Raw genomic sequence first — 121,896 nt, forward strand, 5'->3', positions numbered from 1 at the left:
AGATAAAATAAGCTTAAATCCCAGAAGCTTAATGTAAGTTCTGGTGAGGCTGAATATCAGGATGGAATGCCACCAGGCACTTATTGAATCTGCTATTAAGCCTTGTGCATTTGGCCTTAAAGCTCCTCTTTTGTTATTAATGTCTGCTCATCTCTCCAAATGTAAGGAAAAGCTGTTGCCTTATTTCTAATTTCAAATTTATTGGCTTGATTTATATCCCATCTTTTCTGTGGAGCTCAAGGCAATTTATATAGGGATTCCCATTTATTGTAATTCCAGGACCATGTGACATGTTTTGGACTACAAAAGAGTGCTTCAAATTCCATTTACCTCTACTTTGTATTTTCTGGGACTATTGGCTGTTTTTGAATTTTGAGAGCATATTATTGCAGTCTCACATGCTGGCTATCAGAATGAAAGAGACAAACAAACCACATCTGCTTACTTGAACACAAAGTAATGAGGTTGCTTCATTGATTCCCTGCCCTCTACCTTCCCAAAGTGTATTATTTATCTATTATTCAGCTTAACCTTCTTTAAAAAAAAAAAAACTTCTGGGTAGGTGAGTATACTTGTAAACAAAATGCTAGGTTGTAGCCTTTTATCATTTATTTTCTACAAATGTCTTAAAATGTTTGCATAGTCCAGGCCTAGACTATAGAAACCCATTCTTCTTCAAGGCTCCATCTTGACTCAAACCAATATAGCGATCTCATTCAAGCCAGTGCCTCAATTTGGAAATAAAAAGACTATGCCTTCAATAGTTTCTTCTGAACTCCAAATGATCTTGAAAAGAAGCATGAACAGGGTTGAGTCAATTTAACATTTCATTCAGTAGAAAAGGTGATGTGTGCATGCACAGTGCATGCTATGCACAAAAGTTCTTTTGGGGGTCTGGATTAAATTGAGTCAACTTGAAGAGACCTGGAGGGGTGCTGCTGGTCACAGTAAGGACCCAGGCTTAGTGAATGCTGTCACAAATAGCCCAGTTACTGTCCATGGTACTGCTGTGCACTGTCCATGGTTCTGAATAATCTTTGACTTGTTGAGATACAGACTTCACATTTCCTCATTCCTTGGCATAGAATAACAGCATGACTAGTCTATGTTTAGATCTAAACCAGGGTAGTGATCATTGAATTGGTTCATATATCTGATAATTTAAATCAATTTGATATTTCACTTTAATAACAGCAAATAATCATGTTTATTTCTATGGTAGAAAAACCTTGAGCTTGGCCAATTTAATAAGTGGATTATTTTAGCAGCTATCAAAAAAGTGCATCAGTGAAGATTTTTGACTATAGATAAAAAAGTATGTGAATTGTTACAATTTGAGTACTCATTTTGATTATTAATTTGATTCTTCGATTACTTGTTGCTGAAAGATACTTAAGCAAAGATGGTTAAATGATTATGAAATTGCTTCCAGCTTTGAATCAAGAAATTGCATTCTGTAAACAAAATAAGGTTTGCTTGTTTGTTTTCAAGTGAGTAACCAAGTCAGCGATCAATGGAAATATTTATTGTTTCTGTCTGAATTAGTAATGTGGAATCAATGTTTTTTCTCTCTCAATATTGTTAGGACCAGTCTACATCTCTAGTGCTACAAGGATAATAAAATTACTTTTCTTCTTGTAAATTTGTTGTCAACCTGCAAAACAACTTCAGCTGAAGCCATACATTTATTGCAGTAATGTAACTTAAAAGGTGAAACTTAATATATGAGAGAGATTCGTAACATGCAAGGCAAGATACTGTAGTTCAAGCTGTCATTTGTCATAATTGTGATGATTATGGGGTACAACTCATGAAAACCCCAAATCCCCATCTCAGAAAATTAGAATATTACATGTGATCAATAAAAAAAGGATTGCACAAAGAACAATATCGGACTTCTGAAAAGTATAGGTATGCATATGTACTCAGTACTTCATATGGGCTCCTTTTGCAGCAATTATTGTCTCAATGCAGCGTGGCATGGACACTATCAGCCTGTGGCACTGCTGAGGTGTTATGGAAGACCAGGGTGCTTCAATAGTGGCCTTCAGCTCTTCTGCATTGTTCCATGTCATGTCTCTCATCTCTTGGCAATGCCCCATAGATTCTCTCTGGAGTTCAGGTCAAAAAAATTTGATGGCCAATCAAGGACAGTAATCCCATGGTCATTGAAGCAGGTTTTGGTGCTTTGGGCAGTGTGGACAGGTGCCAAGTTCTGCTGGAAAATTTAAATCATCATCCCCACAAAACTCATATGCTGATACAAACATCTCCCAGTAGATGGCTGTGTTGACCCTGGACTTAATGAAGCACAGTGGACCAACACCTGCAGATGACATGGCTTCCCAAATCAACACAGACTGTGGAAATGTTACACTGGACCTCATGCATTTTGCAGTGTGTGCCTCTCCATTCTTCCTCCATAGTCTGGGTCCTTTGTTTCTAAATATGATGCAAACGTTTCCACAGTCTGTGTTGATTTGGGGACCCATGTCATCTGCTGGTAAGTTTCACCTTTTAAGTTACATTACTGAATAAATGAATGTTTGCATGATATTCTAATTTTTTGAGTTTCACCTGAAGTCAAGATCACATAAAGTCTTACTTCCACTTCCGTAATACTTTGGTATACACTTGGGAATATTGTATCCAGTTTTGTTTGCCACAATGTAAAGACGATGTCAAGATTATAAACAGAGTACAGAGAAGAGCAGCAAAGATGATTAGGGGACTGGAGGCTAAAACATACAAAGAACTGAACATGTGTAATTTAATGGGGGGGGGAGAATTAGGGGGTGACATGATAGCAATGTTCCCAACTTTAAGGACTGCCACAAAGAGGAGGGGGAGGGTCCCCAAAATTCAGATATTTCCCCCAAATGCCTGAATGCAGGACAAGCAATGGATGGAAATTAATAAAGGAGAAACCAATTTGGCACGAAGGAGAAATTTTCTGACAATTAATTGGTGGATTGACTTGCCTCTAGAAATGTGGGTGCTCCAACAGTGGAGATTTTAAAGAAGAGATTGGACTACCATTTGTCTAAAATGGTATAGGGCAGGGGTATCAAACTAGCAGCCCCCAGACTGGATATGTCATGCATTTTCCACACCCATGCCTGGTTTAGCGAAGGGGAAACCATCACAATACTTCACATGATGATGCCATGACCACAGGAGCTTGATACCCTTGGTATAGGGTTTCCTGCCTGAGTAGGGGGTTGGCACCGGACCAGATTATCTCAGGGACCGCCTTCTGCTGCACGAATCCTAGCGACCAGTTAGGTCCCACAGAGTGGGTCTTCTCCGGGTCCCGTCAACCAAACAATGCCGCTTGGCGGGACCCAGGGGAAGAGCATTCTCTGTGGTGGCCCCAGCCCTCTGGAACCAATTCCCCCCAGAGATTAGAATTGCCCCCACCCTCCTTGCCTTCCGTAAGCTACTTAAAACCCACCTCTGCTGCCAGGCATGGGGGAATTGAGATACACTTTCCCCCTAGGCCCTTACATTTTTATGCATGGTAGGTCTGTCTGTATGTTTGGTTTTTATAATAATGGGTTTTTAATTGTTCTTAGTATTGGATTATTATTGTATGCTGTCTTGTTATTGCTGTTAGCTGCCCTGAGTCTTCGGAGAGGGGCGACATATAAATCCAATAAATGAATGAATGAATGAATGAACGAACGAATGAATGAATGAATGAATGAATGAATGAATAAATACATACATAAATAAATAAATAAATAAATAAATAAATAAATAAATAAATAAATAAAAAAGACTTCCAAGGTCCTTTCCAGCTCTTTTATTCTGTTATTATGATTCTAACCTCTTAAATGTTTCTGAATTATGCAGAACAGAAAGTAGTATGACATAAAATAGTTACAGGATAACAAAATCATCATAATAAAATGTTTTTAATGACTCTATTTGACTACTATCAAATGGAAGTTAATAACTCAGTGCATAGAATGACCTTGATTTGGGGGGGTGTCTCAATTTAACGTTCATTCTGATGCCACATATATATTCTCAAAGAGTAAAACTAAGTCAAATTAGATGCAGATTAGCTTTGAGCATCAGGCAAGACTTAACAGCATCTAGCATATTCAGCAAAATGTCTGCAAACAAGCTATATTTAAGCTTTCTTCTGCTTGTTCTTTACCTACAGCTTAGTTATAACTCCCAGTGCTGTCTGCCTCGACCATATAATAATTAATGGTGCCCTTGCTCAAAGTACAAATAGAGCATGTGATGTTTCAGGCTAATTATAAATCACAGCAAAGTTTCATCTGGGCCAAAATCTATTTATATCACAGCTGCCCAAATTAGTTTTCAAAAACACGGGATGATGGTAATTCAGGATTATTATTTTTTTCTCTCTCTCTCTCAGATGTTTGCATTTGAAATGGAGAAAAAGATCCACAGTTCATCCAGCATTTCCAAATAAGAGGACGTGAACCAATAGGTGCCTGAATTTAAGAGAAAATTCAGCATCAAGTGAATGGCATGTTTAGTCTTTTCTGTTATTGAAATGTACGCTGCTTCTGCTAGTATTGATAACTTATAGTAAGGATGGGCAAGATTCTGGTGGTTCATAATCCAAGATAACATTTTGGGGAAGGATGATACTGGTTAGATTGATGGTGTAAAAGTAGGCTGATTTTTTTCACCCAGTGAACTGGATTGAAGTTTTATGGGTGTTTATTTTGAAGTAAGTTTTTTTCTTTGGTTGATTGGGGTTTTTTAAAAAGCTATTTTAAAGGCAGAATGCTTCATTTTCTGTAGTTTCTTCCTCAAAATAATTGCAAGCCACACCATCAATTTTCAGTAATATATAGCTTAGCTTTCTCTTGGATAGACTGAATAATTTGAAATTTAAAATGTGATTTAGGATACTTTGTTATCTTTTTACATAAGAGATTTTACAAACATAAACCAGCTCATTGAAGATATATGTGTTGTTATGTATATATGTTTTTAAGGTGGAGAAAACGAAAAGAAACTTTTACCAAAAGAAAAATCATGGAGAAAATCTACTATATGTGATTGCTAACAGTCAACACCAACTTGACAGCAGATAAACTTTCCAAAAAAAGGGGGTAATGAATCTTGACTGTGATCATACAAAACTAGAGTTAAAGTTGTTTTTACTTTATAATTTTTTTACTAGAACGTGGAAGATCCCTCAGCTTGATCAAAATGGAAATACAAGTTTAAGATACTCACTCAATTATATATATTACCCCTAGCCCATATGTATGAGATGATTGAAATCTATATACAGAAAGAAATCTACATAAAAGTTATTACTTCAGACATTTAATGGCCTGTGGCTTTTAGGGATGAAGATGAATTCTTATAGAGTCACCAGCTTTTGTTCATATTACATAACATTTTGCTATTGATCATATATGGCTTAAAACTGGGGCACCTGCACTTCATTAATACTATTGCTAAATAAGTTCAGACAGCATATTATATTAGGTATTTGAATAGACATCAAGAGTATCTTAGAGTGAATTTGATGAGTTACATGGAAGTGCAGCTAATATATATCATGGAAAAAATAGAGGCTGCTACTTGCTGGTTATCAGAATGAGTAAGTGTCCCAAATTTGAAAACAGCCCATTCTTTCGGTAGATAAATAAACTTGTTTTCAAAAATCAGATATGTTCCAAGAAGCATTTTTAGAAAGCTAATGTATTTTTTCCCAAAATTCCTAAATATAAATAGTACGAAGATACTTTAAATAAGAGATTTGAATCAGTCAAAAATCCATATAATTCTTTTGACTGAAATCACTTTGTTTTACTGAAACAGTCAACCAAAATAAAAGAAGAGTGTATTTCTTTGATGGATTGGATATAATCAGGAAAATATTTTGAAAATCTCTTACTATATTTTCCGTTCTGTTTTGGGTGCCTGTATCATTGGCATTTTCATCTCTACCTCTGGAGTCCGAAAGTCCAGGAAGACCTGGACTCTTTACTTTCTTAGCCATTTTAGTACCAGCAGCAAACCCTCTGCAAGGTGATTGGCCTAGCTTGGATCTTGGCTCCAGTACAAAGGGTCAGGAACACCATTCATACCTTCTCCAGCGGTTGCTGTGGGGAGGTACCCAAGCCATAGAATTATGCCCTTATACAATGTTTCTCAAATAGTGGGGCAATGCCAAGAAGGGCACGTGACCTCAGAGAATGTACTTTTTTTCCCGCAGGAAGTAGCAGGTTTTTGTACCAAAGAATAGCACACAGCACAGAGCAAGAGATACAAAATCAGATAACAAACCCTTAAGAGACACCATGGAAAAATATTTAACAGGGATGAAAAGAAAGGAGGAAAGAGACGGAGTTAATGAGACAAGTGTAAGTCTCCCCAAAGCTAAGATTTATTTGTTTGTTTATTTGTTTGTTTGTTTGTTTGTTTGTCATACAAATATAGTATTGTATTGTATGTGTAACATAATATAAGTATAAAGTAGAGATAGAAAAGATAAAAAAGACATTAGGACAAGACGAGGAAATATGACGAAGAGTATGTAGCGCTTGACTTCACTGTAACTACATGGGACACAAGGAAAGATCGGTATGTTTACTGTGTCTAAAAATGTTGGTAGCGAACAGCATGAAGTCAAATAAATTAAGGCGTCACTTAAACATATTACACCCCAATCATATTGATAAGCCGCTTGAGTTTTTTCAGCGAAAACATGCTGAATATTGCAAACAATTACAGAGAGTTGGGGGGGGGCACAAAATGTTTACTTCTTTACTTCTTGAAAAGCACTGTTTTAAGAGAAGTCATAGTTACTCCCACCAAAGAGTGCTTTTCACACTGCCTTGTTCTTCCTTATCTACTTTTTTGAAGTCTGGCTTAACATAGAAAGAATTGGGTTTGGCCATAGGGGTTATTTTGAGTAGTATTTTCAATTGTTTTAAGAATCCAGCTGGGCAAAAAGAAGACAACTTATAAAATGAATTCCCAATTCATAGTAAAACGGTGTTTTTTAAAGATATATACTGGATTGTTGAACCACAAAGTATCATGCTCTTTTATAGGGTTTTAAATAAATGTTTACCTTTAAGAATGTCAAACTACTGAATAATTGAAAAAGAACATAGATGTAATTAAGAAAGAACATGGATGTCAAAAAAATAAAGGGAACACTTAAACAACACAATATAACTCCAAATAAATCAAACTTCTGTGAAATCAAACTATCCACTTAGGGAGCAATACTGATTGACAATCAATTTCACATGCTGTTGTGCACATTCAACTTTGTACAGAACAAAGTATTCAATGAGAATATTTCATTCATTCAGATCTAGGATGTGTTATTTGAGTGTTCCCTTTATTCTTTTGAGCAGTATTTGTATACTCTATGGTAATGGCTTACCAGGAATGAATTGAATTCCTACATTTGTGCATTGTCGTGGTGGAATAAGTACAAAATGTCTACGTAGATTATTTTTCTTCCCAAATTCAATAATGCATTATCATAGGTTCTATAGGAACCTTCTCCAACCTGTTATCTTCCCATTAAATCGAGAATGTAATTTCCACAATTTTCAGCTTGGTCATATTACCAAAGGATCCTAACAATTGCAATCCAACACTTCTGGAAGAGCACAACTGAAAAAGGCTGCTTCACTATGCTGATAAGCATGTTTTGTCTGTATAATCTTGCAAAAAGCCAGTGTCCCACTTTATCAGTAGGGAGTTGAATTAATTATTATTATTTCAAAATTATCCAGCAGCATCTAAAATATTGCTTAGATCATTTTCCTACAGGCCATTTATAGCAGCTTCCAGCATCATTCAATCTTGTTGTCCTAAATAATAGTGAGGGGACAAGATTTGCAATTCTGATTGATGTTAGGGAAGATGCTATATTTTATTTTATTTTATTTATTCATTCATTTGTCCAGTACACAATACATATGGAAGAGAATAGACATGAAGTAATATATATAAAGATAATATGTAAAGATAGAGGAGAAGATATATGAAAGGAAGAAAATATATATGATATATGAGATAAAGGAAAGACAATTGGACAGGGGACGAAAGGCACACTAGTGCACTTATGTACACCCCTTACTGACCTCTAAGGAACCTGGAGAGGTCAATCGTGGAGAGTCTAAGGGAGAAATGTTGGGGGTTAGGGGTTGATACTATTGAGTCCGGTAATGAGTTCCACGCTTCGACAACTCGATTGTTAAAGTCATATTTTTTACAGTCAAGTTTGGAGCGGTTAATATTAAATTAGGGATGTCAAATTAAAGACCGGGGCGGGGGGAAGATCCAGCCTGTGGGGTGCTTAGATCTGACCTGCGGGGCTGCCCTGGAAATAACGAAGGGGTGGCCTGTGGTGCCTCTGCCAGTGAAAAGGGAGCTCACGAAGGCCACATGCGGCCCTCCCAAGCTCTGTTTTCATTGGCAGAGTTTTGCAGGAAGCTGTCGCAGCTGAAAACAGCTCAGGAGCCCGTTTTCGCTGGCAGAACACTCGGGCCACCAGAGTTGTCCCCCAACACAAGTGATATCTATTGGGTATTGATTATTCATAGCAGAGTTTTGCACTATTTAGTTTGCAGCAGATACAGCGCGGCAAGAAGAAAAAACACGGGGCTGGCAATCCCCTTTGTTTAGTAGCAAATAATCGCTCCTTGCATAAGATGAGAACTACAATCTTTTACTCACAATTCAGTTGGTTCCTTTCAATATCATGCATCACAGGATGCAGGTAGTAAGGCTTACATTTCAGTCCATTTTAATAGTTACGAGATGCTCCCATGTGTGAGGATGGCATTGGATTTTGCATCCCACACATGTATCCTCAGCCAAGAACATAGTCAGCACTCAGCAGAACAACCAGTTAGAGGAAGTCAGCATAGAAAAGTGAGATAGTAATAAAGGGAGGAGTCATTTGCTCTACAGTCGAATATATATAGGCTAGCAGAGTACATATCCCCCTAGGGCAGTGATAGCGAACCTATGGCATGGGTGCCAAAGGTGGCACGCGGAGCCATATCTGCTGGCATGCGAGCCGTTGCCCTAGCTCAGCTCCAATGTGCATATGTGTGCCGGCCAGTTGATTTTTGGCTTGCCCAGAGACTCTTGGAGGGTTTTTTTGGCTTCCAGAGAGCCTCCAGGGGATATGGAAGGGCATTTTTACCCTCTCCCGGCTCCAGGGAAGCCTTTGGAGCCTGGGGACAGCAAAACACGAGCCTACAGGGCCCACCAGAAGTTGGGGAACAGGCTGTTTCTGGCCTCCAGAGTGCCTCTAGAGGGTAGGGGAAGTTGTTTTGATCTCCGCAGGCATTGAATTATGGGTGTGGGCACTCATGCATGCGCGATAGCACATGCCCACACTCTTTCGGCACTTGAGGGAAAAAAACTTTTGCCATCACTGCCCTAGGATCATCAAAAACTGACTCACCAGCAGAAGAAAGTGTCTTTATATTTGTCTCCCCTCCCACTATGTCATAGAGGTGTGTTTTACAAGACAGGGCAAGCATGCCATCAACAGTATATCCCAACAATATCATGGTTGCCACACCCCTCTCTGTCCCCCCCAGTATCAAACACAAACCTGATGCGGCCCTCAATGAAATCAAGGTTGACACCCCTTTTCACTAGTGAGAAAAATTGCCTTACATAAGCGTAGCTGAAGACATGGGTGAATAGTTAGTACACATACATAGAAGCCAAGAGTTAGCCTATTTATAGACAAAAGCTTCTTCATGCTAGATTTTAAGAAGACAGTTGTTAATTCAAGATAGTATAGAGACAATAAACTCTTAATTAGATGCACTTACTTTATAAAAACATAATCGGCTTTGCCACATCTTATTATTGAACTCTCTTGCATTTCTATAGCTCATGGGCTAATTAAATGTGCAAATTCAGTTTATTTTTCTCACTGGATGGTCCCGCATAAAACTCCACTTTTATGTAAAAAAAATTCAACAGACCTTTGGAAAACACATTCACAATGAACACTAGTTTTAGTAGCTTTCTGCAGTTAAGTACAGTGTATAAATTTTAGTTTCTAGGAAGAGGAGATTTATTGCTGTCCCTGATGTAAAGTCTGGCAATGAGAGTTCCTTTCCTTTACAGTAAGGTGGAAATTCCGAACCATAGAACAATTATAATAGATCACAAAACTAGTTCTGGAATTTCAAAACTTGGCTAAATGAAGCTTAGTGTTTATGGTTTGTCTGGTTCCTTGAGGAGTCATACATTCAGTTATGGAACTTGCAAATTGAGTAACTGGCCCAGATATCAAGTTCAATGTTTGACAACTCTAGTTAAAAGAATCAGAAAATGTATGACAGGAAAATATATATCTCCTCTACCTGCAACTCTGGAGAGCTATTGCCAGTCAGAAGTAGGCAATAATGGAATAAATAACACCATAAATTCATTTGTTATGAGGCAGTTTCGCATCTTCTTGGCTGTTCAATTTGATATAGTGTATTCTATGAATTTTGTACGTGTCCCAAAGCATCAGTTCATCAAGTTATAAATGTGTTCAAAATTGTGAATAAATAATATAGATTCTGATGGACATTTTATATGCTGTTTTTTTCTAACTAAGGGAAATATTTTCATCATGTGGAAAATAATTACTTCTTTTCAATCCCTCCTTATGATGGGCAGTCTCAAAATGGGTGAGCAGTGCGGTCGGGCAGTAGGAAAAGCAAGTAGGATGCTTGGCTGCATAGCTAGAGGTATAACAAGCAGGAAGAGGGAGATTGTGATCCCCTTATATAGAGCGCTGGTGAGACCACATTTGGAACACTGTGTTCAGTTCTGGAGACCTCACCTACAAAAAGATATTGACAAAATTGAATGGGTCCAAAGACGGGCTACAAGAATGGTGGAAGGTCTCAAGCATAAAACGTATCAGGAAAGACTTAATGAACTCAATTTGTATAGTCTGGAGGACAGGAGGAAAAGGGGGGACATGATCAAAACATTTAAATATGTTAAAGGGTTAAATAAGGTTCAGGAGGGAAGTGTTTTTAATAGGAAAGTGAACACAAGAACAAGGGGACACAATCTGAAGTTAGTTGGGGGAAAGATCAAAAGCAATGTGAGAAAATATTATTTCACTGAAAGAGTAGTACATCCTTGGAACAAACTTCCAGCAGACATGGTTGGTAAATCCACAGTAACTGAATTTAAACATGCCTGGGATAAACATATATCCATCCTAAGATAAAATACAGGAAATAGTATAAGGGCAGACTAGATGGAATATGAGGTCTTTTTCTGCCGTCAGTCTTCTATGTTTCTATGTTTCTATTCAATATGTGTCCAAAAGGTGATATTTTTCAAAAGGCAACTGGACTTTCTTTGTTCCAATGGCTTTTTAAAAAAGCACCTTTGAGACAACCGTGACCTGGAGGATTGAGAATCTCCATATAAATTTCGCTCCAATAGGTGTTGGGGTCCTCTGATACCTCACAAATTAGCAGTGGTCTTCAGATGAATGAAATGAGTATAAAAGAAGCTGCTTTATCAAGACCCAATTTACAAAGGTAGAAATTCTGACTAGCCAGGATTCATATTTTGAGCTTGAAAAATCCCCACATATTAGTCTGACTCAATTGTGCTAATAGATTGTAATAAAGCTGTGAAACTACAAAGGCAAAGAACTTTTTAAGCTGAACTTGTCTCCTGGTGATTAATTTAAATGCAGATATGTCTTGAAAAGAGTGTGGAAATATTGTTGTTTGTCATTGCCTTTTTCAAGGATCCTCCACACACACACACATATCTCTAACACCACATGAGGATATTTCCTAAGCATCTTCTTCAAGGTTTGATCCTGTTTATCTTTTTTTTTTTAATTTCAGTCAAGGTTGGCTAGAGGCTGCCATCTGAGATGGACTGCAGATATCAAGAGTCTCTGGAACCACAAGGCTGCTCAGCCCTTTATACCGTACATCCGTCATTGAACGTCAAAAGAGAAATGAGGATTCAGATCATCATTTATGATGTGAATGTATCTCTCATTCTTGATGGCATAGGCTAGAAAGCAACAGTGGTTCTCAGGAAGTAATATTCCCCTTAAAAGAAAGAATATTGAATCAGCCACAGAGGACAAAGTAAATGATGAGCTCAAACAGATACACATTTGAGTTAAATGATCTACATGCTTTCTTTACAGGAAAGAGAATCTTGTATTTATCTTAATTTCTTTACAAATCAGCAGCAGATGACAGGGCAGTGATGGGTCTTATCTGGGATGACGGACATTGCAACGGATGTCCACATGCCTCCTCTATGTTGGTTGAGGCAGGCAGGATTCCCTTGAGTCATGGGAAAGGGAGGGTCTTGCCTTCTCTTTCTGATCAAGATCCCCATGGACAATTGGTGGGCCACTGTGTGACACAGAATGCTGGACTCGATGGGCTTTGGCCTGATTCAGCATGGCTCTTCTTATGTTCTTATGACCATTAAGATGCTTATAGGGAAGGGGTGAAGGCTTTTTCTCCTTCTGTCCTGGCTACTTTTTGCAGAAGCACGATTGAGAATGTCCTAACAAAATGCATCAATGTTTGGTTTGATGACAGCAATGCATCAGATAGAAAGTCCACACAGAGAGTGGTAAGGACAGCCGAGAAGATTATAGGATGCTCACTTCCCATTATTCAGGATACTGCTTATAAGAGCTGTGCTTAGAACTCAAATCATTATTAGACACCCCACACACCCACTTTAAGGTCAGGATTAACAGATTCTGTAATAGCTTTGTTTTCTATGCCATCCATCTGGTAAGATTTGTTATTTTTCGCCATATACATGTGTATATCTGAAGTAGACTGTGTTAGTTCTCTGTGTCATATAACTATTATATTATATTATATCATATCATATCATATCATATCATATTATATTATACTACATTACATTATATTATTAGAAATTCAAATAAATGAAGGGCAGATATGATATTGTTGCCATTATGGAAACTTGGTGGGATGAAACCCACAAATGGAACATACAGCTAGAGGGATTTAAATTATTTAAAAGAGATAGACCAAATAAAAAAGGAGGTGGAGTTGCACTATATATAAGCAATAACTACATTTCTACAGAAATAGAGTACAACAATGATGAAAATTATCTTGAATGCATTTGGGTCAATATTAAAGGGGGGAATGACATTGCCATAGGTTTATACTATAGACCACCCAACCAAACAGAGGAAGTAGATGAACTTTTTACTAGTCAGCTAATTAAGGTATGTAGGGAGGACATCACAATAGTAACGGGGGATTTTAACTACCCTGACATCAACTGGGAGACAAACTCTGCAAGGGGATCAACCACATTAGACTTAATTCTCTCTAACAGAGATGAAATGATAGAAGGTGTTAAAACTACAGGAGCCTTGGGGGCAAGTGATCATGAGATATTGGAATTCAACATTATGCAAGCACAGGCAATAGAACAAAGTCAAGCTAGAGTCTTGAACTTTAAGAGAGCTAATTTCAATAAACTTAGAACGAACTTGGGAAGGATTCCATGGATGAGAATCCTCATGGGGAAAACAAGTCAAGAAGCTTGGGAAATGTTGAAAAGTGAGATTATAAAAGGCCAGTCTAGCACAACACCAATGAAGAAGAAAAATAATGGTTCTCAAAAGAAACCAGCATGGCTTTATAAAGGACACTTTGACAAATTGAAAAACAAAAAGGACAAGTATAAAAAGTGGAAAGGGGCAAATAACTAAGGCAGAATATCAGCAAATAGCCTGAGCCTGTAAAGATGAAGTGAGGAAAGCTAAGGCTCACAATGAACAAGTTCTTGCGACAGAAGTAAAAAAATAGCAAAAAAAGAGAGAGCTTTTTTCCAACATGTTAAAAACAAGAAAAAAGTCAATGAGACAGTTGGTCCATTGCTGGGAGAAAGTGGCAAGAAGGTGACAAGCAACAGGGAGAAAGCAGAACTGGGCTCAATGGTGATTGTAAGTTAAGGGCTACCTGCAAAGTAGTGGAATGTATTATTCTATGTTTCCTCAACTGTATTATTCTATATTTCACCAGCAGTCTTCCATATGAGTTTAATCTTAAATCCAATAATATTTCAGGAGGGTCTGGGAATTCTGGCAGTTAAAATCCAGTCAAAACCAGCAAGAGTTATTTTATAACTTCAACACAAAAAGAGCCCCAAATTTTAGGCCAGATTTATATATTCTTATTTTGTTGCATTAAGACTTACAGGGGGTGGACAAAAAAATGGAAACACTTGACTTTTTGGCATCATCATGTTTGAACATGTTCAAATCAATCAAAACTTGACATATTTTAATGTTTTTTTTAAAAAATCTGTTATTTGATATGTTTTTTTAAACTACCTTTTTTTTTTACAGAAATTTAAGGAAATTTGTTATAGCCTTCTAGAAATGTCAGACCTCTCTGACTTTCAAAGAGGCCAAATTGTTGGTGCTCGAATGGCAGGCACTAGTGTAACAGAAAGTGCCCGTATGTTTGGCATTTCAAAAGGTAATGTCTCAAAAGTAATGACTGCTTTTGAAAGAGAAGGGAAAACGTCCTCAGCTAAGCACAGGTCTGGTCGAAAGTCAAAGTTGTCTGAGAGAGAGACCGTCGGACTCTAAAGCGAATTGTTAGAGCCGATCGCAAGACCGCAGCTCCTAAAATCACTGCAGAGCTCAATAGACACGTACAGAACCCAGTTTCCACAAAAACTGTTCGAAGGGAGCTTCACAAATCTGGATTCCACGGAAGAGCTGCAAGATGTTTCCATTGTTTTGTCCACCCTCGTACTTCTTTGGCATCAGTAGCAGAAAGATCATGTTAGGAGGTAACATACTTGAATGTCTAGGTAACATTTTACAGCAAAGGTGGTGAACTGCTTTAGATTTATCCTCCATCTTCTTTCCTTATACTGACATACGATACATAAATCACACAGAGACCTAATGTTATTGGGTGGTCTCGTATAAATCTGTTATTTTTGAAAGAAATCCTCTGTCAGGATTACTCCCCACATTAAACAGAAACAGCTATTTCTTTTAAATGCAATCTAATAAATTAAAAACTAAACGAGGAGTGAAATAAATCTTGCACGTCTCTGAAATGCAAATGCCAGAGATAGCCTGATGGCTTCAGCCTAGATTGTTTTTCATAGCTTAACAGCCTCACGGCCTGCAGCTGCATTTGAGTGGTGAGAAAGAACCAGTGTATGGCATTTCTAGCCTTAACTGAATGGCACTGAACAGGGCATAGCTGATAATTATTTATCAACCTGGCATGTGCTCTTTAACAAAGGACAAACTGAAGTGCAAAGCCCTAGATGACTACTTAAACAGCAATAAAATATGCCCTTTGGGAAGTTTTAATGATTTTTTTTCCTTCCATTTGTAAAAGCCAAACACTGTTTTCATCGAAAAACGCACAGCAGGAGAAAGGCTGCAAATGTGTGTCTTCTCTCCAGAAAACCCATGTGCCCATGTGACTCAGCAGAAAAGCTTTCTTTTTCTATTCCTTGGCATACTGAAACTTTTGAGGTTATTTCTAGATTCAAAGTGTTGAACTGTTGTCTCTCTGCACGGCATACCAAATGCAGAATAACAAAACGTCTGCATCCAGATAATGGCACAACAAATATATTACAGCTTAAAGTGATGGCCCTACTGAGACAATGGCCAAATCCACCAAATATACTAGACTACCCATACCATTTTTAGTTGAATGGGTTGTGTATACCCAATCAATACATGCAACCTCTATTCCTGGTCCTGCCTGCCTTCATATATGAACTATTTTTGTTCAACTTGGTGGAAGAGAATTTGATCCAGAAATCAGAATCAGAAGATAATTTGGATGAAACTCTATTTAAGGAGTATGATTAGATTAGATTAGATTTATTGGATTTATATGCCACCCCTCTCCGCAAACTCGGGGCGGCTCACAACAATAATATAATAATAATGGTATTCTTCTACTTGCAGTACAATATTGTAACAAGATCCCCCAAAGGTATGGATCAGGGGTCTACCAGCTGGGATGGCGCAGCAGGTAGAGTGCTGTACTGCAGGCCACTGAAGCTGATTGTAGATCTGTAGGTCAGCGGTTCAAATCTCACCACCGGCTCAAGGTTGACTCAGCCTTCCATCCTTCAGAGGTGGGTCAAATGAGGACCCGGATTGTGGGGGCAATATGTTGGCTCTGTTAAGAAGTGCTATTGCTAACATGTTGTAAGCCGCCCTGAGTCTAAGGAGAAGGGCGGCATAAAAATTGAATAAATAAATAAAATTGAATAAATAAACTCTTCAGATCATCAGTCTCTTCATGAAGTTTCAAGCTGTTCATCAGCTTCCAAACATTTATTGCATGAAAATAATTTGTTTGTTTGTTTGTTTGTTTGTTTGTTTGTTTGTTTGTTTGTTTGTTTGTTTCATCCATCCATCCATCCATCCATCCATTCATCAATTTCTACAGCCACCTATCTCAATAATTGACTCTGGCTTGCAGTTCAAAAAAATTATTACACACAAAATACTAAAAACATTTTAAAATAATAAAAACAAATACTTTAATACCCCTATGAATAATAATAGTTACTACAATGGGACAATTCAAGTCTTCTCTTGCTAGCCACTGACCATCCATCCTTGAATAACTCAGTCTTGCTCATAGTCACCTCACCTTCAAGATAAGACACTGGTGTGAAGCTCTACAAAGATCCCAAATGATTATTGGGATCCCTTATTGACCATCAGCCATTTAATGATTCCTTCCCAACCCTCATTATTCATCAATCCCTTGGATAGGTTGATTGACCTTTGGGAGTTATTATAGACCACTTTGGAGAACCCTGGTAGAAATTAATGTTTTGTGTTCCATCTTCTCTCCAGCAATCTGCAGTTACTTGCCTTCCAAAATCACTACTTACATTAGAAGATACTATGAGAGAACTTTTTCCAAGGTTTTTACTGTGACTCATAAGAGGAAGTCCTACTCTTAAGAACTGTTTGCAAAATTGTTATTTTCCTTGTAGAAATTTGAGACAATGGCCTCTTTAGTACTCTCTCATAGCCACATCAATGTATTTTCCTTCTATCTTTGGAAGGAGACTCTATTGACTTAGATTGCATGGCCTCTACCGACTGCCTTTCCCCCACCTTATTCATAAGGCTGACAGTGTTGCTATCAAAGGGAGATTTCAGTTTGGTCTAGTGATTAAAAGTATCAGACTGAAAATCAGGAGACTGTGAATTCTAGTTTTGCCTTGTGCCCAGCCAGCTGGGTGACCTTGGATCAATCCCTCTCTCTCAGTCTTAGGAAAGAGACAATGGCAAAGCACTTCTGAAAAATTTAGCTAAGAAAATTGCAGGGATTTGTCTGGGCAGTCTCCGAGAATTCGACACACCAAAACAGGGTTTTTCATAGCAGCTACTGATGGATTCTCTCCAACCTTTACTATCTCATCCAGCATCACCTACAGGTAGGAAAATGATTTCCTGTATGTGACAGGACTATTATTCTCCCAAGTCACTGCCTTTAAGTAGCAGCATCTATGCCATTGTTTCATACAACTATTAATCTGGGAGAGTGATACATTTGTCAGAGAAATAAAAGATGGATATACCTATGTCAAATATGCAACCACCCCCAAGTCTGCCTGTTTGATTGAAAGAGGTGATTTGAAATGCAAAGTAGAAAAATTCAAGAGAGCATCCATGCTATTATGCCACTAGATCTCTCTTTCTTCCCTTCCTCGGAGAGAGGCGGCATACAAATCTAATAAATTATTATTATTATTATTATTATTATTATTATTATTATTATTATTATTGATAATAATAATAATAATAATAATAATAATAATAATAATAATAATAATAATAATGTTTAACAAGATTTGCATGCCTCCAACTCCAGTGGACTCTGGGCGGATACCAACATATAAAAAAACAATATAAAATTACAGTTTCAGAATAAAATATAAAAACAGTTCAATAACCCTATTAATAATATTCAAACATTCAGTCATTCATGGTCCCAGGACCACTGTAAAAACCAGGTTTTAATGGCTTTCCGGAAGGCCGGTAGGGCAGGGATAGTGCAAATCTCCAGGGGCAATTGGTTCCAAAGGGTTGGAGCTGCCACGGAGAAGGCTCTTCCCCGTGGCCCCGCCAACTGACATTGTTTGACAGATGGGATCTGAAGAAGGCCGCCCCGAGTCTGCGGAGAGGGGAGGCATATAAATCCAATAAATCTAATCTAAATCTAATCTGTGGGTCTTTATTGGCCGCAGGCAAATAGTAATAGCAATAGCACATAGACTTCACAGTGCTTTACAGTCCTCTCTAAGCAGTGAATTGCCCCCAACAATCTAAGTCCTCATTTTATTAACCTCGGAAGGATGGACGGCTGAGCCAATCTTGAGCTGAGGAGAACTCAACTGCCGAACTGCTGGCAGCCAGCAGTCAGAAGAAGTAGCCTGCAATCCTGCATCTAACCACTGTGCGCCAAAGGTCAATATCTCCTATGAATCATTGTTGGCCAGCCAGAGACCTTTCTCTCTACATTTTTTGGGTGTATCTAGGTATGTATCTCACATACAAAAACACATCAAGACAACAACATACAGCAAACATCTAGCCTCTCTTAAAGCCAAAGATATAATGACCATGAAGACACAGTGGCCAGGTGAGTAGAAGTTTCTATAATACATTTGCCAAGACAAATGGATGTTGATTGCATCCTCTCAGGGCATAGTTCCCTCTAAGCTGAGCAGTGAGCAATCGCTCACTTAAAAATCATCATCAACTCAGAGTTTCCCAAACCTGCCCAGAAGCCGAGAGGGAAAGAGTGAGAGGGAAGGAGAGAGAGAGGAAGAGAGAGAAACAGAAAAAAGAGAGGAAGGAAAAGAGAAAGAAAAAGAATGGGAGTAAGGAAGAGAGAAAGAAAATCAAAATCTAGTTTGAAACTAGCTCAACTATTTAAGTGGCATTTTGATATTGATAGAGTTGCCCTATTATGAGCTCACTGTTATAGACACACAGTACAGTATTTTATTTTGAAATTCTCTGAGGCAAAACAGGGTGGGTTTTTTATTTGTTTGTTTGTTTGTTTGTTTGTTTGTTTGTTTGTTTGTTTGTTATTTCTGTGCCGCCCAGTCCCGAAGGGACTGCCGCTCAGACACTATACTTTTCCGCCCCCCCCCCCCAAAAAAAATTAGAGGGAACGCTGTCTCAGGGTCTTCTCTCATGATTCCTGCATAAGATATTTTGTTTGGGGTGAGGTAAACAGCTCATCCCTGCCAAATTAGACAATGAAAGAAGCTCAAGGTTGCCTCAGCAAATGTTTGGGGATAGAGCAGAAAAAATGTCATTAACCCCCCCCCCCCCCCCAAATATCCTGCCTTTATTATTTTTTATAAATAATTCAAGATGACAAACATACTTAACATTTCTTTCTCCTCCTCCTCCTCCTCAAATCAACAATTCTGGAAGATGAATCAGGCTGAGAGAACGATGGGCCCAAAAAAATTCAGCTGACTTTCATGCCTAAGACAAGAATTGAACTCACGTTTCCTGCTTTCTTGTCTAGGGCCTTAACCACCAGACCACATTGGTTCTCTTGTCATGAGGATATATCCCTCAAATATATTTATTTTTATTTAGCTATTTTATTTATTTTGTCAAGTATGTATTTGTAATATGCATAGATATAACATTGTGTCACATGTTTTTGCTGAATTTTAAAATTAAGGGAGACTAGGATAGATCTATTCCGGCCTTGTTCTGGCCTTATCAGTTAGCCATACCCTCTCACTGGGATTTGAACTTGCAGCCGTTGCCTTGTAAGGCAGAGAATTATAGATTGTATAACATTGTTTATATACATAAGATGGGTATTGATAAGAGGGAGCAATTGGACAAGGATGGTAGACAACTTGTAAAGCAACTCTGTTCCCCAATGAGGGGAAATCTGAGGATGAGTCCTTAGTTTATTTATTTTTTTATTTTTTTATTTTGTCCAATACACAATGAGGGTTTTAGTGGGTATATATCTATATACACATAGTAAAATACATGATGAAGGTTATAGAGGAGATACTCATAGTAAAATATAAAATTACTGACCTCTTAGGAATCTGGATAAGTTTCTTTGACTACAAATTTGGTGGAGAATTCCAAAGGACCATTAGTCTCTACATGCAGACAAAAAAGAAGCGGTAGCGAAACAATAGTATTGCCCTCTCATCCAGCTCTGTTTTTTGAAGCAAAGGAGCTACAATGCCCATTTATAGGAATTAGAAACAGAATAAGTCTATAGACCAAGTGCATGGACTCTTTTTCAAGGCAGATCCTGTACTGAGGGGCCAGTGAGCTTATCTGAAGACAAATAACCAATAATGCAATCAGCGCTAATGGTTGAGCCTGCAGAAGTGAAGAGACAGATTGTTCAGGAAACAGGTTTTGTCAGTTATTGGAATATTAAGCCATCTGCAATCCATTTAGTAACTCCGTAACTAAGGGGTGTTAGTGACATGGGATAGAAAAAAACATTTTTATAATGCAAGGAGTCTCAATTCCAAACTCATCCTTGATTGGAAGCAGGGGTGAAACACTCCCAATTCTTGGTTGGAAGTAGGGTTGAAATGCCCGTGGCTGTTGGTTGTCAGAGAGCCGGGTGCGAAGGGAGCGCGAGGCTCCGCCCAACTGCCTGGATGCTGCCATTTGAGTTCTTTTACCCTCTGCGCGCACACAAAGCATTCTGTGCATGTGCAGAGGGTAAAAGAACCCAAATGGTGGTGTCCAGGTGGGTGGGTGGAACCTCACACTTCCTTTCTGACCAGCTCTCTGATGACTGACAGCCATTGGGAGCATTTCACCCCAGTTGGAGGCCTATATGTAGCTGCTTTCTTTAGCTCTTCTCTGCTTTTTCCTTCTCTCCTGGATATGCTTGTATTATTTTATTATTTTATTTACTTACTTACTTACTTACTTACTTACTTACTTACTTACTTACTTACTTACTTACTTACTTATTGTTAGAGTTGAAAGGGACCATGAAGGCCATCGAGTTCAACCCCCTGCCCAAGCAGGAACCCTATAGTACACCAGTCAAGTGGCAGTTCAATCTTCTCTTAAAAATGTCCAGAGTGTTGGAGTTCACAACGTCCGCTGGTAGGTTGTTCCATTGGTTGATCGCTCTGACCGTCAGGAACTTCCTCCTTATCTCCATGTTGAATCTCTCCTTGGTCAGCTTCCAGCCGTTGTTTCTCGTCCGGCCCTCTGGTGCCCTGAAGAATAAAGTGATCCCCTCCTCTCTGTGACATCCCCTTGTATACTTGTAGACTGCTATCATGTCTGCTCTGGCCCTCCTTTTCTCTAGACTATCCATGCCCAGTTCCCTCAGTCTCTCTTCGTAAGTCTTGATTTCCAATCCCTTAATCATCTTGGTTGCTCTTTTTTGCACCTTCTCCAGAGTTTCAATGTCTCTTTTGAAGTGTGGTGACCAGAACTGAATACAGTACTCCAGGTGTGGTCGGACCAGGGCGTAGTGGAGTGGTATTAAGACTTCCCTGGTCTTGGAGTGTATTCTCCTGTTGATGCAGCTTAGGATTGTGTTGGCTTTTTTAGCTGCTGCTGCACATTGTTGGCTCATGTTTAGTTGATTGTCCACCAAGACTCCGAGGTCTCTTTCGCAGTCGCTACTGCTAAGAGGGGTTTCTCCCAGGTTGTATATTTGTCCAGGGTTTTTTCTGCCTAGGTGAAGGACTATGTAATTATGTAAGATTGCAGAGTAGATGCCATCTTAGACCTCTCCAAATGAGCTTTCAACTTCTTTGTCTCATATTGTGGTGGAGAGCAATATTCAGTCCCAATCCCCTTCATTGTGGGTGATCTTTTATTTATTTCACATATGGCTGCGATGACCATAATCCAAAGGATCACAACAGAGGTGATGATAATTTTTTTACTATTTATTTATCCATTTTTAAAACAGCTTATCTCACCATAAATTTTCTTCCTGACTTGAAACTAATTTTAGTATTTGCCATTCCAGCCTTTGATCTCTCATGCATTGATTTTTTAAATATATATTTTTGATGGGAGAAAAGTACTGTCATTTGTAGCAATAATATATCGGCCCTGCTGTATTTCAGCAAGCACAATAGTGTCAAGTCACAATCATTGGAAGGAAAACCTTCCTATACCCATGATGGTGAACCCCTGGCATGCGTGCCACAGGTGGCAAGTGGAGCCATATCAGAGGGCATTCAAGTCTGCCCTAATGTCAGCTCCAGCACTGATTTTCAGCCTTGGAAAGGCTGTTTCGCCCTCTGGATGCTTCAGAGAAGCTTCCTCAAGCCTCAGAGTGGAAAAAAACAGCACAATGGGCAAACCGGAAGTACGCTTTTCTGAACTTCCGGTTTGCTTGGTTTGCCATTTCCCTGGCTTCAGTGAAGCCTGTGTACAAGCACAGGAACAGGGGGATTGTGAGCATGCGCAGGGGCAGTGCGAGGGATGTGCATGTGCGAGGAGGAAGGAAAGGATGTGGGCATGTGTACACGTGCTAGCACACCCACCCACCTTTTGGCATGCGAACCAAAAACGGTTCGCCATCATTGTCCTATACAGTAGTACCCCTAGATACGAGCATAATTCGTTCCATAAGGGAGCTTGTATCTTGAGGCAACTCGTATCTGGAACAAGTTGTTTTTCCCCTCTGAGATAACCAAAAGCAAGGATTCTTGCGCCACCTAGTGGACGCTCAGCTTGTATCCCGAATTTGAGCTCGGGAATAGAACAGAAATGTCTCTCCCCTCGTGGCTCGTATCTTGAAATACTTGCATGTAGAGCAGCTCATATCTAGAGATACTACTGTACTCTTCTTTATAACGAAAAATACAACAGACCTCATTTATCAAGTTACTGAATAGGAAGTAGGAGGAAACTCTGTTCATATAAGAGATTAGCTTTTGCAAATAAATTCATGAATGCATTTACAGTATAGCTTATTCATCAGCCAAAAATTTTGATACTTGCCTGCTTTTCATGTAAAACCCAGTATCCTTTCCAGGGTCAAGATTCCTTTGTCAAGGAATATCCATGTTCTTATTCTAAACTAACATGGAGCCAACCATGCATCTTCTTCAATAGCAGCTTGAGCAGACCTGGGCAAGATGCGGCCCGGGGGCCAGATGCGGCACGCCCGCTGTCTGTGACCGACCCGTGGAGGAAGGAGAAATGGAGGGAGGGAGGAAGGAAGGAAGGAGAAATGGAGGGAGGAAGAAAGGGAGGAAGAAAAGAGAAATGGAGGGAGGGAGGGAGGGAGGAAGAGAAATGGTATTACTCTGAAAATATAAAACTATTAAATATGAATATCTCTCCTTTTATGGAAAGCAAACAAGTTCCTTGATAGATAAAAATAGAAGTAGAAAGAAACTAGACAACTTTAGGATTTTTTTTTAAAAAAATGAAATGATCAGGTAGCATTATATGAATTGAATGAATTATTAACTTAAAATTGAATAAAGGAACTTTCCAGGATTATAATGTTTCATAATTTGGAATTATACGGAAGTGATAATGAGCAAATGATTTCAGCTTTTTTCATTTAGCATCTGTTGCCAGCATATGTATACTATATACCAGTGGTGGGAAATTAATTTATAATTGTAATATAATATAATATAATATAATATAATAAAATATAATATAATATAAAACTTTTCTAGATAAGAACCGGTTGTTCAAGATATAATATATAATATATAAGTATATATATAATATATAATATAATATATAATTATAATTTATAATTATAATATAATTAACTCAGTTCTACCCAATAATATACCATCCCAATTTCTCATGTGGCCCCATGGCAAAATTAATTGCCCACCCCTGAGCTTGAGGGTGCCTTATTAATAGTTAAGGACATGTCCTCATGACCTTGTCTGTCTCATCCCCAGTCCATGAATTTATATTTAGTTTTGGGTTTTTTTAAACAGATATTTTTCGTGATATGAGCCATGAGCCACAGTGGTTAGAATGCATTACTGCAGACTGCTTCAGCTGCCTGCTGGCAGTTCGAATCTCACCAAGGTTGACTCAGCCATCCATCTTTCCGAGGACCCATGTTATTGGGGGCAATAGGCTGACTCTGTAAATTGCTAAGAAAGGGCTGTAAAGCACAGTGAAGCAGAATATAAGTCTAAGCGCTATTGCTATAAGTGCTATTCTACCTTCTCCTGCTACAAGCCTTACTTTCTGTGTTAGGGTTTTCCTAATTCTTTCTCTTCTCTTTTTTGCATCATACTTTCTCTTTGTCCTTTAGTGGTTTTACTGTCTTTCTATGGCCACTTTGATTTCTGATCTAGGACTGACATGGTACCCGGTTTCACAGGCAAATACCTGCATAACACTTTGGTAGGACTTTCTAAAGTGCAAGTCATGATCCTTATGAACATTTGTTTACCCCATTTGCAAAATCTTAAAGCGGCTATCTGATGTCATGTTTCTCTTAATAGAGACTAAAACTAGAAGCAATGCACATATGCCCTCGAGACAAAGGATAATTAAATTTCTTGCAAGGAACATTGAAACTGATAAGAACATTAGGGATTGCTAAGTATGAAATGAAAGCCCAATTTAGAATGAAATGAAGACTCAACATTGTGGCAACTTTTCTCCTGCCCAGATGGTGTGATTGACCAGAGGTTCACTCTGTTGAAAGTGGCAGGAATGATTTCCAGCTGTTCCTTTTTATGGTATTGGGTGACCAAGTTTTAGGCTGTTTCTGACCTTGTTAGAATTAAGCTTTTATACATGAGCTTTACCTTTAAACCCCTGGTTCCCAACCTGCTCCACGGGTGGTGGTGGGGTTTCATTTTTAATGGTGCCAATTGGAACCTTGTTTAAACCTAGTTAATTGCCTTTTAATTGCTTCCTCCGTGTGAGTAGTTCACTTTTTGAATAATAAGAATTATATGTCATGGGGGGGTTAGCTCAGGATTTTAGAATTGCTTAAGTGGGGCATGGCCAAAAAACGGTTGGAAACCACTGCTTTAAACTCTTCCCTCCCCCCCAAACCTGTTAAATCAGAGGCTGGGGGCTCGGGAAAAGGCTAAAAGCTCTTTATTAGCATTTAGGAACAGTTGAAGTGACCAGCTCGATGTATAAGTGAAATTGGGAAACAAGTAGCATAACCCGCACCTTATATACATGGTTACTAGCACAGGGATTGGTGACAGTGTTTCAAGACTTGGCGCTGGAACTTCCTATTGGCTGAGCCCGGAGGCTCCTCATTGGTCACGACCAGGCTTCCCATTGGTTGTGCTAGCAGGCTGCTTATTGGTCACCCTGCTCCAATCAGCTATCACCTTTATTATACAGCTTGCAAACATAACAGCTTTTTAAAAGAACAAACATAACAGAACCGATGGCAGAAATTTTGAGTAGTTCAGAGAAGCAGCAAACCAACCACCTCTGGCTGGCCCCAGAGTGGGGTGGGAATGGAGATTTTGCAATATCCTTCCCCTGCCATGTCCAAGCCATGCTCACCAAGCCAAGCCACACCACACCCACCGAGCCATGTCCACAGAACCGACAGTGGGGGGAAAATTAAATTTCACCACTGTGCCCAAATCCTGAAATAAATGGAAAAAAACAGACAAATTATTGCCCACTCCATTAATATGGCTCAGACACTTCTTTAATATACTTTTTAAGTGTTGGTGAAATGTACTGCAAAATGACATTAGTGCACAAAGTAAAAGCATTCTTATTATTATGCCTACCCCTCCTCGTTGTATACGCAAAAACCATTTGGCCACATGGTGGGGCAAACAGATAACCAGTTTACATTTGACACCATCCATTTAAGTCCTGATGTTTCCTTCAAACATAAATAATTTGATGGAAATGTACAATTCAGTAATGAGATGGAAATTGGGGAACATTTCACACCCAGCAAACTGCACTCAGCAGACACAAAGTGCTCTTCTCTCCAAAAAGCTCTAATTTTCTCCATGACACTTGAAGGAAACCAGTCAAATGAAAGCAATCAATTTTAAAACAACATCAGTCATACAAGTTTGGGTAAAACTAACACACTTTCTGAATACTGATATATACGTCTCATCCAGTTATTAGTATCAGAAGAGTAAAGAGATGGTCTTGAAGATGATACACAAGAGCCGTCAGATAAATATCATCTTAGATCCAGGAAAGGAGGAGAAAGTGAGAAAGAAGCTCAAGGTTGTCCTGTCTTGATACTCTTTGCTATCGCGTTCTCAAGATTCTGTTATTAGACCTTGCAACAACCAGAGTTGGGTTTCCAATCCAGTGTTCCTCAAAGGTGGACATAGTTTAGACACTGAAATGGGCAAAAACAGTGGATAATTTTCATCTGACCATATGTAGACATTCAGTTTTCTAGATTCATGAAGAATGGTAAGAAAATGAGCAAGTAGAAATTCAGCAATCACTGAGGAGAGTAAATTAGGAAGAAATGTTTGATGAACGTAACATGATGAATATTTGATGTATATTTACATCAGAAAGGTATAGCCATTGAGGCAGATAACTGTAGGCTTTGGAATAATATCTTAAAGCAATCTACTGTTTTTGATGGCTGTGTGAAGTAAAAAACAGAATGCACACTTTATCCCTTCTCATCATAACTCTTCTCTATTCCCACAATTTTGAGAGGTTAGAGCAAAACACAAATAGGTTGGTCAATCTCAAGAAGGTGGATGGAGATACAGGACTCTCAGCTATGTACATAGGGGGTGGCATATAAATCCGATGGATGGATGGATGGATGGATGGATGGATGGATGGATGGATGGATGGATGGATAGATAGATAGATAGATAGATAGATAGATAGATAGATAGATAGATAGATAGATAGATAGATGATAGATATAGCACACACAGAGATACTGTAGATAGATAGATAGATAGATAGATAGATAGATAGATAGATAGATAGATAGATAGATAGATAGATAGATAGGATAGATAGACAAACAGACAGACAGACATTGTCCCCAAATGATGCACATTATAAATATCATATTACCTCTGTGATGGCATCATGAAACTATATCATCATGTCTTGCTCAGATCTCAAAGTATATGAAATTTTGATTTTTAAACTCAATAGTACCAAAGCATTATTGTGACTAAAATCAGCACATGTGTAGATATCCAAAGACAGAAACCATAGCCTCAGTGAGCAATATTAGTCTACTTATTCCAACAGTCAAATGGTTGACAAACATTATCTGCATGGTGAAGATGGAAGAAAGGGCCACATTTATTCCAGAGGAGTGAAAAGACTAAGTTTCCTAATTTCATATATTATCGTATACACTCCTGGCATTGGTTGGGTTAGTATATGAAAATCACATTGTCTGTTATTTCATGTGTGCACGTGAACACTGCAGTGGGCATTTGCTTGGCTAGCATGAAAGATTTGCAGCTCTGAAGGAAGAAAATTAAGCTTAAGCTTTGCTCCTTGTCCAAATTTATTTGATGCCTTTCTTCAGGAACCAGAGAAGTGAAAGGCAGAAATTTCCCCAAATACTATCTGTGTGGACCGGATATATTATCTCTCACCAGTAGGAGTAAGCATCTGTCAGTTCCTATTTCAGAACTATGCAATTAATATTTTACTAGCCCCGAAGCTATTATAAATGTTGCCTCACTCACTTGTCCCCTGGGGAAAGGGCTTATTTCTTGCTTCTGAAAAAAGAAAAAAAAATGAGATAGAAAACTATTGCTAACTGTGATTAAATGATAGGAAAGTTAGATGTTGCACAGATGTGAGGCACTAATCAATGTTTCTATCATATAAAACACTGATAAAAAGCCTTTTTATTCTTGGACATCCAGCTGTTCTGATCACAGATATAGTATTAATACTATGCTTATATTATTTCAAATGATATGCTAATCTCTGCCTTTGCTCAAGTTTCCCTATATGAATTTCTCTTTGGTTTGCGTGAAACTACTGTATTTTGCAAAAATAGAAACCAATTGTTCTCCCAGATTATTTACCTTTATAATTTCTGAAATATAGAAAAGGATGGACATCGGCTTTCCCCCCTCTATAATCTTCCTTTATTGAAGATGATGGTTGGTGCCAAATTCAAAGTCAGTTTATGAATGATACTACTCTATTAGGTTTAATTAATTGGATTTCAATATATATTGTCTTTTTATGTGTTGTAAGCTGCCCTGAGTCCTCAGAGAGGGGTGGCATATAAATCCGATTAATAAAATAAATAAATAAATATTCTGGTAGTGCTCCTGAAATTCTTATTTTTATAGATTTCCTTAAGGTATTTCCAAAGTCCAAATCTGTGAGGTTGGTGTTGTTACAGTATTGAATCACCTCTGGGTGTGAACAGCAATAATATGAGAAAATGGTGGGTAATGTTTCCTCTCTAATAAAGATGTTGCAAAAATCAAAGTACTGTAATACATCACAAAGATTAACAGGTTTATCTAGAAACTAATATACAGTGATACCTCGTCTTACAAACGCCTCGTCATACAAAATTTTTGATACACAAACCCGGGGTTTAAGATTTTTTTGCCTCTTCTTACAAACTATTTTCACCTTACAAACCCACCGCCGCCGCTGGGATGCCCCGCCTCCGGACTTCCGTTGCCAGCGAAGCACCTATTTTTGCACTGCTGGGATTCCCCTGAGGCTCCCCTCCATGGGAAACCCCACCTCCAGACTTCCGTGTTTTTGTGATGCTGCAAGGGAATCCCAGCAGCGCAAAAATGGGCACTTCGCTGGCAAAGGAAGTCCAGAGGTGGGGTTTCCCAGCGAGGGGAGCCTCAGTGAAATCACAGCATTGCAAAAACACAGAGGTCCGGAGGTGGGGTTTCCTATGGAGGGGAGCCTCAGGGGAATCCCAGCAGTGCAAAACTGGGCGCTTCGGCTGGCAAAAGGGGTGAATTTTGGGCTTGCACGCATTAATCGCTTTTCCATTGATTCCTATGGGAAACATTGTTTTGTCCTACAAACTTTTCACCTTAAGAACCTCGTTCTGGAACCAATTAAGTTTGTAAGACAAGGTATCACTGTATTTTCTAATCTTAAATCTAGCTTCTGTGGGCAAAGCCGAGAAATTTCTCTCTCACTTATTGTTCAGAATATTATTTATTTATTTATTTATTTATTTATTTATTTAAATTTATTTATTTATTTATTTATTTATTGGATTTGTATGCCGCCCCTCTCTGTAGACTCATCCTTGATCTCTTCTCAGAATTCATCAAAAATTCTGCAGTAATAGAGACAAAACACTTGAAACATTCTTAAGCATTATGCAGAAGTGAATTACATCACTGAAGAAAGGAACAGAATCAGGGGTGAGCAGTAATGGGCAGCCAAATTTTTAACTGCCACACTCTGGGTGTGGCTTATTTTGTGGGTGTGTCTTAATGGTCATGTGACTGGGCAGGTGTGGCTTGCCAGCCCTGTGACCAGGTGGGAGTGGCTTGAAAGATCATCATCGTTCAAGTGAACTGTTAAGTCCTTGACTTACAACCTCAGCAGTGTCGCTCAGTGGGCTGACAATCTGCTTTGTGTTTCCTGCGCTCTCCTTCCTGGGTCGTCCCCCACCTCAGGCTGGGTAGCAAGGTGAATGGATGTTGCCAGAAGCATACAAATTTTCCCATATAATCCAAAATTCAAAAACATCTGTCATCTTTTTTTTTTCCATAGATAGGTTTTCCTGCTATGAACTCAGTTCTCCATGGTGCCTGACACCTGAAAAGTAATTTCTAGTAGAGATGATTGCTCTTCAATTATTTACTATTCCCATTTCCTTCATTCTAATGGGATTTCTGGTAATTAAAATAAGTGAATGGGGAGATGATGACACCTGACAATAGTTGGATTCTTTGCAAAGATTATGCTTCTTTCTGTCAGTTTGTACAGTGTGTCCCATACTGTGAATGGAAAACAAAGGTTTTTTACCTATTTTTAATACATAAATTTATCTACGTATGAAGCCGGAAGCTGATTCATGATCATGTTCTCACTTGGAAGAACATTAGAGTATGGGCATTGAGAATTAGAACTGGCCAGAGACTGGTTCTGTGTATCTTAGACATATTCAGGAGAGACCTAGGTTTTTAGAAGGCAAGGTTCTTGATCCAAACCTATGACAACTCAGAAGCCCAACTAAGATCAACACAGTAATAGTGGAAGGATCTTAAAGGTCTTCTAGTCCAATCCCCTACTCAAGTAGGAGACTTTTTAATTATATTTTATTTTATTTTTTAATTATTATTTATTTATTTTATTTTATTTTATTATTACTTTATATTTTATTATTTTATTATTTATTTTATTGATTTTATTTTATTGATTTTTTTATTTTATTTATTTTATTTTATTTTATTTTATTTATTTTATTTTTTATTTTATTTTATTTTATTTTATTCAATTTGTATGCCGCCCCTCTCCGAGGACACTCGGGTTGGCTCACAGCATGTACAAGAAACAATAATAAGCAATTCAATTATTAATACATTAAAAAACAATCCTAAAAATTCAAATTTAAAAAACTTCCATTAACCATTCATTCGACAATCATACTAAAAAAACATTCATTGGTCAGGGGGGGAAGATCTAGAAACCCTAGGCCTGGCGGCAAAGATGAGTTTTTAAGCTCTTTCGGAAGGCGAGGAGGGTGGGGGCAATGTGAATCTCCGGGGGGAGCTGATTCCACAGGGCTGTGGCCCCCACAGAGAAGGCTCTCCCCCTAGGTCCTGCCAGACGGCATTGTTTGCCTACCACAGTGTTTCCCAACCTTAGCAACTTGAAGATATCTGGACTTCAACTCCCAGAATTCCCCAGCCAGCATTTGCTGGCTGGGGAATTCTGGGAGTTGAAGTCCAAATATCTTCAAATTGCCAAGGTTGGGAAACACTGGCCTACCACACCAGTAGCAACCCACCACTGTCACTATGTAAAAGCCAACGAGTATTGCTGCTTCAGTTTCTATCCCAATTTCTATAAAGGACCATTTTTATACTATTTTAAAAAATAATTTGAGATACTAGAAGCACTACACTAAAATACAAAAAGGAATTTTTGAAAGAACAAAACAGCCTCAGACTTTTAATAGCTTTCTTAAGACTGTAGGCAATATTCTCCAAACATCTAAGCTTTGCTGCCCTCCGCTGGACTGAAATGACTTTGCAGAGATTCTCTCACAAACAAGTAAAATTGTCATGAAAATTACAGAATCATTCTGTTATTCACTGCACAGATCGTTATGTTCTCAAGGCGAAAGAACAGCCTGTAACATTTTGCTGCCTGAACAAAACTTTACCAGTATTGTCAGGTAAACTTTAATTCTACATTAAGGCAGAGGTGGGTTCCTACCGGTTCAGATCAGTTACAGTGGTACCTCTACCTAAGAAGGCCTCTACTTATGAACTTTTCTAGATAAGAACCGGGTGTTCAAGATTTTTTTTGCCTCTTCTCAGGAACCATTTTCCACTTACAAACCTGAGCTTCCAAAACTGTAACTGGAAAAGGCAGGGAGAAGCTCCTGTGGGGCCTCTCTAGGAATCTCCTGGGAGGAAACAGGGCCAGAGAAGTCAGAGAGAAGCTCCTGTGGGGCCTCTCTAGGAATCTCCTGGAGGAAACAGGGCCAGAGAAGTCAGGGAGAAGCTCCTGTGGGGCCTCTCTAGGAATCTCCTGGGAGGAAACAGGGCCAGAGAAGTCAGAGAGAAGCTCCTGTGGGGCCTCTCTAGGAATCTCCTGGAGGAAACAGGGCCAGAGAAGTCAGGGAGAAGCTCCTGTGGGGCCTCTCTAGGAATCTCCTGGGAGGAAACAGGGCCAGAGAAGTCAGGGAGAAGCTCCTGTGGGGCCTCTCTAGGAATCTCCTGGGAGGAAACAGGGCCAGAGAAGTCAGGGAGAAGCTCATGTGGGGCCTCTCTAGGAATCTCTTGGGAGGAAACAGGGCCTCCACCCTCCCTGTGGTTTTTATTTATTTATTTTATTTATTTTTTATTTTTTATTTAGATTTGTATGCCGCCCCTCTCCGAAGACTCGGTTTTCCCAATCGCACACATTATTTGCTTTTACATTGATTCCTATGGAAAAATTGCTTCTTCTTCCAAACATTTCTACTTAAGAACCTGGTCACGGAACGAATTAAGTTCGTAAGTAGAGGTACCATTGTGTATAGAATAGGTAGTAACTTGGCAGCCTGGGTCGCTGGAACCGGCAGAGACCCAGGCCTGCCATATCCCTGAGCTGGTTCTCTTGGCAGTGCCTATGGTGGTGCCATTTTGTTTTTTTAGCACTGCGCATGCTCATGGCATGCAACACAATCCTGAATCCACCCTTGCACTGAGGATTGCATACAGTGAAGGGCTGCAAAAATTTTTTTACTACCACACAGGGGCGTGGCTTATTTTGTGGGTGTGGCTTGGCAGCCATGTGACCAAGTGGGAGTGGCTTGATGATCATGCGAACAGGGGGTGGCTTAACGGTCATGTGACTGGCTTAAACGTGGCCAACTTGACATCACTCACATCAAAGATTTGGGCCTCTCCTCGCCTCAAAGAGATCCAGTTTCCTTTACTATTACTGAAGATCCAAAATATACTATATTATTTCATTCTATGTATATAAGCCATACATATTATTGTGTATTGTGTACATACACATTGCACACAGGCACACAACATATACATTATCTACTATATAAAGTGTATGTACACACATGCACAGCTTTTCTAAAATTATACACATTCAACATTCAATTATACTGTGATAGGAAAAACCAAAATTTTTCTACCGGTTCTGCGTACCTAACCATACCTGTAGGAGCCCATCACTGATTGCATAGTATCTTTCAGCACACTAATAATAATAATAATAATAATTTATTAGATTTGCCTGCCGCCCCTCTCCGAAGACTCGGGGCGGCTCACAACAATAGTAAAGACAATATTACAGTGAAACAAATCTAATATTAAAAGAAAAAACATATAAAACTCCACCATTTAAAACCAAACAACACATACATACCAAACATAAAATATAAAGGCCTGGGGGAGGTGTCTCAGTTCCCCCATGCCTGGCGATATAGGTGGGTTTTGAGTAATTTGCGGAAGACAAGGAGGGTGGGGGCCGTTCTAATCTCTGGGGGGAGTTGATTCCAGGGGGCCGTCACAGAGAAGGCTCTTCCCCTGGGACCTGCCAAACGACATTGCTTGGTCGACGGGACCCGGAGAAGGCCAACTCTGTGGGACCTTATCGGCCGCTGGGATTCGTGCAGTAGAAGGCAGTTCCAGAGATATTCTGGTCCAATGCCATGTAGGGCTTTAAAGGTCATTACCAACATTTTGAATTGTGACCGGAAACTGATCGGCAGCCAATGCAGGCCATGGAGTGTTGCAGAAACCTGGTCCAATCTGGGAAGCCCCACGATGGCTCTTGTGGCCGCATTCTGCACGATCTGAAGTTTCCGAACACTTTTCAAAGGTAGCCCCATGTAGAGAGCGTTGCAGTAATCGAACCTCAAGGTGATGAGGGCATGAGCAACTGTGAGCAATGACTCCCTGTCCAAGTAGGGCCGCAACTGGTGCACCAGACTAACCAGGGCAAAGAATACCAGAAGGACACAGTTCTCCATTCTGCACCTCATACTAGCCAAACTGTGACTTTAACTTGGCATGTTGAATGAGCACCCTTAGGGCTTATTTGCCCTTGCATGGTTCAGTGAAGATGGCTTAACATGTCTGGTCTAGCCGTTTTGTGCCAAAAATAATTCTGACCTCCAACCGAGGGAAACGCCTGAAGGATTCCACCCTTGCTCTCTAACTTCTATTATCAGAGGCCATTCATAAAATTGTTGTGGTAAAACCACATCCTCTGAAGCTACCTTAAATATGCATAGATGTAGAACAATATTCTTTTTTAAATGATATTTGTTTTTTTAGATGGATGAATTTATGTTTTGAAATTCTACAATTCTACACATTCCTTTACAAACACTTGCTCTTAGTGGATCTGAATTTTCTGGTTCAACATATCATCCATTAAAAATTATGAATGTGAATTATCTACATGAGATGAGTATATTCCATCCTGTATTTTGTTTGGGCTAGGCCTAATTTCAAAGCACTCTACAGCAATTTCCCAATCTTGGCAACTTGAAGATATCTGGACTTCAACTCCCAGAATTCCCCAGCCAGCATTTGCTGGCTGGGGAATTCTGGGAGTTGAAGTCCAGATATCTTCAAGTTGCCGAGGTTGAGAAACACTGCTCTACAGAGCTTCTGTATTTGCATTTATTATTATTTATTTATTAATCAGATTTGTATGCCGCCCCTCTCCGCAGACTCGGGGCAGCTAACAGCAACAATAATACAATGTAAACAAATCTAATATTTAAGTTAATTTAAAACCCCAATATAGAAACCAATCATACATACTAACATACCATGCATAAATTTTATAAGCCTAGGGGGAGGGAAAGTCTCAGTTCCCCCATGCCTGACGACAGGTGGGTTTTAAGGAGCTTACGAAAGGCAAGGAGGGTGGGGGAAACTCTGATATCTGGGGGGAGTTGGTTCCAAAGGGTCGGGGCCGCCACAGAGAAGGCTCTTCCCCTGGGTCCCACCAAACGACATTGTTTAGTTGACGGGACCCGGAGAAGGCCAACTCTGTAGGACCTAACTGGTCACTGGGATTCGTGCGGCAGAAGGCGGTCCCGGAGAGATTCTGGTCCGGTGCCATGAAGGGCATAACCAACACTTTGAATTGTGACCGGAAACTGATCGGCAACCAATGCAGACTGCAGAGCGTTGGTGTGACATGGGCATATTTAGGAAAGCCCATGATAGCTCTCTACACATTAAATGTGTTTCAAACCTACATAGATTTGGAAGCAATTATATCAATGGTGGGTTCCTACTGATACGATCCGGTGCACTGCTCCGATAGCGGCCCACCAGTTGTGCAATTCTGGCATGACGACTCTGGTCTGTCTTTGCCAGTCTGTGTACGCCACGTCTTTTAAAATATAATTTTCTGCGATTTTCACCTCTCTCAGCATGCGCAGTAGTCAAATTGTCCCTCTGCGCATGCGCAGAAGCAAATCGTTCTGGGGATGCAGGCACACATGCACGCAAGTGTAGTGGGCATGTGCATGCACAAAACATCACAATGCACACTCAGTGCACCAGTAGGAAAAGGTAAGAACCCACTCCTGAATTATACCATTTACAGGTATATCAATTTAAAGACTGCATTGGTTTTTGTGGTTGCTGTTGCACATTGCTGGCTCATATTCAAGTGATTGTCAACTAGATCCCACTCACAGTAAAATATATTCTTTACTTGTATATTTAGGGTTTTTTGCCGAATTGTAAAACAGTAGTTTTTTCTACACTGAATCTCATTTTGTTTAATAGGGCCCAGTATTCAAATCTGTCGCAATCCATCCATCCATCCATGGCATCGGACCAGAATACCTCCAGGACCATCTTCTGCTGCACAAATCCCAGTGGCCATTTAGGTCCCAGAGTTGGCCTCCTCCGGGCCCCGTCGACTAAACAATGTTGTCTGGCGGGACCCAGGGGAAGAGCCTTCTCTGTGGTGGCCCCAGCTCTCTGGAATCAACTCCCCCCAGAGATTAGGACTGCCCCCACCCTACTCACCTTCCGCAAGTCATTAAAAACTCAGCTTTGCTGCCAGGCATGGGGAAATTGACCCCCCCCCCCCATTGTCAAGGTTGGTGTATGGTTTGATTAGATTACCGTATGTGATTATTTTATTACAAGGGTTTTAAATTGTATTTTTTAAAAAATAGGATTTGTACACTGTTTATGTTGTTGTGAGCTGCCCCGAGTCTTCGGAGAGGGCTGGCATACAAATCTAATATTTTTTATTATTATTTTTATTTTTATTTTTATTTTTATTTTTATTTTTATTATTATTATTATTATTATTATTATTATTATTATTATTATTATTATTATTATTATTATTATTATCATCATCTAAATCCTGAGTCTACTTTCTAGGCTGTTAGTTATCCTTAGCGGTGGGCTACGAGCCAGAACGCTAAATTGTGCTCACTGCCGCGGCTCGTAAGTTCTTGCGGAACCAGCATGATTTTGCTGCTACACCTGTGGAGGAAGCAAAATCGCGCATGAGCCATAGTGGGTGTACCGAGATACATCCACATCCCTCCAACTCTCCACGGACTGCATTGATTGCCAGTTGGCCTCCGAGCACAATTCAAGGCGTTGGATATCACCTTTAAAACCCCTACATGGCCTAGGGACAGACTACTTACGGAACCTCTTTCTACCTCATATTTCCCTACGACCAATAAGGGTCCACAGAATTGGCCTTTTCCAGGTCCAGTCCACCAAACAATATCAGTTGACAGGACCTCAGGGAAGCGGGAACGAATAGGTGGCATCAATACTAGAGCCACAAAATCCTGGGTTGCAAAAATCCAGACGAACGCCAAGAGCTTGGCGTTTTTTCTGTCTCCCTTTGCTGCCCTCTAGTGGCCGCTCCGGCGGGTTTCCATTCTCGCTCTGCCAGCCCCCCCTTTCAGTTCCTTTTGGAATCGCCCACGAGGTGCAGCTGCAAACCCGGCCAGGAAGAAGCTACCATCGGGAAAGGAAGAAGAGGGGAGCGCACATCTCCACCCGCGCTCCCGCCCCTTTGGATCTCCTTTAGTCACCTTTCAGAAAATCCTATATCTGGTCGGCAGGAAGGAGGGAGGGGGGCTGGGCCGAACCAAAGTAAGGACGAGAGGGGGCAAATGAAGAATGAGTCCTGCGGCGCCCGAGGTCCTGGCTGTCCAGCGGCAAAGAGGACCCTTCACTTGGAACAGCCCACCTCCCCTGCCTTTCCTCCTTCCCCCGAACTCCACCCCACCCAGCGCAGACCCGCACGTGCCCGCGCGCCGTTGTCCTTAACGACGGAGCCACCTCGCCTCTCCCGCCGCGCCCGGCCCACTCCTTTCCGCGGCCCGCTTCGCCCAATGGGCGTTCAGCGGACGAGGCGAAGGGGCGGGGAGGAGGAAGAAGAAGGAGTAGTCCCCGCCGGAAAAGGCGTGATCCCCGCGGCGGAAGTTAGCCGCAGAGGAGCCGCAGGGCGTGTTGAGTGTGTGGTAAGAGGGAAGCGGGTGTCTCGCGCGCGCCGACAACGCTCGCTTCGCCCGCGCGCTCTCTTGCTCTGAGGCACCAACGTTCCCCCTTCCCTCGTTTTGACGTCGTCAGGTGAGCTGTCCCGCCAAAAAGTCTTTCCCCTCCCCCACCACTGAGGGGCGGCGGGGAGTTCTCAACACTCCCCAATGTAGCCGATGGGAGGGAGAGGGGTGAGTGGAGTCGAGGCCTGCTCCGTTCTGGCTATTTGACCCCGCGGTGGAACGGGGGGGGTGTCTTTTCCCGAGACGTTGAAGCGAACCCCCCTTTCCTCCGAGACTGCCCGGCTACCCGCCTTAAATGGGAGGCACAGAAGTCAATTAAATTAAATTAATGGAGCGGAGTATGGGGGAGGGGGAGGGAATCGCCCGCTCTTCGCGCGCTGCTTTGGCTCCTTTTCCTCTGCTTGGAGCGAGGCTTCTCGGGGAGGGCTCACCTAGGGAGGTTGGGAGCGCCACGCCCTGGCTGAGTCACCTGCTGCTGCCGCTGCCATTAACCCGGGCCTGGGCGTGCTCACCTGTGCGTAACGAACCGGAGGCTTCGTTCTTCTGGGAGAGGCCGCGCTGCGGTTGCAGGAGAGAGCTGGAGGGCGGGCCTCTCTCCTTTCGAACGCAACCTTTCTGTCGGCTGCTCTATTCGCTTTTGTGTCTGTGTGTGTACGTGTGTGTGTCTGTCTGTCCCCGGAACGAGGAGGATCCCGTTTTCCTTAAAACCCGGTGGCTTTAAATGGCCCGATTGAGACTCCGTGTATTCCCGAGCTTCATCTGAGTTTCAGATTCTGGGTTCTGAAGAAATGGAGTTGACATCTTGCAGTGGTGTAGTGGGAAGGGGTTGTTAGGTTGCAGGCGTTGTAACGTTTGGGGATTCCTAGAGCAGTGATGGTGAATCTATGGCACAGGTGGCACGCGGAGCCATATCTGCTGCCATGCAAACCTTTGCCCTAGCTTGGGTAGACAAAGTTGGCTCTTCTATGACTTGTGGACTTCAAGGCCCAGAATTCCTGAGTCAATCATGCTAGCTCAGGAATTCTGGGAGTTGAAGTCCTCATGTCATAGAAGAGCCAACTTTGCCTACCCCTGCCCTAGCTCAACTCCAGTGTGCATGTGTGTGCTGGTCAGCTGATTTTTGACTTGCACAGAGGCTCTGGGAGGAGGGTGTTTTTGGCTTCCAGGGAGCCTCTGGGGGGATGGGGGAGGGCATTTTTACCCTTCCCCTGCTCCAGGGAAGCCTTTGGACTGGGCCCAGAAGAAGTTGGGAAACAGACTGTTTCCAGCTTCCAGGGGGTGGGGAAAACTGTTTTCGACCTCCTTGTGCATGTACAATAACACTTGCACACAATCTTTCAGCATCCAAGGAAAAAAAGGTTCGCCATCCTGTCCTAGAGCCTGGGTTATCCAGCCAGGATTTCCATTAGGAAAAAAGCAATAGCACTTAGACTTATATATCGCTTCACAGTGCTTTACAGCCCTCTCTAAGCAGTTTTACAGAGTCAGCATATCGCCCCCAACAATCTGGGTCCTCATTTTACCCACCTCTGAGGGATGGAAGGCTGAGTCAACCTTGAGCCTGGTGAGATTTGAACTGGTGAACTGCAGTCAGCAGAAGCAGCTTGCCACTGTGCCACCAAGGCTCATGGTAGAATGCAGCCTGGATGGGAGCAAATGGGGAGGCCTTTTCCCAGCTGGGTTGGAACTTGGAATGATAAAGCAATTGGAGCTGTGGGGGATGACAGATCTTAGTGAGGAGGAGGCCTTGTTTTAAAGGTTGTACTGTACTTACTCCAGAATTCTGTTCTTGTTTGGAAATCATCACAGTTAAGATTTCCCCATTGGAAGCCTTCGTTTTACTCTGTGTAATCTGAAATGAAAGCCCATACCATCGCGAGCGTCTTGGGAGATGCTAGCACTTAGCTGGTCTTTTCTATGTTCAGAAACCAAGGAGGGTTGGGCCTGGTTAGTACTGGATGGAAGACTACCAAAGAATCCTAGAGTAGAGGTGTAGGTCAGACTTAAAGATTAGAAAGCACCCTGGAAGAAGACATTGTCAAACTGCTACCATACAGTTGCCAAGAGAAATTAATAACTTGTTCATGCATCTATCAATTAGCATAATATGCTATATATAGAAACACTTGGTTGTTTTGATGCTGATGCTGGCATTGTAAGTTAGCACAATATTGTGGATTACTATCCATTTTGTAAGATGAACTATCATGATAACTAATAATTAACTTATGGTTATTACAAGGCACACATCATGTGTGAAAACCTGCTCTTCCATAAAGAGCAAATGGCGTATTTCATTGTTGGAATACACTGGCCCCAAGGATATACACTTGTTGCATTCCCTGAAAATTCCCCACCAGCTGGTACAGCCTGTTGGGAGAGCATCACATAATCTTCAGTATCTGTCAATGCTGCTGTTGATCTTGCATCAGCATGTTTGTGTGCCTGAATTATAAAGGGAATTGTATTTGTCATTTGTTTTTAAAGTTTTTCTTTCTCTTCTCCCTTTTTTCTTTCTTGTTTGTTGCAAATGAATTTCCTAAAATTCATAATTGATTTCTAGCACCTGTGGTAATATCTGACAGTTGGAGAGATCCTCATCTTGCTATGGGTTGAATTTGGTTCTTAAGAAAATTAGAGTCTCTTCAATATCTAAAAATAAACAGGGATCTAATTACCAATAATTAAAACAACTTTAAATGTGTAGAGGCCCCCCCCCTTCCCATTTTACTATACTGTATTTCTATGCAATTTTAATCAGACAAAATTCTAAGAGGTTTGGTAAAATAACATTTTCAAAGAATTGTGGAACCATTTATGTAGATAAGGTTTAGAGAGTATTGTCTGGAGTGCTTAATTTGAATTTTTATATTGATCTAGTTGTTGGATATAATGACCTTAATTTAGTTCCAATTTAGTTTCTAACATAAGCTGTTTAATATATAATGCAGTAGTATAATAATTCAAAATCAAGCATTAAATTATATAGTGGCTTAATAAATTGTGTGAACCCAACCAATAAAATACCACAAAATATACTGCTCAGAAAAATAAAGGGAACACTCAAATAACACATCTTAGAATGAATGAAATATTCTCATTGAATACTTTGTTCTGTACAAAGCTGAATGTGCACAATAGCATGTGAAATTGATTGTCGATCAGTGTTGCTTCCTAAGTGGACAGATTGATTTCATACAAGTTTGATTTATTTGGAGTTATATTGTGTTGTTTAAGTGTTCCCTTTATTTTTTTGAGCAGTGTGTATTTTTACAGTTGAAACTCTTAACTTATCTTCAAAGGCTCCTATAATCAGCAGCAATACCAAAGTTTTGAGTCATTGTTCAGAGTTCTTTCCAAATACTTTCCCATTTTTCAAACTGTCCCTTTACTTATTTAACCCCAAGTCTCTTCTTAATGAAAAAACTTACATCTTTTGAAGGAATGTATTGTCTCCAGACTCTTACAACAAATTTAGGGAATTGAAGAATGCAGTAAAATTTTATTGTTTTAGATTTCTTTAATTTTAGATTTCTAACATGTTTATATTACCTTTGTTGTAAGCTGCCCTGAATCTCAGGAAAAGGGCAGCCTAAAGATGAGATCAATCAGTCAATATATAAGCCAAGTGTGATTGGACTTTGTCCAATCCAAGTGTGAAGGAATTTGTCTTGGTGCCCATGCTTTCAATGTACATAAAAGAAAAGATAAATTTTGAAGAAACAAATTCTGTTATAAATATATTAGGCATAGACCTATTATCACAGTAAAATATAAAGTTTAATAATTAATAAGTGTAAGAAGTCCTATAAAACATGAAATGAAGCATTTTTTAAAATCTCATCTAAGTTCATTCCTTTTCATCAAACAACATTGTGTCTGGTCATTCATATCCTTTTGCCAGGGATTGTTGGTACCACCTAATCATACTTTTTGCCTGAAGAAGAGTGGCACAAATTTAATCATTAAGCAACCAATAACTATAAAACCTAATAATATCTCAAATTTGCCATTTTGAAAATATGGAATTGTCATTAATAATAGAATGGTTTATTTTTTTTGCTTCTGTGGTTGATTTAATGCACTATATAAATCAGAAGCAAAATAATTATCCTGGAATAAGATATAAAGAGCCATGTCCCAAAGCTACTTTTACAACGGGCAACTGGACTTGTTTTTCCTTGTAGAAACTGAACAAGCTTGTTGGATGAGAAGCAAAACATCTTCAAGGAAAAACGTAAGTCCAGTTGCCTTTTGAAAAAGCACCTTTGGAACAATCATGACCTGGATGACTGAAAATATCCATAGACATAAAGAACCATGCTTGTGAACAATCCATTTATCTTTATTTTCTTTAATGTAAGGCAAATGATCAGCCTTAACTGCCTTAACTATTTTTAGTGTGTAGCAAGCTTTAACCTTCTGAAATTCCTATTTCCAGAAACATAGTATTTTGGTTCTGTACTCCCAATTGAGCAGAAAGGACAATTTGGATATCTATTAGCTTCCATTTTTTCTCTAAAATAGATAGCAAATACATTGCATTATGTTATGAGATATCTCCAAATTTTGATGACCTGCTATATCTATGATTGACTGTTATAGTATTTCCAGTTTGGCTTCCCTAATTAAATTTTTGAGTGCCACATTTTTCATGGGCTGCATATATAGATGCAAGTGAAATTAATGTTAAGATAGTCTTTTAATTGACCTAGTTTCTGAGGAGTTGTTTCTTCCATTCATTCTTTGATATTCAAGTTATATGACAAATTGAGGGACAAAAAGTTGGATTAGACGTTATATGTATTTTTGGATTATTTCAGAGGAGGTTTGTTCAAGTGAGCAATATTTAATCATAAAAGACTACATGCATTATTTAGCTGAGTAGATTTGCTACATGTAGTCTAAGTGGAGTATCCTCTAACTGCAGAGTGACTTCAGGAAACGGAGAAAGGGACAACAAATTATTTTTCAGGTACAAAGAATGAGACAATTAAATATCTGGAGTTAATAAGAGTTTAAAACCCCACCCCGAGTCTTCGGAGAGGGTCGGCATAGAAATCAAATACATACATACATACATACATACATACATACATACATACATACATTGTGATTGATTTGAAGCTACAATAATTTTGTCTATGATTCAGATTGAACTCTGTGTCAAAAATTGCTGAGCTCCACTATTTGTCAAAACAAAAATTTAAAAGTTATCTTTTTGCAACTAAAAATTATTGTATTAAGAACAATATCCATCTTTGTGTCTTTTTTATTTGTAGTTATAACAGATGCATAGAAATGGTTTTTAAGTATTTGCAGAGATTTAGGAAATGCTTAAGAATGAGAGTTACCAGCATGCCTACTGCCCCTGTCCTACTGTCCCCATTTATTTGTACTTATTTCATATGCTCATGTCCATGTACTTACACCTGTTATCTGATACGTGTTTGACTAAATAAATAAGTGGGCGTTTCTTTATTCTTTAATTCATCTTATTTATATAGTATGATTACTCCCATGCTGTTGCATTAATTGTAGAACAGAAAAACAACCTTTAATACCATCTTCAAACTTAAAATGCAATGCTTTGATAGTCTGTGCATATACACATACCTTTTAAACTTCCTGTTCCTATAGCATCTAATATAAAATTGGAACAAAGAAGGATAGATCACAGTGGATATGAATAATATAAGGCTTTCTGCATTTCAGTCTGGTTCTGATTTTCTTTTAATACTTAGGACACAAATCCAGGCAGCTTTTCTTCCTGTTCTGTATTTCCATCACTTGCATATAAAGTTGAATCCATAAGGTTACTCAGTTACAGAAAGAAAGCATGCCATTCTGTCATTGTAGAGTATCTGCTATTAATTAGGTTTGTTTTTCAGTTATCTTGTACTGTACTCTGTTTTTTTAAAACCTAGTTAGATTCCAATTCACAGCAAGCTGGCACTAATCTTTTCTTTTAACAATAGTGCTGGATCTGATTATCCTAGCAAATAATTGGAAGCAAAATAAAATTCTTGGAAATGTGATTATGATAAAATAAGTATGGGGTGTAAAAGTAATGATTAGAGAAATTGATGGTCTACTACGCAATATTTTTTTAAACAAAATCCTTATTTGTCTGGTTCCCTTTTGTCTATAGATTTTTATTGCACACTAGGATTAAATTATTTTAAGCTCTTGACTGTTGTCTGTCAGTATGAGGTGACAGTTTCAAATCCGGTCCTTTTTTATCCTTTATCCATGATTTAATGAGTCCTCGGAGAGGGCCGGCATATAAATCCAATTAAATCTAAAATCTAATGGACGCTTTTATTCTCATTTTTCAGGCTTGGTAGTAGGTGTCTGTTGTAATTTTATTTCTTTTCTGGGAAACTCCCCTCTCAGTGTAATTTCCACACTATTGAAGAGCAAACTTTTCATTTTTTGGCTCAGACCTAAAATATATATTACTTTTATTATTAAAATATTTTTTTCAATAGATCTGAGGGACATGAATATGAAATATACATTACATGCTACTTAGATTTTTCCTACTCTTTAGGAATAACGATGGATAAAAGTGAGCTTGTACAGAAGGCCAAGTTGGCTGAGCAGGCAGAACGCTATGATGATATGGCTGCTGCCATGAAGGCTGTCACTGAGCAAGGTCATGAGCTATCCAACGAAGAGAGGAACCTACTATCTGTTGCCTACAAAAATGTGGTTGGTGCTCGTCGTTCTTCTTGGCGTGTCATTTCCAGCATTGAACAGAAGACAGAACGGAACGAGAAAAAACAGCAGATGGGAAGAGAATATCGTGAGAAGATTGAAGCTGAATTGCAGGACATATGCAATGATGTTCTGGTAAGAATCTAGAAGCAATCTGCATTCAAGCACTTCTAAAGTATAGTTCTAAAAAAATACTTGTAGAGCTAGGTCGGCAGTATAAGGTTTATTCCTTGTTCGATATAGGACAGTCCAGCATATAAAGAAAATATTGTAATTAGTTTACTAAAAAAATCCTTTAAGGCTTACTTGTAATGCACATATGCAACTTATATAAGTGCAACTTAGGCACATATATACAATTAAAAACACATACCTATATACAGTTAATAAAATCTTCAAAGATTTCCACTTGATATTTGGCAGATAACTATTCAGAATGGCTTAAAATGACCCATATTTCCCTCTGGTAATTTTGTTTGCTTCATCCACTTAATGCCCTCATCCTGGTCAGTTACCCATTCATAACTTCTTGCAAATGGAGAAAAAACAAACTGCTGGAGAAAACTCTGGCATTATGACATTACTTTCTGTCCCTGTGTGATGATTATTGTGGGTTCTGTGCTCTCTCTTTCATTAGGTAATAGGAAATACAATATGACAAATGAAAAAGAGCATCCTATTTTAGATACAACTAGAAAATTGACTTTACCTAATTAAGAAATTCCACAAACATTTCTTCTCTGTGGGAAGCCAGTCTTTGAATCCCTCAAGTACCTCTAATTCATGCCGTAAAAATACTTTTCATAAAACAATGAACCAAAAATGAGTGTATTTAAAAAAATTTGGGAAACATAAGAGAATAACAGAGTTGGAAGGGACCTTCGAGGTCTTCTAGTACCAACCACGTGCTCAAGCAGAAGACTACTATTTCAAATAGTTATCCAGTCTCTTCTTAAACACCTCCAGTGTTGGAGCACCCACAACTTGGAGGCAAGTTGTTCCACTGATTTATTGTTCTATCAGGAAATTTCTCCTTAATTCTAGGTTGCCTTTCTCCTTGATTAGTTTCCATCTATTGCTTCCTGTCTTCAGATGCTTTGTAGATTGACTCCTTCTTTGCAGCATCTCCTTAGATATTGGAACACTGCTATCATGTCACTCTTAATCCTCCTTTTCATTAAACCAGACGTACCTTCAATGTCTGATAAATTTTGAATTTGTGGACCTTTGAGAAGCGCTTGGGAGACTCCTGGGGGTCCTCAGACAATATTTTATGAAACACTGCTGTACTTCATGCTATCATATATAAGTCATATTAGCTAAAAGTGGATATTAGCTAAGATGAGAGGTCTTCAAACTTGGCAACTTTAAGATTTGTGGACTTTAACTCCCAGATTCTGGGAGTTGAAGTCCACAAGTCTTACAGCTGCCAAGTTTGGGGCCCCCTAGGTAAGATATTAATGGTCTAGCCTTGTAAACTTCTGAAAAGGTTATGATCCCAAAAAGATTCTCTAGCTTAAAGAACAGATAATATATACTGTATTCCAATTCTAAAGCTTCAGGGCCGTTTCTTGTTGAAAAATCCTGTCAATAGCCATTACCTTCATATGTTGATTTTCAAAACTAAAGGTCATGTCCCCAAGAGTGTCCTCCATCCTTCTTGCTGGATTACCACATAGTGTCAAATGTTATGTCTTAGCTTCCATCATTCTCCGTACTGAAGGAGCGGGTCCAGCAGTCACATGGGTTGCTCATGTCCAATCCGGTGGAACTGAGCCTAGTATTAAAAAAGCTTGCCGGATCCGCCCCTTCCCCAGAATTCGCTCAGTTCGCATATCCTGCGGTTGTATTGTGATAGCTCGTTCAACATTCTAACACCTTCCCTTCGATCTTTTCCTTCAAAAAGTAGTAAGATTTATTGTCTTTACTTATTTACTTGCACTAATTGCGCCAGCCGTTTAAAAGAAAAAAAGCGGCTAGGCTTTTTTCCTTGGGAGAAGTTGCGGTTTCGTTTTCCCCCGGCGGTTTTGCCGGTTACGATTCCTGCGGCCGCTTGTGGATTCTTCTAATCCTTTGGCCTGGAGGTCCTGGTGCAAGTATTTACCTATTGAATTATTGATTATTTATTGTATACAAAAATATTTAAGGGCTTAAGAAATACCTCCTGCGGAGTGAGACGCCTTCTAGTCTCCTGGACTTAGTCGATCGCTTCCCCTTTAAGAAATTTTACGCAGCGATCTTTTTCGGCGCGAAGGCCTTCGCGCCCTTTTTAAATCTAGGCCTCTCGTGTTGGCCCCCTGCCAGCCGTGTAGGCCTCAGTCCACCGCGTGGATCCCGGAGCGGGCCTTGGGGGTCCCAGGCTAAATTCTCCACCGGCTAAGCCTCCAACCAGAGTGCCTTGGTTTACTTAATTATAAAGTTTAGGGAGGCTGGCCCCGCTGGGTTTGGGGGCACGAACTCTGGGTTTGCCCAGATTGTCCTCAAGTTTCAGCAGCTTCGAGGCCTCGAAGCAGGATCCATTCCTCTTGGGAAGTCCTTGAAATTCTTCTCCTTATTATTCAGTTATTGGCTCAGCCTTGTCTTCTGTTAATTGTCAGACTATGGCTACTTTTCCCAAGAGAGGCACAACTAAAGGTCCCAGAGAGGCCAGGCCTACAGGCGATGAGATTACTAGTATCCCCCAGGCCTCTTCCTCCTCTTCTCCAGGGGCCCGCCCCTCGACCAAGGTCACCAGGGCCGAGAAGAGAAGGGACCTAGCCCTACAAAAAATCCATGACAAATCAGCAAAACGTTTGAAAGTGCAGGCCCAAGTAATCAGTAGTCAAGACCCCCCAGAGGCTTCTAGTCTGCCTCCTTCTGGGGTCCCTGTGTTATCTCTGGATGAGCCAAACCTAGACAGACCCCAACCTAACCTATGGGGCATAGGTCCAGAGGAACCAGATATTATTGAAGATTCCCCCCAGCCAGGATCCTCCCAGGCCTTTAGGGATTCTTCTGCCATTTCTGCTGACATTTCCAGTTTACCTCCTGAGTTCCAGTCTATTTTTGCTGTGTTGTCCAAAGCCATTGATGTCAAACTCTCCACCATCAATGAGCTTCCCTTACCTCTTCCTCCTTCTCGCTCCTCCCGCCCCTTGGGTTCTCCCCCAGCGGTCAGAGCTCCTATTCAGGATGATTCAGATTCCTCCCAGGATGAATATGAGGATATAGAGGATGATGAGGATGCCTTTCAAGGCCTATCAGATGATGAGGAATCCCAAATAAAGGTTCCTCCTCCTATTACTATTTTTCCTTCTCAATTATTCAAATCTCTCCTCCTCAAAGCTAGAATTTCTACGGGATTAGCGGCCCAGGAGAAACAAGCCTCCACTTCCACTGATCCCCCGGAGGAGAATTTACCTTACTTCACAGAGGAACAGGAGGATAACGAGGTAATTCCTATGCCTAAGTTGTTTAAAGATGCTTTACTCAAACAGTGGGAATTTCCAGCCTCTGGCCTTAATCCCTCCACCAAGGACAGAAAGTTGTACAAACTTTCCTCTTCCTATGAAGAGCTTCTATCCTTTCCCAAACCGGATGAACCTGTCAAGATTCTTCACTCGGCAGCGGCTGTGCCGGGCGAGGCGGAGGAAGTCCTCCGCCCAGAGGACAAGCGCATTGAGCAAATGCTCAAAAGAGGATTCACCGCTGATTCCTGGGCCACTAAAAGCTCTGCAGCGGCTTCCTTTTTCTCCAGAGCCATGCTGCTGTGGCTTCGCCAACTTCAACAGCATATTCCTCCCGATGACTTGAGAGGTCAACAAGACTTCAACAAGGTTTTTGCAGCTGCCCAGTACGTGGCTGATGCCACCTTGCAATCTACTAGATTTTCTGCTAAGTCTATTGCAGCTTCTACTACGGCAAGAAGACTCCTATGGATTCGCCCTTGGCAAGCGGGAGTTCGCCAAAAGTGGCAGTTATCCCAGGGTCCCTTAAAGCGCGACCTTCTCTTCGGTGATCTTCTGGATCCACTCCTCACGGAAACCACGGACAAGAAGAAAGTTTTGGGTCCAACCACAAAAAAGGCTACCAAAACGCAGTCCTTTCGTCGCCCAGGGCGCCAGCAAGATCAAGCGGCTTCCTACCAGAGATCTCCAGGTCAGTATTCCCCCCGCTTTCGTTCCCAAGGTAGGAACTCCAGGGGCAGAGGTTTTCGCTTCCAAAGGGGAGCTTCCTCTAACAGGGCTTCAAAAAAACCTAGATGGTAATCCTACCTCTATCCCCATAGGGGGTCGCCTAGCTCATTTCGTCTCTAATTGGCGTCTCACCTCCAAGGACCCTTGGGTCATTGACACTGTTCAAACAGGCCTTCTTTTAGAATTTATTTCTCCTCCCCCTAAACGTTTTATTTCCTGCCCTTCTCCCAGGTCATCCTCAGATTGTAACCGTATGGAGGAGGCCATTTCTCATCTATTGTCCATCAGAGCCATTCAACCGGTCCCTTCCGGTCAGAAGGGCCTAGGTTTTTACTCCATCCTATTTATGGTTCCAAAGTCCTCCGGAGGTTGGAGAGCTATTTTGGATTTAAAGAAACTAAATTTATTCATCAAATATAGGAAGTTTAAGATGCACTCCTTGTCTTCTATTTTGGCCGCCATTCACTCGGGAGATTTCATGGTCTCCTTAGACCTCACTGAGGCCTACCTTCACATTCCTATAGCCAAATGCCACAGAAAATTTTTACGTTTTTCCTTTCAAGGCAGGCATTTCCAGTATAGGGCGATGCCATTTGGCCTTTCCTCGGCCCCTCGGGTCTTTACAAAGCTCTTGGGGTCCCTGGCGGCCTATATCAGGGCGTTTCCCATCCACATTTTATGTTATCTTGATGATATTTTAATTCATGGGAACTCCCTAGAGAAAGTGAAAACAGACCTTTCTGTCACCATGTCAGTCCTTCAGGACCATGGATTTTCCATCAACTTTGATAAGAGCCACCTCCAACCCTCCACATCCATTTCTCACCTGGGATCCATTATTGATTCAGAATCCTCCCAGGTTTTTCTCTCTCCCGAGAGAAAACTCAGTATAGTGGAGTTAATTTCTAACATTTTATCGAATTCTTCAGTTTCCATAGTCACTCTATCTTCCCTTTTGGGGAAGATGGTGTCATGCATAGGCATCATTCCCTGGGCTCGCCTTCATGCTAGGGAACTCCAGTGGCTCCTGTTACCTTTTCAGAGATCAGGGCACAGCAACTCAAATCGACGCATTGTCATCCCACTGAGTGTTCGCAGATCCTTCAAGTGGTGGAAGTCTCCGGCCATGGACAGAGGATCCCCGTTCAGGTGCCCGGATCAATTTGTCATCACCACAGATGCCAGTCTATCGGGATGGGGCGCCCACGCCCAGGGGATGATAGCCCAGGGCACGTGGTCCCCGGAGGAAGCTTCCAGGCCAATCAATTGGCTAGAGTTAAGAGCCGTTTCCCTGGCTCTGAAGCATTTCTCTCCTCGCATTCCCAACCGGCACGTTCTCATTCTCACCGACAACATTGCCACGAAAAGCCACATTTGCAGACAGGGGGGCACGAGATCCAAGGCTCTCATGAGGGAGGCCCTCAAGCTGGGCCTTTGGGCGGAAAAACATCTCCAGTCGCTCCTAGCCGATCACATCTCGGGGAGTCTCAACGTCCAGGCGGATTGGCTATCCCGGGCAACGATAGACCCAGGAGAGTGGAACCTCCATCAAGACCTGTTCCATCAAATCACCCTCAGATTCGGCCTACCAATTCTGGATCTCTTCGCGACCAATGCGAACGCCCAACTCCCTCGCTTCTATTCCAGATTTCCATCCCCGGGAGCGGAAGCAATCAATGCCCTCCGGAGTCCATGGCCTCCAGGCCTACTCTACGCATTTCCTCCAATTCCAATCCTCCCGGACGTGATTCACAAGGTCCTCACCGAGAGGGCCCGAGTAATCCTAATCGCCCCTCACTGGCCCCGCCGGCCCTGGTTCGCGGATCTCCAACAGCTGTCCGTCCAGGACCCTTGGCGACTCCCCGTTTCGGGGGATATGCTGCGGCAGGGGGCCTCCTTCCATCCAGACCCGGAGTGGTTTCACCTCACCGCCTGGCTGTTATCAGGAGAGATTTAGAGCTGCGTGGTCATGACCCCGATTCAGTGGAGGTCATCTTAAAGGCCAGAAGGGGTTCGACCAATCGAATCTACGACCACACGTGGTCCAAGTTTCACCAGTGGTGTCTACAGGAAGGTCTCTCCCCTCTGTGCATCCCCATACACAGAATAATTTCCTTCCTTATGCAAGGCTTCCATAAAGGACTTTCCACCAGCACCCTCCGGCGTCATCTGGCAGCCATTTCATCTGTCCTAGGAGGTCCCCGCAGACAGCCTCTCCGATCCTTCCCTGAAGTTCAGGAATTCCTCAAGGGCATAGCCAACCTCAGACCTTCCAAGGTCCACAGGTACCCATCATGGGATTTGCCACGGGTTCTCCATTCCCTCACGCAGGCACCATACGAACCCCTAAAATCGGCGTCCCTCAGGTACCTATCCTTTAAGGTAGCATTCCTGGTGGCTATTACCTCTGCTCGACGCATTTCGGAGCTGGCTGCCCTCTCAATCAGGCAGGACCTTTGCCAATTCCATCAGGACAAGGTAGTCTTGCGACTGGACCCCACCTTCTTACCCAAGGTCAGTTCCATGTTCCACAGATCTCAGGATATTGTCCTACCTTCCTTCTGCCTCCAACGAGACCATCCCTTGGCAATTAGATGGCACACCCTGGATCTCACCAGAGCGCTGAGAGTCTATATCCAACGCACAGGACCCTTTCGGAGGTCAGAAGCACTTTTTGTAGCCTATCATCCCAGAGTCATGGGGGCCAAAGTGTCTTCAACAGTAATAGGCCGTTGGATCAGAGGGACTATATCTAAGGCCTATGAGTCGGCCTCCCTCTCAGTTCCAAGGAACATCACAGCGCATTCCACCAGGAGCGCAGCCACCTCGGCCGCTTGGGCGACTCAAGCCCCGTTGGAGGAGGTCTGCAAAGCAGCCACTTGGGCCTCGCCAAATTCCTTCATCAGGCACTACAAGATTGATTCTTACGCTTCAGCGGACGCTGCCTTCGGCAGAAGGGTACTCCAATCCGTTATCTCACACGATAGCAAGCTAATCCCTCCCTAGGGACCATCTATTGGGTATGTCCCATGTGACTGCTGGACCCGCTCCTTCAGTACGGAGAATAGGCGTTGATTGCTTACCTGAACGCCTCTTCTCGTACGGTGAGCGGGTACAGCAGTCACTTCCCGCCCTTGTATGTGTCTTCTTTACCTTTCTATATCTTTCTTCCTCTAACAATGAGAGTTGAACACTACAGAGCTTCACAACTGAGCCTAGTCTATGGATTCGCGAATTCTGGGGAAGGGGCGGATCCGGCAAGCTTTTTTAATACTAGGCTCAGTTCCACCGGATTGGACATGAGCAACCCATGTGACTGCTGTACCCGCTCACCGTACGAGAAGAGGCGTTCAGGTAAGCAATCAACGCCTATTTACTGCAGATTGAGTCACTGTTAGAAAAAGCATGGACCAACAAAATGGATGTTCTGTAGCTGTAAAAGACTACCAGACCAGAACCTTTGAATTCAGACTCATTGATGACCTCTGTATGTCTTTCAAACAAACAGCCTTTGGTTACAGAGTTTCCATGCCATTAACCCTGCTGTGTTATGCTATTTACCCTATCTATGGAGTCCAGTCATGTTTCAGAGAGGGTCAATTCTCTAGATGGAGTGCTATCAACTTTATTACTTTTAATATACCTCTAGGAGATATGTGCAAGATGGCTACCAGTATGTAGTACCACACACTGTACATTGTTTGCAAAATTATTTTTAAAGCGCCAAAGTGCTTATTTTACTTAGACCTTATGAAGCTATTAAAATAATATTAAATATACACATTTTTATTTTATTGTATATCATAGGGTTTGATCCTAGAACTTCTTTATATTGTGATTTTATATTTTTGTGGTGCATTATTATTTGCTGATTTTTGGTCTATTCACTGCACACATGTATAACTCCATGACAGATAATTTGCAACTGTGACTACTGAAAGTTAAATATTTATACTTCTTTTGAAGTCTCCTTTTGCTAAACAATCCTGCAAAGAATAGTTCCTCCCATTAGCTAGGCCTTACTATTTAAGATTATTTTCATTTGCTCCAGTGTTGGATACCTTCTTCTGTTGTGGGCAAATAGAACAATGGATTTGCTGTAAATGTCCTTTTTCTATAGGAGGAATGGGAGATCTCCTATCCAGATAATTTCTCAAAGGAAATATTGCTAATATGCAGTTTTGCCCTTGTTTATATTTTATTTTCCTTCTGAAGCACAGTTTCTCAAGCTTGGCAGTTTGAAGATGTGTGGACTTCAATTCCCAGAATTCTCCAGCCATCAGTGAATTCTGGGAGTTGAAGTCCATACATCTTCAAACTGCCACGGTTGAGAAACACTGCTCTAAAGAGTGAACATTTAGGAACCTTAGCTAACGGCTCTGAAAGCAAGTTGGGCTGGTTAGCAAAATGAATGGGAAGAGTAACCTGTCGTTGTACATTTACATGAATTTCATTTTACTTGCCGTATTTTTTGGTGTATAAGACACGCCGGAATATAAGACGCACCTAGATTTTGGAGGAGGAAAACAAGAAAAAAAGTATTCTGAGCCAAATGGTCTAGTAACATCACACTTGGCCAATAAAGAATTCTATTCTATTCTATTCTAATGTTTCCTTTATAAACACTTTAGCTGAAACCATGTTCATACATTCAACTTTAAGACTTGTGGACTTCAACTCCCATTCTAAGCTAGTCCTCCTCTAACTGTGACCACTTTGCTCTTTGAACTTCCCAGCTCTATTTACAAAGAGCCATAAAGATTATCACTGGAGATTCAGGAAAGGAAGATCAAAGGGGGAGATAGTGACAGTACCCTGTTAGTTGGCTCTCCCTAGGGTAGCAACTGAGGTGACAGCTCCTCAGGCAGTCTGGGAGCAGGCTTTGTGCAGGAAGGGCAGCAGTGGTGGGAAGGGCTCACTTCAGGCAGCAACTGTGGCAGCTTCTCAGTAATCTAAATATTTAAATGTATATGTATTTTACTGCTGCTGAAGGGAAGGCTCACTAGCACAACAACAAAGACAGCAGCTTCTCAGTAATCTAAATACACTGCTAAAAAAAATAAAGAGAACACTTAAACAACAATATAACTCCAAGTAAATCAAACTTCTGTGAAATCAAACTTCCACTTAAGAAGCAACACTGATTGACAATCAATTCCACATGCTTTGTGCAAATGGAATAGTTGTGCAAATGAAATATTCAATGAGAATATTTCATTCATTCAGATCTAGGATATGTTATTTGAGTATTCCCTTTATTTTTTTGAGCAGTATATTTAAATGTGCATGTATTTTACTCGTGCTAAGGGGCTGGCTGGCTAGCACAGCAACAGAGAGGGAAGCTTCTCAGTAATCTAAATATTTAAATGTGCATGTACTGTATTTTACTGCTGCTGAGGGAGGGCTCGCTAGCACAGCAACAGAGACGGAAGCTTCTCCGTAATCATTTTAAAGTGCCTGTATTTTATTGCTGCTAAGGGGCGGGCTGCCTAGCACAGCAACAGAGACAGAAGCTTCTCAGTAATATGTGCATGTATTTTACTGCTGCTGAGAGGAGGGCTCGCTGATAAGGTAACAGGAAAAAATGCCAGTAAAAGCTGGCTGACAAAGCATTTGCTCTCCTCTCTCCGCCCTCTCTACTGAGTCAGCCATCCCACTTTCCTTCCCCCCTCCACCCACCCACCCCAAGAGATAGAAGCCAATTCCTTCTTTCCCAACTTACCGATCACCCTAGGAGTCCTGGACAGCTTGAGATGCGGGAGCAGCGAGGGGCAGCAGCCGGGGTCGGCTGAAGCTGCTGGACGTGAACGGGCGAGTTGCTCTGCTCCGCCCAGATGCTGCCAGAGCTGCTCACAAGTGGTGACTTCGATGTGTAAGATGCACCCAGTTTTTGATGCACTTTTTGGAAGTAGAAGGATGCGTCTTATAAACTGAAAAATACGGTATATTCCATTTCTGATAAATCAGTAAAAACTGCTAGTTGTGCTTGCTGTGTGATAGGTTACTCAGTCTAAATGTTACTAGCAGATAGATGAAACTGTTATATGGCTGTCTATCCTCTTATTAACCTTGAATTTTGAACCATTAGTCTCAAAGTAGTTAAAGTTGCATTGATTATGCTCACTAATTATTTGCCTTTGTTAGATATGTTTGCTCATTATTTTCTGGAGGGTGAAGTTTTGTCTATATATATCTATTCATTAATCAACAGGAATTGAGTGTCTATTTTTATTTGGTGAGTATATTTACTTTGCATAGGTCTAGCTTGTGTTGAGGACATTATTGGTCATCCTTTAACAAACAAAACATCAGAATTTTTTTAATTAAAATTCATCTCAATAAATAATGATAAATTGAAGAAATAGCGTTCTTAATTGTATGGCTCATTTGTTTTTCAGGAACTCTTAGATAAGTACCTTATTGTTAATGCCACACAACCAGAAAGTAAAGTCTTCTATTTGAAAATGAAAGGCGATTACTACAGATACCTTTCAGAGGTAGCGTCTGGTGATAACAAGCAAAGTAAGTGACATATCTTATATAGTAGGGTGATGTTCTACAGCAGTGGTTCTCAACCTGGGGGTCGGGACCCTTTGGGGGTCAAACAACTGTTTCACAGGGGTCGCCTAAGACCATGGGAAAAGACAAATTTCCCATGGTGTTAGGAACTAAAGCTTCTATTCTGGCACCTTGGAACATATTTTTACAATCTGACCAATCAGATGATTACAATGGGGGTGTCCCTCTGAACTTCCTGCCAATCAGCTTAAAGCTCTGTTGGGATAATTGGCACTAGATTTATAGTTGGGGGTCACCATAACATCAGGAATTGTATTAAGGGATCACAGCTTTAGAAAGGTTGGGAACCACTGTTCTACAGGAACTATTGATAACATTTTAAAGGTTTGTTCCAACATTTCTATTTACAAATTGACTTAGGATTGTCAAAACACAGGGAAGAAGTGACTTTCATTGCATATGTCCTTCAAGCTAACAAGTGCTCCCAGTGCAAGGAGAGTTGAGATTTGATCACAAGAGAAAATGTGAATGTTCTACTTCTTTTCTACCTCAAATGTTCAAATGTTAAAAAATGCGTGGGAAGCAGAAAGCATGAGTCACTTGTTGTTCTTGTACTCCATATCTTAACCCTGTAAAGGCACAGATGTATGGAATGAAATGTGTTTGCTGTACGTATTTATAGACACCTAATTTTTCATGTACCTTAAAATCTTGGAATGAAGTGGGCTGTGCATATGTTAGTTTAATGTGTGGGGATGTTCTTTTCACTAAGTTGTTGATAATTGCTGTATACCATATTTTTTCCACTATAAGACGTACTCCTCCCCCCCCCCAAAAAAAAAATGGGTGGAAATGTCTGTCTGTCTTATAGAGCGAATATTGCAGTGGGTTTTAGGAAGGTTTGGTGCGGCAGCGGCATTCACTGCTTGTCACCATTGCTGCTGCTCGCCGCCACCGGGGAACGCTGGAGCCTTCACAGGTGATTGGCAATTGATTGTCGTCCTGGAACAGCCAATCAGCTCCAGCATTCCCCACTGGCGGCAGCAGCTCAGCTCAGTTGACTGGTGGTGGGCACAACGGAGCAGGGCCCTGACGAGCCACATGCTGGGGCTGCGATAACGTGCTGAAGCTGACCAGGCTCTTTGTTTGCTGCAAGGATGCTATCCGGATGGATGCTGGGAGGCAGAAGAAGATTTTTTCCCCTTGTTTTCCTCCTCTAAAGCTAATGGTGCGTCTTATGGTCTGGTGTGTCTTATAGTGCAAAAAATGGACTGGGATGTTCCAGATATCCCAGCTAAAGATAGACAGAAACTTAGGTTAATTTCCTTCATCTTCCTCCACCCATTTTTTTATATCATTGTGAAAGGACCTGTTGGGCCACTATAGGTGGTCCTTGCCAAGTTCAACAACTGTTTGAAGTTACGACAACATTGAATGAATGGTGGTTATGACTGATTCTTGGACCTCCAGCCATCCTAACATCCCCTGCAGTCATGTGATCATGATCTGGATACTTGACAACCTGTTTGCCTTTGCAATCAGTTGCCAAGCACCCCACAATCACACAATCTCCATTTGCCACCTTCTCTGCCAGCTTCCCCGGAAGATCAGAGGAGAAGTCAGTAGAGAAGATTGCAAGTCACTGGGGTGAGTCTCGCCTATCCATGTACGTTTCTCCCAGCACATCTGCACTTGACCTACATGGTACCTTATTCATCCTTCCTGATCCACACAGTGCCTCTTGCACATCCTCAACCCTTCCCCGTATACCTACCACTTGGTCCTTTCCCTACCTGGCACCAGTCATCTTACCTGATCGTGGGCCTGGGGCTTGTGGCTTCTTGATGGCTTCCCCATTGACTTTGATTGTGGGAAGACAGCAGGAAGTTTCCTTGCCTCACCTAACAACTGCAAGATTCAATTAATGACAGCAAGTGGTGGTGCAGTGATTACTTTCACTAAGCAAAATGAGTGGCATTTTATGAACATATCACTCAGTGCAGTGATGGTGAACGTTTTACCTTCGGGTGCCGAAAGCACGTGTGCAAGTGCCCACACCTATTATTCAATGCCTGGGGATGCGAAAATGTCCCCTCCCTCTGGAGGCCTGAAGCAGCCCATTCCCTAAACTCTGGTGGGCCGGTTAGGCCCATTTTTCACCCTCACCAGACTCCAGAGGCAAAAATGCCATCCCCCTGGAGACTCTCCGGAACCCTTCCAGGGTCTCCAGGCGACTCGAAAATCAGCTGGCCGGCACGCACATGCACATTGAAGCTGAGCTAGGATAATGGCTCGCGTGCCAGCCGATATGGCTCCGTGTGCCATGGGTTCGCCATCACTGACTTACTGACAGAAATTCTAGTCCCAGTTGCCATTGTAAGTGTTTACAAACACTATACAGTCTGTAGATATTCTATTTTCCCATTTTAAAAATCCTTTACAATTTTGCATGTGTAAAATCAAATCTAAAGTTATTCTCATGTTGCTTGACACTTTTACCTTAATACAGTATTTTTTAAAAATAGATTTTAAAATTTTGTGATGACTAAATTGGGAATTTTTAAATTCCCAGACCATATTGTAATAATTTGTTGAGGGCATATTAATTCAGACTTCAAGTCCTCGGATTTTAAAATTGAGCAAACCTTTTAATCCCTTGTCATGAGTTTATGCTTTGCTTTCTCTCTCCAAACCAAAATCTTCATTATCTCTTTCTCAGAACATTGAATCCCCACGGATAGGTCTCCTAAACTAGTTTCTAATCCTAAAGTCACTGTTCCTTTGCTGCCTATTAGAACAAATAATTTTGCCATAAAATAGAAATTGCTGCAAGACTTTATTTAATGAAGGCTTCAGCCCTGTGATGTGCTTTGCAATGTGTTTTAACGCATCAATACAAGCCCCATTAATTCTATTTGAAGAATAACAGTTTCTTGAACCAGAGTTCCCCAACCTTTCTGACTTTGCGGACTGGCACAGGGAGAGAAGATGGTTTCACGTCAGTAGGGGGCAAGCGTGCATGCACATCTCCATTTGTGTGGGAGGCTGGCATGTCTCTCCACCAGTCACACAAATGAAGCACACATGCTTGCCCTCTGCCTATATGTCCTGGTTCTGAACAGCTCAAGGCCAAAGTAGTAAAGTAATCCAAGGAATAGGCACAGGCTTTATAGTTCTCATGGTTAAAGCCCTACAGAAAGATTGGTGTCACAAATGGCAACTCTGCTGCAGCTCTGTGCAATGAAAGTGCAAATAGTTCTGGACTTACAATTACAATTGGGACCAGAAATTCCATTGATAAGGAAGAGATTTGTTAAGTGTGTCATATTTTATTTTATTTCATTTTGCCACAATTGTTAAGCAAATCACTGTGATTGCTAAGCCAATCTAGCTTCCCTCATTGATTTTGCTTTGTTGGAGGCTGTCTGGGAAGCTTGCAAATGGTAATCACATCATCCAGGAATGCTCCAACCTTTGTAAATGCCTCAATTTTGATTACTTGACTGCAGAGATGCTGTAACAGCTATATGCCCAGTCAACGAAGCGGTGGAAGTGATGTGCCGGTGCCTGGAGGCTGTTGGGGCCTGGATGGGTGTCAACAGACTCAAGCTCAACCCGGATAAGACGGAGTGGCTGTGGGTTTTGCCTCCCAAGGACAATCCCATCTGTCCGTCCATTACCCTGGGGGGGGAATTACTGACCCCCTCAGAGAGGGTCCGCAACTTGGGCGTCCTCCTCGATCCACAGCTCACATTAGAGAACCATCTTTCAGCTGTGGCGAGGGGGGCGTTTGCCCAGGTTCGCCTGGTGCACCAGTTGCGGCCCTACCTGCACCGGGACTCATTGCTCACAGTCACTCATGCCCTCATCACCTCGAGGTTCGACTACTGTAATGCTCTCTACATGGGGCTACCTCTGAAAAGTGTTCGGAAACTTCAGATCGTGCAGAATGCAGCTGCGAGAGCAGTCATGGGCTTACCCAGGTATGCCCATGTTTCACCATCACTCCGCAGTCTGCATTGGCTGCCGATCAGTTTCCGGTCACAATTCAAAGTGTTGGTTATGACCTTTAAAGCCCTTCATGGCACTGGACCAGAATATCTCCGAGACCGCCTTCCGCCGCACGAATCCCAGCGACCGATTAGGTCCCACAGAGTGGGCCTCCTCCGGGTCCCGTCAACTAAACAATGTCGCTTGGCGGGCCCCAGGGGGAGAGCCTTCTCTGTGGCGGCACCGGCTCTCTGGAACCAACTCCCCCCGGAGATCAGAACTGCCCCTACTCTTCCTGCCTTCCGTAAACTCCTCAAAACCCACCTTTGCCGTCAGGCATGGGGAAACTAAACATCTTCCCCTGGGCACGTTGAATTTATATATGGTATGCTTGTGTGTGTGTATGTTAGTATAGGGGTTTTTCTTAAATTTATAATATTTTAATTAATTGGATCATGTATTGGATTGTCTTTTCACTTGTTGTGAGCCGCCCCGAGTTTTCGGAGAGGGGCGGCATACAAATCCCAATAATAAATAATAAATAAAATAAATAAATGTGTGTGAGGGCCAGTCATAAGTCACTTTTTCCAGTGCTGTTGTAACTTTGAATGGTTTCTAAACAAACAGTTATAAGTCACCTGTAGTGGTCAAATGAGAAGAAAGCAGAGTATTTATTGTCAGCAGCAGCCAATTCCAGCTGAGATTTAGGGCATGCCTGCAGAGGTGGGGCCAAAAGGTGAGGCTCCAACCCCAAGGGAATCCCTCCTCCCCTTCTCTGGTGGTGGCCTCCAGGCCTATAATTTCAGGCTGCCTCCCAGTACCTGTGGAGTTTTTAAATGAAAGTAGCGCTACTGTTGTTTTTAATTTGTACCCCAATTTTATAATAAAATATCAACTTGGCTGTGTATTTTGCATCTGTTAAATGAGCAGGTGATAACACCTGGCTGAACATATCCAAGCTTAGCAGTTAAGCAAGTTGGACCTGGCTAATATTTGGATGGGAATCTTAAGTGCTCTTTCCCAGGAACATTTATTTTTGAATGTACTGAAAATATAACAAACTAAAATAATGTACTAAAATAATGGTGAAAGAACATTCAGTTTGATTGCTCAAGATCTTCATTATTTGTTTCTTACTTGATTGCTCATATGACGAAGAATTAAAAATATACTTATCTTTCTTCATAGCAACAGTAGGAAATTCTCAACAGGCATATCAAGAAGCGTTTGAAATCAGCAAGAAGGAGATGCAGCCAACACATCCTATTCGGCTTGGTCTGGCACTTAATTTCTCTGTGTTCTACTATGAAATATTAAACTCACCTGAGAAAGCCTGTAGTTTGGCAAAGACAGTAAGGACTTAATTTTTATTGAAAACTAGTGAATGGGGAACAATAGGAAGGGCCCATTAAGGGGAACATAAATTTAGGTTAAGTTAATATTTGAGAATTATTATCCTCTAATGTGTTTAATGAAATCTTGTTAAGCTAAAATAGTTATCTGGATATTGGAAATAGTCTCTAGATAATAACTTAAAATGTGCATACTTTTGAATTCCATAGCATTCCAATGTTAGAGGGAAAAAGCAAGGTATGGCTTTAATTTAGATTCAGTTACATAATCTACAATTTAGATTTATACCCAACTCAACACTAATTCTAAACACATGGATTGAAAACAGATACTTTTAATGTTTGTTTTGTTTTTAGCTATTGTAATTGAGGGACAGATATATTTAACCAAAGCAGGCAGTGCAGGTCAGAAGGGCATGCCCTGACCTACTCCAGAGCCTTGGGGGTGGGAGGGAAGAGCTTTCTGATTGTTTAAACTTACACGCTTAAGGCTGTCTGAACTGGGAATGAGCAGTTCTATTTCAGAGAGAGTGCTGCAGCAGAGAAGGTGGGGTTTTTTACATCCCGGGGATGCATAGTGTGCCTAATGAGTTAGATCTTCTAGAAAGGCAGAAGTAAGAAAGAAGTGCTCCCTTGGATAGCCAAGCCCATTGGTATAAAGTGCTTTGTAGGCCATATTAAAGTATGTTCATAACAATTTGCACCACTTTGAATTTGTTTAGGCATTTGATGAAGCAATAGCTGAACTGGATACACTGAATGAAGAATCTTACAAAGATAGCACCCTGATTATGCAGCTACTTAGAGATAATCTTACTGTAAGTATCGAGAAAAAGTGGCCATGCCAGTTAATTTCTATGGAACTTCATATCTTCAATTGTTTCTAAATATTATTATTTATACTAAATTGTTTAACTATAAAAATACTACAAGGCAGTGGTTCCCAACCTTTCTGGCTCTACAGACCAGTGGCAACTGCGGTGGTGGTGGGGAGATGATGGTTTCATGCATGCTGCTTGTGCAAATGCAGGTTTGCACACTGACCCTACACTTGTGCGGCCCAGTTCCCAACAAGACATGGATCAAGGGCCATTGGCCCCTACTATAAGAGTTAACATAAAACTTTATACAGCAAGCACATACATATTAGAAAACTTAATAAATGCCTTTTCCAGTTTGATAACATATCTCTGTTTTCTATTGATAAACATTACATACTCATTTATTTAACTGCCTATATTCTCTAGTCTAGTCTTTAATTCTTCATTAACTATTTCTCTTCAGTGCTGAAGCCAAATCAATATAAAATAGACTGCCCAGTATCTGCTTTCTAAACCAGTGAAATTAACTGCATATTTTTAACATAAACATTATTGCATATTCCTGCAGCTATGGACATCAGAAAATCAGGGAGATGAAGGGGAAGCTGGAGAAGGTGAAAACTAAGTCTGTCGTGCTTCACTCTGTGTTCAATGTCACTGTATCCTACACATTATATTCCTTTGTGCGGCAAGCAAAAAGAATAGTACATCGACTTCACAACCTCAACGTAGCAAACTGTCTGTGGGGTAAAAAAAAAATTGGTTGGTGTTCTGTGTATGTCAAATGGAAATCAGTTGAACAATGGCATTCTGAACCTTTCCTATTATGAACACTTGCAGTTATGATTACCGTGTTTATATTTTTTTAACTGAACACTGTGATTATGGGTTTTGCGATTGCAGTTGACTTTACAAAACTCAGATGATGAAAGAATAGATGCGAATCATGTAATTCCTTGGAAGGATAATAATCTGGTATCAAAGTTGCTGAAGTACAATTCTGCTGTAAAGTTGTATAGAAAATTATAGAGATTATATTGTGATACTGCAACATGGAAGGGGAACAATCTACTGTGTGGTATTCCAGTTCAGAAGCTCACTTCTGTGAATTGAATAGGCATGTTCATTCTGACATTTCTTGTGTTTTTTTTTCTTTTGTTTTTCAATAATGATGCTGGACAAACTGCTTTTTAGCCAAATGCTCATGAGATTTTAATTTTTTTCTTAAATTTCGTTTAAAGCCAAGTGGAAATGAAAATCTAACTAGCAAATATTTAATGGTGGCGGGAAAATGTGGCCCTGCCTCTGGGCAGATAGTCCATTGCTCTTGCCACTGGCAACTTCATTTTGGTCAGTAATGAATTATACATTTATTTTATAGGCTAGTGGATTAATACAATTTGGATTCTACTTTTATGGCTTTATTAGCTGTAGAATAGTTGCATGAAATCATTTTTTTCCAGTTTTAAAAAGTTAAACATTAATTCCTTCTGGAAAAGAAACCTGCATTTTTAAATATTGGGGTTCTTGGTACAAAGAACTCTGAACTCTTTCTGATGTTTCTCCTGATGTAATTTAAATTAGAAATTCAGTCTAATTGGGTTTAATTTCTGGTAATGGTAGAAAGTAAAATATACTGGACGACAGGTCTAACTTAGATGCATATGGCCTATTGCTGCTATAGTTTTTGCCACTTCTGATTCAAAACAAATATCAGGCTCATATATAACATTTTCCTTAACTTTCATAGAAATATAGATCATAGTGTTGAATTATATCAAATTTGTCCAGGTAAAGATTGGAATTAACAGTAGTTGCATGAATAATGCAGTGAAAGATTAGACTGTTTCCCTTATTGGTCTTTTCAATATCCTTCCTCTACTTGTGACATTCCACTTGGCTTATAGAGTCCATCCGTGTGTTCAATTGTTTGCTGGAAAAAAAAATCATGCACTGACTTCAAAATTTCCCTCTACTAGCTGAACAAATTGTGCATTTTTACTTAGCGCTTGATAAATGCAGTAGTGAATGTGGAACCGAGCCTGTCTGTATATCTGGTAGCTCTTTTTGCATTGTTTCTACTGACCAGTATTTTGCCTAAAGTTTGCTTCTGTGATGGTTGTATTAACTAGCACACATGTGGTTGTGAGGATAGTATAGCAAAAAGAATACCTGGTTATCGATGTACTAGATTTGTGTATGTCTTTCAAACAGTTCTAGTTTCACTCTACACAATCAGGAAAGTGTAAAATGATTTTAAAATAAAAAAATTATCAGTTTGTAATTTCTCTTTTTTATGTTATCACAATCACTTGATAAAATTATGGCTACATTCAATATGATGGAATTGCTATGTTACTTTGGGACCCTAATAATACCGATTGTATTAGATTATATGCAATTGATGTAATTAATGTATCGGTGATGTCTATGAACTGATTTTTCTATTGGTCTAAAATGATTTAAACTTATATTTCTTTGTGAGCAAAATATTGAAATTTGTATTTCTACATGGAATAAAATTGTACTTTATAACATGATAACATATACTATACTGTTCAGTTTTCCTGGAAACATCACCAGTTCTTCATAAATGGTATAAAACCAAGGTACATTATAGTCTACATTTTAAAAAGGAACTGAAAAGCAAATTGTATCATGTAAAACTTTGTGTCAGAACAAATTGCCCTTTGGTATAAATATTGGATCTAATAAAATGAAATATTTACTTTGAGTACTTGTTTTAATCTGGACACAAGTAAAAATGTTTCTTGAATCTCTTGCAATAAAGTATCTTAAAGCTAATCTTCAGAGTTTGTAGAATCTATCTGACAACAGCTCAAAGAATTGTTGTGTGGCCATGAGAAAAAAAAATGTGTATCTCTGGAGTTAAAGCTGTCCTGACAATATCTGAAACCAAAGTTAGTTTCCAGCACATATTTGTTAGTTGCAAATAATGGATAACATCTATGAACTAGAATTGACATTCCGAAATAGAGGAATGGGGTAATGGGGTATGTGTGTCTGAGTGACCTTGTATACTGCTGCAATCCAGATAAGAGAATAATTCAATCGCTAGGAATTATCTCGATGTTTTTATACACATGTAAATTCTGTGGCCCCTTCATTTAGAAATCTACTTTACATAGATTTCTTTGCCTCTGTAGTTTTGCATTTCCTGTAAATGCAGAAAGAAACCTTTTGGAATGTTTTTAGATTCTTTTTAACTTCAAAGTAGATTGGCCCTCAGATTATTTCTGAAATGAAGTATGAACTCATTTGCTCAAAAGCTACATTTATTACAAAAGTAAGACAAGATTTTATATTTTATAATGGTCTCAGAAATAGAGATTGTAGAATGGATTTTCAGATCGAGACTCCCAAAGGAAATTTCAATGTGAGCCATGGTGGTATGTTCCCTTTAAGTTGTTGAGGCAAAGCAGAAGCAAATTTTGACAGCTTCCAGACTGCTTGAGCTGACTGCAATACTAATAATTTTAAAAAACTACTGCAATAAAAACTCGTTGGGTGTGAATCCCAGTGAAATCAGTTTTATTCATTGGAGATATTCCTGTGATGTAGTATGTACATACTATTACACAGTTTTGAGAATGCCTGGTTTCTGGCCTATATAACGATTAAGTGTCTTTAGATAGATAAATCTCTAAGATAAACCTTAGCAATGGATGAACTATGCTATTTTACACTTCAGTCAGATTCAGCTATCATATTTTAGGAGGAATGCCACACATCCCAAGCATTGATGTCCTAGCAAAGCCACAATAAAATGATGGCATATCTGTATAATGATACCCAATGCAGATATCAAAGTCATTTCATTTATGTCATGATGCATGTTTCATCCCACCCCATTTGATCTCCACACATTTGTGCCTGCGAGATTTTCTTTATTAGTTGTTTAGTGAGTGTGAGATTCTAGCCTCCCAGGATGTTGGAATCTTACATTTTAGAACCACAAGTTGGAAAATGGCTTGATCATCCTATAACGGGTGTCAAATTTGAGGCCCACAGGCTGGATCTGACTTGCAGGATGCTTAGATCTGGCCCACAAGGCCACCATGGAAACAGCAAAGGATTGGCCTGCAGTGCCTCTGCCAGTGAAAACAGCTCGAGAGGGCTTTTCCCAGGCTGCAGAACATCAAGCTGGCCACATCAGCATCCCCATAAAACTCTGCGGGGGGAAGCATGAAGTGGTCCAAAATCTGGTAGATGGCTGCCTTGACTCTGGACTTAATGAAGCACAGTGGACCAACACCAGCAGATGACATGCGCCTCCCCCCCCAAAAAAAATCAGCACAGACTGTAGAAACATCACAGTGGACCTCAAGCATCTTGTAGTGTGTGCCATAGTTCCCTCTAAGCTGAGCAGTGAGCAATCGCTCACTTAAAAATCATCATCAACTCAGAGTTTTCCAAACCTGCCCAGAAGCCGAGAGGGAAAGAGTGAGAGGGAAGGAGAGAGAGAGGAAGAGAGAGAAACAAAAAAGAGAGGAAGGAAAAGAGAAAGAAAAAGAATGGGAGTAAGGAAGAGAGAAAGAAAATCAAAATCTAGTTTGAAACTAGCTCAACTATTTAAGTGGCATTTTGATATTGATAGAGTTGCCCTATTATGAGCTCACTGTTATAGACACACAGTACAGTATTTTATTTTTAAATTCTCTGAGGCAAAACGGTGGGTTTTCTATTTGTTTGTTTGTTTATTTGTTTGTTTATTTATTTATTATATCTGTGCCGCCCAGTACTGCCGCTCAGACACTATACTTTTCCACCCACCCCCACAAAAAATTAGAGGGAACAATAGTACTATGTGCCTCTTCATTCTTCCTCCGTATTCTGGGTCCTTGGTTTCCAAATGAGATGCAAAAGTTTCCACAATCAATGCAGCCATCTGCCTGGAAATTTTTGACCATGCTTCCTTCCGCAAACAAGCTTTATGGTGATCCTGATTTCAATTTTCCAGCAGGACTTGGCACCTGCCCATACTGCCAAAAGCACCAAAACCTGCTTCAATGACCGTGGGATTACTGTGCCTGATTGGCCAGCAAACTCGCCTGAGCTGAACCCCATAGAGAATCTGGGGCATTGCCAAGAGAAAGATGAAAGACATGAGGCCGAACAATGCAGAAGAGATGAAGACCACTATTGAAGCATCCTGGTCTTCCATAACACCTCAGCAATGCCAGAGGCTGATAGCTTCCATGCCATGCAAAAGGGGCCCAAACGAAGTACTGAGTACATATGCGTGCTTATACTTTTCAGAGGTCCGATATTGTTTCCTTGTTTTATTGATTGCATGTAATATTCTAATTTTCTGAGATGGTGAATTTGGGGTTTTCATGAGCTATACCCCAGAATCATCACAATTATGACAAATCATGGCTTGAACTATCTTGCCTTGCACGTTATGAGTGTATCTCATATATTAGGTTTCACCTTTTTAAAGTTGCGTTACTGAAAGAAATGAATGTGTGCACAATATTCTAATTTTTTGAGTTTCACCTGTATACAGTACATGAAGGATGAGGGGGGGGGGTTTCTAGAACACTATAGTATGTCAAAAATATTATGTCTAATCAACTAGAGAGGCAAAAAGATATAAGTAATCTTCCTTTAGCAACTGCAGCTGTAGGACCTGCAGTTCTGTGTTACATTGCTAAATGGGAAACTGAAGGTCCCTCAGGCAGAGAATGTGGAGCTGGGTAAAATAACTGATTCAGTGACTTTCTCAGAGGTGTTACCGGTTTGTGGCCAAGAGGATAAAACAACGTGTATCAGAGAGTTTAATGTGTGGTTAAGGCAGTGGTGTAAAGCTGAAGGTTTTGGCTATGTAAGTCATGATGTCAGTAGGTGGTCTAATAGGGAGTTGTTTAAGAGGGATGGTTTGCATCCATCATACAGAGGTACCCAGGTGCTCGGTGAGGAATTCAGAACTTTTTTGGACAGGCATTTAAACTAGGTAAAGGGGACAGAGATGTAACTGATGTGGGTGATTTCTGTCCCCGACCAATGAGGATAAAGCAGTTTTTGGAAGCTTATGAAAAGGGAGCTGCAAATAATATAGATGTAGTTGTTGATGATAAGGGGCAAACTAATAACGAAAATAATGTTCTTCGGGTAATGTGCACAAATGCTCGAAGCTTGAGCAACAAGCTCTGTGAATTAACGGCCATAATATCTAGAGATAATTTGGACCTGGTTGCCATAACTGAGACATGGTTTAAGGATTCTAATGAATGGGAAATATCCATACCAGGATATACACTATAGGAAGGATAGAATAGAGAGAAGGGGAGGTGGAGTAGCCATTTATATTAAAGAAAGTCTAAAAACAACACTAATTCAAAATACGTGTCAAGATCTAGAGACTCTCTGGATTTGCATGCAAAATAAAGAAGGTTCTGTCATTAGAATTGGGGTGATCTATAGGCCTCCAGGGCAATCCGAGGAATATGACAACAAGATGGTGGATGAAATTACCCAAATGGCAGTAAAGGGAGATATTGTGGTTATGGGTGATTTCAACATGCCTGATGTTGACTGGAATATCCCCATTGCCCTTACATGCAAAAGTAAGAATATAGTAGAGGCCTTTACAGGAGCAGCTCTGGCACAGCTGGTTAAGACACCAACTAGAGGGGAGAATATTCTAGATTTAGTTTTTACGAATGGGAATTGGGTTTCAGATGTCAAGGTGGGAGAAAATTTAGGTTGCAGTGACCATCTATGTTTGTGGTTTGATGTAAAAACTCATTGTGAGCAATCCTATAATGCAACCAAAGTATTGGATTTCAGAAAAACAAATTTTAATGCAATGGGAGAATATTTAGATAATGAATTAAAGGGGAGGGATAAAATGGCAGGAGCGAGCATCCAATGGACTGTATTAAAAAAGGCCATCTTAAAAGCCACTGGACTGTATGTAAGACAAATAACTAAAGGTAAAAGGAAGAAGAAACCGCTATGGTTTAGCAATGATGTAAGGGCTATAGTCAATGAAAAAAAGGCTGCCTATAGGAGGTATAAAGAGTCTGGAAGTATAGCTGATAGGGAGGTGTATAAAATGAGACAGAAGGAGGCGAAACAGATAATATATGATGCTAAAGCCTCAAAAGAGGAAGAAATTGCCAAATCTGTAAAGAAGGGGGATAAAACCTTCTTCAGATATATTAATGATAAGAAGAAGAAAAACTGTGGCATCACGAAGCTTAGTACCGGGAATAATACATGCATTAATGGGAATAAGGAGATCGCTGACCATTTCAATAGCTACTTCTGTTCAGTTTTCTCAAAAGACACCTTACAAAATAATACTATAGAGGGATATAGCATTGCTTCCAACTGTACGGATTCAGCTCCAGTGATCTTAGAAGCCGATGTCTTAGAAGAACTTGAACGATTAAAGATAAATAAGGCAATGGGTCCAGATGGCATCCACCCCAGAGTTCTTAAAGAACTCAGATCTGTCATTACTACCCCCCTGACTGATTTGTTTAACCAATCGTTGTTAACAGGAGAAGTTCCTGAGGATTGGAGAATGGCCAGTGTTGTGCCTATTCACAAGAAGGGCAGTAGAGAAGAAGCTGGTAACTACAGGCCAGTTAGCTTGACATCAGTTGTAGTTAAAATGATGGAGACTCTACTCAAAAAGAGGATAAATCAGCACCTAAAAAACAATAACTTATTGGACCCAAATCAGCATGGCTTTACTGAAGGCAAATCATGTCAGACTAATCTCATTGATTTCTTTGACTATGTCACAAAGGTGTTGGATGAAGGTGGTGCCGTGGATATTGCCTACCTGGACTTCAGCAAAGCCTTTGATACGGTTCCACATAAAGAGCTGATAGATAAATTAGTGAAGATTGGACTTAATCCCTGGATAGTTCAATGGATTTGCAGCTGGCTGAAGCGTAGACATCAGAGAGTTATTGTTAATGGTGAGTATTCTGAGCAGAGTCAGGTTACAAGCGGTGTGCCACAAGGGTCTGTTCTGGGTCCTATTCTTTTTAATATATTTGTGAGTGACATAGGGAAAGGTTTGGTAGGGAAGGTTTGCCTATTTGCCGATGACTCTAAAGTGTGCAATAGGGTTGATATTCCCGGAGGCGTCTGTAATATGGTAAATGATTTAGCTTTACTAGATAAATGGTCTAAGCAATGGAAACTGCAGTTTAATGTTTCCAAATGTAAAATAATGCACTTGGGGAAAAGGAATCCTCAATCTGAGTATTGTATTGGCAGTTCTGTGTTGGCAAATACTTCAAAAGAAAAGGATTTAGGGGTAGTGATTTCTGACAGTCTCAAAATGGGTGAACAGTGCAGTCAGGCGGTAGGGAAAGCAAGTAGGATGCTTGGCTGCATAGCTAGAGGTATAACAAGCAGGAAGAGGGAGATTATGATCCCACTATATAGAATGCTGGTGAGACCACATTTGGAATACTGTGTTCAGTTCTGGAGACCTCACCTACAAAAAGATATTGACAAAATTGAACGGGTCCAAAGACGGGCTACAAGAATGGTGGAAGGTCTTAAGCATAAAACGTATCAGGAAAGACTTAATGAACTCAATCTGTATAGTCTGGAGGACAGAAGGAAAAGGGGGGACATGATCGAAACGTTTAAATATATTAAAGGGTTAAATAAGGTCCAGGAGGGAAGTGTTTTTAATAGGAAAGTGAACACAAGAACAAGGGGACACAATCTGAAGTTAGTTGGGGGAAAGATCAAAAGCAACATGAGAAAATATTATTTTACTGAAAGAGTAGTAGATCCTTGGAACAAACTTCCAGCAGATGTGGTAGATAAATCCACAGTAACTGAATTTAAACATGCCTGGGATAAACATATATCCATCCTAAGATAAAATACAGAAAATAGTATAAGGGCAGACTAGATGGACCATGAGGTCTTTTTCTGCCGTCAGACTTCTATGTTTCTATGTTTCTATCATATGACCATACTTCTTTCCTTTTCCTCACTCTACCACCCTTTGCATAGTGCTCTTGTAGCTGCCAATGCCAATTTATTGCTCTTTATGTGTAGTTCCCATTGTGTGCCTACTATTTATTTATTTTATTAATTGGATTAATAATTGGATATTAATTGGATTTATTAATTTGATTTATATGCTAACCCTCTTGTAATCCCTTCATTGTGAAAACAGGGCAATTGGTTAGTACGATTTACCAATAATGCATACACAGTGGAATGCAGCTCTGGTATCTTGCAAATATTGTTAGCACTTCCATAGAGATTTTATTCAAAATAATTTTTTTTGTAAAGTTTAGCATATCAGGTATATCAGGTGTAAGTAGTTTTCAAAAATGGGTCCCAAAGTACTTGCATTTCAGGGGAAAATAGGTTCAAAAATAAATTGTCTTGGATCTAGAATATTTCATCACATGAGTTGCCTACAAGGATCTGGTATTTATCTGTCCTCTTATTCCTAGAATGTAGGAATATCTAGACTACTCAAATACCAGAATTTTAAAAATGTCAGTGTTATCATAAACAGCATTGGCTGTAGTCAAAACAATATGCTTGAGAATAGTTTTCACGACAGACTGGACTAAAGCTAACCCAAAGGATGGAATTTAACAGACAAAAATGTGGTTTCTTAGGCTTCTCCCCTACCATTCCTCTTGAGGTTCAAGGTAGCATATGTTAGCATTTCCTCCTTTTAACAAAGCCCCACTCTGGGAGAACAAATACTGCAAATTACCCAATGAATTTGTCATAATTGTGATGATTATGGGGTACAGCTCATGAAAATCCCAAAATCACCATCTCAGAAAATTAGAATATTACATGCAATCAACAAAACCTCTGAAAAGTATAAGCATGCGTATGTACTCAATACTTATTTGACCTTTAATTTCTGAGTTGGTAACTACCATTCCTTAACTCCAATGCCAGGAACATCCTTGAGGGAGTATCAAGAAATTCCAGCTGGCGATCACCACCAAAAACCTTGCTTTTTTTCCCCCTTAGGTGCACTGTACATACATATAAGGAAGCATGGCTTTAAATACTCAGTCACAGCTGCTATTGTGAGATTTTTTAAAGCCCCATTCCTGAATATCTTTCTCAGAACAATAATAATAATTTATTAGATTTGTACGCCGCCCCTCTCCAAAGACTCAGGGCAGCTCACAACAACAACAAATACAGTAACGATGATACAAATCCAATTAATAAAAAGTAGAAAACCCCTTAATATAAAAAACAATCAATACAACACAGTTCTACCATTCTCAAGTGCTATAGTCAGAAGAGAAGAAGGAATTAATCCCCCCATGCCTGGCGGCATAGGTGAGTCTTTAACATCTTGCGGAAGACGGGAAGGGTGGGGGGCAATTCTAATCTCCGGGGGGGAGTTGATTCCAGAGGGCCGGTGCCACCACAGAGAAAGCTCTTCCCCTAGGTCCCGCCAGACGACATTGTTTAGTCAACGGGACCTGGAAAAGGCCAACTCTGTGGGGCCTAATTGGCCGCTGGGATTCGTGTGGCAGAAGGCGTTCCTGTAGGTATTCTGGTCCGATGCCATGTAGGGCTTTATAGGTCATTGTATGAACTCCAGCAATATACGCGTAGTCTTTGGATTTACAATAGTTCATTTAGTGACTGTTCAAAGTTACAAACACTAAAAAAAAATGACATGACTTTTTCACAGCATCACCATGGTCACGTGATCAAAATGGACACGCTTGGCAACTGGCTCCCTTTTATGATCGTGGGATCCCCTTCTGCGACCTCCTGATAAGCAAAGTCAACTGGAAAGGTAGATTCCTGTAACGACCATGTTACTAATTTAACCACTGCAGGGATTCACTTAACAACTGTGGCAAGAAAAGTCATAAAAATGGGGCAAAATGCCTTTAAGAAAAGTCTCACTCTGCAGCACAAATTGTGGTTGTTAAAGACTACCTGCACCCAGACATTAACAGCTCTTTACTTAAGCAATTGATTTAAACCACAGATAAAAATGTGGAAGCCTGGAAGCTTCTTGGGAGAAGACATTAAGCTAGAATCTCACCATTAGGCCCTCTTTCCCCACCCCACAAATTTCCCTGCTGCTGAGAACGAACTTTTGACCTTCTCCTCTAAGATTCAATGGAGAGGAGCAGCAGCATGATTAGGGTGTTGGAACTGCCTGGTGGTTACACCTGTTGCTCTGTGAGTGGGAAGGGTGGGGCCCTGGGATTCTGAATACTTTATCCACACTAAAGAGCACCTGTGCAAGAGGAGAGCTTTTTGCCAGTGGTTTTCCATTGCTGTAAGTGCCTGCTTGATGGAGAAGGGGTGAGTGCAGAAATTTGAGCCCCAACATATTTACTCCCAACAGCAATCCATTTTGTTAGAAGGGGAAACTAATTTTCAGAAATAAATTGGACAGAGGTACTACAGGCAAGTGAATAATGGTACTATTTAACTCAAAAGTGTATTGTATTAAATAGAACAAATCTATTAAGGCCCCTTCTGTCCTGCAATAGACTGGTTTCTCAAGATTACCTGTAGCCAGTAGTTGAGCTTGTATAAAATGCTTAATGAACTCAATCTGTATAGTCTGGAGGACAAAAGGGAAAGGGGGGACATGATCGAAACATTTAAATATGTTAAAGGGTTAAATAAGGTTCAGGAGAGAAGTGTTTTTTAATAGAAAAGTGAACACAGGAACAAGGGGGCACCATCCGAGATTAGTTGGGGGAAAGATTAGAAGTAACATGAGAAAATAATATTTTACTGAAAGAGTAGTAGAAGCTTGCAACAAACTTCCAGCAGAGTTTGGTAAATCCACAGTAACTGAATTTAAACATGCCTTGGATAAACATATATCCATCCTAAGATAAAATACAGGAAATAGTATAAGGGCAGACTAGGTGGACCATGAGGTCTTTTTCTGCCATCAATCTTCTGTGTTTCTATGCTTGTCTACTTTAACCATGGTTTATTCAACTAAGCTATGTTTTCAGTATACATAACCTAAGAACCGTATGGTAATTGCATAGGTTGGATTTGACCAACATGCTGTTTTAAAATGTGATAGGCTGATATATAATCCAGTGTCTGTTACCTACACAGCTGCTTAATATTTTCCCATAGCTCCACGAGCCAGCTGTGTGATTTTGGCTTGGTCATCCCATTATTCAGACTGAGTGAGGTGTTGTGAAGTTACCTTTTAGGGGAAAGGAGGACACAGAATTATATTAGAAGAATAAGGTAAGGAGTAAACAAACATTGGTCCTAAGGCATACATTTGTTTTCTTTTATTTATGTTCATTGTTTAAACATGGTTGTGGTAGCTATTTTCATCTATTAAAAACATATACTGTATGTGCTTTTTTAGGAAATGTCAGCAACAAAGTACCTTGACCTCTATGACTTTGAAATTGAAATAAATTTAAAAGTGGAAATCAGTAAAAAGGCTGTGCCACCTCCCTTCTCAATCTTTCAGCTGTAATGGGACAGATGTGATTGGAGGAGACTTTCTTCAAACTCCTAAGCTTCCAACTATGCTGAAATTACAATTCTCAGTATTGTCTGTCATCTTTTGCCTATATTAGGCTGAGATTTATAGTTTTGATAATACCAGATTGAGAAAGACTAATCTATGGTATTAATAATAACTGGTATAATTGCATAGGTAGTGAACTGAAACAACTCATTTTAAAACAAGGTTTGTTGAGTTGCATCTGAATTAATTATCCAGAAACAGTGGCCATTTTAAAAATTAGTTTTGCATCAAATCAAAACATTTTTGCAACTATTTTGTTACCAGTTTCAACCTAACCTGACCACTTGAGGTTAATAGAAATTATAAGGAAAGATAATTAAGAATTATTGGTAATGTAAAGTATTAGTTTATCTATTGATACATTTGAGAGTTTTTTTAAACCTAAACTCATTTTTAAAGTATCCATAATCCAGGGTGCTCTTATAATTTTCCTAGGACGATTAAATACTTTTGTAACTCTCTTAGAGTTTTTTGAATATATAAGATATGATATGTTTTTACAAATACTTTGTGAAAGAGAGATATAAGTGCCTCCACTGAATGATTACAAGGTAAAAAGGGAAAATGTGTATATGTTTGACAATAAGCTGGACTTTGTGTTGGAAACTATGTATTGTTTTATTTTTAACTTGGTGTTGGAGAAAAAATAAAAAAAAATATGATGCAAAAAATACTTTTGTAACTCTCTTTTGAAGTAGTTTTGAACAATTAGGAAAATAACTGATACAGCATTGTATCTTTCTCTTAAAACTCTTCACTACTTGTACTATATAAAAGCACAGAAAAAGGTTGTAAGAAGCATTGTGAGTTTGTAGTTTCTTAACAAGGAAGACTGTAAATTTTAGATACATAATGATATTTTCCCTGCAAATGAACAATCAATAAAATAATTGTTTGCATTTAATAGAGAAGAAAATATGAGAAAGAAGTTTAAACCTTCCCTTTCAGAACATTAAATTTGAGATTAGTATGAATATCATATAGAAAAAGTAAAATTTCATCAGAACACTTGTCTCATTAACTCTGTCTACTGGCAAAGTTTATATAAGATGCTTCATATGTTATTTCTCCCATATATGCATAGGCATTAGTGTGGGAAGCCATTGTAAGATTCAAAAAAGGTTTAGAACTCAGTTTGGAAAAGACCTACTCTCTTCTTCTAGTATAAAATCATTTTACCAGTGACCTCTTCTGAGAATATGGTTAGACTGAATAGTGTGAGCTGGCTTTGAAAATTGCTTGGCCATAAAAATTAGCAATCTTGGGATACTTACTCCAGTTTAGCAATCTTAGGATAATAGCTTATCATGAAGTATAATGAGTTTAGTATAATCTCAGCCTCTTGTACTTCTCTAAGAAGATACAAAGAGTTTCCAAATAAGTACCAAGTCAGTTTACTACAATGTTTCTCAACATGAGCAACGTCCCAGAATTCTCTAACTAGCATTTCTTATTTTATTTTATTTTATTTTATTTTATTTTATCTTATTTTATTTTATTTTATTTATTTATCTATCTGTCTATCTGTCTATCTGTCTGTCTATCTATCTATCTATCTATCTATCTATCTATCTATCTATCTATCTATTTATTTATTTATTTATTTATTTAATTTGTATGCCGCCCCTCTCCGCAGACTCGGGGTGGCTAACAACAGTAATAAAAACAGCATATTTTCTCCTTATAGAGAGTTGAATTCCTTTACCACCCCTCCTAGTCTTATTGCAATATAATGGGGATTATGGAAAAGGGATTGGTTTCTAGTTTAGGTAGACCTGGGTGTGGAGAGCTTATATATACACTTTGCTTTCAATTATATATTGGAATGTAGTTCACTTTAAATATTTTTCCCCGGATACCATGTGAGTTTATTCACTGCACTATTGTCAAACCTACATGGAGTGCTATCGTAGCTATTCTAACCTCATGCTTTTGTGTCTCAAAAGTCTACATTAAGCAACTTAGTAGTAACTAGGTTCTGCTTCACTTCCAAAGTTCCACTAAATGATTGACCATGAATGCTAGTGGCCCAGGATATCCTCTAGCTTCTCTCTATGTGGGTGACCTGCATCCAGATGTGACTGAAGCCATATTGTATGAGAAGTTCTCACCTGCTGGATCCATCATGTCCATCAGAGTTTGTCGAGATGTTGCCACACGGCGATCTCTAGGCTATGCTTACATAAATTTTCAACAGCCTGCTGATGGTAAGAACTCTTTGCTTGATTTACTATTGATACTGTACACAAATGCAATACACACCAAAATACACCTTCTTTTCCCATTTTCCTCCAAATAGTTTACTTTTAAAAGCTTTAGATTTTATGAGATAATGTTTCTTTTTCAATCTTATTTTCCTTTTTCTGAAGGAAAATGTTTCATATATCCTTTATAGCAATATTTCTTATTTTTCGTAATTGTGTTCACACTCAGACTTGCTTACCCATTGTTTAAATGTGATGTTTTTATTTCTCCAGCTTTTAATGGCAGTCTGTGCTCTTATGTTAAAAATCAGAATGCGACATTGATCTATTTCAATCTGAAGAAATGGGAGAACTAGTCTTTTTAATTTAAAAACATTTTAAAAATATTGTTTTGAGGAAGCAAGTGATGAAACAAGGACCACCTCTTCTACTCATAATCTGCAAATTCAAATGTTAATTTTTAATGCAAAATGTTGTCCTTATGGATTTTATTAATGGTGTCAGACACCAACAATGAGTATGTTAATGATCATAGATTCAACCTGACAACATCACTCTAAATTCATAATTTCTGGCAGGGCCTTTGTTTCTCAAAATAATGTTTGAAACATCAGATTGAACATGTACATTTTAAGCTTTTCATCAGAAAAAAAAGTTTCATTAAATAAAAATGCAATGCATATGCTGCAGAAGTATATATTTATATGTTAATCAGTTTTATATTACAGTTTTTATTTTGATCATTTTAAATTTAGGATTTCACATGCAAAAACAACTCTGTGAAAACCAGTGATTTCTTAAACCCTTATCCTGTCTCTTGGTTTTTTTGGAGATAATCTATGTTGGTAATTCTGAACTATTTCAAAAATTAGATGTTGGTGCACTGCACGAGCAGAATGCAGCTGCAAGAGCAATCATGGGGTTTCCCAAATATGCCCATATTACACCAACACTCCGCAGTCTGCATTGGTTGCCGATCAGTGTCCGGTCACAATTCAAAGTGTTGGTTATGACCTATAAAGCCCTTCATGGCACCGGACCAGATTATCTCAGGGACCGCCTTCTGCTGCACGAATCCCAGCGACCAGTTAGGTCCCACAGAGTGGATCTTCTCCAGGTCCCATCAACCAAACAATGTCGCTTGGCGGGACCCAGGGGAAGAGCCTTCTCTGTGGCGGCCCCGGCCCTCTGGAACCAACTCCCCCCAGAGATTAGAATCGCCCCCACCCTCCTTGCCTTTCGTAAGCTACTTAAAACCCACCTCTGCTGTCAGGCATGGGGGGAATTGAGATCCTCTTTCCCCCTAGGCCTTTACAATCCTATGCATGGTATGTTTGTATGTATGTTTTTATATTAATGGGTTTTAATCATTCTTAGTATTGAATTACTATTGTACACTGTTTTATTGTTGCTGTTAGCCCCCGCCCCCCCGAGTCTCCGGAGAGGGGCGGCATAAAAATCCAATAAATAAATAAATAAATAAATTTGTATTTCTCAAGTTGTGTTTGATTGATTAGTAAATGAATGTGCTTTTATTTTTCCTTCTTCCAGCTGAACGAGCTTTGGACACCATGAATTTTGAAGTCATAAAAGGTCGGCCCATTCGTATCATGTGGTCCCAGCGAGATCCTGGACTCAGGAAATCAGGTGTCGGGAATATTTTCATCAAGAATCTGGATGATTCCATTGATAACAAGGCCTTATATGATACATTCTCAGCTTTTGGAAATATTCTTTCTTGCAAAGTGGGTGAAACTTTTTCTGAAATATAGTTATCTCTTTTTACGATGCATTTTCATTCGGAAGTCTGAAATACAGTGTTCCCTCGATTTCCGCGGGGGATGCGTTCCGAGACCGCCCGCGAAAGTCAAATTTCCGCGAAGTAGAGATGCGGAAGTAAATACACCATTTTTGGCTATGGACAGTATCACAAGCCTTCCCTTAACACTTTAAACCCCTAAATTACCATTTCCCATTCCCTTAACAACCATTTACTCACCATTATTACTGGTACTCACCATGGAATAAGACACTTAGTGATCCTGATATTTATAAACATAATTATTTATTAACAATAATTATTTTTTTTGTTATTTATTTGCAAAAATTATTAGTTTGGTGATGACATATGACGTCATTGGGTGGGAAAAACCGTGGTATAGGAAAAAAACCACGAAGTATTTTTTAATTAATATTTTTTTAAAAACCGTGGTATTGGCTATTCGCGAAGTTCGAACCCGCGAAAATCAAGGGAACACTATATTCATGTTTGTGTCAGTTTTTCTTATCAAAGTTCAGTTGCAGTATCAATTTGTTATTGTTTAAATGGCTTTCAATGTGATAAGACTTTCAACTATTTTTCCTTTGGGTGAAATATTTAGATCACAGTGTCTATCACATTGCTGTCACATGACATTTTGTGACCTTTTTCATGTTCATGGAGCTGGGGCGGGTGTGGCCTGCACATGATGCATCCAGCCCATGGGTTGCCAGTTTGACATCCCTGATCTGGATCATTCAACACCATTGAAAATGTCCAAAAGAGTCCTTCACTCCTCCACTCGAAACAAAATACCCTACGAAAATAGACTAACAATACTGGGTCTAGAAAGCTTAGAACTACGACGCCTAAAACACGATCTAAGTATTGCCCACAAGATCGTATGCTGCCTGTCAATGACTACTTCAGCTTCAACCGCAACAACACAAGAGCACGCAACAGATTCAAACTTAATGTTAACCACTCCAAACTTGACTGTAAAAAAATATGACTTTAACAGTCGAAGCGTGGAACTCATTACCGGACTCAGTAGTGTCAACCCCAAACCCCCAACATTTTTCCCTTAGACTATCCACGATTGACCTCTCCAGGTTCCTAAGAGGTCAGTAAGGGGCGTACATAAGTGCACCAGTGTGCCTTTCGTCCCCTGTCCAATTGTCTCTCCTTTATCTCATATATCTTTTCTTCCTTTCATATATCTTCTCCTCTATTTTTATATCTTTTCTTCTATCCTTTTCTTTATATATATTACTACATGTCTATTCTCTTTAATATGTATTGTGTATTGGACAAATAAATAAATACACTAAAAAATACACTAAACACACTTTCTCCCAGCATCCTTTCAGGATGGGACTAGATCAGTGATGGCGAACCTTTTTCTCCTCGGGTGCTGAAAGAGCGTGCACGCATGCTATCGTGCATGTGCGAGTGCCCACACCCATAATTCAATACATGGGGAGGGAGAATCAGCTTCCCCTGCCCCCTGGAGGCCTTCTGGAGGCCGAAAACAGCCTGTTTCCCAACTTCTGGTGGGCCCAGTAGGCTCATGTTTCACCCTCCCCAGACTCCAAAGGCTTCCCTGGAGCCGAGGACAGGATAAAAACGCCCTCCCCATCCCCTCTGAGACTCTCGGGAAGACAAAAACGCCCTCCCAGAGTATCTGGGCAAGCCAAAAATCAGCTGGTCGGCACACACATGCACATTGGAGCTGAGCGAGGGCAACGGTTTGCGTGGCAGCAGATATGGCTCCGCGTGCCACCTGTGGCACCCATGCCATAGGTTTGCCATCACTGGACTAGATGATGGTTTCTCAGCTTTCAAAATGACTAGAATGGCTCCAGAAGAGCAGCTGGTTTTGGCGGACAGAATTAGTTTAGATATTGTTTCCTCTTCTCTCTGGAACCGGTAGCTCTAGAAATGTATAAACTGATATATCTCCAAATATGCTTCCATACACTATCCATATAATCTCCATCCAGCATCAACAGTACAGATTATTAGTTGGAGATTATGAGACATTCTTAGATGACTTCAGGTTAAGCAGGTAATAGCTATTAGAAACATAGAAGTCTGACGGCAGAAAAAGACCTCATGGTCCATCTAGTCTGCCCTTATACTATTTTCTGTATTTTATCTTAGGATGGATATATGTTTATCCCAGGCATGTTTAAATTCAGTTACTGTGGATTTATCTACCACATCTGCTGGAAGTTTGTTCCAAGGATCTATTACTCTTTCAGTAAAATAATATTTTCTCATGTTGCTTTTGATCTTTCCCCCAACTAACTTCAGATTGTGTCCCCTTGTTCTTGTGTTCACTTTCCTATTAAAAACACTTCCCTCCTGGACCTTATTTAACCCTTTAATATATTTAAATGTTTCGATCATGTCCCCCCTTTTCCTTCTGTCCTAGACTATACAGATTGAGTTCATTAAGTCTTTCCTGATACGTTTTATGCTTAAGACCTTCCACCATTCTTGTAGCCCGTCTTTGGACCCGTTCAATTTTGTCAATATCTTTTTGTAGGTGAGGTCTCCAGAACTGAACACAGTATTCCAAATGTGGTCTCACCAGCATTCTATATAGTGGGATCATAATCTCCCTCTTCCTGCTTGTTATACCTCTAGCTATGCAGCCAAGCATCCTACTTGCTTTCCCTACCGCCTGACTGCACTGTTCACCCATTTTGAGACTGTCAGAAATCACTACCCCTAAATCCTTTTCTTTTGAAGTATTTGCCAACACAGAACTGCCAATACAATACTCAGATTGAGGATTCCTTTTCCCCAAGTGCATTATTTTACATTTGGAAACATTAAACTGCAGTTTCCATTGCTTAGACCATTTATCTAGTAAAGCTAAATCATTTACCATATTACAGACGCCTCCAGGAATATCAACCCTATTGCACACTTTAGAGTCATCGGCAAATAGGCAAACCTTCCCTACCAAACCTTTCCCTATGTCACTCACAAATATATTAAAAAGAATAGGACCCAGAACAGACCCTTGTGGCACACCGCTTGTAACCTGACTCTGCTCAGAATACTCGCCATTAACAATAACTCTCTGATGTCTACGCTTCAGCCAGCTGCAAATCCATTGAACTATCCAGGGATTAAGTCCAATCTTCACTAATTTATCTATCAGCTCTTTATGTGGAACCGTATCAAAGGCTTTGCTGAAGTCCAGGTAGGCAATATCCACGGCACCACCTTCATCCAACACCTTTGTGACATAGTCAAAGAAATCAATGAGATTAGTCTGACATGATTTGCCTTCAGTAAAGCCATGCTGATTTGGGTCCAATAAGTTATTGTTTTTTAGGTGCTGATTTATCCTCTTTTTGAGTAGAGTCTCCATCATTTTAACTACAACTGATGTCAAGCTAACTGGCCTGTAGTTACCAGCTTCTTCTCTACTGCCCTTCTTGTGAATAGGCACAACACTGGCCATTCTCCAATCCTCAGGAACTTCTCCTGTTAACAACGATTGGTTAAACAAATCAGTCAGGGGGGTAGTAATGACAGATCTGAGTTCTTTAAGAACTCTGGGGTGGATGCCATCTGGACCCATTGCCTTATTTATCTTTAATCGTTCAAGTTCTTCTAAGACATCGGCTTCTAAGATCACTGGAGCTGAATCCGTACAGTTGGAAGCAATGCTATATCCCTCTATAGTATTATTTTGTAAGGTGTCTTTTGAGAAAACTGAACAGAAGTAGCTATTGAAATGGTCAGCGATCTCCTTATTCCCATTAATGCATGTATTATTCCCGGTACTAAGCTTCGTGATGCCGCAGTTTTTCTTCTTCTTATCATTAATATATCTGAAGAAGGTTTTATCCCCCTTCTTTACAGATTTGGCAATTTCTTCCTCTTTTGAGGCTTTAGCATCATATATTATCTGTTTCGCCTCCTTCTGTCTCATTTTATACACCTCCCTATCAGCTATACTTCCAGACTCTTTATACCTCCTATAGGCAGCCTTTTTTTCATTGACTATAGCCCTTACATCATTGCTAAACCATAGCGGTTTCTTCTTCCTTTTACCTTTAGTTATTTGTCTTACATACAGTCCAGTGGCTTTTAAGATGGCCTTTTTTAATACAGTTCACTGGATGCTCGCTCCTGCCATTTTATCCCTCCCCTTTAATTCATTATCTAAATATTCTCCCATTGCATTAAAATTTGTTTTTCTGAAATCCAATACTTTGGTTGCATTATAGGATTGCTCACAATGAGTTTTTACATCAAACCACAAACATAGATGGTCACTGCAACCTAAATTTTCTCCCACCTTGACATCTGAAACCCAATTCCCATTCGTAAAAACTAAATCTAGAATATTCTCCCCTCTAGTTGGTGTCTTAACCAGCTGTGCCAGAGCTGCTCCTGTAAAGGCCTCTACTATATTCTTACTTTTGCATGTAAGGGCACTGGGGATATTCCAGTCAACATCAGGCATGTTGAAATCACCCATAACCACAATATCTCCCTTTACTACCATTTGGGTAATTTCATCCACCATCTTGTTGTCATATTCCTCGGATTGCCCTGGAGGCCTATAGATCACCCCAATTCTAATGACAGAACCTTCTTTATTTTGCATGCAAAGCCAGAGAGTCTCTAGATCTTGACACGTATTTTGAATTAGTGTTGTTTTTAGACTTTCTTTAATATAAATGGCTACTCCACCTCCCCTTCTCTCTATTCTATCCTTCCTATACAGTGTATATCCTGGTATGGATATTTCCCATTCATTAGAATCCTTAAACCATGTCTCAGTTATGGCAACCAGGTCCAAATTATCTCTAGATATTATGGCCATTAATTCACAGAGCTTGTTGCTCAAGCTTCGAGCATTTGTGCACATTACCCGAAGAACATTATTTTCGTTATTAGTTTGCCCCTTATCATCAACAACTACATCTATATTATTTGCAGCTCCCTTTTCATAAGCTTCCAAAAACTGCTTTATCCTCATTGGTCGGGGACAGAAATCACCCACATCAGTTACATCTCTGTCCCCTTTACCTAGTTTAAATGCCTGTCCAAAAAAGTTCTGAATTCCTCACCGAGCACCTGGGTACCTCTGTATGATGGATGCAAACCATCCCTCTTATTATTCTTGGGAACTGGGAATATTAAAGGCAAGCAATGGACTGATTATCAATTCCAAGTTCCAAGATTTAAAGTAAATGTTAACTGCTCTGAACTAGGCTGCAAAAAATACAACTTCAGCAATAGAGTGATCAGTGCCTAGAATGCACTACCTGACTGTGGTTTCTACTCCTAATGACAAAACCTTTAACCTTAGATTATCTACAGTTGACTTCTCCCCCTTTCTAAGAGATCTGTAAGGGGCGTGCATAAGCAGTAGTGCATTGGTTGCCGATCAATTTCCGGTCACAATTCAAAGTGTTGGTCATCACCTATAAAGCCCTTCATGGCACCAGACCAGGTTATCTACGAGACCGCCTTCTGCCGCACGAATCCCAGCGACCGGTTAGGTCCCACAGAGTTGGTCTCCTCCGGGTCCCGTTAACTAAACAATGTCGTTTGGCGGGACCCAGAGGAAGAGCCTTCTCTGTGGCTGCTTTGACCCTCTGGAGTCAGCTCCCTCCAGAGATTGGAACTGCCCCCACCCTCCTTGCCTTTCGTAAACTCCTTAAAACCCACCTCTGTCGTCAAGCGTGGGAGAACTGAAACATCTCCCCCTGCCTATGTAGGTTTTTTTGTGTATGATATGACTGTATGTATGTTTTTTATATATTGGGGTTTCTTGTTTTTTAGACTTTTTAAAATGTATTATTGTTATTTTAGATTCTAACTATTAGATTTGTCATTGTATATTGTTTTTATCATTGCTGTGAGCCGCCCTGAGTCTACGGAGAGGGGCGGCATACAAATCTAATAAATAATAATAATAATAATAATAATAATAATAATAATAATAAGCGCACCATTGTGCCTACCGTCCTTATCCTACTGTCCTGTTGTCTTTTATCTTTACTTTTTATCATTACATTTTCTAATGTTATGTTTATACAAACTGCCATCCTATCATTTTTTGAAATAAAATAAAATAAAGTTTTGATTTGCCTCGTTTTCTTTTTCTCACCGTTCTCTTAAATTTCTCAACAGGTTGTTTGTGATGAGAACGGATCTAGGGGCTATGGGTTCGTCCATTTTGAGACCCACGAGGCAGCAAATAGAGCAATTGATACAATGAACGGAATGCTGCTAAATGATCGCAAGGTGTAAGTAGAAGCTTGAGCAGAAGACGCAATGATCCTCCCCCGTCCCCTATTCTTTATAATGGAAATAGTTATAGTTATAGTTTATTAGATTTGTATGCCGCCCCTCTCCAAAGACCTGCAATTCTAGCATAGCTTAAAGAAACAGTTGTGTCTTGGTGATAAATGTGGGTTTTGAATGTATAAGATCTAGGTTTAGTTCTAGGATCTCCTGGGAAGCAAAAAAACTCTGAATTTTTGAAAGTTAGTAGATCCTGCAAAGACTTAGGGCTTGGAAAACATTTTTTGCAGAATGTTTGAAAGAACCTGCAAGGTAGGAGAATATAAGAATATAAGGCGCACCTGAATTTTAAGCCTCTTTTAGGGAGGAAAAAGGTGTGTCTTATACTCCGAAAAATGCGGTATTGGCGTTTTTGTTTTTTAAAAATTGACTTTAAGGCATTGAACACTTAGAAACATCATTTTTAAGGGTGGGGTGAGGATTTTAAAAATAGGTGAGATTAAAAACGCTTCTCAATTTCATCACACTAAGAGCATATGCACCAAGACAAATTCCTTGTTTGTCCAATCACACCTGGCCAATAAAATTCCTATTCTATTCTATTCTATTCTACAACTCTATTCTACAACTCTACTCTACTCTACTCCAGTGTTTCCCAACCTTGGCAACTTGAAGGTATCTGGACTTCAACTCCCAGAATTCCCCAGCCAGCATTTGTTGGCTGGGGAATTCTGGGAGTTGAAGTCCAAATATCTTCAAGTTGCCAAGGTTGGGAAACACTGCTCTACTCTATTCTATTCTATTATTTAACCTCTGGATTCCCCTAAAGCGGTGGTTCCCCAACCTTTGCAGTTTGGAGGCCTGGCTGGGGAGCAGGAGAGGGGAACTGGGCTATGCTAAACTAGTGTCCACGTGCACAGCTTGACTTGCACCAGCAACAGGCTGGTGTGTGTGTGTGTGTGTGTGTGAGAGAGAGAGAGAGAGAGAGAGAGAGAGAGAGATTGCCCACTGGTCTGCCACTTGCACAAGTGGCATGCTCCAGGCAGCCACTCATGAGGCCCAATTCCAAATAGGCCATGGCCTGGTAGTGGGCTGCGGCTCAGAGAGTGGGGGCCACTGCCCTAAAGGAAATACCTTTACAAACATGCCAAAGCATACAATCCTGCCTCTTTCTGAAGTTTAGCAAAATTTGGCTTCTAAAAGAGTCACCGGAGAACACAAGCCTTGGCTTTGCAAGCAAGAAGCTGCCCCGCCCACATAATTTGTCAGCTGAATAAAAGAGAGTAGGAGGTGTCTTCAGCTCTCACAATGCCCTTTTAAGAGGTGGCTTCACATCTCCTGTCTTGACCCCGCAGATTTGTTGGCCACTTTAAATCCCGCCGAGAACGAGAAGCAGAATGTGGAGCCAAAGCAATGGAATTCACTAATGTCTACATCAAAAACTTTGGAGAGGATATGACAGACGAGAGACTTCAAGAAATATTCTCAAAATTTGGTAAGGGTGGCATTTAAAAATACTGTTTATAAAACAGGGGTTGTGAGCATAAGTTTTAACAACTTGGCAAAATAGCAATAGCACTTAGGCTTATACACTGCACCACAGTGCTTTAGAGCGGTGATTTTCAACCTTTTTTGAGCTGTGGCACATTTTTTACATTTACAAAATCCTGGGGCACACCACCAACCAAAACAACATTTACCTCCAGTCGTGACCAGGCTTAGAAATCAGGACCATGTGGAGGAGTAGCAGCTTCAACTACTCGCCCCGGCCACACAATGAAAAGTGCGCGGCAGCCCAAGCAGGCACCTTCTTGAGTGTGGATGAGAGGCGGCCTGCTATTGGTTCATCGCTAGTGGTTGGGATGAATCCTAGAAGATGATTGGTCAGTGAGTGTTCCCTGTGCCTCCACTCTTCCTGTCGCTGATAGCTGGAGGGATTGTGAGGGGAATGTTTATGTTCGGATGGAGATGGCTGGTGGCAGATAAATGGCCTCCGCGGGCCGTATCCAGCACGCAGGCCGTAGTTTGTTTAATTTCCCCATGGCACACCTGACCATGTCTCATGGTACACACTAGTGTGCGGCATAGAAACATAGAAACATAGAAGTCTGACGGCAGAAAAAGACCTCATGGTCCATCTAGTCTGCCCTTATACTATTTTCTGTATTTTATCTTAGGATGGATATATGTTTATCCCAGGCATGTTTAAATTCAGTTACTGTGGATTTATCTACCACGTCTGCTGGAAGTTTGTTCCAAGGATCTACTACTCTTTCAGTAAAATAATATTTTCTCATGTTGCTTTTGATCTTTCCCCCAACTAACTTCAGATTGTGTCCCCTTGTTCTTGTGTTCACTTTCCTATTAAAAACACTTCCCTCCTGAACCTTATTTAACCCTTTAATATATTTAAATGTTTCGATCATGTCCCCCCTTTTCCTTCTGTCCTCCAGACTATACAGATTGAGTTCATTAAGTCTTTCCTGATACGTTTTATGCTTAAGACCTTCCACCATTCTTGTAGCCCGTCACACTGTTCAAAAACACTTCTTCACAGCACTCTCTATCAGCCTATGGCACCCAACTTTTTACCTCATTTTCCTCAAAAGAGCCGAGGTTGTGCAGTGGTTAGAGTGCAGCACTGCAGGCTACTTCAGCTAACTGCTAGCTGCAGTTCAGCGGTTCAAATCTCACCATCGGCTCAAACTTGACTCAGCCTTCCATCCTTCCGAGATCGTTAAAATGAGGACCCAGATTGTTGGGGTAATATGCTGATTCTGTGAACAGCTTAGAGAGGGCTGTAAAAGCACTATGAAGTGGTATATAAGTCTGAATGCTGTTGTTATTGGTTTTTTTTACTAACCTTGGAAGAATGGACGGCTTAATCAACCTTGAGTTGGTCAGGATCGAACTGCTGGCACTCCGCAGAGTTAGCCTGCAATATGGCATTCTAACTAATGCACCACCATGGCTTAGATACTGCTTCAGATTTTCTTGTGGGGAAGACACAGCCAGTAGTGTGATCTAACCAACTTCCACATAGGTAAAAACATTCCATCGTGAGGTAAAAATTTGAAATCCTTATCTAAGCCATAAGGGTACAACAACTTTGCATCTGTTTTAAGGATATATTTTGGGAAGTTTTCCCCATCTGTTGGTGTTCAGATATAATGCTCATCATCTCCCCTAATCCTTTTGAATTTGTCTGGTATCATTAAGGAATGAAAATGGATAATCATTATGTTTATGTTATGTACATAATTATGGAAAGCTACATTTTTACATGTAAGCTGCAGTAGTGGGCTGCTGCCCCTACAAACAGGGGGGGAAGCAGTGGTGGTAGTAAGTTTATGCACTATTTATTGAATACTTAACAGGGTTTTTTATTGTCTTTCCTTCTCTAGTACCTTAGTATGATCCTTAATTACTTTTAAAATAGGAAATATTTAAATAGTATGTTTTTACCCATAAATGCTTTAATCATTTTAATCATTATGTAGAACTAAATTTTTATAGCAATTGAAGAAAATTGAACTAGTTGCCTAATCTGTTATCATACTGAACCTTGTGAGTTCAGTACAAAACCTTAAAATGTGACTGTACCTCCTCAGCAAATAATGCTGTCTGTCATTTGTCCTTTTTGTGGCTATTCAAATAATGTGAGTTAATCAACTGAAAAAGATCCAAGCACCTATTTGAAAACTTATCTTGGTTGGTCACATGATCTTTAAACCACCACCCCTGGTCACATGATTGTCAATCCACTCCTGCCTAGTCACATGGCTGGCAAGCCACTCCTACCCGCTCACATGACCATTAAGCCACACCCACAAAATAAGCCACTTCCATAGTGTGGCAGTAAAAATTTTGCCAGCCCATCACTGGTAAGCTGGTTTAAAAATGACTTTCTTTTCAATTTCAGTTAGGAATTCCTTCCCTGTAATGATATGCAGAACCATCTGACCTGTTTGTCTTGAGGTATCTAGTTAGTACATGCACTTGGTAAAAGGAAGATTTTCAAGACATATAAAATGACATGGATGGCTGGTATTTAGAGAATAATACATTGATTTGTATGGCTAGCCATCTGATTTAAGCAACTCTGCGTCGCTCGAACTTCCATGAAACAAATTTGAATTTTCTATTGAAGAATTTGAAGACATGGAAAATACCTCCCTTGAGTAAAATTTCTCTGTGAGCCAAAGGTTTAAATGTACAGTGTTCCCTCGATTTTCGCGGGAGGTGCGTTCTGAGACTGCCCACAAAAGTCGAATTTCCGCGAAGTAGAGATGCGGAAGTAAATACACTATTTTTGGCTATGAACAGTATCACAAGCCATCCCTTAACACTTTAAACCCCTAAATCGCAATTTCCCATTCCCTTAGCAACCATTTAGATTATTACTCACCATGTTTATTTATTAAAGTTTATTTTAAAAAATGTTTTTTAAAGGCAGACGAAAGTTTGGTGATTACATATGACGTCATTGGGCGGGAAAAACCATAGTATAGGGAAAAAACCCGCAAAGTATTTTTTAATTAATATTTTTGAAAAACCGTGGTATAGACATTTTGCGAAGTTTGAACCCGCAAAAATCGAGGGAACACTGTAATAGAAGAATGTGGTACTTATTGGGGCATATCCATTACTATCCATGAATGGAGCTGAGCATCTTGTGACTCAGCACTCCATGAAAACCTTCTTTCTTGTAGTATTAGCTTAAATGTTTTTGTTCTACTTCCAGGAAAAACTTTGAGTGTCAAGGTCATGATAGATAACACTGGCCGCTCAAAAGGATTTGGCTTTGTCAATTTTGAGAATCATGAAGATGCTCAGAAGGCAAGTTTGATCTTTGTTCTTAATCTTCCTTTTTCTGTTAGAGAGCTATGATAGCAGGAAAGATTTGGGGAATATTTATTTATTTATTTATTTATTTATTTATTTATTTATTTATTTATTTATTTATTTATTTATTTATTTATTTATTTATTTATTTACTTACTTACTTACTTACTTACTTACTTACTTACTTACTTACTTACTTACTTACTTACTTACTTACTTACTTATTTATTTATGTGAATGATGAGGCAGCAGCCATCTCGATCACCGGAACATAGAGACTTTAATAAAACCACTTAGCTTTCGTTAGCGTGCTGCTAACTTCGTCAGAGTATTAAAATGCCATGGGAGACAAACATCTTTATAAAGCATTACTCAGTCTGCTCATTGCCCGCGTCACGGGGCCACACCCTTCCCTCCCCCCTGCGGTAAGCCTAATTGTGGGCTTAATCCTGCTGGCTGAAGGGAGATCTACCGCTTTTACTCGTGTCTGTTGCCTTTTTCCCTCCCCAAGGGAGGGGGTGGAGTTGTGAGGCAACGCTTCAGAGGTGTTTGGTATTCCTTTCTTCCCCCCATTGTCGTTGTTACTTTCTATAGTGGTACATGTCTGCTCTTGCAATTTTTTTACCCATGTCCTCGTCCTAGGTCTACACTGTTCTAATCCCCCCTTGTCCTCTATGTTAGACTTAAATTGTGCCCCTCCACCTCTACCTCCGTATTGCTCCAGTATGTTCCCTTGTTTCTCGTGGGGGGTTATCCCACCCTCATTTGGCTGGTTTCTATGTCTGGCCTGGGGAATTCTGCTGGGGACTGTGTCCAATCTTAATGACCCATCTCCTTTAAGTCGTTGTTGGTGCCTTAAAGCCTGGTATGCCGATGGCATATCGATGTGTCTATTTAAAGAGTTTTCATTCGAGAACCAGGCTTCTTTTAGGAGGCGACCTCCCTTGGTTTCATCCCGTGCCAAGGGAACATACTGGAGCAATACGGAGGTAGAGGTGGAGGGGCACAATTTAAGTCTAACATAGAGGACAAGGGGGGATTAGAACAGTGTAGACCTAGGACGAGGACATGGGTAAAAAAATTGCAAGAGCAGACATGTACCACTATAGAAAGTAACAACGACAATGGGGGGAAGAAAGGAATACCAAACACCTCCGAAGCGTTGCCTCACAACTCCACCCCCTCCCTTGGGGAGGGAAAAAGGCAACAGACACGAGTAAAAGCGGTAGATCTCCCTACAACCAGCAGGATTAAGCCTCACAATTCCACCCCCTCCCTTGGGGAGGGAAAAAGGCAACCAACACGAGTAAAAGCGGTAGATCTCCCTTCAGCCAGCAGGATTAAGCCCACAATTAGGCTTACCGCAGGGGGGAGGGAAGGGTGTGGCCCCGTGACGCGGGCAATGAGCAGACTGAGTAATGCTTTATAAAGATGTTTGTCTCCCACGGCATTTTAATACTCTGACGAAGTTAGCAGCACGCTAACGAAAGCTAAGTGGTTTTATTAAAGTCTCTATGTTCCGGTGATCGAGATGGCTGCTGCCTCATCATTCACGTATGTACCTGGAACTCGCATTTTTAGGACTATTCTTTATTTATTTATTTATTTATTTATTTATTTATTTATTTATTATTTAGATTTGTATGCCGCCCCTTTCCGCAGACTCGGGGCGGCTCACAGCAAGATACAGCAAATCATGACAAATCCAAATAAATTTAAAATATTTTAAAATAGAGTTTATTAGAGTTTATTTATTAGAGTTTAAGAATCTTTTTAAAAGCCTGTATCTTGCCATAGATTGAACTAGTGTTCCAATTATTTCCTCAGACTGGGGCAGTATAGCATTTCATAGAAACATAGAAGACTGACGGCAGAAAAAGACCTCATGGTCCATCTAGTCTGCCCTTATACTATTTTCTGTATTTTATCTTAGGATGGATATATGTTTATCCCAGACATGTTTAAATTCAGTTACTGTGGATTTATCTGCCACGTCTGCTGGAAGTTTGTTCCAAGGATCTACTACTCTTTCAGTAAAATAATATTTTCTCATGTTGCTTTTGATCTTTCCCCCAACTAACTTCAGATTGCGTCCCCTTGTTCTTGTGTTCACTTTCCTATTAAAAACACTTCCCTCCTGGACCTTATTTAACCCTCTGACATATTTAAATGTTTCGATCATGTCCCCCCTTTTCCTTCTGTCCTTCAGACTATACAGATTGAGTTCATTAAGTCTTTCCTGATACGTTTTATGCTTAAGACCTTCCACCATTTTTGTAGCCCGTCTTTGGACCCGTTCAATTTTGTCAATATCTTTTTGTAGGTGAGGTCTCCAGGACTGAACACAGTATTCTAAATGTGGTCTCACCAGCGCTCTATATAGCGGGATCATAATCTCCCTCTTATTCTTTGATTAGATAATAAATGCAGTTAGTATGTGACTTGCAACCAGCGGTGGGCTACGAGCCGGAATGCTAAATTGCACTTGCCACCATGGCTCATATGTTCTTGTGGGGCCAGTGCGATTTTGCTGCTGTACCTGTGGAGGTGGGAAAATTGTGCATGGAGCTGTAGGTAAAACCTCACTGTAACACTGGCGCACCTGTGGCTCCGTGCACGATTTTGCTACCTCCAGAGGTGCAGCAGCAAAATCGCGCTGGCCCCGCAAGAATTTACGAGCCGCAGTGGCGAGCACAATTTAGCGCTCCGGCTCGTAGCCCACGCCTGCTTACAACATTTCATTTAGCAACTCTTTGAAGTTACAACAGCACCAGTGATGGGCTCCTATGGGAACGATCAGGAACGCAGTTTCGGTAGCAAAATTTGGAGCTCCACCCCAGTGCACCCAATTTGCACTGAAAGATGTTGAAACAAAATGCATAAGCCACGCCCACGGTGTGGTAGTAAAAATTTTGGTAGCCCATCACTGAACAACACTAAGAAAAGCAACCTACAAGTGGTCCTCACACTTATGACTGTTGCAGCATCCCCATGGTGACATGATCAAAATGTGGGTGCCTGGCAATCAACAAGTTTCCGGACAGTTTCAGTGTTCAAGGATCATTTGATTGTCATCTGAGATCTCAAGGACTTAGAACAAAAGAACGTGAAAACATAAGAAGAGCCATGCTGAATCGGGCCAAAGCCCATCGAGTCCAGCATTCTGTGTCACACAGAATGTGTTACCTATGAGACCGCCTTCTGCCACACAAATCCCAGCGACCGGTTAGGTCCCACAGAGTTGGTCTTCTCCGGGTCCCGTCGACTAAACAATGCCGTCTGGCGGGACCCAGGGGGAGAGCCTTCTCTGTGGCGGCCCTGACCCTCTGGAATCAGCTCCCCCCCGGAGATTAGCATTGCCCCCACCCTCCTTGCCTTTCGTAAACTCCTCAAAACCCATCTTTGTCGTCAAGCTTGGGGGAACTGAGACATCTTCCCCTTGCCTATCTAGTTTCTGTGCACAACATGACTGTATGTATGTTTTTATTTACTGGGTTTTTTTAGATTTTTTATATGTATAATTGCTATTTTAGATTTTAATTATTAGATTTGTCTCTATGTACCGTTTTTATCACTGTTGTGAGCCGCCCCGAATCTACGGAGAGGGGCGGCATACAAATCTAATAAATACAAATACAAATACAGTGACCCACCAATTGTACATGGGGATCTTGAGCAGAAGAAGAAGGCAAAACCCTCCTTTTCCCTTGACACCCAAGAAATGGTACCCAAAAGAATCCTGCCTTCTGACAAACAAGGTTAATGGGAGAAGCAAGTTTCACCTAACAACGGCATGATTAATTTAACAACTGCAGTGATTTTCTTAAGAACTATGATAAAAGTTATAAAATGGTGCCCAACTCATTTAATGTGCTTTGCTTAATAATGGAGATTCTGATACCAATTGTGGCTGTAAGTCAAGGGCCACCTGTAATGAAATGATAAAGTATGAGGTGTTTTCCTGTGAAATACATTTACATCCTGGCCTGTCACCTCTTCTCACTGTAGGCCGTTGAGCAGATGGATGGAAGTGAGATCAATGACCGAACTGTATTTGTTGGCAGAGCCCAAAAAAGGATAGAGCGACAAAGTGAATTGAAGCGTAAATTTGAACAAATGAAGCAGGAACGAATGAACCGATATCAGGTAAAATGAGCTGAAGGCAAAATGTGGCTGGTACAGAACCACTGGATGTCTTTTAAAAATCCCATACTCTGTTGTTGGACTCCAAAATGCTAACTACTTTTTATCCTAGGCTCGCATGGCCACTCATCAAATAAAGCTAATCCGAAAATCCTAGATACTACTTTTAATAGCACATGAGGTTCTTTCAGCCTTGGGATACTAGATGATACCACTTTTATAAGTTATATGTATATGTCCATTACAAAACTCTTATGTCAATATCATTTATAGTAAAGAGGGGAGAAAATGACTGTGCTTGCTTGCTTGCTTTCAGGGAGTAAACTTGTATGTAAAGAACTTGGATGACACGATTGATGATGAGCATTTGAGAAAAGAATTCTCACCGTACGGAACCATCACAAGCGCCAAGGTCAGATCCTAGTACCTGAGTATCTTTGTGCATATTTGTTGCGGATGCTTGCTAGTTGTTCTCACCAATTGAAAATAGTACTGGGCTGTTTCCTTTCAGAATGCAGTTTGAACTTGTTTCATTATTTGCTTTACCAAAACCTAGTGGATGTTTTCATATGTAGGGCTGCATAATATGGAAGGAATAATAATCACAGGAGCTTTCACTTGCGGTGCAGTCCGTTACCATTCTCATCCATCCATTCATTCATTCATTCATTCATTCATTCATTCATTCATGCATACATTCATTCATTCATTCATTTGCTTAAACCACTCAATAACCAAAGCCCATTTTATGGCACCAAGTCAGTCTTCATATAATTAAAAATAATTACCTCTCTAAGCCTTGTATCTTCTGCAGTAATTTTGATTAGTATGTTTTTTATTTAAAATATTTTAATCTAATTTTTCGCTCTGAAAGCATAAAACACAAGATTTGTTTTATTTATTTATTTTATTTATTCATTCGATTTTTATGCCGCCCTTCTCCTTAGACTCAGGGCGGCTTACAACATGTTAGCAATAGCACTTTTTAACAGAGCTAGGCTATTGCCCCCACAATCCGGGTCCTCATTTTACCCACCTCAGAAGGATGGAAGGCTAAGTCAACCTTGAGCCGGTGATGAGATTTGAACTGCTGACCTTCAGATCTACAGTCAGCTTCAGTGGCCTGCAGTACAGCACTCTACCTGCTGCGCCACCCCAGCTCATGTTTTGTACAGTTGTTGAATGCAGAGGGATAGTAATATGTCTTACTGATAGATATCTGTTCCATATTGCTTGATATAACTATTAGTTTTCAATTGAAAACAACAATTTAAATTAGAGTTTTAATATTTCCAAACTTTCTTAATTTACGCTATTAATATAACAGAATAAAGCTGTTAAATACAAATCCTCAAAACTTGAACCTTAGACTGTCTACCGTTGACCTAATCCCATTCCTAAGAAGTCTGTCAGGAACGTTGAAGTTGAGAAATAGGCCATTTCTAGCCTCCAGAGGGCCTCGGGGAGAGGGAGGAAAGGTGTTTTCGCCCTCCACAGGCCTTGACTTATGGGTATGGGCACTCGCGCATGCACGATAGCGCAGTCATGCTGTTTCAGCACCAGAGGGAAAAAAGGTTCACCATCACTGTTATAGATCTTTAGCTGCTCTGTTAAGAGAGAGCATTGCCAAGGATACGTCATCATGGAAGTCTACACTTCATACACCTGGCCTGGGATGATCTCATTGCAGCCACACCAGAAACAGTTAGAGGCAGTGATGGGTAGTAAAATTTGGAGTTCCACCTCAGAGCACCCAATTTGCACTGAAAGATGTTGAAACAAAATGCATAAGCCATACCCACGGTGTGGTAGTAAAAATTTTGGTAGCCCATCACTGGTTAGAGGGTTAGTTTTCTTAGATATAGAATTAGAATTAGAACCAACTCCCCCCGGAGATTAGAATTGCCCCCACCCTCCTTGCCTTTCGTAAGCTCCTTAAAACCCACCTCTGCCGTCAGGCAAGGGGGAACTGAGATATTCTTTCCCCCTAGGCCTTTACAATTTATGCATGGTATGTTTGCTTGTAGGTACGATTGGTTTTAAAATAAGGGTTTTTTAGTTGTTGTAGTATTGGATTTACATGCTGTTTTTATTATTGTTGTTAGCCGCCCCGAGTCTACGGAGAGGGGCGGCATACAAATCAAATCAAATAAATAAAATAAAATAAAATAAAATAAAATAAAATAAAATAAAATAAAATAAAATAAAATAAAATAAAATAAAATAAAATAAAATAAAATAAAATAAAATAAAATAAAATAAAATAAAATAAAATAAAATAAAATAAAATAAAATAAAATAAAATAAAATAAAATAAAATAAAATAAAATAAAATAAAATAAAATAAAATAAAATAAAATAAAATAAAATAAAATAAAATAAAATAAAATTGTAACTGTATGGCAATGATGCTGAACCTATGGCACATGTGCCACAGGTGGCACGTGGAGCCATATCTGCTGGCACGCATGCTGTTGACCTAGCTCAGCTCCAGCACGCATGTGCTTGAAGGCCAGCTGATTTTTGGCTCACACAGAGCCTCTGGGAGGGCATACTCAGCTTATGAAGGTCCTCCCAGGGGGCAAAAGAGGGAAGCCTTTGGAGCCTGGGGAGGGTGAAAAATGGGCCTATCAAGCCAACCAAAAGTTGGGAAACGGGCCATTTCCAGCCTCCAGAGGGCCTCCCGGAGAGGCCGAGGGAAGCCATTTTCGCCCTCCTCAGGCATTAAATAGCGTACACACACGCGCATTTTCGCCCTCCTCAGGCATTAAATAGCGTACACACACGCGCTTTCGGCACCTGAAGGAAACAAGGTTCACTATCTCTGCTCTATGATGACACATTAGGACAGGGGTGGGCAATTAATTTTGCCATAGGGCCACATGAGAAATTGGGATGGTTTTAGAGGGCCGGACTAATATAATTAACTCAGTTGTATATTATTGGGTAAAACTGAGTTAATTATATTATAATTATAAATTATAAATATATTATATAATTATATAATTATATATTACATATTATATCTTGAACACCCGGTTCTTATCTAGAAAAGTTGGACTGACCTCCGCGGGCTGGTCACAGACAGCGGGTGGGCCGCATCCGGCTCTCAGGCCGCATCTTGCCCAGGTCTGCATTAGGAAGATATTATCAATGTTTTACCTCAGTGTAATATTTTATCTCATATATTGTATTGTAGACACACACACAATATATTTGTGTATTAGTGTTGTATATCAGTGATTGCACAACCTCTGTAGATGCCATATGCTAAATAAAACAAAATTTAATTGCATTGTTGTAAGAATAATAATAATAATAATTGGATAATAATTATTTATTGGATTTGTATGCCGCCCCTCTCCATAGACTCGGGGCGGCTAACAACAATAATAAAACAACATGTACAATCCAATAATAAAAAACAACTAAAACCCTTATTATAAAACCAAACATACACACAAACATACCATGCATAACTTGTAATGGCCTAGGGGGAAGGGCTATCTCAACTCCCCCATGCCTGGCGGTATAAATGAGTCTTGAGTAGTTTACAAAAGACAGGGAGGGTGGGGGCAGTTCTAATCTCCGGGGGGAGATGGTTCCAGAGAGCTGGGGCCGCCACAGAGAAGGCTCTTCCCCTGGGGCCTGCCAAACGACATTGTTTAGTCGACGGGACCTGGAGAAGGCCAACTCTGTGGGACCTTATCGGTCGCTGGGATTCGTGTGGTAGCAGGCGGTTCCGGAGGTACTCTGGTCCAATGTCAATCATCTTGACTGGTTTGATCATACTGACCAGAGTGGTCATCCCTGTCTGTGATGGAGTCATGGGCTTAGTGGACTTTGTTTTAATTTTCCATTTAGGTAATGACCGACGGCGAACACAGCAAAGGTTTCGGGTTTGTATGTTTTTCTTCCCCAGAAGAAGCGACCAAGGCTGTGACTGAAATGAATGGACGTATTGTCAGCACTAAGCCTTTGTATGTTGCCCTTGCCCAACGCAAAGAAGAGAGAAAAGCCATTCTCACCAACCAATACATGCAGAGGATGGCCTCCCTGAGGGCCTTTCCTGGTCCTTTCCTATGTTCTTTCCACCCTTCTGCGAGCTACTTCCTGCCTTCAGTTCCACAGGTAAGACCCATAAGAGTATCACTTCCATTAAAGAGGAATAAATCAAGCTAACAGCATTTGGCAGCTTAGAACTCAAGGAAGTTCTAAGTGAGAGGGGAGTGAGATGCATTCCCCACAGAGAGATAAACGATTTATCGAATCCTTAAAATATTACAATGAAAAACTAGAAAAAAAATAGATTTTGGGTACCATGTAACACTAAGTTAGAATTTTGTTAGGGCCTACTCCATTCTTATGGATTATTGAATTGGCATTTAGAGAGAACAGTTCTGAGGCGAGTAGCGAACTGATTGATCATTTCCCCCTCTGCTTGTGACATCCAGGAGAATTGATGGCAAAAACCTCTAGCTGGCTTCGTAGGCTTGAAGTGAGCGGCTAGCTTGGATGAGAGAGTGTCCCAGGAAACTGAGTTCGCCGGTTCAGGGTCAGTGAGGGTTTCTGCCAGCTCAAAAATCTGTGTGCCACAGTAATTGAGGAAAAGGGCACGCTTGCGGCCGCTGTCGGCGTCTTTCATGCCGGCCGCTTCCAAAAATATTTCAAACTTCGCCATGTAGGCTGTCCAGGTCATTCTTTCTGGGTCAAAGAATTCAGGTGGCTGGACTACCGATGGAGTAGCCATGATAGCACATGGAGGGTCGGTTTCCTCGTCGCCAATGTAATAACTCTCAAAGCAAGGTTGAATCAAACAAGGTTTATTTCGTTAACAGGACAAGGAAGTCAATTCAGGGAAGAAGCAATGGAGTATTGAGAGTATATACCCTGTTTCCCCGATAGTAAGACACCCCCGATTGTAAGACGTATCGGGGGTTTCAGGGGTTTCGGCTAATATAAGCCGTACCCCGAAAGTAAGACATATGTCTTACTTTCGGGGAAACACGGGGGTATTGCCGCCTCCCTCTCATCTAGCTGCGCGCCGCCTCCTGCCCACGTCCGCACCGTCCTCCTCTCCATACGTCGCTGCGTCTGCCACCTCCCTCTGATCTTAATGAGCGCCGCCTTCTGCCCACTTCCGCGCCGCCCCCCTCCATACGTCACCGCGTCTAAATGTTAATTTTATGGTTAAAACAAAAAATTCGACAATTTTTTTCCAATATAAGACATACCCCGAAAGTAAGACATAGTGGGGCTTTTGGGGATAAAAAGAAAGTAAGACACTGTCTTACTTTCGGGGAGTTCTCCTATTTATACAATCTAGGCCAGCAACAGGGCAGTTTTACAAAGATACATTTTAAGCACCAAAAGAAGGCAACCAATCAACATGCAATAAACAAATCTGAACTTTTGACTTTTACCCTGTCTGGGTAGGTCACCCAGGCAAATATCTAACAGGTATTATTTCCCCAAGGTAATTATGCACTCTGTGAAGAAGTATTATTTCGGCTAATCAAAATCTAATCTTTATTTGAACGCACTCAAATTAGAAGTCTGGAAAACAATAAGAATAAGAAACAAAGTGAATTGTTGCATGTGAATAGAGGTTTCGTCATTGTTCATTCACCATGCTCTGATTGAAATTTGTAGTCCAGTACATTTGGAACTCACTAGGTTGACAATAGCTTCATATAGTCATCTCCATCAAGTAACATCATTCAATTATGCATGCAACTGAAGGTAGAGTGGGAAATAAAAAGAAGACAATAGCAAAACATTTTCATATTGTTGCCATGAAACTTGCCTGGGTATGTTAATGAATTCATCATCAATCATTGAGTTAGATCTGAAATTCCCAATCTGGAGGTACCAAAATATGGAAAAAGTACTTAGATTTATAATCCTAGTGCAGGATAGGATAACAATCTATAATAATACAAAAATTTATAATTTTGTACATGGAAATACAAAAATAAAAACATAATAGAACTTACAAAATCCCCGTAGAGTAGAGTAGAGTAGAGTAGAGTAAAGATAGGATATAATAATAATAATAATAATAATAATAATAATAATTATTATTATTATTATTATTATTATTATTATTATTGTTATTGTTATTATTATTATTATTATTATTTAATAATAATTTATTAGATTTGTATGCCGCCCCTCTCTGCAAACTCGGGGTGGCTCACAACAATAATAATAACAATATGACAATATAGAATAGAATAGAATAGATGCACCAACACCATGTTGGTTCCTTTGCATGTTTCAAAATGTTAAATACTGTGTTGGTTTATATGCATTGTCATGCTAACTTATTTTCTTTCTTCTCAGCCACAAACTAGAACTACTTTCTACAGTCCTAGCCCAGTTGCACCAATCCGCCCGGCCCCTCGCTGGAACACTCAATCCTCCAGACCCCCTCGTGAGTTGTAATGTTATTATCCAGAAAATGTATCTGTGAATGTAAGGAAATGAGGTTGCACATGTGTGAAGTTCTTCCTTTAATGTCATGGTGCAGGACTAAGGAATGTTCTTAAAATAGCAACCAAACTGTAATTCAAATATTATAGAGTGGTGTGCATGGCTGGTAACCTTGTAGTGAGAACGAACCAGAATTCTGGTATTAACTATTGCTATTATCTCATCCATAAATGTCTGACTGAAGGTATTTAATTGTTGTTAGCATCCTATCATGCAGCTTCTCCAATGGTAAGACATAGTGGACCCCCTCGCCGCCTCCTCTCTAACATCAGCACTATGAGACAAGCCTCCACTCAAGTTCCTAGAGTACCATCCACTGGCCAGAGAGTGGGTAGGTTTGGGGCTTTTGCTAGCCCATCGTCCAGATGAATGCAATTTATATCTTTCAAGGGAATGGGTTTGCCTTGGTTTCGGAATCACTGACCGGAAACAGGGAGGAAAATTTTGCACAATGAATTCTACAACATGTTACTTATTTCTTAACATAAAAGCTATGTTTGGGAAGTCTGTTGCTGTATGACTGGAAAATATAATCTGAGAATATAGTACATTGCAATGCTAAATCTTAAATTAAAAATAAATCTAAATTAAATTTCTTTTGGCTTACTGAGCAAGCCCGTGAGCCAAAACGAATAGGTTTACAAAAAGCTAAAACAAGTAAGACACATTAGAATAGAATAGAATAGAATAGAATTTTATTGGCCAAGTGTGATTGGACACACAAGGAATTTGTCTTGGTGCATATGCTCTCAGCGTACATAAAATAAAATATACATTTGTCAAGAATCATGTGGTACGACACTTAATGATTGTCATAGGGATCAAATAAGCAATGAAGAAGCAATATTAATAAAAATCTTAGGATATAAGCAACAAGTTACAGTCATACAGTCAACATGGGAGGAAATGGGTGATAGGAATAATGAGAAAAACTAGTAGAATAGAAGTGCAGATTTAGTAGAAAGTCTGACAGTGTTGAGGGAATTAAAAAAAATAAACATGTAATATTGTGCAACAATTAAAGCCTTGCTTCAAAATATTTCTGGTTTCATTCCAGCCAACATTGGAACCCAGACCAGTAGCGCAGGAGCATCCTCTCCAACCTTCTCACGTGGAATCCCGCAGTACAAGTATTCTTCAGCCGTGAGGAATGTCCACCCTTTGGGCGCAGTATCATCTCTGCCAATGCAACAGGTCTCTACTCTTCCATTCTGCACTTAAAATACACACTTAGATGCAGAACCTAACTGCTCTTAGATAGGTTATTTTTTAGATATTTAATATGGCAAATTGTAGCACAGCTGGGATTCTGATTTGGGAGTGGTCTTAAGTTTTATTTATTTATTTATTTATTTAGTTAGTTAGTTAGTTAGTTAGTTAGTTAGTTAGTTAGTTAGTCCAATACACAATGAGGGTTTTAGTGGGTATATATCTATATACACATAGTAAAATACATGATGAAGGTTATAGAGGAGATACCCATAGTAAAATATATCTAAGAAATAATAGAAAAGAAGATATAGTAATAGAACATATCAAGGAAAGAATAGAAGAAGAGATATAGGAATAGAAGAAAGGTATAGGAGATATAAGAGAGCAATAGGACAGGGGACGGAAGGCACTCTAGTGCACTCACTCACAGTTCACTCTAGTGAACTCACTCACAGAGAAACCAATGAATCAGATCATTAGCCAGTTCATGTTTGCACACTTGGTTGATCAGATTAGAATAGCAGATTATCAATAACATTCTGTTCCTATGTTTCTCTCCAGATGGAAATAGAGAGCACTGTACTCCTGACATTCCTACTGCTATTATTACACTCAAAATACAAGATTGTTCTCTTCTGCATCTGATTACACAAAAACATACCTTGATTTATTTTTTTTTAAATACAAATATAGGATTGAGAGGATGCTGCAAGATACTTTCAGTATTTGTCCAGTGGTCAGAACATAGTGGAGATCTTTGGACTGTAATGATGGACAGCAGCTTTCCATTCTTTAAGACAACCCCGCTTTCAGAAATTGAGGTTTAGGTCTATGGCAGTAATGGTGAATTCCTTTTCCTGGTGTGCCGAAGGGGCATGTGCGTATGTGCGAGTGCCCATGCCCACAATTCAATGCCTGGGAATGGTGAAAATGGCCTCCTCCGTCCTTCTCAGAGGCTCTCTGGAGTCCTGAAACAGCCCATTTCCTAAACTCTTGTGGGCCTGGTAGGCCCGTTTTTTGCCCACCCCAGGCTCCAGAGGCAAAAATGCCCTCCCAGAACCTCCACTCTGGGTGAGCTAAAAATCAGCTGGCTGGCACACACATGCACATTGGAATTGAGCTAGGGTAACAACTTGCATGCCAGCAGATATGGCTCCACGTGCCACCTGTGGCACCCATGCCATAGGTTTACCATCATGAGTCTATAGCTTTCAGTATGAAAAGGAGATATTATACAACAACATTCCATCTTTTAAGTTAACTTAAGCTATATATTGATTACTGCATAGTGTACAGAAATCAAAGGTACTGTATTGTTTCTTCAATTCGGCCAGGAGGAAGAATAAATTCTTTTGCTGGATAAGATTTGAGTTGGACTGATGCTTATTGGACAGGGAGTCACTGCTCATGGTCACTCATGCCCTTATCATCTCGAGGTTCGACTACTGCAACACTCTCTACATGGGGCTACCTCTGAAGAGTGTTCGGAAACTTCAGATCATGCAGAATGCAGCCGCGCGAGCAGTCATGGGTCGTCCAAGATACACCCATGTTTCATTAACACTCCACGGCTTGCACTGGTTGCCGACTAGTTTCCGGACACAATTCAAAGTGTTGGTGATAACCTATAAGGCCCTACATGGCATCAGATCAGAATACCTAAGGGACTGCTTTCTGCTGCACGAATCCCAGCAGTCGATTAGGTCCCACAGAGTTGGCCTTCTCTGGGTCCCATCAACTAAACAATGCCGTCTGGCAGGGCCTAGGGGAAGAGCCTTCTCTGTGGCGGCCCTGGCCCTCTGGAATCAACTCCCCCCAGAGATTCGAACTGCCCCCACCCTCCTCATCTTCCACAAGACCCTAAAGACTTATCTATGTTGCCAGGCATGGGGCAATTAATGTATCTCCTTCTCTGACCATTAAAAGTTATCTGTGGCTGTGACTGTATTGTATTTGTTTTTAATGATAGCGGGGGTTTAGTCATAGTTTTAATTATTAGATTTGTATTATATTATATTGTTCTTTTGTTGTTGTGAGCCGCCCCGAGTCTTCGGAGAGGGGCGGCATACAAGTCTAATAAATAATAATAATAATAATAATAATAATAATAATAATAATAATAATAATAAAAATAAAAATAAAAATAAAAATAATAATCTTCTTAATCATCATCATTATTATTATTATTATTATTATTATTATTATTATTATTATTATTATTATAGCTGCTATATGAGTTTGCAAAGAGAAGAAAATTCCTAACCAATGCCTACTTCCAAAAGAGTCATCAGTTGATATTAATTTGGTTGGAATGGAAAGGCTCTTCTCAGTATATTTTGTTTCTTGGGATTTAGGCTATAGAATCAGTCATTCATATCCATGGACAGGAGCCTTTGACCACAACTATGCTGGCTTCCGCACCTCTTCAAGAACAGAAACAAATACTTGGTGAGTGGTGTGTATTTTCTAGTAGGCAGCCCTTTCCCCCTCGGCCAGAACTCTCTCATGGAAAAAAAAGTTTTATGTTTACCATAGTTTAGTTTAGAAAACAATGTTTCTAAAAATAGCATGTAGTTCAATCAATCAGAATAAAGCTGGATATTTTCTAGTCCAATCCATTGCTCAAGGAGGAGGACCCTATACCATTTCAGGCTGTCCAATCTCTTCTTAAAAACCTCCAGTGATGAATCACTCACAACTTCTGTGGGTTAATTGTTCTCACTGTTAGGAAGTTCCTCCTTAATTCCAGGTTGTTTCCCTCTTTGGTTAATTTCCCTCCATTTTTCTTGTCAATGGATGTACATGTACTGCTTGTAACAACAGTAATTGGGACTGAAAACTGTATTGCTAAGCAACATGGTTGTAAAATGGGATGTCATGTGACTGCACCAACTTATTAATGCAGTTCTGGTTGCTGAAATTAACAAAATCATTTCTGGTTGTTACGTGCAGTGTCATGTGATCACCATTTGTGACTTCCTGCTTCCTTCCCCATTGACTATCCTTGTCCGAAGTCGGCTGTGAATAGTGCAAATGGGACCATGTGGACATGGAACACCACAGCCATTGTAATTGCATGCCAGTTGCAAGTGTTTGAATTGCAATCACCTGACCGTGACATGTAGTGTGCAGCGGCAGCCAAAAATGCTAATACAATCCTTGGTTGTATAAACAGAGGCATAGAATCAAAATCACATGAAGTTTTAGTACCACTTAAGAAAGCCTTAGTAAGCCCACACCTGGAATACCGCATCTGGGTTTTGTTACATTACAAAAAAGACATTGAAACTTAAACAATTAAGTTAAAACAATTAAGACACATTATTACTTTTAATATCAAGCGTAACCCAATAAACTAAATTTATGGTTTAATTGGATTAAATGTATTGACAGCAGACTGGTGAAAATGTTACTTCTAGAGCCTGCTCTGGACAAAAGGCTCACCAAGAGTTTATGTCTGATATAATATTTCTTCCTGGAGTGTCATCGGGTATATTTTTCTACTTTTGTACCATATATCATGCATGTGAAATCTGGCAAGGCTATTACAGATCTGTATCTTCCCAGATTTGGGTGCAAGGTAGAACTGTGCTATTTTAAAAGATTTTTTAAAAAAAATAAATTGAAACTTTGGGAAAAGTGCAAAGAACAACAACGAAGACGATTAAAGGGCCTGGAGACTAAAACATATGAAGAACAGTTGTGGCAGTTGGATTTGGCTAATCTAGAGAAAAGAAGAACTAGGGAAGACATAATAGTAGTATACCAGTATTTGAGAGGCTGCCATAAAGAGGAGGGTGTCAATTTATTCTCCAAAGCACCAGAGGGCAGGATAAGAAACAATGGATGGAAACTAATCAAAGAGAGAAGTAACGTGGAATTAAGGAGAAACTTCCTAACAGTGAGACAATTAACCATTGGAACAACTTGCGTTCAGTGAGCAGTAGTTACTACAGTACTTGTCATTTTTTCATCTCTGATTGAGAAGGATTCTTGGGTAGATCTTATCCGCCAAAACATTTAATGATGGTAAACAAAAGTCATAAAAAGTAACTCCCAACTATCTCATATTAAAAGTGAAATAAGGAAGGATTTGACTTTCAATTGAGTCCGGTGATATTCATGCATATCTGAAGAAGAGTTTTCAAAATATTTCTAGAATTTTTCAAGAGGCTTGGGGATTAAAAAAATCAGGCAGATTTCACTCTGACTATATCTACAGTTTTTCTCCTTCATCTTGTACTCCCTTTGAATAAATTGCATATCAAATGCCTTCTATTTCTCCCCTATTTTTGTGAAGTGTGTTGGATTGAGAATGAGAGTCCCAAAGACAACCAGCCAGCTCATATTTCAGGCCTGAAGAATTGGAATTCAGTGTCTGTAGTGTTTTGTAGTCCAGTACTTTAGCCACTACTGTACACCAGACTGTCAGTTGGGTTGTCTGCATTATTTGTGTATCATCTTTTAACCGTGGAGAGCACATAGGTTGCAGAGGAGGATGAAATCTGCCTGGTCAGTTTACCCAACCGCTTAATGACAGAACATTGACAGGTCTAGGTCCGAGGCACTGGTGGTCCATCTGAGGTTCTACTTCCCATGCTAATGAGCCTAACTTTTCAGATATGGATTCCCTAGCAATGGTGATGACTAGCTAAGAAGCTGCCATTTAAAATTTTCCACAGTACCTGGCAATGATCACTATATATTAGCTATTTCAAAGATTTTAGCAAACTTCTCAGACCCAGAGTCTTGTGTTGATGGGCTGGATAAAAATTAGATGCTGAAATAGAACTGGCTGTTGGACTTCATAAAACACAAGATAAGTTCAGGTTTCCCAGGACTTCCTTTTTTAATCCTTTTTTATTTTTTGCTATGCATAGGTGAACGTCTCTATCCTCTAATTCATGCAAAACACCCCACCCTGGCTGGGAAGATTACAGGCATGCTGTTGGAGATAGATAATTCTGATCTGCTACTTATGCTGGAGTCACCAGAATCACTTTATTCTAAGGTACTGGGATTCCATGCTTAAAAATGCCCTAATTCTGCCATTCCATATTTTTCAAGTGAAATGAACTATCCTACTTTGTGTTAGATTAGTCTGTACAGTTAATTTGTCTCACTAGCATCTCTATGGCTGTTTTTTCCTAAGCAGAGTGATTTTCCACCTGCTTTGTTCTTTTATATCTCCTGATTATTCCTTGTGCAATTGTAAAAATTGGGGTTATGTAATTGTCCTTTAAGTGTTGTATGGATCCACCAATGCATACCTGGTTTAACTTTTCAATGATGATCCATTATAATGATAGCACGAGGGAAGAACAGAGACCAAGAGCCGAGAGATTTTAACTGTAGAGTATTCACTCTTACACACCTTCACTCCTGTTTCAACCTTGTGAGCATAGGGATACTGGAAGAGTGATAGCAAATGTTCACCTGGTCTATTGTACTGCCTCCTGTAATGGCCAACTAGATGCCTCTAGAAAGGATGACAGATGAACTGGACTATAAAGACAACTTCCCAGATCTGTTAAACAGGGGCCATTTCACAAAAGTAGTTAAATAATTATCTCGTATGTTAATTTAGTCATCTCCAACTTGAGATTCAATTGGAATTGGAGCCAAAGAATTCTGGGACTGATCATCTTAGAGCATCAGTAGAGCTCTGGAGAAGCATGCACTAGTGTAGCATGCACATAGCCAGCAACATTCATACAAATCTAATTAATAATAATAATAATAATAATAATAATAATAATAATAACAACAACAACAACAACAATAATAACATTCAAGTGGAGCCTCCTTTTAAGGGCTTTGTCCTGGTTGTGTGTCTGATTGTTCGGATGCAGAAACAATATTTTAAACTCTGCAATCAGCTGTTCTAAACTCCAATCTTGCCTTTGCCTTTGTTAGATTGATGAAGCGGTAGCCGTGCTTCAAGCCCACCAGATGTCTGAAGCAACCCACAAGAGCAGTTCAATGGCATTTCACCCTTGACGAAGGTGCGCTGAGTGAGCATTACCTGCTGAGACTAGTTTTCCATTTCCTTCCTCTTCCCCACTTATAAGCATTACTTTCCATTGCATAGAATGCCTTAACACAGTGTTTGGTCAATCTCTACAATTTTAAAACACATGGACTTCAACCCCCATAATTTCTAGGAGTGATATCCACACATTTGAAAGTTGAAAAGACTGAGAAATATAGCTTTAGCAGGGAATGAATCTGGATAGTATAATCGATTTAAAGTGCACGTAGACTGCAGGAAGAGAGCTCTTTGGGAGAGCACATCTAATTTACAATTGAGGTACTGGATGCAAATGGTGACTTTCACATTGAAATGAAAAAAAAAAGATTTAAAAACAAATTGTTGCTGAGGCTGTGAAGCTAAAAAAAAAAGCTCTGGAAAACCTGTTAAATAAAATTAGCCTTGGCTTCTCCAATTAAAACTAAAATATGTCGTTGCAGGAAAATAAGAAAATGGACAATCCCAGCTGAATAGAGGACAAAAGCTTCATGTTACCGGAAATGTTGTGAATATCCCTTTAAAGTAGTTGTTCTGGCAAAAATCTAGCCTTATTTGAATTGTTTTCTTTTTTGCACTGAATAGCTATTATAGTAATGTAATCATGGTATATATATAAGGATGCAGTAGGAAGATGAAAATGGAACAAAATTATTCTCTTATGTTTTTTGCAAATTTATTTTTCAATCCTGGTTCTTTTTGGTAACACATGTTTGAGAACCTGTAACAACATTTTATTTATTCCTGCTGTTGACTTGATAAAATAGCTGAAACGTCATTTCACCAACCTGTCTTCTTTTCTAGATGCTACTCTCTACATTTACTGTAGACAACCAATTTTATTTTGTTTTTTGGGTAGATTCAAAACTTTTCTGATACTTATTGTATTTATTTTGTTCAGTTTATATAACTGTGTACCTGCAAATAATTCTGGCTACTAGCTTTGAAATGAGCAAAGGAATATAAATAATAAAAACCCAAGAGGAAAAATACCATTTAAAAGCACACAGATCTGTCGCATCAAAATTCACCAGGATTGAAATCGCTGTTGCTAAGAGTGATATCAACCATTATTGCTTAGCAATGGCAGTTTTGGCAGGCCTGGTTGCCATTGTTTAGTGACAACCATACGGCTCCGTAAGTGAGGACATGGCTGTGACTTCCTGCTAGTTTCCCTGATTTTTGCTTGTGGAAGTTGTCAGGAAACATCAGAAAATTTGACATTAGAACTGCAACTCACTGTGGTGGCCAGAGCTACAAGGACCTGTCATAAGGAGCATTCAGGCTGTCATAACTTTGAACCGTTGAATCTGAGGACTGCCTATAGCAGTGATGGCAAACCTTTTTTCTCTTGGGTGCCAAAATAGCATGTGTGTGTGTTATCACGCATGTGTGTTATCGCGCATGCGTGAGTGCCTGCATCCATAATTCAATGCCCAGGGAGGGTGAAAACAGCTTCCCTCACTCCCCAGAGGCTGAAATGGCCCGTTTCCCCCCAGAGGCCGAAAATGGCCTGTTTCCCAACTTCTAGTGGGCCCAGTAGGCTTGTATTTTGCCCTCACCAGGCTCCAAAGCCTTCCCTGGAGCTAGGGGAGGGTAAAACGCCCTCCTCCATCCCCCTAGAGCAGCGATGGCGAACCTATGACACGTGTATCACAGGTGGCACACAGAGCCATATCAGCTGGCACGCAAGCTGTTGCTCCAGCTCAGTTCTAACATGTACGTGTGCCAGCCAGCTGATTTTTGGCTCAGACAGATGCTCTGGGAGGGCGTTTTTGGCTTCCAGAGAGCTCCGGAGGGGAAGGGGGAGGATGTATTTTTACCCCTTCCCCAGCTCCAGGGAAGCCTTTGGAGCCTGGGGAGGGCAAAACATGAGTCTATTGGGTTTACCAGAAGTTGGGAAACAGGCAGTTTCCGGCTTCCAGAGCGCCTTCGGTGGGTGAGAGAAGCTGTTTTCACCCTCCCCAGGCATTGAATTATGGGTGTGAGCACTCGTGTATGCCCACGCTCTTTTGGCACCTGAGGGAGAAAAGGTTCGCCATCACTGCCCTAGAGGCTCTCTGGAAGCCAAAAATGCCCTCCGAGTGTCTCTGTGTGAGCCAAAAAGTATGAGCCCTGGGTCGTTCAGCCTATGGCATACAACCTATGGGATACTATATGCCACAAATCGGGCTCATTATAAACTTTTATTTTCCTGATAAGTATGGCACCATTGTTCATATTACCGGAATTACATTTAATATTACCATTTCGGCCTATGCTTGCACTTACCATAGTTTGGGTGTGTGTGTAATCCAATTCTAGTTGGCTCCAAAAGAGGGAGGGAAGACTAAGGAACCTGTCTGGAAATAGGGTATTCACCTAGGCCAGTGATGACGAACCTTTTTTCCCTTGGGTGCTGAAAGTGCATGCGTGCTATCATGCGCATATGTGCCCACACCCATAACTTAATGCACCCTACCCCCTGCACATGAATGCATGACCCCCACACGTCTCCTGCACATGCATGTACAACCCGCCCCCCCATACTTCCCAGCTTCTGGCGGAACTGATAGACCCGTTTTTTACTCTTCCCAGGCTCCAAAGGCTTCCCTGGAGCCTGGGGAGACTGAAAACGCTTTCCCAGAGCCTCTGCATGAGCCAAAATCAGCTGGCTGGCACGCACATGCACACTGAAACTGAGCTAGGGCAATGGCTCATGTGTTGACCTATGTGGTTCCGCGTGCCATCTGTGGTACACATGCTATAAGTTCGCCATCACAGATCTAGCCTGTATTTGTGCCGTACAAGTAATGGCTCTTTTCTGTGAAGTTCCATCTGCCTTAATGTACTGATTTTTATTTCAAGAATGCCCTGCTATTCAAAGGCAGTCAAGAAGGGCCAGGATAGATGCACCATCATCTCTAGACCCACAAGGATTATTAATTTCCTGTCAGTGTTATACGAAAACCAATAATTTGCTTTCTCCAAGGCCCATTGAAGCTGCAGCCTAATCAATTTTTCCACCTTTCCCCCCCCAAAAAGGGGAGGAAAATTGATTGCACATTTTCTAGGACGATATCTCAAAGAAAAGGTGGATCAACTATCCCATCCCACCTCCCACAAAGTTGGAAACTTCCACAGATTATGAGATTTTATTCGGTTTACAGTTATTTTTAGCAGATAGTATTGCCACATGCATTCCTGATGTAAATCCTTTCCCAACTTGGTAATGAAATAATACAATGATAACATAGGGATGAAATTAGGATCACTTTCCTTCAAAAAGAAGGGACACCCAGTATTATAACACTAAAAAAAGAGCTTTGGAATATTCAGAATTTATAATCATAACAGCTTGTTTATTTTGAAAGTAAATAACAAGGTAACTTGATATCATAACCAACAAGCCTTATTCCTTGCAACAAGGCCCAAGGAAAGATGTTTCCCTCTCTTTAAAATCTCTAAGAACAAATGATACTCCATAGTACATTGAAAACAGAGCTTCTCAAAATGTTTGGTGCATAAGTCTCTATTCTGTAGTAAGAGGCAAAACTCTTCTTTAAGACAAGAAGTAGTAGTGCTCTAAGTGGGTCCCCTACAGACCCACCTTTGAAAAGCTGCAGAGATAGCATAATTTGAGTAGCAACATCTATATAGGTACTGAAGAAGATGTAACAAATTTTTAAGGTTACACAATGCTAAATCTTGGATAGCATTTTTACCAAATATCAAATGGATGTTCAATTCTCCTACTCAAGTAGAGCTATCAGGATAGTAGGCCAAATACTTTTTTAAAAAGTGTTTTTTCATCTGCAATCTATTTCACTATAGCAGGAAAGGAAAATGTGTAGTCACCTAGATGTTGCCAAATTACAACAGCCCAACAGACCCATCTAAACATGACCAATGTGAGAGATGCAACATGCCAACATACATGACTAATTCCTCCCTACAGAGATGTTTTCTGAATTATTCTGAGAGTGCTTTTTTATTTTGGCTTGCAAGAATCTAGGCTGTAGATAAGTGACTATAAGCAGATGCAAAAGCAGCCCTGAGATGGGGCCATTCATATTTTCCCTCCTCCACTATAACATGAACTTTAGCTTATAACAAGGTTAAAATGAAAAAAAGTATCTCTGGAAAAAGAGAAAGATATTTCAACATGTATTTAACTTCAGAGAACATGAAATCAAGAACCGAAGAGGCAAACTGCTAAAAGGTATAGATAGAATGAAGAAAGGACAGCATGCCGTTCTATATTAAAGGACAAAAGCATTTTTAGATTTCAAATAACACATTGAAGACTAAAATGCTCCGCCAAAGCTAGTCCACAAAAATTAAGGCAAAGCAGGCTCTTGAAAGTCTTACTGCTTGCTTGTTATGTCAAGACTTTCTTAGTAGTTCTGTCTCTGCAAACACACTAAGAGTACATTGGGCAAATAGTGTGCTAATTAAAAACAATAGTCTAGAAGTCCTCCTCTAATATAATTTGCAGATCTCAAGAGATAACACAGAATTTTTAGAACTGCAGGAAGAAGAACGGACACTTTTTATAAGGGGAGAACCAGGGAAACATCAGCAAGCCTAGGATTTTGCAAACGCATCCCAGTAATCTTTTTTTGAAAACAAAAATTTATCAGAAAAGCACAGAGTTCTAGCTATCTTATTTTAAAAGCTTGTTTAGTTCGTGTTGTAGCTTCTTAGCAGCACCGTTCTCTGGTTCAATTTTCAAGAGGCTGTTGATATCTGCTTTGCTGGATTTATAGTCCTAGAAAAACAAACAATTAAAGTTCTGAGAAAAATACCTTTAATGTATTTTAGCGGATTAAAATACTTTAACTGTAGATAATACCTGTCCCTGTATACAATATCCACTTTTATAAGTAAAGAAAGAATTATTTGGAGTTGTCTTTTTAACTTACACAGAAAAAAACCACAACAACACACAATATCCCCCCCCCCCCCCCCTCATATGAAGGGATTGGATATTGTAGCCTAGAGGTTAATTCTCTGCCTTACAAGGCAAAGATTTGCAAGTTCAAGTTCCAGTGAGGGTATGGCTAGCTGATGAGCCCAAAATAAGGCCAAAATAGATCTATCCTCAATTTTCAAATTCAGCAAAAACATGACATCCACATACATCCACACCCACATATGATAAACAGCTCCAATAGTTCCAAATTTGTAATATGGTTCTTTAAATGCAATGCAGTTAAAATGATCTACATTGTAACAAATACAGTAGTCCCTCACCTATCGCTGGTGTTACGTTCCAGACCTGGCAGCGATAGGTGAAATCCGCGATGGGGAATTTATCGACTGATAGTACTTATTTAAGTATTTATATTGTAATTGTTTGGTAAGTTTTCATTATTTTAAGTGTTTATAAACCCTTCCCACACAGTATTTATTTTAGATACAATATTTAAATACAGTATTTACAATTTTAGATTTTTTTTAAAAAAAAAAACCTGCCGATCGAGTTCGGCAGGCTGTTTAAATCTGCCGATCGACTTCCTCAGAAACCCGCGATGAAGTGAAGCCGCAGTAGGTGAAGCGCGGTATAGCGAGGGGCTACTGTATTATCTCCTGAAAATCTTAAAGGAACCCAATGGGGTTATTTCCTTACTGCTAATATAAATCTAAGTGTCCTATGTTGACAGTGCACTTACCTAAAACTAAAAAAAAGTTATTTACCTTAAGCTCTTTATATGCTTGTGCTCGTCTATAAAATGCCTTGACATTCTTAGAATCTATTTTAAGGGCTTCTGAGCAATCCACAATTGCTTCTTTATACTGCTTCAGATTTAGGTAACAAAGAGCCCTGAAATATAGAAAACAACCTATCAATATATTCAAAAACAACTGGTTACAATCTAGGATTCAAGGTAATGATTCATCTATTGAAAGTGCTCCATTTGTATTTTCAAATGTTTGGCTTTAATTATACTCCCATACAATGCATGTGTTAAAAATGGTTAAAGGCTTTACACATTTTTCAACGTTATCTACAATTTATGAAAAGCTTCACCCCAAATCTGTTTACATATCACTGAAATTATAATGAATGTAATTATTTGGCATTATTTGTCACCACCAGTACAGTATTTATTTATAAATGACACGAACTGAAAAGGATATAAAATGCTATATTCTGGCCAATCCAATTTTTATAGTGAAGTTTTCCAGAATATATATATATATTTTTACAAATATACTACAGCCCCTCCATGTAGCATTTATTCATAACAATTCTAAACTTTCAATTTAGTTTTCAGCGTCATCTTGAAAATATTACTAAGCCCTTTGGAAATATAATAGAAATGGAAAACTGAAATCTTTGATCCTGTTTTCATTGTTGTTGTTATCACCATAAATCAGCATTTTTCATAATTGAAAATTTTAAGATGTGTGGAGTTTTGGAAGCCCATGTCCACACTTCTTAAAGTTGCCAAGCTTGAAAGCCAATATCCAACATCAGTCCATAACAGGATGAAGCTTTTTTATTGGTGGTTATGTAATCTACCATGTTGATCCAGTGCCAGTTGATAGGGAGAAGTTCTTCAATTTCTAGGATTGAATCATTCTACCAACTTCCATGCCCAAAGGAGGACAAGAACCTTGATCTCTCTACTTCTACTCTCACACCTTAACTTCTTACCATGCTGGCTCTCAGAACTGCACTATTTACAGCACTATATAATCCCTTTTAAAATATACATTTTGATTTCGTTTGCTATGCTGCATATTTGACTGTAATAAAAACGGAATTGCATTCTACCAAAAGGATTCTTACCACTGCATTTCACTCTTTGCAAACTGCTATCTATTTGACTATTAATACTGTTCACAGCTTTTCTAATTCAGTATTCCTCTATAATGCAATTAATACTGTTAGCAACTTTTCTAATTCAGTATTCTTCTATAATGGTCTTTTTTAATTGACGGGCCCAGTTTAACTTAAGGATCTAAACTGCCTTCAGAAGAGAATGGGAAAAATGTTTTGCTTAAATATGAAAGACAGACAAATGTCTGCAGAACAGAAAAATGCTCTCCTTAAATAAAGAACTACAGAAGGAAGAAAGGACATGTGTTAATGTGTTTTCCATGAACTGAGTATTTACTAAGGTGTTCTGCCTTCGAGATAATTTTAAACTGACAAATCATCTCCAGTCCCTGATACTATATGCAATGCTTTGGTTCATATCTATCAAAGCTATCAATTTGTCAACTTTATGATGGCTTCAAAACAGCAAAAATATCCATTATATTGCTTCAAATTATGTAAAATACAATAAGATACACTGATGAGATGCATTTCCAACTTCCTATGGGGGGGGTGTCCCTGTGATGGAGCTGAAAAATAATTTTGCTATTTGTGGTTTGATTTTGATTCTTATTTAAAGGTAAACTTATACTAAAAACTGTCCAGAACATCTGGAAATTTTGCATTAAAGGGACAGACTATCATGACATTGTAGACATCCCCATGGAAGAGGTAGTCATTGGTTTATGATAATATGGATCAGAACTGACTTAGCTAAGCGACACAATGATAAAGCATAGTGACAGGTAATTGTGCTGCTTAGCAACAGCAGTTTTGGTTGCTGCTGTTAAGCAATGTTACGTAACTACAACGTCTAACTCCCTTTCTTGTTGATTTTGCTTGTGGAAAGTCAGTAGGGAATGTTGCTGGATGCAATATCCAGCACTGCAATCAACATTTGAGGGCTTGCTGCAATTCCCCGTTGTTCAGTGCTGCCATAATAATAAAAAAGGATGTAAATTGAGGACAAACTGTGCAGAAAACATTGGCAGATCCAAACTCTGTTCGTACAACTCACCGGAAGAGTTTCCTTCCATGTACACTGGGGAGCAGAACTCCTTCAGGGCAGGGCAGAAAAGAGAACTCAGAAGCCGAAGATCTGAGTTCCATTCCAGCTGCCCGACAGAGCAGTCTGCTTCCACACATGAGGGTAGTTGAAGTCAGCAGGCAGCTCTTTCAGTTTCTCTGCGTTAATGATCTGGGAGGCTGCTTAATGACCACAACGGAGAAGAGCTGGGATTCTGGTTATTGTGGAAGGCAGTCAGATGGGTATCTCGCTTAAAGACCTCTTAACAATTGAGATACTGGTTTCAAATGTAGTAGTAACCTGAGGACTACCTGTATATTTGTTATATAAGAAAACCATTTTCTCTCCTCTTGGGGTGTAAGGTTTGGAGACGCTGTTCCAAGTTCTTACATTCCTCATCGTATTAAGGTATCTGAATTATGTTTTGCTATTTCTAATAAATGATCTAAAGTAATGTGGAAGTTCAATGGAGTTTAGTGAGGCCATAATTTTTGTTTTCAATTCAGAATGGAATTTATTACACCAGATTTTAATTTGTAAAATAGTACTTATGAATTATTGTAATACATACAAATAATCAAACTGTGGTTTAAAGTGTAATGTCAACTCTGCCAGTGGCATTATCTGATTACTTAACAGTCAAGTTAGTGAAGTTATTTCCATTTGGTTACATAAGCATTACCTGTTAGTGTAAGTTGTGCATTCCATCTTGTGGAGTTTTATGCTCTCTGTATATTTTTCAATAGCTTTCTTATAGTTGTTCTTTTTCACAAGTTCATTTCCTTCTAGTTTCAGCATATTTGCTCGGTCACTTGAGGCAGCTTTAGGCACTGGAATTCATATTCAAGAAAAAAACAGTAAACTAACACTAAAATGAAAAGATTTCATTGCATATTCATTATTATAAGAGAAAATATATCAGGAATGAAAATCTCTTCTTCCTAAAATCAATTCATATAGAATGCCACTCTATTTATTCTAAAAAATATTTCCTATTATTTAGCAGAACAGGAACAGAAATAACCATGTTTCCTAATTGATGTGATATGTGCAGATAGCACATTTTAGTACATATTTTTATTATCTATTTTCTACCCAAAATATTCTCTCTTCCTCCACTCCAACAGCCATTCCAAAATGAATTTATGGTTCCTTGGAAACACAACACAACAAAAACGAAAGTGACTGGTCAACATCTTTTACAAAAGTATATGTGATCTAGAGATGTTTTAGTCACTTACCACGTAGTAATGAGAAAGCTACTGACCTTGGTTTGTTACAGGAACAGAATTACTTGATTTGGGTCTTGGAGTATCTGCCTGGCTTCCAGTAGGAGGCTCCCATCTTCTCTGAGCAGAAACAGGAACGGTTGGGATGGGGGGTAACTTCTGGCGCCATTGAAGACCATCTTTTTCCAATAAAGCCTTTGTCATTCTAAATGAAGATAACTATATATAAGCTTATTATAATGGATATTATCTGTTGCAGTATCTACAACACATAATATCTGTTTGGTAAACGTATGTCTACTATCAGAAAATAAGCAAAGAAAGATTTTGGTTGATAAGTTTAGAAAAAAATATTGGTCATATACTGTAATGGTAATTTTATGGCAATAACTTAAAATAAGCAGGTAGCTGATTAATAATTTTTTGATTATGGTCATTTCCAGAATGTTTATTTCAATATGGTATTCCCAAGAAACACTTGGTTTACTTTATACTATGTCTGTCCTCAACATCTGATGGCCTCCCTGTTGACAAGAACCTTAATAGTGACAGGGTTTTAGCTCATGTGTGCTGGGAGGAAAATTGTTAGAGGGAAAGTAATGTGTGTCACCTTGATTTTCTGGAGGACAGAATATAAACCAACCACACAAATAAATAAAATAAATAAGCTTTGTTCCAAAACATTACATTTCAGTGTAGAACATTACATATACACAGCATGTACTTACTATAATTTTGGAGTATTAGATGCACCTTTATTCTCCCTAAAGGAGGCTAAAAATTTGGGTGTGTCTTATATTCCGAATGTAGCTTTTACAAAGCTTTTTTTCCCTAGCCCTAACTAGGTGCTAACAATCTTCCCAGCTTCCTACTCTCTCCGAAGGTTTTTTCCAGCACTAAGTCTTGGCAGGCTTTTTTCATTCCTACTCCCTCTGAAAAAGGCTTTTTCAACCCTAACCAGGGGATAAAATAATGTGCTGAAGCTGAACAGACTAAGGATGCTAGCCAGATGAATACCTGGTAGGTAGATTTTTTTCACTATTTTCCTCCCCTAAAACTAAGGTCCGTCTTATACTCCAATATGTCTTATATTCTGAAAAATACAGTACATAAGTGAGACTACAGTAATCTGTAATGTGATGGTAATCTGATGGACTACATAATTTCATGCTAAGTATTTTGAATGTCCTATCCCATGACTCCCAGCTACTATGTGCTAGAGTCAGACTGTAGGAGTACAGTCCAATTCATCTCAATGGCATCAAATTTTTAAATCATTCAATGACTTTTGTTTACTCATTAGATACAAAGAAAGGGATTACCTATTGACTCCATCATGTGCAGCCTGTACAGTGCAATCAATCTGTAATACAGTTTTGTAGTCCACATAAGCTAAATTGTATCGTTCAAGGGCTTCATAGGCTGCTGCCCGCCTCAACAAAGGTTTGATTCCAAAAGGGACCAGATCCAGAGCGCTAATCAACAGAGGAGAAAACAATTCATGAGAGCAAAAAAGTTAATATTCATATTTAATTCCTTAATTCTTTCTGGAAATATTATATACATAGAAGCACCATCAATACAAATAATATTTAAATTCATCTAATGTAATATTTAAAATTTGGCTGAATTATCCAAAGAGATTTAAGCGTTTGATCAAAGAGGATAAAATATTTCTATACAGCTTGTCTCTGACAAATATTTCCAAGATACAAGAGAAAATAAAAAACAGATTACTGTGTAATATATAAATATTGTGCTTGCGATATAAGAAGACCTACTCTTATATCCTACTTGCGATATAAGAACACCTACTCCTACAAATCTCCCCACCTCAGAAATAGCTGTATATCATCTTTACTAATGCTGAATAACATTTATTTAATAATAATAATAATAATAATAACTTTCTACTCTTGCGACAATAACTTTTTTCTTCTGAATCGCCTATCAAAAAATTGAAATGCCAAATTGGTTCAACTCAATCAGTTGTACAGAAGGTCAAGATGGTGAGCATTTGTCCAGATTCACCAGGGATGAATTTCCAACTTGATGAGACCTACCGTAAATAAGAAATATGACATTCCCATTTTTTGATTTTTACATTTCCCAAACATAAGAGGTATAGTGCTAACTCCATGTCAGCAGTTAAGATGGCTGCTGCTATATTAAGGATATATGGCAAGCCACTTTTTAAATCTCTCCTTTCCTACTGTTTGTCAGTTAAAGGAATATACATTTAATCCTCAGGGATGCCCTTTTCCCTCTCCTCTCTGGATACACAGAAAGTGTATGTAAACTCTACAAGGCAGAAAAGTTAAATGTGGAAGATAATTTTTCAGAGTTTTGAACAAAAAGAATTAGTTACTTTCTTTATTTCACAATCCCAATTAGACTATGAAAAACCTCAACTGTTACATAGCTAAGAAGTAAAAAGCAAAACAGGGATGTATGCACTCATTCTCCTTTTCTTGAGAGAGTGGCTACTTACGCAGAACAATCCTTAATGCAAAGACTACAATTCCCATCTTTCAAATAACAAGCAGCACGATTGGAATAGAGAACACTTTTTTCTTCTGTATTCACATCCCCTATGAATAAAGACAAGTATTAAAATATAACGAACATGCTCTAGGTACAAGAACAGCATTTGTTTATGATAAGGTACAATCTTATGTTAAGGGTTTGGCACAATCTCCTCTTTTTGCGATACCTTTTGCTGTATACATAATTTCTACCTAGCCTTAAGTCATAATTGGGGAAAAATCAAGGGAAATGTGTGCCTTGTAAGTAATAAAATTTTCTCAATCACATTATATATTACCATTAATATATTAGATTTTTATGCTGTGTCAATTGTGAAATAACTCCAGTAATCAGAGTCCCTTAGAGAAGGGTGGCCTAGAAATCCAAGTAAAACAAACAAACAAACAAACAAACAGTCTTTTTATTTGAAAATTGAATTGGTTCTCCCTAGTTGACATATGACTGAACTAAATTCATTATATATATACAGTATACATATGACGGTTTTGGTATATTCGGGTTTCTTCCCGTGTAGGATTCAGAAATTTCTGGCGACGTTTCGACGAGGTCCCACTTGTCATCTTCAGGCTGGTGCTTCTGTCCTTGTTCTAGGGCGAACACACAACATTCAAGAACAAGGACAGAAGCACCAGCCTGAAGATGACAAGTGGGACCTTGTCGAAACGTCGCCAGAAATTTCTGAATCCTACTTGGAAAAAACCCCGAATATGCCAAGACCGTCATAGCTGTACCCGTGAAAATCTACGAACACACACACACACGCACGCACACACACACACACACACACACACACAGATATATATATATATATAATTTGGTAAGGATCATTTCAATGTAGTTTATATACATTTAGATATACCGGCATCTCCAAATGTGTGAGCATCTCAGATAAGATTTTAAAAGATCATATTAGCAGGAATAGACATTACTAAAATCTATGGATCAATGGTTTCACTTGATATGAAATTCAACACTACTTATATACTATATGGTCTGTCAATTTCCTTACAATTGAATACAAACATCAAAAATTATAAATATACACATTCAAAACGAAGTTTCCTTACATGTTACATTTGCTGTTTTATATACACTGGGTCCCTAAATGATGCTCGTACAGTATACAATTTAAAGTATAATTTATTCAAGGAAAGAGACAGAGCTAGCAACTTTTAACCTTATTTTTAATAGATAGCATGTAAACCTTTGTATCCATTATTCATACATGATTAATAACAAAGAAAATACCAAATGATACCTAAACAAATTATGGAGATACTTTAATTTTATATGATTTTTTTCAAACGATGTTATAACTATTTATTTTTTAAAAAATATCTCAGAATATATATTAGCATTTTATAAAGACATAAAGAAATGCTTCTTAAAAATGGTCTTTATGTTACAAAAGGTATTTTAAGTCTTCTCTAATTTCTTTCATTTATCTGTTGCATATCTTAGGGCTTTCACTATGTTCTATCATTCCAGAATGTTGTTTTCTATTTTGAAGGTCACTCACTCACTATCTCTTGTGTTTAGGAAAGGCCATGAGCTACAACTGCGTAAATGAAAGGATGACAAGGCTGAAGCTACAAGGTAATGAGATAAGTTTCTGTTCCTCACCTTAGAGTCCATAAGGAACACAGGTGACAGAAATAATCAGAAAATACTTAAAAATGAATTGCTCCTATTAAAGCTCTGCGGCTCAGGGCAGTAGGAAGAAAAAGAAACAAAGTGCTTCACTAGAGCTATCCAACTTCTGACTCCACACATAACTTTCATTTCTGCTGGTGGCCAAAAATCTCTCATTGTGACTGCAGCAGATAGCTCTGCTGACATAATAAGTCTAAAGCTTATTATGAAAGAGGTCTCAGAGGCTCCCAGTAACTTAAGACCAGGGAATTATGAAGACCTAAAGTTCTTCTTGTATGTCCACCACAATCTGCTACATTTGGTCTATGTATTCCATGGGTTGCAATTCCAAGAATATGTAGCAAGAGAAAGAATGCTGTTCCATTTCAATCCAGAGGACCATAAAGTACCTCTTATCTACCTAAGAAGCTGGTAAAAAAAAGAGAGGCCAACAACGCTCAAAGCCAGCTAATGGGATGGAGTTTTTATATTCTGCCATCAGGTACTGTTTAAAATATTCTGGCTGTCCGCATTTATGTATTATTATTATTTATTAGATTTGTATGCCGCCCCTCTCCGAGGACACAGGGCGGCTCACAATAAAATGTAACAAGATTTTGTGGGTTTGTTTGTGCATTTACACCTCAGGATCCTCAAGCTTTGCTCTAGTTCTACAATCTAAAATATTAGCCACATTTTTAAAAATTTATTCCCCCCCCACTTCATATTCAAACAAATACCAATTGCATGTACTTTACATACATCTCAAAAACAAACATAAATTTCTTAACTAGCTTCTTTTATAATCATAGCAACACCCCAATCTTATTAATATGTTATCAGAATGTTGTGTTTCTCTTTCTCATTCCCCATCTACTCCATCTCACCTATCTACCTCCCTTCCCCTCTCTCCATCCCACCTTCCTTTAAAAATAAAAAAAAAAGTCTGGTCAGGACTTAAGCCCAAAGAAAATCTACCTTGGTATCAATTGGAATTCCTCTAGGAACTTGTTTTGAAATATATAGTATTTCTCTAATAAGCCAAGGCCAAACTCAATTTTGAATTGTGCGTCTTTCTAAAGCTTCTGCTTGCCTCTGGACAAAATTAATACACACTTTTTACTACCCAACCGCTGTTTCAACCAGATTCAAATCTAATCTCTGCCAGGGAATCTCTCCTCATTTTCACCCACCTATAAAATGGGTGAAGTCACTACCCAAGAGGTGGTCTGGGAGAAGGCCCTTCGTGATTTTGCAAATAGAATGCGGTATTTAAACGTAAATAATGTCACCCCTTCCACCACCCCTCGGCTGTGGCTTTGAAGTCCAGCCGGACCCTCCCACCTCCGTCTTACAACTCCTTTACAATACGAAAAAAGTAAATAGAGTCGGACTTGGGGAGTAAGCCGGTACCGAGCAAGGAGCGACACGGTGGCTGAAGCTTAATAAAAAACCCCACCCCTTTCAACGCCTATGGAAGGGTTTCTAAGAGAGGCAACGAGGCGACTGCCTCAGAGACCCTAATCCGAGGTCTCCCGTCCCGGACTTCCCGTCCCGGACACCGAGCGAGGCCTTGCGGGGGCTTCGCGCTCCACGCCACTACCTGCCGCTTCCAGCAATTCCAGAGCTCGGCCGTAAAGCCCGGCCGCTTGGCCGTATTGCCCATTGCGGAACTGTTCGTTGCCCGCTTGCTTAAGGCCGGCGATCAGCGACGCAGGAGCCATGAACTCGGGGCGAGGGAGGTCTGAAAATAAAAAGCCGGCACCGGCTGGCGGCGTAGAAACCAGGAGAGACGCTTTACTTCCTCCGTGCTCGATTTAATTAGGGGCGGTGCAAGAGGCCTACTACGCCACGCCTCCTTCCTTTAGGAGACGGCCGGGCTCCGGAGATCCGGCGCTGCAATCCGTGCGTGGTTGGTTAGGAAGTCGGTTATGAGAGGAGGGAGAAGCCCTCCCCCCCTCAAGAAATGATGCTTCCCGGGCGCTGTACTCACCGGGAGGTGAACCCAATGGAGTATGGGGCGTGCATAAGGGCACCAGCGTGCCTTCCGTCCCCTTCTCCTAATGTTTCTTTTTTTACTAGTACTGTATGTATATGAATATTTATTTATTTTATTTTATTTGTTTTTTTATTTATTTCATTTATTTAGATTTGTAAGCCGCCCTTCTCCGAAAACTCGGGGCGGCTCATAATCTTTGTATACCACCAATATGTACTTGACAAAACAAATAAATAAAAATAAACTATTTCGAGGTCCTTCTGTGTGAGGAAATCCCGCTGCACTCATTCTAGGGCAGGGATCACCAACCTTTTGGACCTCAGGGACCGCTAAATT

At 39.9% G+C, this 121,896-nt stretch overlaps 3 protein-coding genes across 10 annotated transcripts; 2 read left to right on the forward strand and 1 right to left on the reverse strand.

The window, feature by feature from the left end:
* The first annotated feature begins 36,827 nt into the window (after positions 1–36,827).
* On the forward strand, positions 36,828–63,617 carry YWHAB (tyrosine 3-monooxygenase/tryptophan 5-monooxygenase activation protein beta). Of its 3 annotated transcripts, none has more exons than XM_070744702.1 (7): positions 37,142–37,305; positions 41,423–41,472; positions 43,789–44,090; positions 54,529–54,652; positions 59,828–59,991; positions 60,714–60,809; positions 61,381–63,617. In XM_070744702.1, exons 3-7 carry the CDS (start codon positions 43,797–43,799, stop codon positions 61,435–61,437), a joined length of 735 nt encoding a protein of 244 aa, XP_070600803.1. In that variant the 5' UTR covers positions 37,142–37,305; positions 41,423–41,472; positions 43,789–43,796; the 3' UTR covers positions 61,438–63,617. The 3 variants fall into 3 exon arrangements, with proteins under 3 accessions (XP_070600802.1, XP_070600803.1, XP_070600804.1); XM_070744703.1 differs by lacking the exon at positions 37,142–37,305 and adding an exon at positions 40,766–40,891 and having other exon boundaries at positions 41,206–41,472; XM_070744701.1 differs by lacking the exon at positions 41,423–41,472 and having other exon boundaries at positions 36,828–37,305.
* An 8,144-nt stretch (positions 63,618–71,761) lies between these two features.
* Positions 71,762–107,096, forward strand: PABPC1L (poly(A) binding protein cytoplasmic 1 like). Of its 6 annotated transcripts, none has more exons than XM_070744706.1 (17): positions 71,762–72,134; positions 72,915–73,052; positions 75,343–75,554; positions 77,103–77,296; positions 83,482–83,597; positions 84,951–85,090; positions 88,340–88,434; positions 92,449–92,586; positions 92,900–92,995; positions 96,448–96,714; positions 98,929–99,019; positions 99,281–99,409; positions 100,136–100,272; positions 102,645–102,738; positions 105,171–105,301; positions 106,207–106,295; positions 106,762–107,096. In XM_070744706.1, the coding sequence occupies exons 3-16, from the start codon at positions 75,362–75,364 to the stop codon at positions 106,288–106,290; spliced, it is 1,905 nt and encodes a 634-aa protein (XP_070600807.1). In that variant the 5' UTR covers positions 71,762–72,134; positions 72,915–73,052; positions 75,343–75,361; the 3' UTR covers positions 106,291–106,295; positions 106,762–107,096. The 6 variants fall into 6 exon arrangements, with proteins under 6 accessions (XP_070600807.1, XP_070600805.1, XP_070600806.1 ...); XM_070744704.1 differs by having other exon boundaries at positions 71,800–72,134; positions 72,936–73,052; XM_070744705.1 differs by having other exon boundaries at positions 71,841–72,239; positions 72,936–73,052.
* A 2,542-nt stretch (positions 107,097–109,638) lies between these two features.
* TOMM34 (translocase of outer mitochondrial membrane 34) lies at positions 109,639–121,488 on the reverse strand. The gene is made up of 7 exons (XM_070744711.1): positions 121,165–121,488; positions 117,874–117,973; positions 116,705–116,857; positions 115,421–115,587; positions 114,836–114,983; positions 111,998–112,124; positions 109,639–111,068 (listed from the first exon to the last, which is right to left on the reverse strand). The coding sequence occupies exons 1-7, from the start codon at positions 121,283–121,285 to the stop codon at positions 110,964–110,966; spliced, it is 921 nt and encodes a 306-aa protein (XP_070600812.1). The 5' UTR covers positions 121,286–121,488; the 3' UTR covers positions 109,639–110,963.
* Positions 121,489–121,896: the final 408 nt, after the last annotated feature.

This window comes from Erythrolamprus reginae, chromosome 3, assembly GCF_031021105.1.
Source record: "Erythrolamprus reginae isolate rEryReg1 chromosome 3, rEryReg1.hap1, whole genome shotgun sequence".
Lineage (NCBI taxonomy): Eukaryota > Metazoa > Chordata > Lepidosauria > Squamata > Dipsadidae > Erythrolamprus > Erythrolamprus reginae.

Excerpts from the sequence above, each read along its gene's own strand:
- TOMM34 (XM_070744711.1), bottom strand. The coding sequence starts at position 121,285 with ATGGCTCCTGCGTCGCTGATCGCCGGCCTTAAGCAAGCGGGCAACGAA. Across the intron at positions 115,588-116,704 it reads GCACATGATGGAGTCAATAG|AATGACAAAGGCTTTATTGG; the intron begins GTAATCCCTTTC and ends ATCTTCATTTAG. Across the intron at positions 112,125-114,835 it reads TGCACAACTTACACTAACAG|GGCTCTTTGTTACCTAAATC; the intron begins GTAATGCTTATG and ends TCTATATTTCAG.
- PABPC1L (XM_070744706.1), top strand. The coding sequence starts at position 75,362 with ATGAATGCTAGTGGCCCAGGATATCCTCTAGCTTCTCTCTATGTGGGT. Across the intron at positions 77,297-83,481 it reads GAAATATTCTTTCTTGCAAA|GTTGTTTGTGATGAGAACGG; the intron begins GTGGGTGAAACT and ends ATTTCTCAACAG. Across the intron at positions 85,091-88,339 it reads AGAAATATTCTCAAAATTTG|GAAAAACTTTGAGTGTCAAG; the intron begins GTAAGGGTGGCA and ends TTCTACTTCCAG.
- YWHAB (XM_070744701.1), top strand. The coding sequence starts at position 43,797 with ATGGATAAAAGTGAGCTTGTACAGAAGGCCAAGTTGGCTGAGCAGGCA. Across the intron at positions 54,653-59,827 it reads GTCTGGTGATAACAAGCAAA|CAACAGTAGGAAATTCTCAA; the intron begins GTAAGTGACATA and ends CTTTCTTCATAG. Across the intron at positions 59,992-60,713 it reads CCTGTAGTTTGGCAAAGACA|GCATTTGATGAAGCAATAGC; the intron begins GTAAGGACTTAA and ends GAATTTGTTTAG.